The 125,615-nt window shown below is 45.5% G+C and overlaps 1 protein-coding gene across 5 annotated transcripts; it reads left to right on the top strand.

Annotated features, from left to right (window-relative positions):
* Positions 1 to 9,050: 9,050 nt before the first annotated feature.
* Positions 9,051 to 102,619, top strand: TDRD7 (tudor domain containing 7). 5 transcript variants are annotated; one of them, XM_074953715.1, is made up of 16 exons: positions 9,060 to 9,585; positions 11,312 to 11,453; positions 20,532 to 20,739; positions 37,763 to 37,848; positions 49,137 to 49,354; positions 57,138 to 57,730; positions 66,571 to 66,757; positions 68,593 to 68,704; positions 75,840 to 76,042; positions 76,162 to 76,323; positions 78,757 to 78,837; positions 79,297 to 79,431; positions 80,181 to 80,291; positions 84,249 to 84,748; positions 93,156 to 93,316; positions 102,177 to 102,619. In XM_074953715.1, exons 1-16 carry the CDS (start codon positions 9,379 to 9,381, stop codon positions 102,395 to 102,397), a joined length of 3,327 nt encoding a protein of 1,108 aa, XP_074809816.1. In that variant the 5' UTR covers positions 9,060 to 9,378; the 3' UTR covers positions 102,398 to 102,619. The 5 variants fall into 5 exon arrangements, with proteins under 5 accessions (XP_074809819.1, XP_074809816.1, XP_074809815.1 ...); XM_074953714.1 differs by having other exon boundaries at positions 78,754 to 78,837; XM_074953716.1 differs by having other exon boundaries at positions 9,062 to 9,585; positions 76,162 to 76,296; positions 78,754 to 78,837.
* The last annotated feature ends 22,996 nt before the right edge of the window (positions 102,620 to 125,615 follow it).

The following is a 125,615-nucleotide window of genomic DNA, read 5'->3' as shown; positions in this document are numbered from 1 at the left end:
GATCATCAAGTAGGGCCCATTTCCAGCACAAATCCAGGTTTTCTCACCCTTCCCCCCCCCCCCCCCCCCCCCCGACACACATACAAACTCACTCTCCTGCTGGTAATAGCCCATCCCTCTTTGAAACCTCTCTTTATAATGCGCATGATAATCAAGGTGGGTCATTTCCAGCACTAATCCAGGTTTTCTCACCCCCCCCCCCCCACCCCACACACACACACCCCCCTCCAAAAACCACACACACAAACTCACTCTCCTGCTGGCAATAGCTCGTCTTACAATGTGCACAGCAATAATCCAAGTTTAACCAGAACGTCTTGGGGGGGGGGTTTGTAGGAAAAAAACAAGGGGAGATAGGCTACCTTGCATAATGACTTAGCCACTCCCAGTCTCTATTCAAGCCCAAATTAATAGTATCCAATTTGCAAATGAATTCCAATTCAGCAGTTTCTCGCTGGAGTCTGGATTTGAAGTTTTTTTGCTTTAAGATAGCGACCCTCATGTCTGTGATTGCGTGACCAGAGAGATTGAAGTGTTCTCCGACTGGTTTATGAATGTTATAATTCTTAACATCTGATTTGTGTCCATTTATTCTTTTACGTAGAGACTGTCCAGTTTGACCAATGTACATGGCAGAGGGGCATTGCTGGCACATGATGGCATATATCACATTGGTGGATGTGCAGGTGAACGAGCCTCTGATAGTGTGGCTGATGTTGTTAGGCCCTGTGATGGGTTCCCTGAATAGATATGTGGGCACAGTTGGCAACGGGCTTTGTTGCAAGGATAGGTTCCTGGGTTAGTGGTTCTGTTGTGTGGTATGTGGTTGTTGGTGAGTATTCGCTTCAGGTTAGCAGCTCAATGATTGTGTTGGCTACTTGCATCACAGCAACCCCCACGGTAGATTTGCCCACTCCAAATTGATTACCGACTGACTGGTAACTATCTGGCATTGCCAGCTTCCCCAGCAGGACAGTGGGGTGGGAGGAAGTTTTGTTTCATGGTCTCTGTGTGTATATAATGTCTTCTGCAGTTTCCACGATATGCTATGCATCCGATGAAGTGAGCTGTAGCTCACGAAAGCTCATGCTCAAATAAACTGGTTAGTCTCTAAGGTGCCACAAGTACTCCTTTTCTTTTTTCTTTTTACACATAGATGGTGTGTATTTTTAAAAAAAAAAAGTGTCAATGAACTTCAGTGGACAAGCTGAGATTTTATCACCCCCCCCCCCCCCGCGGCGGAAAAAAAAGCCCCAAACACTAATATAGGCCTCTGCTTTGTATCTAATGGAGCTGAGTTAGGCACTGTAAAATTCTTGAAGTCTGTAATTCAGAAGAGCCTGGTTTAACTTACCAGGTATTTCATAGAAAAAAATCATAGAATATCAGGGTTGGAAGGGACCTCAGGAGGTCATCTAGTCCAACCCCCTGCTCAAAGCAGGACCAAGCCCCAATTTTTGCCCCAGATCCCTAAATGGCCCCCTCAAGGATTGAACTCACAACCCTGGGTTTAGCAGGCCAATGCTCAAACCACCAAGCTATCCCTTTTTACCAGGGGGAGGCTACTAAAAAGATGTTGGGGTACTGCTCAGGGCAAGAACTCTGTTCTCTCTTCCCCCTACCCAGCCTCTCAAATAACTGCAGGGGAGGAAGATGCAGGGATCCTTAAGGCTATTTTTCTTGGGTTGTTGGTTGGGGACTGGGATGGCACTTCAGCTTTTATATTAGTCTCTAACTCCTGGGAGGGCAAACTATGGGCTACGAGCCGGATCCAGCCCATCAGGGCTTTCAATCCGGCCCGCAAGATTGCCAGCCCCGTAGCACAGCATGGCTAAGACAGGATTCCTGCCTACCCTGGCCTAGCGCCCCTCCTGGAAGCAGCCAGCACTGCGGCCCCGGGGGGCTCTGTGTGCTGCCCTTGCCTGAAGGCACCGCCCCCCCGCAGCTCCCATTTTCCAGGAATGGGGAACTGCAGCCAATGGGAGCTTTGGGCGTGGTACCCACTGGCAAGGACAGCATGCTGCAGAGCCGACTGCCCCGCCCCACCCCCAGGAGCCACTTTCTGGAGCGGGGCAAGGGCAGGCAGGGAGCCTGCCTTAGCCCTGCTGCATGCCACTGACATCTTCTGGAGCCGCTCAAGGTAAGCGGCGCTGGGTCAGACCCTGCACCCCGAGCCCCTCCTGCACCCCAACCCCTTGCCCTGAGTCCCTTGCTGCACACTGTACCCCCTCCTATACCCTGCATTCCGTCCCGCACCCCAACCCCCTGCCCAAGCCCTACATTCATGGCCCTGCATACAATTTTCCCACCCAGATGTGGCCCTCGGGCCAAAAAGTTTACCCACCCCTGCTCTAACTAGTTAAGATATGTGAAAATAGAAGCTCCTGTGAAAGTTTTAGAAATGCTCCTACTTTCTAACGGCCACTTCTCTCTTCCCTTCTTTTTAACCCTGCCTCATATTCTAAAGGGAAGCCCCGATAATGTTCAACTCCAGAACAGCACAGATTCTGAAAGTGCAAGAAGAGAGCCCACTGTTACCTAGGGACTCCTTAGAGTCAATCTTATAGCACATCTCACGTGAGGCCAGGACATCCTCACATGCAAGAAATGATTGACAGTGATTGGCCAGAATAACCCCAAGTAGGTCCATATGGAGGCTCCATCTCTGCTGATCATTAGACTCTGAGGTGATCATAGAGAATTTAAGAGTATATGTTGCTGTCTCCAGGATAACCAGAAGATAGATTTATGAAGGTTAAGACTTGAAGAACTCCCTTGATGGAAAGACTGAGGCCTCCCTAAAAAGATCCTTTGCATCTTTTACCTGTTGCAGCAGCTTATGCTTCCTAAGCAGCAGTTAGAGGCATTCTAATCCAAAAATGTCTACTTTTTTTTTCAATTCTACTGTGTTCTTGGCTTCAATGACACCACTAACTACTCTTAGAAGTGCAGACAGGTCAACTACAAAAGTATAATTTACAAATCTGTTTTAAATGGTACAGTGACGTTGAAAAAATGCTTGAGTGACATGAGCAGGAACTACAAAATGATGGCATGTATTATATTTTTTTGAGGTGCCATTGTGGCTCCATTCTTAGAATGTGCACAAATGAACACACACTTATGTGTGAATATTATGGTATCCTCCCAAAATTACAGCTATTATCAAGTACAGAATGAATTGTATGAGAATGTCAAGCAAATCTGAGTTACATAATTTCTTGGATGACAGGGCTATAAAATACTTTTTTGTGATTCTTATTTATTCCTCTAGCAAATTCCTGAAGTTATTTTGGAATAATCTAAAATAAGGCTAAAATCAAACTTTATTAATGTGGTTGGCTGTGTTGTCCGTCCCCGTCCCCCCCAAGTTAACACTTGTAGTAATTTTCTACTTGTGTTGTAACATTTGCCATCTGGATTTACTGCATGAAACAGCAGATAACAAATGCCATATATGAAATAATTTATATAGGGTTCTGTTGGTTTCTACTTCCATTTTAACTACATTTTTAATATCATTCAAAATAAGTGATAGAGCTGGTTGAAATTTGGAAGTTTAGTCTGTCGGAATATGAACTAAAAACAGGAGAAAAGTAACTAATTCACAGTTTTTTCCATCTTTCTTTGATCAACTATGGAGCTGGGGGGAAAAACAGCAAGATCCCACCCTTTCCCCCAAAATCCTGTTTTTTCTCTTCCCCGACCCCTTTTGTTGATTACCTATTTAATGCTTTATAAAAACAGAACCACAGACATGAAATAGCATAACTTCATCAAATTCCAGTTAAGGCCGCTGAATGCAATTCAAGAGCATCATTAAACTTGTCCTTAAGACAAACGCCATACTTTTAAAAGTTTGGAACTTACAAAGTGAAGATCCATAAACAATTCTGACTTACCTTGACAACCAGTTCCTGCGCACACATCATTAAACAGAAAAATTCTCAGTAAGGAACATCCAAACAATCTTAATGCTGCCTGTGTAACAAAACAATCATACCTGAAAAGTCTATATGAAAAGTATCTATTCATCCCTTAGCTTTCTCCCAAAACTTCATATGTCTTTAATACCTGCTTTTTTTTCATACAAAAGTTTAGCTTTCAGTGCACAAAATAGAAAAAAAATGTGCAAGCCCATACCCTGTACCTCTCCCTGGGGTCCTTCCATGCAGCTCTATGAGTTAGTTTTTTCTGGGGAAGTGAGCGTTAGGACCATGGTTCTACCTCCTCTCCAATTTGCCCACAGTAGTGATCACATCTCCAGGTTTCTCTAGCACCATTACAGTAGTACATAAGCACATTTTGATAGTAGTGCCTTAATTCTGAGCAAAATAATTCCATGTACCCGAATTAAACAAATAGCTTTCTAAATACAGCTGTTGTACAAAAGGGAATTCTTATGTCATGGCACAGCATAAAAATGCATGTTACAGTAAAACGAGCTACCTGTATCATAAATCATCCGATGTGATAACATAAATGAATGTATACACACTGTTATCTAGACTTGTAGTCTTTAAATCAGGGGTGGGCAAACTTTTTGGCCTGTAGGCCACATCTGGGTGGGGAAATTGTATGCAGGGCCGTGAATGTAGGGTTGGGGCAGGGGGGTTGGGGTGCAGGAGGGGGCTCAAGGCAAAGGTTTGGGGTGTAGGAGGGGTGTGGGATGCAGGAGGGGACTCAGGGTTGGGGTAAGGCAGGAGGCTCAAGGCAGGGGGCTAGGGGGCTCAGGATGGGGTTGGGGTGCAGGAGGGCTTCGGCGTGTGGGCTCTGCCCTGTCTGGCAGTGGGGCGCAGCAGGGCTAAGGCAGGCTCACTGCCTGCCCTGGCCCAGCATTGCTCCCGGAAGTTGCCAGCGTGTCCGAAAGTGGCTCCTGGGGGTAAGGAGGTGCTGCCCGTGCCTGTGGGTACCACCCCCAAAGCTCCCATTGGCCACGGTTCCCCATTCCCAGGCCAATGGGAGCTTCAGGGAGCAGTGCCTGGGGGCCGAGGGCAGCACACAAAGCCCCTGCCCCCCAGGGCCGCAGGGTCGTGGTGCAGGCCTCTTCTGGGAGCAGGCCAGGGCAGGGAGCCTACCTTAGCCCCGCTGTGCCACGGGGCTGGCAATCCCGCGTGCCGGATTGAAAGTCCTTATAGGCTGGATGCAGCCGTGGGCCATAGTTTACCCTCTCCTGGTTTAAAGCCTGGTACCTTTCCACTGAAAATCTTACTACCCTTGACTTCAGTGGAAATGTGATTGGGTCATAAATAAGGCTACGATTTAGTCATGGGTATTTTTAGTAAAAGTCATAGGTGGGTCCAGGCACTAAACAAAAATTCACTGTCTGTGACCTGTCCGTGACTTATATTATAAATGCCCCTAACTAAATCTTTGGGGCGGGGGGGAGGAGAGTCTGAGGCTGGGGCGGGGGGCGCTGTTTGGAGCGAGCCCAGGGGCTGCTGCTAGGGTGTGTGTGAGGGGGCCAGTGGCACCAGCTGCCGGGGGCCGCCTCAGGGACTGCTGCTCAGGCAGTCCCCGGGACCAGCTGCTGAGGGCTCGTCTGAGTGGCAGCTGGTGCAGCTGGCCCCAGGGCCTGCCACTGGCTGTAGAGCTGCTCAAGCAGTGGCCGGTGTGGCTGTCCATGGGACCACCTGAGCAGCTGGCCCTGGGGTCAGCCTCACTGGCCACTGAAGAAGTCACGGAGGTCGTAGGAAGTTACGGAATCCATGACTTCCGTGACAAACACAGAGCCCTAGTCGTAAAATACTGAACTCTTCTGTTTGGCTGTGTGAGCTGAGTGTTAAGGACTATGTCAAATTGTGGTAATCACAAGTTTTGATTTATATAACCAATTATCTGTTTTAGTATGGATGTGTTTAATTATCTTCTCCTGAGCTGCAGTTAGCAATCTCAGCTGTAATTTATTTTTTGTATGTTCAGTTATTTTGTTTGTGAACTGGATGAGCCCTAATCAGATTCTGAGTCTGACAGACCACTTCGACTACAAGTACTCTGAGGGGAAACTCATGAAATGCAGCCCAGGCAGGTGAAGTGCTTGATAAGTTTGGTCTTCATATAAACATCTCAGGGTTCTTGAAATTGGAGCTCCCCAAACATGGTGGGTCTAAGTTTCCCTTTTATCTTCAGCACGGGCAGTGTAAAGATGGGCCTATCATAGTATGGAAAGGGGAGAACAGGCTCTTCGTGTACGGTTACATGGCTAGCTTGTGTCAGCTGACTTGGGCTCATGGGGTTCAGGCTAAGGGGTTGTTTAACTGCACTGTAGACACTCTGGCTGGAGCCCAAGCTCTGGGACTCCCCCTCCAAACATCTACATCTCCGTTAAACAGCCCCTTCGCCTGAGCCCCTGGAGCTTGAGTCAGCTGATACGGACCAGCCACAGGGTTTTAATTGCAGTGTAGACAGACCCTTATACTCCTAGTCTAAAGCCTGACAAGCAAAGCCGGGCTTCTACAGATGCTTACGCACCTTTTGAATTTCCTAGATCTTGTGTGGGTAGCAAGCTTCTTTTGAGGGGATGAACAACCTTTCACCAATCTGCCTGTTTCATCAAGTTTGATGGTATCTCTTGTAGCTGGACACCTCAATGCATGAGATACACATTTTACTTACAGTGCTGCATGCTGGGAATGTGGAGCTTTATTCAACTGTATATGAACAGAGTGGGAAACAGCTGGGGAGCGAAAACCTTAAGTCTGAATGTTTTCAAAAACATCAGGACATAAAATGCTGGTTTATGGGGGGAAAATCTAGGATGGTTAGCTTCAGAAGTTTCCATTTATCTCTGGTTCCACATGCTCATCTTTATAAGAGACACTTTTTGATCTGAAACTTACTAATTATTAGTCTCTCCCTAGAAGTGGTATTGGTTTTTTTGGGTTTTTTTGTGGAGAATCCGTTCAGCTGGCTTGGGTTCTGTGAGGATAAATACTTTTCTTCTTTTTTTGGGGTGGGGGGAGAGAGAGAGAGAATTCAGTTCTTTTCCCCCGTACTTTGAAACATGGCAAATAGTTTTCTGACGAATACGTTCACCAACAAGTTTGAAAAGAGAATAGGTTGGACAATAGTTATGAACTGATAATTGGCTGTATTGCCCACATCATGTTTGTGAGCTTTCCATTATTAAGCTGTTAAATGTATATACTAATCAATTGTTCTGGAGCACAATGTTGCCCTATGAGATTCTTTCTGAGGTCTTGTCTACACTATCCATTGGATCGGCGGGGATCAATTTATTGCGTCTAGTATAGATGTGATAAATCGACCACTGAGCACTCTCCCGTCGACTCTGGTACTCCACCAGAACGAGAAGCTCAAGCGGAGTCTATGGGAGAGTGTCAGCTGTCGTCTTACTGCAGTGAAGACGCTGTGGTAAGTAGAGCTAAGTCCATCAACTTCATCTATGCTATTCATGTAGTTGAAGTTGTGTATTTTAGATGGACCTCGTGCAGTATTGTAGACAATCCCTGAGAGAGAGAGAGACTGTCTTATCACTAGGGGCAGGATTAAAAATTAGCATAATAGGGGTGTGTCCATTTAGTCCATTAAATTTGAGGTGCAATATGAGGTGGTATATTGAGTAGTGTTATGTACTTGCAGGTTGGGGTTTAACATAGAAACATGAGCTTGTATGGCAAAACTAGCTAGCTATATTTTTTTTTATAACAGCTGTTGGCAATTGAGTACATCACAACTTCCCCTGTAATATTGCTTCTTTAAAGATGTCCTCAGCTAGGATTTTCACTCCTGGGATCAGATTCTTAGCTTGAGATTGGCAGAACTGCACAAGTTGTAAAGAGTTTTGGCCCCCAACAGCTGTGGGAACGGGATGGAGGTTGATGCACTGGTGGTGGTCTCATGACACTCAGCTTAATTGCTGCCATAAGAAACTGGTCAGAAGCTTCCTTTTGACTATGTACAGCAAAGAAGTTCTTCAGGAGCTGTGCTTCTGCCAGTCATTGCTCCGGCTCTTTTCTCTCAATTGCTTCAAAGCCTTTGGGGATCCTTTTTTAGTAAGTCTCTTCCTTTCAATTATGTCCACACCATTTAGCATACCTTTCTTGAGATGCAGCTTGTTTGATGCTCAGCTGCATCTGTTTATATCTGTGTCTTGTGCTTTGGTGTCTGCTTTCATTCCAATGTTCTTGGTACTTCAGCATCTTTTAGCTATTCACCTGTTGAGGAGTGAGTTATTTTGGCAGCCCTTCAGGGCCCTGCCTTAGTATTGGTGTTCTCAGTGGATCACCGCTTGTGTTGCACTGTACTCTGCTGCCTATCAGCATTCGCAGCCTGGCATTAGTATCTGTACTGTTTGGGTGCTTGTGTTTGCAGAGACTGTCTCACCACCTGTGTCAGAGATGAAGGGAAGCACTACCTGGATGCCCCCTTTTTATCTTTGGTGTATGGTCCGAGTATTGGCTTTGTATGTTGCCTTCCTAATCAACCCAAGGCTGCTCAGCAACTCCAGATCACATGGATGGGCCAGACTTACGTTGACAACTGATAGGGCCCTGGAACAGCCTTAACTGTGCCTTTCCACACCTGACCCTGCACTGTAGTGACACTGGGGGGGGGGAGGGGGAGGGGGAAATGGACTTATTTTTAAAGAGACATTAGATTAATCCAAATTGGGGTCACAAACACTATAATGCCTTAATCATAATTCTGTGGTTATTGTATGGGGTCAATACAGAATGGAGATAAGGCTGCCCTGGGTGCCCTAACTGTGCATTTCCATATCCTAACGTGTCTGATTTTTTTATGTTTACCATTAATTCTGAATTTCCTTTGTTTATAAATGCTTGGTTTTGGATTATTTCACCCCTGTAATGTATTTTACCTTAAATTACTGATCTCTATTTTCAAACATAACTCAATTTTAACATAATTTTGTCTGGGAATCATACAAAATATTACAATATGCTTTAAAACATTTTGTCCTCCAAAAATATAATTTTTCCAAAGTGTATGGCATAAATAAAAGCCATGATGATGTAAGGTTGTATTGGTATTTGTTTGGAATGACCTGCATAACTCACTTATGGCCTGAGCTGATCCACCAGTGGTGTTCATACATTCTTGTTCTATAATCTAAATGTATTTATTTTGTTTCTTTGGTTATTCTGCGTTGCTGTTCTTTCACCAGTCTGTTATGTGGAAGCCACAACATGACAGTATTTGGGTTTGCTTCTGTTTAGTCATTTTATAGATGTTTTAGTCTCCAAAGTCAGGGTTTTCATCATTGGTCGTCTTCTCCCCCCTTCCCCCCCCACTCATGTTAGCATACGAGATACTGTATGTGAATCGGTGGGCAAGGAGAGCAAGAATCCGTGAAATGTTCGTTATGTAAATGCTTATTTTTGGTTACAGATAAAGATGCCGGAATCTGACTTAGTTGCAAAGATGCTTCGAGCTGTTCTCCAGTCCAGTAAAAATGGAATACCCTTGCCACGACTGCAGGGGGAGTACAAATCCTTGACTGGGGATTGGATCCCTTTCAAACAGTTAGGACACTCTACGCTGGAAGAATACTTGAAGACTGTTCCGGGAGTTGTCAGAATAGAAATTAATAAAATGGGTGAGGTAAGACAAGCTTCATAACAATGTCATGGGAATTGTAACAAATTATACAGTTGGTGGCTTTTCTCAAATTGCTTGTTAAACTGGCTTGGGAATTCATTGTAAGGCTTGTGGGTCTCTAGCTTTGTGCTGAAGATTGTAGGGAGATCTCACGCTCTTGGTCTAGCAACAGTGTTTCCGACGAGTGCAGCAATAGCGGGAGCACTAGTGTCATAATCTTTTACCATATGGCTTAGTCTTGTTCTGAGTGTGTTTAGATAATATGGTGGTTGTGACAAATATGGCAATTTCCTGCAATATCTTTAGAATATCTTACTTTATTAAGCTTGAGTATTGTGGGTCAGGGACTGTATGGGGGAGGAAGACCACAGTTGTCCAGAAACTAAGAACAGTGGGATATGATTAGGCAAATTCACTTAGGCTGTAACACTTTCAATGGGGTGCCACCACCTGGAGAAGTTCACATATACTGGTTCTGACTGGATTTTAAAGAGACCAGCAGATAAAGAGAGGACTTTCTTTCTGATCCATCAAATGGACAGGACCTTCTCTCCGGGGGAGGGGGGGTCAATCCTTTCTGGAAGGACTTTGACCTACGGGGCTCCATAAGACTTGATGAGTGACCTCAGGTAACCTTTTAGCATGCATATAGAAATACTGATTGTTTTTAATGTTTCCTCTGGAATGTTTGCACCTTAAGAATCAATGTGCTAGCTTAGAAAGAGCTATGTGGTAACTGCTGGCAGTTACACCATTCATAAGCCTTTGGAGAGGAGGCCAAGTGCAACTACTCGCCTGTTTAGGCAGTCTGGCTTGCTGGGGATATCCCAGTGTAGGGACAGAACTGCACAGCCTGGAAAAGCCCCCGTCAAGACTGGGAGAGAGATGGGTCTCTGCCCAGGAGAAGTGACAGCTGAGGATCCATAAGCCAAGGGTAGGTGCTCTTGGTGAACCACAGAAGGGGAAATACAGGTGCAGTTACCCTGAACTATGACAATGGTAAACTGGGCCTTGTAAAGTAAGTATTACTGAAATGACAGCCCCAGTTGGAAGACAGTAGCCTCATTCATTGAATAAGTCTGTCTCTCATTATTTCTCAAACTCTGGGAGAGGGACACACACACACACACACACACACACACTTCTAAAAGACCATGTACAGCAATTTCTGTCTTGATGGTAGTTTTTGTTTCTACTTACTTATTTTTCAAATCCCTGAATTGGGGGTAGATGTTTTACAGACTAGTGGGATAATGTGTCTGCATGGAGGACATCAGTACTTTTCCATGTTCTAGTCATTAGTTTTTGTTTGCAAAGAGAGAACTTTGCTGCATGTCTTAAACTTGGCAACATTTAGTTGGATTTATCCCAGTCTCCTTTGGGAGGATATTCTATAATGTAGGATCCTGTACGGGAAAGGCTCTATGTCCTGTCTGCAGCAACCTGAGCGTGGGGTCTCGCAGCAGTGGGTTGCTGGTTTATCAGAGTTCCAAAGTCAGGTCATGGAAGGAGAGGCAGTTCCTGGGAGGGTGTAAGATCTAGTAAATATCTTAGGTATCAAAAGTATGAACAGCTCACTGTAGTCTTTCTATAAATGTTGAACTTCTGCAATTTTAAAGATAATAGCATTTCAGTAAATATAAGAGATATTGTGTAACTTCTTTCATGGAGTACAGAGAAGTTTGGACCTGATTATTTCCGTATGTCCATTTTCTCCCCCTGTGAGCAGATCACTTGCCATGCTGTTGCTTCCGCTGAGACTGTGCGAATTGCTCAACTGGTAGCTTGCCAGAGAAGTTCAAAAAGAAAAATGGGACGACAGGTGAACTGCCAGATGAGATTAAAGAACACTGCTCCATTCACATTAGTTGGTAAGAATTCATAAGCTGGAAGACAGCTTCATGACAAGTGCTGTTAATTAAACCTGTAGTCTCTTGTGGCAGAGCCTTTCCCTTATAAACCTTCTGATTACAATGAATTGTGTATGCTGTTGATCAGTTCACACTAGAAGAAAACAGTGCTGAAATATATATTTGTGCTTGACAGTACTTTGAAGAAACACACATGAGAAAGTTAATAGGAAAACAGTGCTCTTGCTTACAAATGTGCAGCGATGTTACTGGAGCACAGGCTTGAAGGGTAGCTGTCTGTGGGTATGTCTAAAAGGCAATTAAAAACCTACAGCTGGCCCGTGCCAGCTGACTCTGGCTGTGGGGCTGTTTCATTACAGTGTAGATTTCTGGATTCAGGCTGGAGCCCGGGCTCTAGGACCCTGTGAGATGGGAGTGTTCCAGAACTGGGGCTGCAGCCCATAAGTCTACGCTGCAATGAAACAGCCCCAGAGTCTGAACCCTGTGTGCCTCAGTCAGCTGGCCACAGGTTTTTAATTGCAGTGTAGACATATCCTTTTTGTTAGACTTTAGAATCAGGTCGGTTTTAGCCTGTGTGGGTCCTCTAGTTATTAAAAGATATTGGAGTCGGGGTGAGAAGAATTATTTAAGGTCTCTTCCTGGACACAGGAGTAAGCCCCACCCTTGAGGAGAGCAGCAGCTATTCTCATTGTTTCTGGACACAGATTGCCTCTGATCTCTGTGCTGCAGAGCTGTAACTGGGGTGTTCCCTCTATGAGAGTGATTCTTTGATTCCCAGCTGGGAAGGGAGAGGAAACAGGCTGTCAAACAAGCCCCTCTCATCTTCCCTGGTGCCTCGAGCTGTAAGATAGGTGAAGGGTAAACTGGACAGAGCTCTCACTTCCTTTCTTCTTCCAGTGGCAGATCAAAGGGCTGCCCAGCAGGCAGACAAGAAACTGGTGGTGGCACGCCCTGCAAGAGCCGGGGATCAAAGGTTCATACTAAACTTAAACTGTAAAACAAATTAGTACAGTAATGTAGTAGCCCTCTGGTCATGTTTTGCTAAAGTGTCAAAATGGAGCACTATTGCTTATGTAGTAGCATTCAAACCAGTTGATCCACCTACAAGTAGCACAAAGTTTTTACAGGGTTTGTTAGGATGCTTTAAAATATTCTGGAATTAAATTTGATGTAAAAAGCTCTTATCCTGTTTTTTATTAAAAACAAAAAACCTTCCTACTTAACTGCCACATTCATTCCTGGAATGTGATGATTTTCTTCAGAGGGCTACCATTTTTGTGGCAGAGCAGCCTGCTTGGTAGAAAAGGGTAATAATATGGATGTTGGAGTGCGTTTACCAGAATCTAATCTGGTATTTTCTTAACTCATAAGAAATGAAGTGGTGGTGCAAGCTTCTAAATTTTCCCTGGTTGTCAATGTTCAGTGCTGTCTCCTGAGACCACCTTGTGTATCTTATATTGTCTAATGTATAAATGATCTTAATGCATTAAGATAATACAATTAACCATATTTGATTTAATCCTCCCCCCTCCAAAAACTAATGATAAAACCATCTGAAGTGGTCACAATAAAGCAAGTCCATAAATAATTACACAACTATAAATTCACATCAGAACTCCAATATAACCCATTGGAGGAAAGGATCATTTTCTATGTGCTGTGGCTGTCAGATATATATATATTTTTTTTAATTAGAAACCTATTAGAAGAACACTATCCAAAGTGAAGTAGTCAAAAATACCGGAGCTAACATGGTCTATGAAAGTTAACTCTTCCCTTGGATGAATAAATTTATAATAGTCCTTAATTATATAAACACATTTAGGTTTTTTTGCCCCCCTTGAGAGGCCTGCCTCATTCAAGCTCTTTTGCGCAAATTACGTTTTCAGTGACGTAATGGCACAAGGAGGAGCCCTATTTCACTGAGCTCACACCTTGTGCATTGGTTGAGACCAGGCTGCTTCAGAGAACTTTCAAATTAGAAGAATCTATAGCACCTGGGTTATTTTTTCTTATAGTAATCCTTAAAGAGACTTTCACTAAAAAATATTCAGACTTGCTTCTGACAGACCCGATAATTGCATTATCCCTTTTAAGTACAGTACTGTTTCATGTTTGTCTCAATTATTTTCATATTAAAACTGGTGACTTACAAGTAAAAAAAAATTTGTTTTTTCTTCCCACCCCTCCCAAATGCCAGCCCCACAGGCTAACCCTGAATCAGAAGTCATTCTGGTTTCTTGTCTCAGATATCCCCAGTAAAAAAGCTTGGTAGGCCAAATTAGGCATCTGGGCAACTTCATTGCCTTGTGGATTTTCACAGATATAACCAATTGGAATTTAGAAACATGCTTTGCAAGAAAAAAGTATAGAATTTCTGTCTTCCAGCAGCAGTTCTACCAGGAATTTTTTAAAAAGTAAAAGGACAAAATGGCAGATATGACAGAATGCAGGTGGGCTGAGACTTAAAAAAAAAAAATTCCAAAAATTAGGCTCCTTAACAAGGAGCTTGATATTTTTTGTTTTTGAACTGCTGAACACTCAGCAGCTCCCATGATCAGTTCAGTGGAAACTGCTTGGGTACTTGGCATTTCTGAAAATCAGAAATTTTAAACACTTAGACTCTTAAATCCTCCTTTAGGCACCCACTTTTGAAAGTTTTAGCCATGGAGAACACACTTTCCAGAGTAGAACAATAGGGAGCAAGGAATCATCCTGTGGTTAAGGTAGAGAACTGGGAGAAGATTGAGTTCCATCTACCGTAGACTTTGTATATGACCTTTGCGAAGTCATGTAGTCCCTGTCTGCCTCTGTTTCCCATCTGTAAAAAGGTGGGTACTCCATTTTTAGCTCAAAAGTTTTGAGGCTTAATTTAGTAAATGTATGAGGTACTAACACTACAGTGAACATCATAGAATTGCTAGGAATAAACTGCACTTCAGTTGAAAATTACCATAAGAATCATCATCTCTTTCAGGGACTGTTGTGCATTTTTATGGGAGTAGACTAAGGTGGTAACTCAAGTTTATTTTGTCCAGCCTCAGTGTAACATTAATGTAGAAAACTTTACCCTGCCTATTATTCTTCCCAAATACTCCTACCTCAACATCATCACAAATAGAAAAATGAACATGATTTTTGCTAGTTTCATTCTATTAAACAAAAACAGGTCTACAAAGAAGCAGATCGATAAGAAGGAAGGGAAGCTGCAAGATGGACAAAAAATGAGAAGCTACATGAGAGTCATGTTAGTTTGTAACATGAGATTCTCTGAAGATACCATCTCTGCAGGATTCTTGCTTCTTACTGTCAAAACTTTCCTACCTCTAAAGGTTTTTGGTCCTTCACAATGGCAGTAAAAAGTTAAACTATGAATCAGGCTCCCTACTAGCCTTCACCTGACCAAGTAGAAACAGTGTGTCATTGTTACTGTTAGTTGTTTCTTGACCACAGTCATGACAAGCAGCTAGCTAGAGACTGCTCTTTGTCTGGCCATTGCTTCAGCTCTTTACCTCCTTATTGCTATATCCTACCTTCCAGTCAGTTCCATTATGGCTGTTGACATTTGAGCCTTTTTCCTCTAGCGATTTTACACTGCTTCAGTTCTCAGGCCTGTCTTCGTCGTCATCTTCTCTCTTGGGGGTTTTTTTTTTTTAAACCCCTCCATCAGGGCCAAAGTTTGGTAGGCACTTCAGTGTTGCTAAGCTCAGCACTAGTTCTGTGTATATTGGTCTGGTGACTCCTACAGCACACGTGGTACCCATTTTCTTTTTATTTTGGGTATGACATTTTAGGAGAAAGGAAGTCTGCTCAGCAGCTTCAAATCTTGTCCATGAGATAGAACATCACTGAAGACTTGAAAACCACATTCGGTGCCTTGTCTGATTCAGAGGAGACCACAACATCTAGAGGTGCCAGATGTGCTTGCAGATGCCACATCAAGCAGTGAAGAAACAAGAACTTAATTTGAAGCATTCCACCGAAACCTGCAAATTCAGCATGAGATTGGCTTAAAGCTCAAGTCTGAGTTGGCCAGGACAGTTGAGTACTAGAACTTGGTGCCAATGCTTTCTGTATTGCTGCAGCACCGCCTCTCCATCCCCCTGCCCCCAGTCCCAGGCAGGTTTCACCATCAGAGTGGCCTGTACTAGTAAAGCTGTGGATTCCACCATGCATTGGTTTCTTAATGTAGTCACTGTCTCTGTGCTCAGAGCTGGTGGTACCAACCTCCAGCTCCTCAGATGAGGCAGTCTCTACACAAGTGGACAAGGCAGTGGGAAGGAGGGAGAGGAGTTAAGGGCTAGTGTAGGCACAAGAACATATGGATATAAACTGGCCATCAAGATGTTTAGGCTTGAAATTAGACAAAGGTTTCTAACCATCAGAGAAATGAAGTTCTGGAACAGTTGCCCAGGGGGAGCAGTGAGAGCAAAAAACCTGACTAGTTTCAAGACTCAGCTTGAGATGTTTGTGGAGGGGATGGTATGATGGGAGTACCTACAATGGCATGTGGCTCATCTGCTACTGCTTGTAGCAAATATTTCCAAAGGCTGGAGATGGGATACTATATGGGGAGGGTGTGATGGGTTCCCCGCAGGGGTGCCACCTGGAACTGGGATACCACTGAGCCCTCTGACCCACCAGCCTGGGCTCCCTCTCACACTGTGCTGCTGTGACAAGTTGCAAAGCCCTCCAAGCTTACACTTTCACCAGCATTCATGGAGGAGGGACACACCCAGCTTCAGTTACATGCAGGCTCTCTGACCACCAGCCTAGGATCCCAAAGCAGTACCGTCCTTCCCCGGTCAAATCTGACGAGTATGTGGATTTACTACCCAGTCCGCCTCTTCCCTCAGTGTAAAGAGGACCATGCATACTTGTAGTAACCAAGCTGAGATTTTCCTAAGCTGTGAGTCAAACGCACACTGGTTTGGATTAAAACATGAAATAAGTTTATTAACTACAAAAAGATAGATTTTAAGTGATAGCAAACAGATCAAAGCCAATTACCTAGTAAATAAACAAAAAGCAAACTAAGTTTAATATACTAGATTAAATATGGATTAGCAAATTCTCACTCTGAGTGATAAATAGGTTGGCAGATTCTTAAGGTACAAGCTGCCTTTGCTTTGCAGCTTGGGTTTCCCAGGTTTTCATACACAGGCTAGAAGTCCCTTTAGCCTGGGACCATCACTTCCCCCAGTCTAGTCTTTGTTCCTTAGGTGTTTCCAGGTGTGTTGTTGTGTAGAGAGTGAGGTCCCATCATGATGTCATTTCCCTCTTTCATATCTTCTTCCCACTTGCTGGAAAGCTCTTTTGCTGTGACCTGGGTCAAACTGTTCCCATTGTGCAGTGCTATCTCTGAGAGGTTTCTATTGTACACAGTTCCTGGGGTAATCCTTGTGCATGTGTGCATTTCCTCAATAAGCGATTAACATTGTTTGGCCTTTTTACTGTTGTACCTGAAAGGCTGCTTGTGGGTGTGTTCAACCTCACAACGTGTTTCAGTAACACATACGTAGCCAAACTTCATAACTTCACATGATGATAGCACATACGATCCAATGAGATAGTAATATCTAGCAGGTCAAGACTTTTAGAATGTTACCTCACAAAGCGTACTTTGTGCAAAAAATACCCTAACTATCTGACAGAGGTGAATAAGGGGGTGCCAGGGTGTCTCAGAGGGGTCTGAGTTACTACAGTGAATTCTTTCCCAGATGTCTGGCTAGTGGGTCTCACTGATAATGTGCAAGCTCTAAATGATCTAACTGATATGGGGACAGGAAGGGATTTCCCTCCAGGTCAGATTGACAGAGACCCTTGGGTTTTTTGGCTGCCTCTGCAGCATGGGATTCAGGTCACTTGCTGATTTGAACTAGAGTAAATGGTGGATTCCTGGGAACTTGAAGTCTTTAAATCATGACTGGAGGACTTCAGTAACTTAGCCAGAGGTCAGGGGTCTGTTACAGGAGTGGGTGGGTGAGGTAGAGTGGCCTGTAATGTGCAAGAATTCAGGCTAGATGATCAAGGTAGTCCCCTCTGACCTTGAAGTCTGAGTTTAGGTGCCAAGAAAAGGATAGCAGCTTTTTTTCACTTTTCTCTTGGGGCATCCCTCAAGCTTTGTATTCTCCAAGAGTGCAGATCCTTTATAGGGGATCTTTAGAGACAGGAAAATTGTTTGCTTTGTAACACTTCTTCTCTGAAGCTACCACCTTGTAGAATGCTCTCATGCCTGTACATATTCCAGCCGTTTGGGGGCTACCTTTTTTGAGGTTTTTCTTGTATCTGAAGCACAACTTTTGGTCTAGCATTGATGAACTTGAGGAGTTTGTTTATTTTTGGAGCTTTCCTTCTAGTAAATTGAAGAAACTGACTGGGATGTTCAGAAGGTGTCAAGCAACAGCTATTAGGGGCCTTGTGTGTGCAAAACATCTTAAGAGTTGGGGGAGTTCTGCCAGCCTTATGCCAAGGAGCTGTCACTCCTGTGAGATGATAGATCTAGAGAAGCAGAATTGCCAGATAAATGATGTTCTTTGAGGTGGCTTCAGCACACACCCGCTTCCGGGATAGGCACTCCCCGGCCTGGCGAGATCAGAACATTCTAGAGCCGCGTCCGTTGGGCCACACGTTCCTTCCTCGCTCCCCCCCCCCACCATGCAGGGTTCCGAAGGTACAAAGGCGGGGGTGGCCCCAACTCTGCAGTTTCTCTCTACCACTGACTGGACCGTGCAGTGAGTTTGGAGCACAGCCCAGTGTCCTCAGCGTTTCCCTTGTTGGTTTTTTTTTTTTCTTCCTCCTTCTGGGGTATCTTTGTTAATTGGTCAGCTTTTTAAATGAAAAGGGATAAGATGCTTTTGTGAGCATCATCTAGATCTGCAAAGATCAGGAGAGTATACATCAGACTTGTTAATGGGGGCTGGGAGGATCTTCAGGCATGAGGAGATCTCCTTGCAAAAGTGACTGTGTTCCCCGAATAGGTGGACTCAAGATCCTTGGTTTGATTGGCAGAGTCTACTGCTTGGCCGAGCTGACTTCTGTCTGTCTCTCCATAAACCTTTTAAATAGGGAACTGTAGTTTGAGAAACTTTTCAAGGCTCTGGTGATTGTCTGTACACACCTGCTGCTTCAAGCTGGATATCTGCTTATTCGCTGAGACTGTCTTACTGTTTACTAGTATTCACCTATATTGCAGGGCTCTGCACAGAATTATTCAGTAGCTTCCTTCTCATTTTTTCTGGGTAGCCTTACACTTGTGAATTCCAGCCTTTCTAAAGAGAGTATTAAATGATTGTTTTCTACCTGTAATATGTTGTTTTGATACTTTTTACCAGTGTAGGAGACAACCTAAATTAGTTCACTTTCTTTGTCCCTGGAGCTTGTAGAAGGGAGGAGAAATGTTTAAATTGATGCAGGAGTGCCAGTGATTAGAGGTGCTCCAGATGGAAAATTTTTTGTTGTTCTTTTGCCAGCAGGGAAAATACTTTAGTTCTTGATTCGTGACATGGAAATACACAGAAGGCATTTTACAGGAAGGAAGTGTTGTTGTGATATTAAATGATCTTTCTGGTAAAATCCACTAGCTTAAATAAATTTATTTGTGTACTGGTATCTGTCAGCTGAACCAAATTAACCTTTTACTATCTCAGTGGTTACTAGTATTTACCTTTCCCAAAAGTGTTTGTGAGTGGGATAAAGATGGTAGGTAGCGGGGAGACATCTGCTAATGCTTCATTTGATAAAAGCAAGGCAGATTAAATCTATGGTAGCAACCAACAATTGTGCTTGTGAATCTAGTATTTGCTTTTCTCCAGCTGCATACATCAGATTGCAGACAGGTTCATGCTGTACAGGAATTCAGAGTTTTCATGACCTGTAGACTAGTGGCACTGGATGTATGTGTAATTTCTCATTGAGATGAGAGATCTGAGAGAGAACTCAGTAATTGGATTTTGAATAGTTATTTCACTATACCTAAATTTTGTTGATGGCAGCAATTTAATAAAAATAAATATGAAGATATAACTTCAAAATAGAGTGCAGCGAGCCAGCTTAAACATTCTTTGGCTCTACTGCTAGCAAAATAGTAGCTTATCAGTATAATTGACTTTGTAGCATTGCAGCTAGCAACACTAAAGTCTAAATGCATTTCAGCTTTAAAAGTTTTCTTTCAGTTATTTAAATTGGTGCACGAAGCCTGAACTGTAGAAAGGTCTTTGATTTTACTATAATGTATAAATAAAAAAAGTCATAGTTTATATAGTTTGAGCTGTTTTGCTCCCATACAACGTACAAATGGCTTTAAGCACATCAATTTAAGGTATCTACTTCCTTGAGATGCTAACTTACGTTGTGGGTTACTATATATCTTAACTGATGCTGGAATTAATGTTAAATTTCTCCCATACATGTTCCAGCAGTTAGACTGTTTTGAAGTAGAATGACACTTTGAAATGTCTTGGGAATGTTACCCCCCAAAAGCTGACATGGCCTCAAAATAGAGTTAAATGAGAACTTTCATTCAGCAAAAATTACATGCTATCTGGGTAGCATGTAATGTTGTTAAATGGTTTTTTAGAGGAGAGAACCCTTTTTAACAAGGACACAAAGGTTCAAGACCATTTTCGTGAAGCTAGTAGTTACATATCATCTGAGAGAATGGTTTGCTAAAATCTGCTACTATTAATCCTCAGCTGTGCTGGCTGTAATGATATACAGTAGCTCACATTTGAGAACTTTTTCTCAAAAATTTTAGCCTGGAATTGGCTTGTCTTTTCACCCAGAGACTGCACGCCATTTATTGCCCTATAAACCTACCTAATTAATCTTGCTCTGCTGTTGGATGAGGAATATCGGTTATGGTGTTTTGGCTGGATATTGATTGCTCAAAGACTATGCCTAGGAATGAACATTTTAGGTATGAGATTTAAAAGGTTTATTAAAAAATAAGCATCAAAAGCTTAATTTCTCTAGGGATATATTTTTACTATTGTTAAAGTATATGCTTGGGTGAAGGAACCTTTCAAATTGAGATTATAATAGTCTTTTCTGGTTTTTATATATCTACCCATGTTATAGGAAAGCCAAAAGCAACTTTGAGACAGCCAGGATTAAGGGCTGCACTAGAAGGCAGAAGGCCTACACCCCCCTGGCCAAAAAGCAAAGGAAGTTCTTATGGAATTGTGAAACCCAGCATAGAAAATGTTCAATATGCTTTGCCCCCGGGACCTGGAAGTGGACTATCCAAAGAGGTTCTAATGCAGAGACATGTCACAATGATTAACAGGTCAGTGTTTATAATGTAATAGTTATAAAATGTGCTGGACAAAAAAACAATTTTCATAAGCTGAAAGTCCTGAATTGTGGACGTTCAGGGAACAGCTGAATTGTCTGAACTGTCCACATTTACGAAACTTTTATTTTTATTAAAAATAAAAAGTGTAAATGCAACAATTCTTATCAAGAAGTGGGATTATACCGGAATACTCTTCTGGTATGTGGGGTAATCAAAGCACTTTGCCTTTCGTCTCCTCTGTTTCACTATGCCACTATCTTAATATACCATGTTTTGTGTTACAGAGATGAATTATCGCTTGAGGGAGTGTAGCTTGAAATTGCCAAATAATATCCCCCAGACACTTTTAAATTTATGAAAGGATACGGCAAAATCTTGGGCACAACTCAATTCCTGAAAAGATTATTCAAAAAATGTTAGTTAAAAAAAATACTTATGAAGACTTTCAATCACCTACCACAAGCAAAAAAGTAAATATCAGAAACAGCCTGTTTCAGTTCTAAATGGCATTTGTAATGCTGTTGCCAGGAAATCCATGGGTATAATTTAAATATCTTTTACAGATAGAACACATGCTTGAGTTGAATGTGGTGACTGCTTTCAGTCTCATAAAGGGGCATTACATAGAGCAGAAATCTCCATTCAGTGCCGGTGAGAGACTGAAAGTGACTGTAAAAAGAAAATGACATGCAGTTCTTTAAGATCTCAATAACTTGCAGTTAAAACTTTCCTCTGTTTACAAGAGAGGATTCCATCTTGCTATCTTCCAGCCTTGCAAAGAGAGTCTGGAATGAGAACTTGGCTTGACAGTTGTTCTGATTAAGCATAATTCTGCAGTGGGAACATAGTTAACAATTTTGTTGATGTGTGAGCCAGAAAGGACTCCTGCTCACTTTGGCCTTGAAGTACTATGAAGAATAAAGTTTTATTGTCAAAAAGTAAGCCGATTATTTCCAGGATTATATACAGGATGCAGATTTGTTTTAAGAGTAATATTTAGTGATTTCACATGTAGATCTCACAATGCTCTGCAAAAATAGGAGTGGGGGGATTATTTACCCCCATTTTATAGTGGGGAAACTGACGCACAATGTCTGTGACTTGCCCAAGGTTACTTAGTGAGCCAGTGGTCCTGTGATCCTCTTCCCTCTGCCAGATGCTGCTGTGAAAGCATTTAGACTTCAAATGATTATGCTTACTGAAGGTGGCTTTTTTTAATACACACAAGAGTAAAGAGTAGATTGCTTGGTTGTATTTTGACATCTTAGGGACAAACATGAAAATGTAGTACTAAGATGAAGACAAGTAATGTTGGTAACTTCATTTGTGGATGTGATGGGTTGGATCACAGAAACCCCCTTGGCACTACCAACTTATGTGCCAAGACTACTGCCCCTGCTTTCCCTGCCCTCCCTGCTTGGGACTTCAGTGCCCTTCCTGGTTTGAGCCAGACCCGCTAGCCTGCCGCAAACCCAGACCCAGGTCTGAACCACATCCCCTAACAGCTGTAGGCTTAAACCTCCCTCTAGCAAAGGGGAAAATTCACAAATTGAGAAAACAAAGGTAAACTAATACGCCTTGCCTGGCGGTTGCTTACAAGTTTGAAATATGAGAGACTTGTTCAGAAAGATTTGGAGAACATGGATTGATGTCCGGTCCCTCTTAGTCCCAACAGCGAACCATCCGGGGGGGGACTCAACACAAAGCCTCTCCCACCCCAGAAGTATCTTTGGTCCCTATTGGTTCCTTTGGTCAGGTGCCAACCAGGTTACTTGAGCTTCTTAACCCCTTACAGGTAAGGAGGAATTTTAGGCTACCCCTATGGTTATGACAGCCCCCCAGGTATTAATACATACTCTGGATTAATTAATAAGTAAAAAGTGACTTTATTAAATACAGAAAGTAGGATTTACCAAACAAAATAAAATAGAACATGCAAGTCCTGTGTCTAATACGGTAAGAAAACTGAATACAGATAAAAACCTCACCCTTAGAGGAATTCAAGTAAGCTTCCTTTTACAGACTAGTCTCCTTCTAGTCTGGGTCCAGCAATCACCCTGTAGTTACTGTCCTTTGTTCCAGTTTCTTTCAGGTATCCTGGGGGGTGGAGAGGCTCTCTCTTTAGCGAGCTAAAGACAAAATGGAGGGGTCTCCCATGGGTTTAAATAGACTTTCTCTTGTGGGTGGAGACCCCCTCCTCTCTCCTATGCAAAGTCCAGCTCCAAGATGGAGTTTTGGAGTCACATGGGCAAGTCATATGTCCACCCATGACTCAGTTTTTACAGGCAGCAGCCATTGTTTACATGCTACCTTGAATGTCCTCAGGTAGACTTCTTATGTAGATTGGAGCCTTCCAAGATTCATTGTCCTTTAAGTGTTTCTTGATTGGGCACGTAATTTACACATGCCTTTCTCAAGATGCTGCTCAAATGCTTTACTAAGGCAACTTAGAAATCGAGCAAGTACACAGCCAATATTCATAACTTTGGATACAACAATGACACATGCATACAAATAGGATGAATAGATTCAGTAGATCATAACCTTTACAGAGATACATTACATGGCATATGTAGCATAAAACATATTCCAGTTATGTCATATATACATTCATAAGCATATTTCCATAAAGCCTTATGGGGTGGACATGTACATATTTTTAATTAGTAAAAATTTAACAGATTTTCAGATGTATTGAGGACCCACATCTCCTGTTGAAGTTGGCACCTCTGGAAATCAGGCCATAAACTAGTGTTTGAATTGTAAATGTATATCTCTAATCTCTGTATGGGATGATAACTGATAGCTGTATTTGAAAAATGCATCTATACAAAAATTGCACAATAAACATGTCAATTTCTCTTCTGTGTCTGGGAGGATTGCAAATAAAAATGGGATTGTCTGTCAAGCAGAAATTACAGTATTACACTACTAAATGCTCCATGATATTTTCAGTAAATACTGATACTCCATGAAAGTGTTTCCCTTGGCATTGCACTGTCAGCATAGAAATACGGATTTTTAAATTATTTTAAATTGAGTATATAACTGAAAAAGTCAACTTTTTGAGTTCTTTCATTCTGGTGTTACAAAACCACTACATGCAATTTACAAAAAGAACAGGAGTACTTGTGGCATCTTAGAGACTAACAAATTTATTAGAGCATAAGCTTTTGTGGGCTACATACAGCCCACTTCATCAGATGCATAGAATGGAACTTACAGTTAGAAAATATATATATACAGATAAGTTAGAAGTTGCCATACAAACAGTGAAAGGCTAATTAGTTAAGATGAGCTATTATCAGCAGGAGAAAAAAAAGGTTTGTAGTGATAATCAAGATGGCCCATTTAGACAAGAAGGTGACAAGAAGGTGTGAGGATACTTAACTTTAGGGAAATAGATTCAATATGTGTAATGACCCAGCCACTCCCAGTCTCTGTTCAAACCCAAGTTAATGGTATCTAGTTTGCATATTAATTCAAGCTCAGCAGTTTCTCATTGGAGTCTGTTTTTGAAGCTTTTCTGTTGCAAAATTGCCACCCTTAAATCTTTTACTGAGTGGCCAGAGAGGTTGAAGTGTTCTCCTACTGGTTTTTGAATGTTATGATTCCTGATGTCAGACTTGTGTCCATTTATTCTTTTGCGTAGAGACTGTCCAGTTAGATCAATGTACATGGCAGAGGGGCATTGCTGGCACATGATGGCATATATCACATTGGTAGATGCGCAGGTGAACGAGCCCCTGCTGGTGTGGCTGATGTGATTAGGTCTTACAATGGTGTCACTTGAATAAATATGTGGACAGAGTTGGCATCGGGCTTTGTTGCAAGGATAGGTTCCTGGGTTAGTGTTTTTGTTGTGTGGTGTGTGGTTGCTGGAGAGTATTTGCTTCAGGTTGGTAGGCTGTCTGTAAGCGAGGACTGGTCTGTCTCCCGAGATCTGTGAGAGTGAGGGAAACATTTTTCAGGATGGGTTGTAAATCTTTGATGCGCAGGAGAGGTTTTAGTTGTGGGCTAAAGGTGACAGCTAGTGGTGTTCTGTTATTTTCTTTGTTGAGCCTGTTCTGTAGTAGGTGACTTCCGGGTACTCTTCTGGCTCTGTCAATCTGTTTTTTCACTTCAGCAGGTGGGTATTGTAGTTTTAAGAATGCTTGATAGTGATCTTGTAGGTGTTTGTCTCTGTCTGAGGGATTGGAGCAAATGCGGTTGTATCGTAGAGCTTGGCTGTAGACAATAGATTGTGTGGTGTGTCCTGGATGGAAGCTGGAGGCATGTAGGGAAGTATAGCTGTCAGTAGGTTTCCATTATAGGGTGGTGTTTGTGACCATCGCTTATTAGCACAGTAGTGTCCAGGAAATGGACCATTTGTGTGGACTGGTCCAGGCTGAGGTTGATGGTGGGATGGAAATTGTTGAAATCATGGTGGAATTCCTCAAGGGCTGCTTTTCCGTGGGTCCAGATGATGAAGATGTCATCAATGTAGCCCAAGTAGAGTAGAGGGTGTTAGGGGACGAGAGCTAAGGAAGCATTGTTCTAAGTCAGCCATGTAATTTACATGTATCCACTACAATTTTGAGAGTCTTCCACTAAACTAGCATGAAGATTGACTTACAGTCCTCTTCATAGGAAACAGTGCTAGTTCATCTTTTGGGGTAACTGTCAGAACACTAGAGACTAGTGGTGTTTCTGCTTGCATTTTGATTTAAACTGGCTCTGAAAGCTGAGAATTCAAATGAACCTTTTTAAAAGGAAAAGTTAACTATTAAAAGCCGGTATATTTTTTAATACAGTACAGTGTCTCTTTGTGGGGGGAGGGTTAGTTTTTGGTGCACTTGAATCCAGCAACTGCATGGCTAGATCTGGATGAATTCAGAGGAGGGTTCTTTTCTGTTTTTGCTGGATTAGCATTACCCATTGGTTTTCAGCTATTCTTTGACTATCTAAAATCCAGCTTGGCTAAAACAACTGCTGCACCATCATTTCTCTTTATGTAATGTTTATTGCTGAACTTGGTCATCAAATGATACAGAGAATGTCCTCGTTTTATCATTGTGGTTGGACTAAGTCTCAGAATAGCTTTGATTACTTTGATAATCCTCCATGTATTATTATGGTTAGTTTTATAACTAAGCATTGACATGAAGCAAAATGAGTTGTATGCTACTTTCCGCTAAGGCATAAACGTTAACAATGCATATCAGTGCGACAGTTTAATTGTATTCACTAAAAATATTTTTCAAAAGACCTAAAACCCACAAGAATGTTATCCATTCAGATTTCATATGCAAGTCATGTGTATCAGTGAATGGAGGAACAGAGAAACTAACAGCAGTTAATTTCACTCTTCGGGAAAATGGGGTCCTGTCTAATCCTGATTCTTGCTTTAAGGGCAATGCAGATAGCCTGGTGAGCATGTGTAGGCTCTGCTGGTGTAAAGCACACCCAGAGATTGCCATGTCAGCTGTAGCACTTTTGTAGGCAAGGCTAGTAGCACCATCTATTAAAGTTGCCTGGTAGATCACATAAGACGCTGTTTTCAGCTGCTTATAACTTTTGTCAAACTTGAACCATGAAAATTGAAATTTCCTGTGCTGGGTGCCCTGCCTGAGGCAGGGTTTGTTTTCTTGTTTGGGTTTTTTTGGTGGGTAGTTTTTCAATTTCAACCCAATCAGTTGAGTTGTTTCCAAGAATGATAGGGAAAAATAAATTGTCTTGTCAGCGTTTAAAATAAATAAAGACCGTTTCTTTAGAAGTTCTACACCTTCATGTTCTGGAGGAGGAACTTGAAATTTAGCAGGGGTTTCTCTTTGTGTCAAGGATGTGCCCTTTGTTCCTATAAAAATCTGCCCAATTTTGGCCAAGTTATAAGCCATTGAAAAAATCTATCTGTGTGTGCTCAGACTTCTTAGAGGTTAGTAGATAAAATCTGATTCATAGGGTCATAGAAGATACGGGTTGGAAGAGACCACAGGAGGTCATCTAGTCCAATCCCCTGCTCAAAGCGGGACCAACACCAACTAAATCATCCCAGCCAAGGCTTTGTCAAACTTGGCTTTAAAATCCTCTAAGGATGGAGATTCCACCACCTCCCTAGATAACCCATTCCAGTGCTTCACCACCCTCCTAGTGAAAGTGTTTCCTAATATCCAACCTAAACCTCCCCCACTGCAACTTGAGACCATTGTTTCTTGTTCTGTCATCTGCCACCCCTGAGAACACCCTAGCTCCATCCTCTTTGGAACCCCCCTTCAGGTAATTGAAGGCTGCTATCATATCCCACCTTACTCTTCTCTTCTGCAGACTAAATAACCCCAGTTCCCTCAGCCTCTCCTCATTAGTCATGTGCCCCAGCCCCCTAATAATTTTCATTGCCCTCCGCTGGACTCTCTCCAATTTCTCCACATCCATTCTGTAATTGGGGGACCAAAACTGGACGCGGTACTCCAGGTGTGGCCTCACCAGTGCCGAATAGAGGGGGATGATCATGTCCCTCGATCTGCTGGCAATGCTTCTACTAATGCAGCCCAATATGCCGTTGGCCTCTTGGCAACGAGGGCACACTGCTGACTCATATCCAGCTTCTCGTCCACTGTAACCCCTAGGTCCTTTTCCGCAGAGCTGCTGACTAGCCAGTCGGTTCCCAGCCTGTAGCAGTGCATGGGATTCTTCCTTCCTAAATGCAGAGCTCTGCACTTGTCCTTGTTGAACCTCATCAGATTTCTTTTGGCCCAATCCTCTAATTTGTGTAGGTCACTCTGGACCCTATCCCTACCCTCTAGCGTATCTACCTCTCCCCGCAACTTAGTGTCGTCTACAAACTTGCTGAGGGTGTAATTAATCCCATCATTCAGATCATTGATAAGATGTTGAACAAAACCAGTCCCAAGACCAACCCCTGGGGCACTTCACTTGATAGCGTCTGTGTCAGGGTTCCTTCCCCACTCTGAACTCTAGGGTACAGCTGTGGGGACCCGCATGAAAGACCCCCTAAGCTTATTTCTACCAGCTTAGGTTAAAAACTTCTCCAAATCTTTCCTTGTCCTTGGATGGGTACTGCTGCCACCACCAAGTGAGTTAGACAAAGATTCAGGAAAAGGACCACTTCCTGTTTTCCCAAAATATCCCCCCAAGCCCCTTCACCCCCTTTCCTGGGGAGGCTTGAGAATAATATACCAACCAAATAGGTTAACAAGGTGAGCACAGACCAGCCCATTAGGTTTTTAGTGTCTTACAGACCCATCAGGTTCTTAAAAACAGAACTTTATAATAAAAACAAAATAAAAGAAGCACCTCTGTAAAATCAGATGGAAGATAATTTTACAGGGTAAACAGATTTAAAACACAGAGGATTCCCCTCTAGGCAAAATTTTAAAGTTACCAAAAAAACCCAGGAATAAACCTTCCTTTTAGTCTAGGGAAAATTCACAAGCTAAAACAAAAGATAATCTTAATGCATTTCCTTCCTATATCTTACAATTTGTAATCTTAGGTGCTTAGTTCAGGTATGGCTTTAGGAGATGTATTTTCCCTGCCCTGGTTCCTCACTGACCCGGAGAGAACACAAAGCAAAACCCTTCCCCCACAGATTTGAAAGTATCCTCTCCCCTTATCGGTCCTTTTGGTCAGGTACCAACCAGGTTATTTGAGCTTCTTAACCCTTTACAGGTAAAGGAGGGATTTTATGGTACCCTTGGCAGTATGTTTATGACAGGCTGCCAACTAGACATCGAGCCATTGATCACTACCCATTGAGCCCAATAATCTAGCCAGCTTTCTATCCACCTTATAGTCCATTCATACAATCCATACTACTTTAACTTGCTGGCAAAAATATTGTGGGAGGCCATATCAAAAGCTTTGCTAAAGTCAAGATATCACATCTACCGCTTTCCCTGTATCCACAGAGCCAGTTATCTCATCATAGAAGGCACTTAAGTTGGTCAGGCATAACTTGCCCTTGGTGAATCCATGTTGACTGTTCCTGATCACCTTCCTCTCGTCCAAGTGCTTCAAAAGGGATTCCTTGAGGACCTGCTCCGTGATTTTGCTGGGGACTGAAGGGAGGCTGACGGGTCTGTAGTTCCCAAGACTTGGGCTGGGGGGGAGAGAGAGACTGGATGGAGAAGGAGACTGAGATGTGGTGGAGATGGGGAGACAACTGGAGGCCAGGACTGGATGGAGGATAGAGAAACTAACTGGATGAGGAGCCAGAAAGGAGAAACTGGGACTGGCTGGACAAAGCATCTGGGAGTGAAAAAGGGTGGGGGGGCTGGGACTTGGAAAGCCTGGAGAAGGAGAAGACAGTGGCTAGGCATGGAGAATGGGTCTGGGACAAGGCAGAGAGGATCATCTTGAGGGGACTGGGACAAGGCAGAGAGGATCATCTTGAGGGGACTGGGCAGAAGGTCTGGGACCATGAGAACACCCAAATCAAAAATATTGAATAGTTACTCATTCAGTGATTGTCCATCCTGTGCATTGAATGAGGCAGGGCTCCTATGAGAAAAATAGTATGTGATCGTGTAATTAAAGATTGTATCATATTACTTATGCATGAGGGGGCAGAATTAAGGTTGCACGAGCATCCTTAATTTTGACATTTCCTAACTTGGTAAAGTCAAGCACTCCTCTTCATGTTCTTTTAACATGATTTTTTGTGTAATTTCATAGGGTTTTTAAAAAAACAGAAATAACAGAAATTCCATCATGTGGCATTATACTGAGACCCACATGCTTCATCAGCAGGGTTGGAATCTTCAGGTCCATCACACAGACCTCTCCACTTGAGCTAACTGAGTAACTGAAGGCAGGTGCAGTGGAACCCCAGAGTTACAAACACCCTGGGAGTGGAGGTTGTTCGTAATTCTGAACAGTCCATAACTCTGAACAAAACTCTGATTGTCCTTTGAAAAGTTTACAGCTGAACATTGGTTTAATACAGCTTTGAAACTTTACTATGCCGAAGAAAAATGCTGCTTTTAACCATCTAATTTAAATGAAACAAGCACAGAACACCTTGTCAAATCTTTTTTTAAACTTTCCCTTTATTTTTAGTAGTTTACATTTAACACAGTACTGTACTGTATTTGGGTTCTTGTTTTTTTTTGTTTTGTCTCTGCTGTTGCCTGATTGCTTACTTCCAGTTCCAAATGATGTGTGTGGTGGGCTGGTCAGTTCCTAACTCTGGTGTTCGTAACTCCGAGGTTCTCTTGTAGTAGGATGTCATCCTCTGTAGATCAGTACTAGTTGGGGATGGGACATTTTGCTAGGGGGTTTCATAGACATTTGCAGGCAGCAGAGGAATGGTGAGATTCAGGAGTCTTGGATTCCATTCCAGGCTCTGGAGAGTAGTGTGCTCTACTGGGCACAGACTTTACTGCCCATGGCTGGCTTCTTGACCTAGTCCCATTCTCCCTGTTTATCCAGTCACCACTCCTTAGGCTTCTCATCCTGATTCCAGTTTTCTTGCCCAGCCAACCCTAGGCTCCCCCATCTGATCTGTCACTCTCCTCTCCTTATCCCCCACCTTCAACCCTTCTCCATTTCCCCACCTCACAGCTCCTTGTCTGAGCTCAGTGTTCTCCTTTCCCTCACTGGCTCCCAGTCCCAGCCTACCTTCACTGCACCACCCACCTGCCATTACCATCTTCCTCCATATTCTTAGCCAGACTTCCCTCCTTCTTCACCTGGTTCCCAGTTTACTCCCTTTCCTAAACTTTTCCTTGCCCCTCTGCATTTAGTCAGGTTGTTTCCTCTTCCATTCTGCCTATGCACCAGCAGGGCAGTCATTGATAGCACACGAAAGAGGTTCCTTGTTCTCAGTTCTGGCGCCCAACTCTGCCTTGGCACAAAGCAGCAACAACAGGGATAGTCTGGCTTCTTTGCCAGCCACCCTGGGCTGGAGCATTCAGTTGCTTTGTGAGTATGGCACATGTGCAACGTCATCAGCACTAGGAACTGAGAGAGGCTCAAGCTTGCCGAGTGAGGTCAAATTAGCAGATTTTAACTGCTTATCTCTAAAGTCTCCGAGCATGTGCGAGCTGATTTTTTTTCCCCAAAGACAGGTAACTTGGCCAGATTTGACTGGATTTCCACAAGAACAGCAAAAGGTACATCCTTGATGTGAAGTCCACCCTCTGCCAAATTTCAGGTCCCTGGTTCAAAGCACTAAGACTCTAAAGCTTTTCAAAGAAATGGTCCTAAGAATTTGTTTTAACATGGGCAACCTCATTTTCTGGAAACAGCTGAACGGTTTCTGCTGAGATTTTTTTTTCTTTTTTTAAACCACCTGAAGCTGAGACCCAGCATGGAAAATTTCAGCTCAAATTGTTTGGCAAAGTTATAAGCAACAGAAGGCAGGATCTTATGGATTCTGGAATCTTATGGAAAGTGTCAGGCAACCCTAATAGGCATTGCTGTCGGTCTCATGAAAATTAAATGTTCTGGATAGGTCCTGTGTGAGTGTGGCATGAGTACCTGAAATCATTTGGATGAAAATAAAACTATTCATGCACCCAGAGCTTTTTCAAGCCTTTCTCTGCAAGCATGAAGGCTAGAAACTCAAGTTTTTTTTAAAAATGAGAATCTCATCTCCTTTAGGTTTGTGCTCTTGTATACCACCTCCCCTGTAAACCTCAAAAAGTCAGCAGAATGAGGAGAATCTCCCTGATTTCTGTAATCATAGACTCATAGGACTGGAAGGGACCTCAAGAGGTCATCTAGTCCAGTCCCCTACACTCATGGCAGGACTAAATATTATCTAGAAGGACCTCGGAGTATTGGTTAATCACAGGATGACTATGGGCATAGCTACACTCGAAACTTCAAAGCGCTGCCGTGGGAGCACTTTGAGGTGCAAGTGTGGTCGCGTGCCAGCGCTGGGAGAGAGCTCTCCCAGCGCTTCTGGTACTCCACCTCCATGAGGGGATTAGCTTAGAGCGCTGGAAGCACAGCACTGTTTACACTGGCGCTTTACAGCGCTGTAACTTGCTGCTCTCAGGGGGGTGTTTTCACACCCCTGAGTGAGAAAGTTGCAGCGCTGTAAAGTGCCAGTGTAGCCATAGCCTATGAGCCCCGTGAAAAAAGCTAATGCAGCCTTGGGATGCATCAGGCGAGGTATTTCCAGTAGAGATAAGGAGGTGTTAGTACCGTTATACAAGGCACTGGTGAGACCTCATCTGGAATACTGTGTGCAGTTCTGGTCTCCCAGTTTGGATTCATCCTTCTTAAACATGGAACAGGTACAGAGAAGGGCTACTAGGATGATCCATGGAATGGGAAACCTATTTTACAAAAGACTCAAAGAGCTTGGCTTGTTTAGCCTAACCAAAAAAAGGCCGAGGGGAGAGATGATTGCTTCTAAATATATCAGAGGGATAAATACCAGGGAGGAAGAGGAATTTTTTAAGCTCAGTACCAATATGGACACAAGAACAAATGGATATAAACTGGCCATCAGGAAGTTTAGACTTGAAATTAGAGGTTTCTAACCATCAGAGGAATGAAGTTCTGGAACAGCCTTCCAAGGGGAGCAGTGGGGGCAAAAGACATATCTGGATTCAAAACTAAGCTTGATAAGTTTATGGAGGGGATGGTATGACAGGATAGCCTAATTTTGGCAATTAATTGATCTTTGACTATTAGCGGTAAATATGCCCAATGGCTTCTGATGGGATGTTAGGTGGGGTGGGATCTGAGGTACCACAGAGAATTCTTTCCTGGGTGTCTGGCTGGTGAGTCTTGCCCACATGCTCAGGGTTTAGCTGATGGCCATATTTGGGGTCGGGAAGGAATTTTCCTCCAGGGCAGATTGGCAGAGGCCCTTGGGGTTTTTCACCTTCCTCTGCAGCGGGGGCATGGGTCACTTGCTGGAGGATCTCTGCACCTTGAAGTCTTTAAACCATGATTTGAGGACTTCAGTAGCTCAGACGTAGGTTAGGGGTTTATTATAGGAGTGGGTGGGTGAGATTCTGTGGCCTGCATTGTGCAGGAGGTCAGACGAGATGATCATAATGGTCCCTTCTGACCTTAGTCTATGAGTCTAGACCATTCCTGACAGGTGTTTGTCTAATCTGCTCTTAAAAATCTCTAATGATGAAGATTCCACACCCTTCCTAGGCAATTTATTCCAGTGCTTAACCAATCTGGCAGTTAAGAAGTTTTTCCTAATGTCCAACCTAAACGTCCTTTGTGGCAGTTTAAGCCCATTGTTCTTCTTAACCTCTGAGGATAGGACAAGGAGCAATTTTTCTCCCTCCTCCTTGTAACAGTCTTTTATGGACTTGAAAACTGTATCATGTCCCCTCTCAGTTGTCTCTTTTCCAGACTAAACAAACCCAGTTTTTTTCAATCTTCCCTCATAGGTCATGTTTTCTAGACAGTCAGTCTTTTTTGTTGCTCTTCTCTGGACTTTCTCCAGTTTGTCCACATCTTTTCTGAAATGTGGCACTCAGAACTGGACACAATACTCCAGTTGAGGCCTAATCAGCGCGGAGTAGAGCAGGAGAATTACTTTTTTGTGTCTTGTTTACAACACTCCTGCTAATACATCCTAGAATATTTGCTTTTTTTACAACAGCATTACTCTGACTCATATTTAGCTTGTGGTCCACCATGACCCCCAAATCCCTTTCTGCACTACTCCTTCCTAGTCAGTAGTTTCCCATTTTGTATGTGTGCAACTGATTGTTCCTTCCTAAGTGGAGTACTTGCATTTCTCCTTATTGAGTTTCATCCTATTTACTTCAGACCATTTCTCCAGTTTGTCCAGATCATTTTCTATCTTATCCTCCAAAGCACTTGCAACCCCTCCCAGCTTGGTATTGTCCACAAACTTTATAAGTGTGCTCTCTATACCCCTGTCTAAATCATTGATGAAGATATTGAACAGAACCGGACCAGAACCAATCCCTGTGGGACCCCACTCGTTATGCCCTTCCAGCATGACTGTAAACCACTGATAACTACTCTCTGGTAACGGTTTTCCAACCAGTTTTTCACCCACCTTATAGTAGCTCGTTATAGGTTGCATTTCCGTAGTTTGTTTAGGAGAAGGTCATGTGAGACAGTATCAAAAGCTTTACTAAAGTCAAGATATACCACGTCTACCGCTTCTCTCTTCTCCTCCTCCCCCCCCCGGCTTGTTACCCTGTCAAAGAAAACTATCAGGTTGGTTTGACACAATCTGTTCTTGACTGTTACTTAGCACCTTATTATCTTCTATATGTTTGCAGATTTATTGATTGCTTAATTATTTGCTCCATTATCTTTCCAGGTACAGAAATTAAGCTGACTGGTCTATAATTCCCCAGGTTATCCTTATTTCCCTTTTTATAGATTGGCACTATATTTTCCCTTTTTTAGTCCTAGAATGATAGGGCTGGAAGAGACCTCAGGAGGTCATCTAGTCCAATCCCCTGCTCAAAGCAGGACCAACACCAACTAAATCATCCTAGCCAAGGCTTTGTCAAGCTGGGCCTTAAAAACCTCTAAGGATGGAGATTCTACCGCCTCCCTAAGTAACCCATTCCAGCGCGTCACCACCCTCCTAGTGAAATAGTGTTTCCTAATATCCAACCTAGACCTCCCGCACGGCACCTTGAAACCATTGCTTCTTGTTCTGTCATCTGCCACTGCTAAGAACAGCCGAGCTCCATCCTCTTTGGAACCCCCCTGTGGGTAGTTGAAGGCTGCTATCAAATCCCCTCTCACTCTTCTCTTCTGCAGACTAAATAACCCCAGTTGCCTCAGCCTCTCCTCGTAAGTCATGTGCCCCAATCCCGTAATCATTTTCATTGCCCTCCGCTGGACACTCTCCAATTTGTCCACATCCCTTCTGTAGTGGGGGGACCAAAACTGGATGCAGTTCTCCAGGTGTGGCCTCACCAGTGCTGAATACAAGGGGAATAATCGCTTCCCTCGATCTGCTGGCAATGCGCCTACTAATACAGCCCAATATACCGTTGGCCTTGTTGGCAACGAGGGCACACTGCTGACTCATATGATGGCAAAGGCAGTCTGAGTTTGAGTTTCCTTTGGGTATTACAGAGCAATTCATGTAGTTTGAGTACCTTTTTTTAAAAAAAAGTCAAATACATAACATGGGAACCCAAAATCATTGACGAATGGTGTAAGCAGATATGATGGATCTTTTCACTTGTATTGGAATTGTGAAAACACTGAATTAGGAGTTGTCCCATCAAAAAATATTAAGTGTTAGCAAATAACAAGAATATCACCTCATACTGAAGCATGGTATCTTTATAAAAATGGAAAAGTACACTGTTTTCTGTGTGAACACGGGTTCTTCCTAGGCAGCTGTGCAGGAAATGGTGATTGAGTAGGCTATTTGAGACACAGAGCAGTAGATAAATGCTTTACTTAACATCCAAATAAGTTCACTCATTAATATAACCAAACAGCAGAGAACTAGCTTATAAAATGATCATACTTACGCACTCTTAACAGTCATGGAAAACAAAGATAGAAGAAATCAGTTAGTGAAACCCCTCAGAAGACAGCGTACTGACCCAGTTGACGCCAAGCTGGGGACACACCCAATTTCATGGTGGCGTACACAGAATTATATAACTAATCATATTCATAGCCATACTTGACCATTTCCGTGAACATAAAACAGCTTGGGCCTTGCCCTTAATCCATGTGTGGTATTTCGGGTGACCCACACTAATAAAAGCTCTTTGCACCAATTAATTTTGTAGTAAATCCTATAAATCAATGGAGTTCTCTTTAACTAGTTGAAAAAACACCTAAAACTCCACTATTTTAAAACTTAATTATCCATGTACCTGTTTTTCTGTGGTTAACTTTTTTTGTGTCACAGCATGAGCGCACAGTTCTACAATGCTGCGTTAAACCCTCAGGCCTACTTCAACTCACTCACTCAATATTACCTTTTGTACTATAGCAAAGCCCAACACACTCCGATTTAAAACTTCCTGCTTGCTTTCCAGCAGATTGCACTCTAATAAGCATTATAATGCTGTCAGCATTATCACATAATTCCTCAGCCAAATACTACACAACAATAGCAGCATAAAGTCAAAGATAAAATGGGGTCATAGGCCATCCGTATGGAGCACTAGTGACACCTAGTGGTGTACTGCTCCAAATATAGAGCAGAAACTCTCTTTTGAAATAGGGAAAGAAGATGCATAAATCTACGTAGTCTGAACGTGCCAGGGCCTATTCTCTGCATTTATAAGCCTTAATGAAAGTATATAAGTGGTAAGGGGCCTGAAGCATTAAGAATCAAATTTAATATTAGCTCATTATTGGTGTTTTTATTAATTGCATTGTATTGCTTTTACGGTTTGTAGACTAATTTGGATTTTGCTCTCAGTGATTCCTTTGAACAAGAATTTGCAATTCACCTAAAAGGGATATACACCCCTGCCCGTAACAGGAAGTTTCACCACCCATTGTTTTAGACATAGACATGACTCAGCAGCTCTTCCATAGAGGCCCTATGAAATGCCATGCAAGAGGTAGATGGTTCAAAAGACCTGCTTCCCCACATCCTCTCCAACAGGCTTTGCATCTCAGTCTTCGGTCGCAACATGACATTATTTTTGATGAGAGTTCAAGAGCCGTGAAACACTTAACCCAACACGGGGACTAGAGATATATTATGGGTAGTGGAAAAAATTAGTAAAATGTACATCTTTGTAAGAACACTACATGTTTGTGAGAATGCAGTGTACCGGATAAATGGATGAAGGGCCAAATCCTGAGATGTGTTGAGCACCTGCAGCTTGCTTGGAAGTCGGGATTTGTCCCTAAATCAGTAAGATATTTGAAAAATGATGTATGAGAAATATAACATGATATACCTATGTATATTAGGGCTGTCAAGCGGTTTAAAAAAATTGAGATTTAAAAAATTAATTGCAATTAATCGCAGTTTTAATCACAGTGTTAAACAATATTAGAATACTATTTATTTAAATATTTTTGGGTTTTTCTAAATTTCCAATATTGGGTTAGGGCTGGGCGCTCTGGGCTCCAGCCCCGCATGGGAAGCTGCGGGCTGGGGTTTCAGCCCCCTCGCCACAGATACCTCATGCCCCGCACACAGGTATCCAGTTAACGCATTAAAAAAATGTACGTGTTAACTTTGCTTTCAGTTAATCGCAGGCGTTAACTGAGATTAATTGACAGCCCTAATATTAATGTATTATAGTATGTGATTATATAATGAGATGACAATGCATGTGTGTATAGGACAGTTAAAATCAAGAGCTAAAGACTAAAGCCACTTAGGCACCCAAATTACGCAAGTGTGCAACCTTATTGTTTTCGAGTTTGTTTGGAAGGAATATCAAGGTTCCTGAACTTTTTTTTTTAAATTAGGCAACTAGTTTCTAATATTTCGGATAAACTAGCCATATTTTTTGTCTTGCAGTTGATGTGCATTCTTTACTTGTATAGATAAATGGATATCAAGTGCAAGCATCTTTGGTGTCACAGAGAGAGTATCCACCTCTGGCCTTGATATTGGTAGTCTGAGCCTTCCTAAGGAGGTGTAATTAGCAGAAGCTTGAGAACCTGAGGGAATGCTTTAGGAGAGGTGGTCAGCGTCAGAGTGACATGAAACACTCCCTGCTATAATTAACAGTTGAAACTTGGGCAGCTCCTGCCTTGGTCTCAGTGAATTGAGTTTAGTGAGTTTTCACAATGCGGTTCTTCAAAGAACCGCAATTTTCTGAGTAACTCCCATTCCTCTTCATTTTTTCTGCCTCCAACACATACGTTTTATTTCTAGTAATAGTGAATTCCCTTATCTCTTGCTGTATGAGCTTGACAACCACGAGTGGTTCTACCTCCAAGCAGAACTCCTAATCCATCTTCTGAATGAGACTGCTACTTTAATCCTAATTTTGAACAAAAAGATAACTATAAATAAATGACTCTTTTGATATTGTTTTCGTGAGTAGATGTAGTACTGATTAGACTGGAAATAGAATTAAAGATGTTTCCTTTGATCTTTTAGGCCTGAAAAAAGATTAACTCTTCCTCCACGTTTTCAGAAAGAACTTCAAGTGCATCTGTCCAGAAGCTCTTCAGTGGATTCAAATGGTATGTGGGTTTTCCACTTTGGATTAGGCGTGTATTCATAACCTGAACCATGTTTATAGCCTTGTATTGTCTTATGTACAAAACAATTTTAACAGTGAAAGACTGATAAATCCAATATACCCACCCAGTCTGTTTTCTGAGGAAGCCGGCTTAATTGGTAATGTAATTATAAACTGATTAAACATAAAAAGAGCTATTCTGAATCAAACCAATGGTCCATCTAGCCCAGTATCTAGAGTGACCAGACAGCAAATGTGAAAAATCACTTGAAGAAGTGGAGGTTAGTTACTGTAACTGGAGGGTCTTTGAGATGTATGGTCCCAGTCTATATTCCACACGTGGGTATGCATGCGTGCCATGCGCCCAAGTCTGGAAATTTTTCAGAGCAGTGTCGGTTGGCCCACACATGTGCAGTAGCTCTCCTTGCGCACTGATAAAGGATATATGAGGCAGTGTGGGTCGACGCTTCTGCAATTCCACCTCTTATTGCATATCCAACAGGATTCAAGGAAGATGTGATGGAGGGCAGGTAGTGGAATACAGATAGGGACCATACATCTCAAAGAGCCTCCATTTACAGTAACTAACCTCCAGTTCTCAATCTTAACTGTTTAAGTTGCATAATTTCTTGGAAATACTTCAACATCCCATTCAATATGAAGCAAACAGGACCGTATTCTTCTGTGTGTGTAATAACAATGTTTCTAGTCAGTGTTACCTTAAGTGACATTATGCTTAGATTTGTATGCTTGATAATACTCAAATATTAATAGTTGGCTTGTGTTCTTCCTACCCGTCTCAAGATAATTGTACCATCTAAGAACATAAAAATGGTTCTAGTGGGTCAGACCACTGGTCCATCTACCCAGTATCCTGTTTTCTGGCAGCAGCCAATGCCAGGTGATTCAGAGGGAGTGAACTGAACAAGCAATCATTGAATGAATCATAGACTATCCGGGTTGGAAGGGACCTCAGGAGGTCATCTAGTCCAACCCCCTGCTCAAAGCAGGACCAAGCCCCAACTAAATCATCCCAGCCAGGGCTTTGTCAAGCCTGACCTTAAAAACTTCAAAGGAAGGAGATTCCACCACCTCCCTAGGTAACGCATTCCAGTGCTTCACCACCCTCCTAGTGAAAAAGTTTTTCCTAATATCCAACCTAACACTTCCCCCCCCCCCCCCCCGCAACTTGAGACCATTACTCCTCGTTCTGTCATCTAATACCACTGCGAACAGTCTAGATCCATCCTCTTTGGAACTCCCTTTCAGATAGTTGAAAGCAGCTATCAAATCCCCCCTCATTCTTCTCTTCTGCAGACTAAACAATCCCAGTTCCCTCAGCCTCTCCTCATAAGTCATGTGTTCCAGTCCGTTAATCATTTTTGTTGCCCTCCAGTGGACGTTTTCCAATTTTTTCACATCCATCTTGTAGTGTGGGGCCCAAAACTGGACACAGTACTCCAGATGAGGCCTCACCAATGTCGAATAGAGGGGAACGATCACGTCCCTCGATCTGCTGGCAATGCTCCTACTTATACATCCCAAAATGCCATTGGTCGTCTTGGCAACAAGGGCACACTGTTGACTCATATCCAGCTTCTCATCCACTGTAACCCCTAGTTCCTTTTCTGCAGAACTGCTGCCTAGCCATTTGGTCCCTAGTCTGTAGAGGTGCATGGGATTCTTCCGTCCTAAGTGCAGGACTCTGCACTTGTCCTTGTTGAGCCTCATCAGATTTCTTTTGGCCCAATCCTCCAATTTGTCTAGGTCCCTCTGTATCCTATCCCTACCCTCCAGCGTATCTACCTCTCCTCCCAGTTTAGTGTCATCTGCAAACTTGCTGAGGGTGCAATCCACACCATCCTCCAGATCATTAATGAAGATATTGAACAAAATCGGCCCGAGGACCGACCCTTGGGGCACTCCACTTGATACCGGCTGCCAACTAGACATGGAGCCATTGATCACTACCCACTGAGCCCGACAATCTAGCCAGCTTTCTATCCACCTTATCGTCCATTCATCCAGCCCATACTTCTTTAACTTGCTGGCAAGAATACTGTGGGAGACCATGTCAAAAGCTTTGCTAAAGTCAAGGAACAACACGTCCACCGCTTTCCCCTCATCCACAGAGCCTGTTATCTCGTCATAGAAGGCAATTAAATTAGTCAGGCATGACTTGCCCTTGGTGAATCCATGCTGACTGTTCCTGATCACTTTCCTCTCCTCTAAGTGCTTCAGAATCGATTCCTTGAGGACCTGCTCCATGATTTTTTCCAGGGACTGAGGTGAGGCTGACTGGCCTGTAGTTCCCAGGATCCTCCTTCTTCCCTTTTTTAGAGATGGGCACTACATTAGCCTTTTTCCAGTCATCCGGGACCTCCCCCTATTGCCATGAGTTTTCAAAGATAATGGCCAATGGCTCTGCAATCACGTCCGCCAACTCCTTTAGCACTCTCAGATGCAGCACATCCGGCCCCATGGACTTGTGCTCGTCCAGCTTTTCTAAATAGTCCCAAACCACTTCTTTCTCCACAGAGGGCTGGTCACCTCCTCCCCATGCTGTGCTGCCCAGTGCAGCAGTCTGGGAGCTGACCTTGTTCGTGAAGACAGAGGCAAAAAAGTATTGAGTACATTAGCTTTTTCCACCTCCTCTGTCACTAGGTTGCCTCCCTCATTCAGTAAGGGGCCCCCACTTTCCTTGACTTTCTTCTTGTTGCTACCATACCTGAAGAAACCCTTCTTGTTACTCTTAACATCTCTTGCTAGCTGCAACTCCAGGTGGGATTTGGCCTTCCTGATTTCACTCCTGCAAGCCCGAGCAATATTTTTATACTCTTCCCTGATCATTTGTCCAATCTTCCACTTCTTGTAAGTTTCTTTTAAGCTTCTTTTTTGTGTTTAAGATCAGCAAGGATTTCACTGCTAAGCCAAGCTGCTCACCTGCCACATTTACTATTCTTTCTACACATCAGGATGGTTTGTCCCTGTAACCTCAATAAGGTTTCTTTAAAATACAGCCAGCTCTCCTGGACTCCTTTCCCCCTCATGTTGTTCTTTTGTCCACTCCCTGCTTCTAGGGAACAGAGGCTAGAGACACTCAGAACATGGCCATCTTGGCTAATAGCCACTGATGTATCTATCCTCCATTAACTTATCTAACTCTTTTTTTTAATACAGTTATAGTTTTTGCCTTCACAACATCCCCTGGCAACAAGTTCCACAGGTTGACTGTGCATTGTGTGAAGAAGTACTACTACTTCAAGTGATGGTCCCTATGTGTCTTCCCACACGCGGGTGTGCATGCACACCATGCTCCTGAGTCTGGAAGTGTTCCTTAGCAATGTCCATTGACCTGCACGTGCATAGTACATCTCCTCATGCTTCCCGCAAGGGCATAAGAGGTAGTGTGGGTCTTCACCCCTCCAGTTCCCTTTTATTGCTGCATGGCCTGAGTTGGAACCCCCTTTTTCCTTTGCGTTCTTAGTCTGCTGAGAGTTATTCTTTTTTGTACATAGTTGTAGGTAGATTTACAGTTAAGTTTTTGTGTAGTGTACTTAATGTAGAAGTTCTTTTTTCCCTTTCAGGGGTAGACACCCTGCCTCCTGCCCATGCTCCTTCTCCGTCCCTCTGGAGCACACATCGTGGCACTGTGCTCCATCTGTAAGTCTTTCCTGCCCAGGATCAGGGAAGACCGTGAGCTCTGCCTCCACAAATACCTTATGGCGGAAGCTATGCAGCCCCAGGCACAGCTGGGCCGGGATCTGAGACACGCCCCCCCCCCCCCCCCCCCCCCCGGCAACCTGCCTCGTACAGCAGCCACCACCAGCAGAGAGCGCCGCACCAACAGTACCCAAGGCCAAGGACAAGTCCTGGCATGAGACCAGAAAACATTCTCTCAGGCACAAGAGCAGGTCCCGCAGAGGACTGCTCACGAGTGCAGGGTTTCCTCCATGAGCCAAGCCAGGTTGGGTGAGACAATGCATGTGTAGCTGGCTAAACCATCACCTAAGATCCCACAGATGGAGGGTAAGGCCAAACACGCACAGGATCTGCCTGTACCGACGGTTATCTCAGCATCCAAGCCTCTGGAACGCTCACTGGCGCATACAACACCACTCACTCTGCTGGTACCCCACATCTGCCAGACAGGCTGGGCATACAGATACCGCCAGGCCCCTTGAGTGTTTCCCTTGGTACTCCACAGACCCCTGGCTGCACAGAGACCTTCCTGATGGTGGTGGAGGTAATCCTCCCTTACTTGCAATTGCCTCTTCTCTCGGGCTCTCTGCTTACCCATGACATCCCTACACGGGAGGATAAACCCCTGCTGCTGCTGCTAGAGAAGCCTATCCCACTGCCACCACACCACAGTCCTCCCATACCAACAGTTCCACCATTGCTAGACCAGGCCTCCATCTCCTAAGAATTCTCTGATGCGGAAGCATCATTTTCATCGGTTCCACACCAGAGTGCAGATGTGCAACCCAGACCGCCCTACTCTTTGGCATAGGAGCCAACAGAGGAGACCTGTTGCCACTTCTGTGGAGCCCGCTGCCACTGATCGACCTCACCTTCTGGCCATACTGGGGAACCTGGGATTCCTACCACAGATACCACACACCATCTCAGGTTCCTCTGTACTCCCGCCGGCTCTATTGGTGTTTTTGAAGAAGAGGAGGACATCGAACCAGTACCGCCGCCTCCCCTGGTCCCAACCAGCACATCCTTGCTGCAGGATGAGGTGGTTGTTCCTCTCCCAGCTCTCTTTGCCGGATGATCACCGTCAATATCAGGATTTGCTACAGAGGGTGGTTGCGGTCTTGGAAGTCCTGTTGGAGGAAGTTCAGGACTCACATCATCTGCTGTTGGACATCCACCAACCTCAAAGGCCATCTAGTGTAGTCCTCCCTATCAATGAGGCTATCCTGGAACTGGCGCATGCGGTGTGGCACACACCAGCCTCGTGTGAACCCACACCAAAGGAGGTGGAGAGACGCTACTTACCAGTTAAGGGGGCAGCTTTCCTGTTCACCCATCCACCCCGAGCTCCCTGGGTGTCTAAGCATCTTCAGAATGGGCAAGACAGCATCCACAAAAATCCACCCCTCCAGACAAGACTGCTAAGAGGCTAAATCTGCTGGGTAGGAAGATCTGTTCCTCTGTAGGACGTCAATTCTGTATTGCTAATTATCAGTCTCTGCTAGCCAAGTGTGACTTTAATAACTACAATATGCTAGCAGAGTTCAAGAACAAACTCCTGCTCAAACACCAATTCCAGGTGCTGGTAGATTAAGGGAGACTGGTCACCAAGGTGGCCCTCCAGGCAGCAGTGGATGTGGCCAACATCCTCTCTCTAGCCACCAGAGTAATTGTGCGAAGGGACTTGTGGCTACAATCTTCCGGCTTCCCTAGGGAGGTCCAAAATATGAAAGAGGACCTCCCTTTTGATGAGCATAAACTCTTCAGCGACAAGACTGGCGAATTCCTACACTCTCAATGATTCTAGACCAACACTACAGTCCCTGGGCATGTATACTCTGACCCCTAGACGCAGACAGCAGATACAACCTGCCCACAGCTGCACACACCCTATCCTGCCTACTATCTGCCCCAAGAGCCACCATGCTGACAACTATTGTCTGCCACAACCACCTCCTCAGCCCTCTTCCAACTGCCAGCCAAAGGCTGATACCTGCAAGGCTCGCTCGATACCACCCGTAGCACCCCATGTCATCTTTGGGGGCTGTCATTCCCTGTTTGCCCACAATGGGGGCAAGATCACCACAGACAGTTGGGTACTGGAGGTCATCCATCATGGATACTCAATAGAGTTCCTTTCCTTTCCTTCCCACTTCATCGCCTCCTTACCTAACCCTCCCCCCTGGCACCTCTCCCATCATTTGCTCCACCAACAAGAAGGAGATGCTCTGCTTCTCTAGGGGGAGGGGGCAATAGAGCCCATCCTGCCTCAGTACAGAGAGAGAGGGTTCTACTCACCATACTTCCTCATTCCGAAAAAGGGTGGAGGATGCCGCCCCATTCTTGATCATCAGTTTCTGAATACATTTTTCAGGAAGTCCAAACTCTGCATGGTGACGTTGGCATTGATTATGCCCTCCCTGCACCAGGGAGCCTGGTTCGCAGCTCTCGACATGAAAGACACTTTCTTCCATGTGGGTATCCACCCATCTCACCGCAAGTTCCTCCATTTCAGGGTAGGGCACCACCATTACCAATTTCAGGTCCTCCTGTTTGGCATAGTGATGGTGCCAAGAGTATTCACAAAAGTCTTTGCTGTGGTAGCGGCCCAGATGCTACGCCTTGGCTACTCAGTATTCCCCTACCAGGACGATTGGCTCCTGATGGTGCTATCTCGATTGCAGGTACTCTCCATGATCCACTGTCTCATGTCTCCTAGCATCTCTGGGTATCTGCGTCAATGAGGACAAGTTGTTGACACCCACAAAGACAATAAATTTCATTTGCGTGCAGCTGGGCTCTTACTGTGGTCCGGGCCTTCCTTTCACCTGACTGCTTTGCAGCGCTGACAGCCCTCATTACACACCATGGTCTGTCACTCTCTCTCCCTCCTTGGGCATATGGTGGCCTTCACTTCCATGATGCTGCACACATGGCTCCACATGTGCTGTCTACGAGCTTGGCTTCTCTCCATTTACAAACGCAACAGACCATATTGACTTCAGGGTCCCCATCCCAGAGACCATGCTGACCCCCTTACGTGGTGGTCCGCTCCCTCCAAGATCATGATCGGCACCCCCTTCAGCCCACCCACACCACAAGCCACCATCATGACAGACACCTCCCTCGCCGGATGGGGAGCCCACTTAAGCCACCATGCAGCTCAAGGGGCATCGACGCTGTGTGACAAAACATTCTAGAACTTCAGGCAGTCCTTCTCGCATGCAAGGCCTTCCTCCTGCTTATACATTTCCTATACATTCAGCTCCTTTCAGACAACATCATGGCAGTGTTATACATCAACAAGACAGTGCCAGGTCTTCCTCCCTCTGCTCCAAGTTGGTCTGACTATGGAACTGGTGCATCTGCAATGAGGTGACATTTCAGGCTGCTTACCTACCAGGGGCCCAGAATTCCCTGGCCGACACGCTCAGCAGAACTCTCTACCTCGACCACAAGTGGGAGCTATGCAATGCCACAAAGTGTCGTAAAGTGGGGAACCCCCTGGTGGATCTCTTTGCCATTCACTAGAATCAAAAGCTCCCGCTCTATTACTCCAAAGGATCTAGAAGAGAGCTCTCAAGGCGACACTCTCTCCTCCTTCCCTGGATGGGCGACCTCTGCTACGCCTTCTCTCCTTCTCCCCCCTTCCCCTGCTACTGCAGGTGCTATGCAAGATTCACGAGGACAGTGGCACTGTCCTCCTCATAGCATCTTTCTGGCTCCGGCAGTTCTGGTTCACAGACCTCCTCAGACTCTCCATCCAGACAGCACTCTGCCTTTGCATGCTCCCAAATCTCCTCACACAAGATTGGGGGAGACTCAGCCATCCCAATCCAGACCCTCTTCACTTCACAGCCTGGTATTTGGATGGGCATCAAGCGTAGACAGTGCTTGCTCTGTCCTTTTGGCAAATCTTCACCCAAAGTAGGAGGGACTTCACTAGGACCTGTTACCGAGCTAAATGGAGATGCTTCCTAGAGTGGGCCCACTGCCACCACCATTCTCTGAGCATGGTGACCATTCCCATCGTTCTCAACTAAGTCCTCAAGACACTGGGTCTGGCTCTCTTCTCCATGTGTATTTAGTGGCACTTAGCACCTTTCTACCCCCATGGACAGCACATCTATATTTACCTACCCTACCACTGTCCGCTTCCTAAAAGGTTTACTCAAACCCTTTCCACTGGTGCACACCCCCATGGGACCTTACTCTCATTCTCTCTGCCCTCACAAGACCTCCCTTTGAACCAATGACAACAGACTCCCTCTCCCAGCTCTCAATGAAAGTGGCATTCTTGGTACCAGTTACCTTGGCCAGGTAGGTCAGTGAGCTTGCAGCCATGATGGCAGATCTCTCCCTACCTCCGTATATTCCACCAGAACTAGGTGTTCCTACAACTGCACCCCAAATTCCTTTCTAAAGTGGTGTCTGAGTTCCACCTCAGTCCGTTGATCCACTTGGCAGTATTCTATCCAAAGATGCACACCTCTCCCGCTGACAAGAGTCCTGCACTCCCTTGATGTTCGAGGCTCACTAGCCTTCTACCGCCACAGGACTCGCCCATTTTGGAAGCTGACTCGTCTTTTTGTGGCCATTGCTGAAAGGGCAAAGGGATAAGCCCCCCTCGCCCCAATGACTCTCCAAATGGGTCTCAGGGTGCATCCTCGAATGCTACAAATGCTCCAATCTACCTCCTCCCTGGCAGGGTAGCAGTGCATTCTGCACTGCCGCCTCAGTCTCCCTTGCAAATCTGTCCTGGCAGGACATCTGTCAAGCAGCGATGCGGCCTCTGTCCACACATTCAAAACACACTAAACCATAACACGCAGCAGTGACCGATGCAGCTCGGTTCTGTTGGCGTCCCGCAGCCACTCCTGCACTGATTACTTCCTACAAGTCACCCACATGTGGAATACAGATAGGGACCACACATCTCTGAGAACCTCCAGTTACCAGTAAGTAACCTCCTCTTCCTTTTGTTTGTTTTAAACCTGCTGCCTATTGATTTCATTGGGTGACCCCAGTTCTTGTGTTATGTTGAAGGGTATGCTTGTGTTCATTTTAAGCAAAATGTGATTTAGAAGGTACGTGTGCATAAAGAAGCATGTTGTGGTTCACCACCCTAGGAACATTCTAGAAAAGGCCGGGGGGGGGGGCGAGCTCAGCCTGTGGAGTGGAGAAGTATTAGCATGTGATGAACAGATCCATATGTAGAAAGGTTAAATGTGATTGGCTAGAGGTTTGTGTTATGTAACTTATGTGCTATAAACTAGCAATGGGAGGGGCTCCTTGCTGGGGGGACTCTGGCTGATGTTTGTACCAGGGGCTCTCCCTCTGTGCGCATTGAAGAAAGTCTTGTCGGATCGGATCGGGAACCCTTGATTCTGCCCGGCATCTGACTCATTTGGTGGTTATTGGGAACCACAAAATCCCAACAATGTGGAGGAGTAAATAACACTTTTTTTTCCTCCACACGATTCATGATTTTATGGACCTCTATCCTATCCTTTACTTGTTTCTTCTCCAAGCTGAAAAGTCCCATTCTTTTTATTCCCTCCACATAGGGAAGCTATTCCATACCCCTCATCATTTTTGTTGACCTTGTCTGTACTTTCTCTAATTTTAATATATCTTTTTTTTGAGATGGGGCAACCAGAAGTACACGCAGTATTCAAGATGTGGGTGTACCATGGGTTTATATAGAGGCATTATGATATTTCCTATCTTCTCTATCCCCTTTTCTTATGCTTCCTAACATTGTTAGCTGTTTGATTCCACTGCACATCGAGTGGATGTTTTCAGAGAACTATCCACAATGACTCCGAGATCATTCTTGAGTGGTAACAGCTATTTTAGAACCCATCATTTTGTATGTATAGTTGGGATTATGTTTTCCAATATGCATTATTTGCATTTGTCAACACTGAAATTCATCTGCCATTTTGTTGCCCAGTCACCCAGTTTTGTGAGATCCCTTTGTAACTCTTCACAGTCTGCTTTGGGCTCAACTATCTTGAGTAGTTTTGTATTGTCTGCAATTTTGCCACCTCACTGTTTACCCCTTTTCCCAGATCATTTATGACTATATTGAACAGCACTGATCCCACTACAGATCCTTTGGGGGACACCACTACTTACCTCTCTCCATTCTGAAAACTGACCATTTATACCTACCCTTCGTGTTCTGTCTTTTTAACCAGTTACTGATCCTTGAGAGGACCTTCCCTCTTATACCAAGACTGCTTACTTCGCTAAAGAGCATTTGGTGAGGGACCTTGTCACAGGCTTTCTGAAAATCTATGCGCACTATATGTACTGGATCACCTTTGTCCACATGTTTGTTGACCCCCCTCAAAGAATTCTAATAGATTGGTGAGTCATGATTTCCCTTTACTAAAGCCATGTTGACTCTTCCCCCCCCCCCCCCAACAAATTTTGTTTATCTGTGTCTGATAATTTTGTTTTCTTGTAGTTTCAACCAGTTTGCCTGGTGCTAAAGTTAGGCTAAGTGGCCCGTAATTGCTGGGATTGCCTCTAGAGCCTTTTTTAAAAATTAGCATCACATTAATTATCCTCCAGTCACCTGGTACAGAAGATGATTTAAATGATAGGTTACATACCACAGTTGTTAATTCTACAATTTCATATTTGAGTTCCTTCAGAACTCTTGGGTGAATACTATCTGGTTTAGTTTATCAATTTGTTCCAAAACTACCTCCGACACCTCAGTCTAGGACAGTTCCTCAGATTTGTCACCTAAAAAGAGTGGCTCAGGTTTTGGAATCTCCCTCACATCCCCTGCTGTGAAGACAGATGCAACGAATTCGTTTAGGTTCTCTGCAATGGCTTTCTCTTCCTGGAGTGCTCCGTTAACACCTCAGTCGTCCTGTGGCCCCGCTGATTGTTTAGCAGGCTTCCTGATTCCGATTTACTTAAAAAAAGGTTTTGCTGTTAGTTTTTGAGTCTTTGGCTAGTTGCTCTTCAAATTCCTTCTTGGCCTGCCTAATTATACTTAACTGGACAGAGTTTATGCTCCTTTCTGTTTTCCTCGGTAGGATTTAACTTCCAATTTTTAAAGGATGCCTGTTTGCCTCTAAGGGCTTCTTTTACTTTATTGTTTTCGCCACTGTGGCACTTTTGGTCCTTTGACTCTGTGTTTTAATTTGGAGCATACATTTAATTTGAGCCTCTGTTATGGTGTTTTTAAAACGTTTCCATGCAGCTTGCAGGCATTTCACTTTTGGAACTATACCTTTTAATTTCTGTTTAACTAGCTTCCTCATTTTTATGTAGTTCCCCTTTCTGAAGTTAAATGTTATGGGCGGGGGGGAGGGATAGCTCAGTGGTTTGAGCATTGGCCTGCTAAACCCACTGAGCAATGGCCTGTAAGTACAATCCTTGAGGGGGCCATTTAGGGATCTGGGGCAAAAATTGGGGATTGGTTCTGCTTTGAGCAGGGGCTTGGACTAGATGACTTCTTGAGGTCCCTTCCAATCCTGATATTCTATGATTCTATGTTCTTTAAAAGGAAATTGTAGAACAACGTTGCCACTTTGAAAATTTTCATTTTTTCCATCTTTACAGATAATCTGAATGAGCCAGTTTCAGAAACGCACAGAATCCCCTCTGGCCCTTCCAATTCTAACATAAACGAAGTTCAGAATCGTGTTAAAGAAGTTTTGAATAAGTACAGCAATGGTATCTGGCTATCGAAGATGCCACAGTTTTACAGAGAGATATACGAAGAGGAACTTAATACAGCCTTACTCCAACGGTTTGAATACTGGCCTCATATTTGCACAGTAAGTTTTTGGTGGTCTTCCCACAGAAGCTCCTAATATTTTTAATAGGAATATTTGATCTTTTTTTTAAACCATCTATGTGACAAACGCCTTTTCTAATAGTTCTTACATTTAGCTTTTTCCTTTAACATAAAGGGAGGGATACAGATTTTTTTCAAGGAAGTGTTTTCTTATACTCCAAACTTTTCTGGCTATTGATCACTAGGAGATTTGTGAATGAATATTTAGCTCTGTTTGAAAAAGTGCAACTATTCATACAAAGCAGAGAAAAATGCTCTCTCAAGTGACAAGTCCCACTGGACATAAATATGACAACTAATGCTCCTGATTATCATTATAATAATAGAACATTATAGTTCTGATAAAAGTATATCATCTTTCATGAACCAATTTAAAAACAATCAACTTGTATCAGGGCAGTAAAGCAGTGTGAAGAGATGAATATGGGGGGTGAGGGGAGAGAATTAGCAAACGATAATACTTGAAATGGTCAAAGTTGTTGTAACTAGAGTAATGAATAGCCGAAGGGATGACAGACTTTTTAATACGAACATAGTTTGTCTGGTGGTTCCCTTTACACTCTCCAGTTGTGACCTGCCTCACTGGTTGAACAGCAAGAGTTTTAGTTTTACCCTTGATTTCAAATGTTTTCCTTGGGCTTGTTCCGTCCTCCCCTTGAGGCATTTAGGCCTCCTACCTTCTCTTCTGTCTGACATGAGAAGAGAATAAATGATAGAAAAAGCAAGAGAATATAAATTAAGGGGGAAATATTCTTTTTTTCCGTATATCACGAGGATATGGGATATATCAGCTGGCAAAATTCAAGTAAATGTTATTTATGTAAATTACTTGCAGCTTTCTGGGAAGACGCTAATGGAGCCTGTGGATATTGTGCCTAGGTTCTCTGGGTTCTGGTCTGTCTCTGTGCCCTTGCACAGGTTGTAAGGCTCGTCAGGACAGCTTTCAGAGCAGAGGTGCTTTGACATCCCAGGGCTCTTGTTCTCCCGTGGACTCGGAGGAGTGCTCTGTTTCTGTAGCATTTGGGGCATCTCTTCTAGGGCCACTTTGCTTTGCCCTTCATTTTACACATGGGTGTGTGACCTTTCTGAGAAGGTCCTCTTTCCCACGTGGGGTGAGTATTGGACTTCATAAAATAACAGCTTTAAAACAGGACACTCTCCTTTCCCTGCCTTTCTCTCTCAAGGAAGTTAAGTCATTGTCTCTGTCATGCACTCTGAGGCTGTGGCAGAGTGGATCAAAGACGGCTCCGTCATCTGTGGCATCATCCCCCTTTGACCAGTATTCCTAATGCACTTCTTCAGAGGAGGAGGAAGGGGTAGCAAATGTGTGACCTCTCCCTTTTTGGTAAGAGAAGGGTTGTTTCCTCCTTGGCCTCTCATGAGGAAATAGAAGAAAACTATCTCACCACCTGATGTTTTCAGACAAGTCTAGGAGTTGATAAAACAGAGTCTGGAACTGGAAACTTTAGCTGTGCAGGAAAAGACACACTGCTTTGTTTGATATCCTGGAGTCCAAGGAGAGAGGGAAACATGCTTTATCCCTTTATAATGTGCTCGATCCAGCTAAATGGTCATATGGCCCAAAGTCAAGCTGTCCTGGCCAGGTACTAGCTTCGTCTTTAGGAAAAGCTGCTCCCTATGCCTGCCTACAGTTGTTCTGATACTCAGTAAAAGGAATTGGTGACTGAGGAGTGTGTAGTGCATATCCTATACCTAGTTTGACACTTCACCTTATAAGGTGGCATCATCTGTTTCTGACAGTACAGCTGCCTGAAAACCTTGAGCCTTTCACCTGCAGCTCATGGCCATGTGGAAGACCTCCTGTTAGAGGAGAAGGGGTTTCATCAACCTTGAAATAAAAACGCAGGGTCCTTCATTTTCCCCAAAATTTCACCTATCATGTCTATCTCTGGGACTGTGCTAAACAGCCAAGAAAATGGTCTATACTTGTACTTGCCCATCATCTTTTGATTTCTAGTTTTCGTTTCGGCTGCAGCCTTGGCAAGGTCAGGGGAAGCAGGGCAGTGTAAAACATTTTAGGCAGGGACTGTCTTTCATTTTATGTAGTACCTAGTACAGTGTGTAGGCCTGATGTTGGTTGGAGCCTCAAGTCTGTACTGTAATGCAACTAACAATCTCGTAATGCTCTTCCCAAAATCTTATGTCACAGGGAAGCTAGACTTTAATACCTTACATGTCAATAAAGCTCTGAGTTTGAGAGATATGACGTAAGGCATTTTTTTACTATTTGGAATTTTTGTAGCCTTTGGGAGATGATATAAAAGGAACTCCGTTTCCACTCAACCTACTCCATCTAGGCAAATGTTGCTTACTGAAAATGGAAGTTGATTGGGGTGTCAGTACTTCAGGGTCTGAAGCTTATTGTCCCAGGGCCTGCTTGTTCATAGAAATCTGCAGGGCTGCTCAGCCTGGATTCCTGTATGTGCATTTACACATCACTAGTTTCTTGACTGAGCATTTAGGTGCTTATCTTATGCTCAAATAAATTTGTTAGTCTCTAAGGTGCCACAAGTACTCCTTTTCTTTTTGTGAATACAGACTAACACGGCTGCTACTCTAAAACCTACCTAGGTGGAAGGTATTTCTTGAAATCTAAAGTACTTCCCAGCCAACCTTCCTGGTCTGGTGGTTGAATAATTCACTAGAAACCCAGAACTGAGATTATACTGATGCCAGCTCAAGGAATAGATGTAAATGGTTACTCACCATAGTAACTGTGGCTCATCAGGCGTGTTGTTCCAAACACTTTTTCCCAAAGTACATTAAGTGAGATGACCAACATCTGTTATGGGTAATTCATTCTTTCTCCAGTCCTTTCTTGGGGGAAACTGAACATTTTTTTAAAAAAATTGTTTATCCAGTGTGTTTATCCAGTATAATATGCTTATATTAGCAAAGGCAAGATTGAAGAAGGGGCCTTGCAGTTGGAGCAGAAGATGGTGAGATTTATGACTGTCTTTAGTCCCTATGGAAGCTTGCTGCAATCTTGGACCAGCCCCTGAGAAAACTGTCTCCTTAGAAGATGAACTTACTCTGGTGATAAATTTATTTTGCTTGAGGAGCAGAGGTCTCCACAATCATTGTCCTGGAGCTTTAAGTGGTCTCACATATCCTGGGCACAGCCCATGGAGTGCTTTGAAGGTAAGGGACTGAGGCTTGAGTTGACTTTGTCTTATGTGGAGCCAGCAAAGTAAGCAGAAGGCAGGTCTGATGGGCTCGTAGTAGCCTGTGTTGCTGAGGAGCCATGCTAATGTTTTGTTCATACTGGCTGCCCACCTTTCCTCCTACTGAGTTCTGTTGGAATTGGCAGAAGGAAGTGATGCGTTTGGACCCACAAGACCCTTTATAACTTTGGCTCTGGTCATTTGGTGTTGCAGGAGTAGGTTCAGGTGGCCCCATGTTCAGCCCCACTGGGATTGCATCTCCTATATGAATATATAGAGACAACAGTCTCTTGGAAGAACTAGTTATTCTTGTAACCATCCATTTATGTATGACGCAAAGTGCAAGTATCCGTGATAAACATCATTGAATTGGGGTGCACGATGTGTTGGCTGGAATCTGAAGGCCTAAGGGTACTACACTTCCTATGTTCAGTTTTAGCTGGAGCTCTGCGCTGGCGAAGGGGTTATTTGGAAATATGGATCCTTTAATGACAAGGACAGTGGTAACCTGTTTGTTTTGGCTCAGACAAAAGAAAATGTAAAAATACAATGACCAATATGACGTACAGTCTTATATTGGTTTGAAAACGCAATGTGTTCTGAAGTGTTTGCTACCAAAAGCATGCAAGGTTGTTGCAATATCTGGAAATTAAACACTTGTCAATGAAAAATAAACCCAGTGACTTCTTTCAGAAGAAACTTGTCTTGAAAAATCAACCAGATCTGGTTACCTAAACTGGGAATGTCAACACAAGTGATCTTCGGGCATTTCCTTTTGTATTTTCAACTCGCATGACAGTACATGCATTTTTAGAAAATCTTTTCCTATTCCGGGCCTGGAAGGAAATATCCTGCCCATGCATGACAGCGTAGAAGTGTTCCTCAGAAAATTTGACAGTTGGGCTTTTTTTAAGTTGACAGAGGAAATGTGGAGGCATTTCCTCTTGTTGATTGACTTCATCAGGAAGGCATCAGAAGATCATGAGTCTGAGTATGAGGGAACCTCAGACTGAACTGTGGGACTGTTGCCTTCATGTCTCAACAGAAGGAAGAGGTAGGTCCAACAACACCTTCATTCAGGGTGCACTTATCTGGATGGTACTGACTGGCCTGATAAGCAAGATGAGTTGATACCTCAGTGACAAGAACTTGCAGCTGACTTTCTTTAGTGAGGAGCTTGGCAGGTCTTGCCTTTCTCTGAAGGAGGAAAACCTTGCTTAGTTGCAGAAGCCTTGAACATTCTCATATCTCTGGGGCAGGTGTCTGTTTGGTAATATTCGTTTATTCCTAAAGACTGTATTTACCCAATTCAAACACAGTGGAACTTCTCTCCTCAGCAAGATGAGCACGCTCATCCACCACATGGAATTTAGTGTAGCTTAAAATTTTGAACCTTTATCATCAAAATTGCTTTTAGAAACTACATTAGTAGTTCCGGGTATGGTTATAGTTCAAAAAAAAGTTTCTGCCAATGTTCAGGGTTGGACATGCAGGGAGGGGGAGGGGAGTCATAAAACACTTTGTTTGGAAAAGAGTCACCATCTTGACTTGGGAAACTATTTATTCCATTTATGCGCCAAGTTTCATTCCTAAATCTAAGACTTCCTGAAGAAGTTTGAGACTTGTGTAAACTTGTTGAACACAGAGCTTTTATTTCCATTTAGGAAAAGTGTCCTGTAAAGCCACCTAGGCTCTCTAGTTTTTGGAGATAATGTTTTTCGGATAAAGATTAACTCTGGTTCAAGTGGATTGGACCTTGTGTTCAGACTTGTTACGCTAGAGCTGGGGTTCCTCTTTGAGAGGCCCTAAGGCTTCCATTCCAAGGCATGCTTAACGGAGTGTTGCCCTTTGTGTGATGTACAATGGAATTCGGAGTTCCATTCATGCAAAGTTATTCTTAATTCAGCATCTCATTTGGGAGAGAAGTTCTTGAACACTTCGATTAGTACTTCTGTCCTCCTTTTCTTGTATTGTACTGTTAAATTGAACGTGGATCTGCAGAAGCCATTCTCAAATGAGGAAGATTAGTTTAAATACATGCTTGTGCGAATCCCCATGCCTTCTTTCCCAGCTGGGACTTTGTAATAGGTATTTCAATGCGTTGCAGAAACCAGTGACAGCTTAGAGTGTGCTCAGTCTTATACCTGCAGGCCTGAAACCACTGTTCTGCAAAGGGGTGCTCAAGCGACTCCAATTGCCATTGCTTTTATGGATTCTGAGGCCCAAAGGGACTGTTACGGTCCTCTAGCCTGACTTCCTGTATAGCCCAGGCCAGAGAACGTCCCTACAATCATTCCTAGAGTAGATCTTTTTTTAGAAAAACTTCCTATCTTGTTTTACAAATTTATCAGTGATAGAAGATACACCGTTGGTAAATTGTTCCATGGGTTAAAAATTTACACCTTTAGTTCCCTTCTGGATTTGTCTAGCTTCCAACTTCCAGCCACTGGATTGCGTTGTACCTTTCTTTGCTAAAATGAAGAGCCCATTATTAAATAGGGTCTTTTTAGAAGGCTGGCAAAGCCTTCCACTCCAGGATGGATCTACAGGGGCAAGGTATTCGAAGAACCACAGTTACACAGCTGCACACAGTCTCAGTTATATTTGTATAATCAGACTCTTGAACGCTAGAGAGAAGCTATTTACTAGTAACTGTGGAGGGCTTTTTGTATGTTGCCTCGGCACATCCACACTAAGGGTTCTGCCCTACCTGTAGCACTGCAAGGTAAGCACCTTTTGGAGAAGCATTGGTGGACGTATGTGTCTGTCTGTCTCTCATTCCCAGGCTTCACAGCCCAAAAATGCAGTCCATAAGGTCAGAGTGCCATACTAACGAGTCTAGGAGCTTTTGTTGCCCACAGTCAGCAAGTTACTTGGGCTCTGTCATTCAAACAAAGCCAAATAAAGAAATTTAGATGACTCTACATGAAAAATTCAGCATTCTTGATGGAAGTTTGTTGTTGCATCCACACCACCTTATTCAGATTACAGATGGCCCCTCAAATTTTCTCCAGCTCCTGGTAGTTAAAGAGGCCACCACAGCCACTGCCTCAGAAAAGCATGTATAAGGTCCCAAAGCCCTGCACCGCATTCATTTTGAAAGAGAGCACCTAATTTTGTTGTGATTTACTCCATCCACCTTCCCTTCCTTCCGGAATCCAGAATGTGAGAAGAGCTCCAAAAAGTGTGAATTCTCCTCATTCTTCCAATAGAAGTACAAATCTCCCTGGCACTTCAAGTGTAAAGGAAACAGCCTCTAAGACCACTACCCTTAAAAAGGTGTTCACAGAAATGGGCAAGCCACTTCCGGAGACCTAGCATGCTCCACGAGGGGATCGCTGCTAGAGCCTCTGCATTCGGTGGAGGAAGCCTGCAGAGTAACAACACGGTCGCTCAGCCATTCTGAATTGAGACTGACTTTCACTGGTGTGTGTTTTTGTTTTGTTTTGTTAATGGTGGGTTCTTCAAGTGGGAGTCTGTACAAAGTCGCATGTATAGCAGTGGTTACCAGTTCTGTTTTAATCTTTGTTTTAATTTTAGTTCTGCTTCAGTCAAATGGGAGATTTAACAGCTCCTTAAATCCCTCGAGTTAATCTATCCGCATGTGATCTTAGTCTGTTTTATTTCTCTACAATTCTATCTCATCTCTGCTTCTTCTGAATCTTTGTTCACATCTCCATCTCCTTCTCTGGCTCGTCTCCCTACATTCCTTGCGCTAAATGCCAGTGTGCTTATTAATAGGATGGCTCTCTGGGCTAGACAATCCCCTTCCTGCATAGGGCATCTCTGGGCTTCTGAAAATGAGTTCTTCAACAGTCCCACAGGTAGGGCCTCCCCTCTATGTGGCAGCAGTCAGCCTCCAGAGAGGAGCCTCACCAGAGGGCTCCAGTCTCTCTAAAAATGCACTGCCAAATCCCTCATCAATGGGGACTTGGCATATTTTAATATTCTTCCCCTGTGGAGGGGCTTGGGGCCTCATACAAAGTGGAGAGGTCATTAGGGGACAAATTTCAGAGACCCTGGAGCTGCCTGGGAATGCTTTGAGGAGGTTTTGAGGCCCCTACTCTAGATTTGATAGGCCTCCAAAGTGCACTTATTGATTTAGTTAAAGTCAGTCCAAGAACCAAGCTAATCTTGAGCAGAGGAGCATATCTCATGCTTGAGTTCGTCCTCTGCTAAAACCGTCAACGAGGAGGTCAGATCAGTGCTGATTTCACTGTCATGTAAAATAATGGGCTCTCGGGTCCAAGGCTGGGAAAATCAGTTTTGGAGTAGATTGGATTATGTTCTGCCCATCACAGGGGGAGAAGAGGAAACTTGCCTTTTAAGCACCTCCTAATGTAGTAAGTAGATCCAGTGTCCACTTTGGGAAGGCTGTGTCCTGCTTTCCTGCTCAATGCCCCCTATAAAGGGAAAAGGAGATGTTAAGGGAAATCATTGCACAAAATAGCTCATGCTTAAATCCCTGTAGATGTCTTCCGAAGATTGTCTAAAATGCATAGTTGTTCATTCTTAAAATATTTTGGTTCGATTTACTTACAAATGGTCAATGTCTCACTGTGCTTTCCTTTTTTCAAGGTGGAAAAAGTGTGCACTGGTGGGCATACAGATGTACTCCTTTATCCTGCTAAGAAAATGCAACACTTAGTGACGAGTGGCATAGACCATGAAGGAACATCTCAGAACCTTACTTCTTCAAAAGCAGATCCTTTCTTAAAGCCAGTTATGGAGACCAAATCAGCTTCTCTGAATAGTGACTTCAAACAGAAAGTTGCAGAAATTTTGTTTAAGTATTCCAATGGTCTTTGGGCTAATGCACTTCCCAAGGTGTATGAAGACACATACAAAGTAAAATTTCCTGAGGATGCTCTGAATAATCTTGACTTATTATCTGATATATGCACTGTCAACCAGATAAGTGACAGCCCTAAAAAGGCTATCCTCTATGCTAAACCACAAAAATACATTGATGAGAATCTGAATGCCACTGATCGTGTCCATATTCCTGAAGATCTGAAGATAATGGTTGAGCAAGAGTGCTCTCAGTTAATGGAAAAGACCAAAGAGCAGGGTCCAGAAAATATAATGGTCCCTCCTTTAATCATTCCGGCGGAAGCATCTCCATCTGTATTGGTGGTAGAACTGAACAACACGAATGAAGTTGTTATTAGGCAAGTCTTTATTTCACACTTTCTTCATTTTTTCTAAAATCCAGGGATCATTCTGCAAAATCAACTTCCTCACTACTTTGCTCACAAAAAGCTATTTTACAAAAGAAAACAGACCAATAGAAAACTCCACTAACAGACTGTAATAGTTGCTAAAAATACTAACACATTTAAAATACTATAAAAATATTTAGTTTGCGTCTGCAAAATTGAACAGAAATGAGCTCAGTGAAGATTCATTGAACGAATCCCAGCGTAAGCTTTAGAGTGAGAAGCAGAGAAGGGCTGAGACTGTTCAGCTGTCATTGGAAAGTAGGGTTTTTAAATTGTCCTCTTCTTCTTCACCATACTGTTCAGATGTCACCTTCCTATTATAGCTGACTCTTAAAACTATGACTCTTTATCCTTTAGTCGAGGTGTATTTCTTCCAATATAAAGGAAAACTGCAGTGTAATGGAAACATGAGAAAAATGCCTGTGCACTAAAATGTGCACTTTAATAGCGCAGTGATCGACTAGTGCTTTGAACTGTTTGCATGTTCGTTTGTGGGTTAGTCCACCAAGGACCAACGTTAAAATAGCTCCGCTGCTTTAGAAAGGGCGGCTGCTGCTGCTATGCTCCCCTATCTAAAGTGGCTGCTTTGTGTCGGGGAATCCCACGGCAGGTTTACTAGTCATCTTCACGCTGTGATAGAATGTAGAAAACGTAATCTCTGTGAAATACAGATACAGCCGCCACTCGGCCAACTTTTCATCCAAAAAAGTCGAGTTACAAACCCTTGAAAATTACTTTACATGGCACCTCAGAATGAACTTAATAGATACTCGGTAGAGTGGTGTATCAACACTCCTCTCGTGGCTAAGTCCGTTTCTGCAGAGTTTAAGCTTACATTTCATAATTTTTTTCCAGTAATCATCATAAGCCCCAATCAGGATCTGGGCACTATTGTGCTAAGCACTCTACAAATACTTTGGGGGGAAGGACTGTTTCTCAAGAGCTTACTAATGATGCAAGGTATGATGAGCAATAGGAGGAAAGATGGGTGGGGGAGACATTTAAATAGACTACCTTTATGCATGATTTGGTTCCAAATCCCTTATACATTTTTAGTATTTAGCAGAAATTGGTATAATTGATCGTGTGTGTGTGTGTGTGTGTGTGTGTGTGTGTATATATATATATATATATATATATATATAATCAATTATAGCAATTTCTGCTAAATTTCAAAAGTAAATTTCCAATCCTTTTAGTTAAAGAGAAAATTAAGTGCCTCAAAACAGTGGTGTTGGTCTGTAGAAAGATGGATACTGTTCTAAATGAGTGTTGACTCTAAAGCCTAATGATGATTAACCCATTATGCTGCTAATTCTATCAGAAACAGCCATCTATTTTGGGTTTATGGGCAAAATGTGACTAGAGGACCAACACTTTCCTTTCTCAGTCTGAGCCTTAACACCATTCACGTTGTCCTTTACCTCAAGCAAGTTCTTACTCTGTTGTATTTAAGTGCTACAATTGCAAGGGGTGGTTGTAATTTTATCTTGAACTCTGCTCTAAACCCAGTAAACTAGTCTGTGCCAAAACTTTTAACCAAGGTGGTATACCAGACTTTCTCTGAATGGAAAAAATCACTGATCAACACAAAGAAAAGGCCACTTGAGTTTGTGACTGAGCCTAGGTTATTAAAAAATGGCAATACACTTACTACACGGGGGAATTGAAAATATAGGAAGAGTTCAGTTATTCAGATAAATTAATTTAAAAAACAAAGGTACTGGTCAATCTGAACTGGTGGCCGCAACTGTGGGATGATTTTTTGCGGGGGAAATGGCCAGTGGAAGCAAGGACTTGTTCTTGTATGCTAGAACGTTAATCGACCCGTGCAGATTGCATGCTTCGCATCAGTAAGGGGGGGTGCACAGTCTTTCTCCCCACCGCTTTGTGTTCTGTCAGATCTGGAACCATGCTGAACACTTTTTTTTATTTTTCATTTTGATAACAATAATTTATTGTACACTTAGCGTGTCGCTTACGCTTTTACCTGTTTGAGATTAACTCTTCAAAGTGGATGGATTCTGACATGAAGAATTACATTTTGGGAGCTGCTTACATTTAAAAAGTCTACACTGTATGTACTGGGTCTAGCGTGGGGTTTTTCCTCCAGAGACAGAGTTGTGCCATTTTTGTCACTTTGCCAATGCCAGTTTCAGCAGGCATTTCATACTGAGCACCATGCACTTTGGCTCCGTGCATTTCACACTTCCACATGGGTGTCCGATTTGCTGCATCAGCTCAGATCAATGATCCCTTTTCTTAGGTTCCTTCTATGGAGTCCACGTGGGAAGAGCAAGGAAAAATTCCTGCTCAACAAGGAGCAGGACAGAACACTTCAGTGTTTGAGAGCGTTAGGGAGGCTTCAACACTGCTTAATCGCTGCTTCTGTGAACACAGGCTTTCCAAGAGCATCAGAATAATGCATTCTGAGATTAACACAGTTTCTGCTTGTCACACACGCTGACATCCACACCACCCACTTACTCCTCTTCTCGATAAGGACTGCTTGATGACCCTGATTATCAATGTAGTTTTCTGCACTCAAAATTTGAAAGCATTGTCTTGGATTGTATGCCCTGTATCCTCTGCCAAGTTGTTCTGGGGTGTAGGCTCATCCATCACATATCTGTTGCAGTTCTTAAAAGTTACATTTCTAGTACAGCTTATGTAGCCCTGCATATTCCCAACCTGAAACAGAAATATCTATAGCTAATCTTATTCCATTGCCTGTACATACTACAGAACCTCCCCTGAAGGCTCAGGTTGTGAATGAGCAGCTCAGTCTCCTGTCGGTTGAACTTGCCTATGGTTTGTCAGAGGAACATTCCCTATGTCTGACACAGAGAAGGTGAAGGAGAATGTTATATAATCTACTTGAGTGATGACTGTTTTGCTTCTGATCTCAGATGTGAGTGACCTCCATTCCAAAATTGGCTTCATTGGAGTATGTAATGTGGATTAAACTTAAGGTATTGTTGAAGTGGGATGCTCTCAATACATTTCAGATCCTATCTGAGCTGACCAAAGTTCTGTCCCAGTTGCTGTTAGGTGTTGCTAAGGCTGCTTGTTCTGGATGAATTCAATATCTATTTGAGTAGCTCTTCTAGGTTTAAGATTTCATAGCCACTGTGACAATCGTGAGATTCAGTAAAAACAAAGAGGAGTACTTGTGGCACCTTAGAGACTAAGAAATGTATTTAGGCATAAGCTTTTGTGGGCTAAAACCCACTTCTTCAGATGCATGGAGTGGAAAACACAGTAGGAAGATATACATACACAGTACATGAAAAGATGGGAGTTGCCTTACCAAACGGGGGTCAGTTCTAACAAGACAATTCAATTAAAGTGGACTATTATCAACAGGAGGAAAAATCCCTTTTGTGTAGTGGTAATCAGGGTGGCCCATTTTAAACAGTTGACAAGAATGTGTGAGTAACAGTAGGGAGAAAATAGCATGGGGAAATTAGTTTTTAGTTTTTGTAGTGACTCATCCACTCCCAGCCTTTATTCAAGCCTAATTTGATGGTGTCCAGTTTGCAAATTAATTCCAGTTCTGCAGTTTCTCATTAGAGTCTGTTTTTGAAGTTTTTTTGTTGAAAAATTGCAACCTTTAAGTCTATTGTTGAGTGTCCAGGGAGGTTGAAGTGTTCTCCGACTGGTTTTTGAATGTTATAATTCTTGACGTCTGATTTGTGACCATTTGTTCTTTTGCGTAGAGACTGTCCGGTTTGGCCAATGTACATGGCAGAGGGGCATTGCTGGCACATAATGGCATAGATCACATTGGTAGATGTGCAGGAGAACGAGCCCATGATGGTGTGGCTGATGCGGTTAGGTCCTATGATGGTGTCAGAGTCCTATGATATGTGGACAGAGTTGGCAACAGGGTTTGTTGCGGGGATAGGTTCCTGGTTTCGTGTTTTTATTGTGTGGTGTGTAGTTGCTGGGGAGTATTTGCTACAGGTTGGGGGGCTGTCTGTAAGCGAGGACTGGCCTGTCTCCCAGGGTCTGTGAGACTGAGGGATCATCCTTCAGGATAGGTTGTAGATCCTTGATGATGCGCTGGAGAGGTTTTAGTTGAGGAATGAAGGCGACGGCTAGTGGCATTCTGTTGTTGGGCCTGTCCTGTAGTAGGTGACTTCTGGGTACTCTTCTGGCTCTGTCAATCTGTTTCTTCCCTTCAGCAGGTGGAGACTGTAGTTTTAAGAACTCTTGATAGAGATCCTATAGGTGTTTTGTCTCTGTCTGAGGGATTGGAACAAATGCGGTTGTATCTTAGAGCTTGGCTGTAGACAATGGATCATGTGGTGTGGTCTGGATGAAAGCTGGAGGCATGTAGATAAGTATACATGCCTTTTATGATGAGATTACTGGTTCTGTGGATGAAGGGAAAGCAGTGGATGTATTGTTTCTTGACTTTAGCAAAGCTTTTGACACGGTCTCCCACAGTATTCTTGTCAGCAAGTTAAGGAAGTATGGGCTGGATGAATGCACTATAAGGTGGGTAGAAAGCTGGCTAGATTGTCGGGCTCAACGGGTAGTGATCAATGGCTCCATGTCTAGTTGGCAGCCGGTGTCAAGTGGTGTGCCCCAGGGGTCGGTCCTGGGGCCGGTTTTGTTCAATATCTTCATAAATGATCTGGAGGATGGTGTGGATTGCACTCTCAGCAAATTTGCGGATGATACTAAACTGGGAGGAGTGGTAGATACGCTGGAGGGGAGGGATAGGATACAGAAGGACCTAGACAAATTGGAGGATTGGGCCAAAAGAAATCTGATGAGGTTCAATAAGGATAAGTGCAGGGTCCTGCACTTAGGATGGAAGAATCCAATGCACCGCTACAGACTAGGGACAGAATGGCTAGGCAGCAGTTCTGCGGAAAAGGACCTAGGGGTGACAGTGGACGAGAAGCTGGATATGAGTCAACAGTGTGCCCTTGTTGCCAAGAAGGCCAATGGCATTTTGGGATGTATAAGTAGGGGCATAGCGAGCAGATCGAGGGACGTGATCGTTCCCCTCTATTCGACACTGGTGAGGCCTCATCTGGAGTACTGTGTCCAGTTTTGGGCCCCACACTACAAGAAGGATGTGGATAAATTGGAGAGAGTCCAGCGAAGGGCAACAAAAATGATTAGGGGTCTAGAGCACATGACTTATGAAGAGAGGCTGAGGGAGCTGGGATTGTTTAGTCTGCGGAAGAGAAGAATGAGGGGGGATTTGATAGCTGCTTTCAACTACCTGAAAGGGGGTTCCAAAGAGGATGGCTCTAGACTGTTCTCAATGGTAGCAGATGACAGAACGAGGAGTAATGGTCTCAAGTTGCAATGGGGGAGGTTTAGATTGGATATTAGGAAAAACTTTTTCACTAAGAGGGTGGTGAAACACTGGAATGCGTTACCTAGGGAGGTGGTAGAATCTCCTTCCTTAGAGGTTTTTAAGGTCAGGCTTGACAAAGCCCTGGCTGGGATGATTTAACTGGGAATTGGTCCTGCTTCGAGCAGGGGGTTGGACTAGATGACCTTCTGGGGTCCCTTCCAACCCTGATATTCTATGAATCTATAGTGGTCAGTAGGTTTCCAGTATAGGGTGGTGTTTATGTGACAGTCGCTTATTTGCACTGTAGTGTCCAGGAAGTGGATCTCTTTTGTGTGGACTGCTCCAGGCTGAGGTTGATGGTGGAATGGAAATTGTTGAAATCCCGGTGGAATTCCTCAATGGCCTCCTTCCCATGGGTCCAGATGATGAAGATGTCATCAACGTAGCCCAAATAGAGTAGGGGCGTTAGAGGGCGAGAGCTGAGGAAGCGTTGTTCTAAGTCAACCATAACCATTTTGGCATACTGTGGGGCCATGCGAGTACCATAGCAGTGTCGCTGACTTGAAGGTATACATTGTCCCCAAATGCGAAATAGTTGTGGGTGAGGACAAAGTCACACAGTTCAGCCACCAGGTTTGCCGTGACATTATCGGGAATACTGTTCCTGACGGCTTGTCCATCTTTGTGTGCAATGTGGGTGTAGAGGGCTTCTACATCGGAGAGATCTCTTCTGTCTGCTTAGAGCGTCTTCATCAGAAGCATTACAGTAGCACACCTGCATTGGTGCAGTTGCGCCGCCGTAAATGATGTAGTGTAGGCCGTAAATGATGTGTGCGTAGGGAGAGATTATACCCTTGTCCTGGTATGACTGTTGTTTAGGACAAGCAGAGCTCATCTTTGCTCCTGGTGATGCATGAGATCCGTTTTACTGGTATGAAGTAAGGTGAAAAAGCCCAGCTGGGTTTGAATTCTGAGGGAGAACACCACGTCTCTTGCTAGATATTGCAACAGTCTTGACCTAGACTATTGATCTTCTCCATTTCTATCCCGTTCAAAAGATGAAGCATAGATGCTCGAATGCAGTGGTGGAAGTTGCCCTCTGAATTGAATCCATCTTGTCATGAAGGATTAATGGAATCTCACATTGGTGATCATGGGAGATAGGTTTCATTCTACTCCCTAGTGATGTCTGGGAGGTAAATGAATGAAGCGGTTTCAGGAGGTAGACATCCCGCTGAGTCCAAGCTGCCTGACCTTGGAAATGGTGTGAAATATTTCTCTTTGTGGGCAAGATAATTCACTTTTCAGAGCTAGATAGACTTGCTCCTTGATTTCAGGTCTTTGCCATGGGAAGAAGAAAGTGCTTTGGATAGTTTGCCCTCTAAGAGGGAGAAATTATGCAATTATGCATCTGCCCCAATGGGATATTCACCATTCCATGATGTCGTCTGTCCTGCTGGAGGAGCATGAAGTCACTAGGGAAGCTACAATGCAGTCATTGGCTGCAATGCTGTCAATGTGATCAGAGTCCTCTTTTATTTGCTTGGACCATGACGGTGTCTCTGCTGTTCCTTTGTTTAGCGTAGATTGGTGCTTGGATGATACCCTGCTGTCTGAGATTTAACCAGGGTAGAATAGAAGTTGAAGCAGTTGGATGGGGATTTTAAGATATTCAGCTTTGCACTGTTAGAAATAGTCCTAGTGAGCATGATTTTGTAGGTAGAATGCAAGTGAAGTGGTTAAAGTGCTTGATAAACTTCATCGGGGGCTATTGCCGCCCGAGGCAGGTTGGTATGCGCATATATTTACAGGTATAGAGCCTACAATGTAGGTACGTGTTTGTGATTTAACTCTTTCCAGCAGGATAGCTAGTTAGTAACTTCTGTTGTTTTCCCTTAGGAAAAAACTCACTCATTGAAGCTAAAGCTTCCTGATCACTCGAGTTGATTCTCTTTATATGTAGACAGATGTGTTTAAATTCTGTTAGTTTACTATTTTGGAAGGAACACAGCAGGGGCACACTGCTATCGTGAACGTTTAAAAAATTGAGCTGCATTTTCAGTTTTCAAATGAAGTGAATTTCATGTTTGAAATGAACTCGAGCTAAAAATGCAATAATTCCTGTTTTCATGGCTTGATATGTAATGGGCTCTCTTTACAAAGGTGAATTACATGGAATACAAAGCAGATACTTTGTAATATATAACATGTAGATGGACACCCTGGCATACAGTGGAGGGTTGTGATTCTGCCATCTAAGTAAATGTCATGTAAAGATCGCTTTCAAAGAATCAGGAAAAGGAAATCTCTCTCCTGGGTATAAACTTAATTTGATACTTCACCAGCTTTGAGAGAAGAAAATCATTTAATGCCCTGTTAATAGGATGTTTGAATATTGCCAGAAACTAGTTAAGCAAGGGTGTCCTGCGTGATCATATGGCATAATTTTTAATAGTTATTTAAATGAAATTGGCACTCTTCCACCCTTGGTTTGGGTTTATAGAAAGCTTTCTCTTTAGAGCTGGGCTGCTGTAGCAGTCTGTCTGCTAGACTGCAGCACTGCATTTTGCCACTGACAAGTGAAAGGAAGCAGTGTGACAGCTGATGGCACAGTAGCAGCTGGACTAGCACGTGAATAGTAATGAGTAAAGGATTAGAGTTAAACACAGTTAAAGAAAATAACTTCCCTTTTTCCACAAGTCGCAGCCAAGGGAAATGGATGGAGGGGGAATCAGGGAGATCAGAATCTGAGACGGTTGAAGAATGGATTGTTCTGGGAAAGAAATTGTCTAGGGATGAAGGAGGACAGCAGCCTAGTATCGGGGATCAAGTCTGGAGATCCAGGAGAGAGACTGCAGCAGATGGTCTGCTGCCTAAAGCTTTAGTTTGATGTCGAAAGCGGCTCTAGTTTCCCGAAGCTTCAGGTGGGGAAACTTCCTTGGCACAAAGTTTAACTCTGGTGAAATCCCACTGATCTAATGAACGTTTCCATGAAGGTGGAGGGTCACAATCCCTTAAAGTTTCAACTATAACAAGTTCCAATTTCCTGACTTCAGACACCACTCAGCTTATAAAAGTAAACATGCCTTCACTACCAGAAGTGCTAGGGACTTTCACTGTAAAAGTTCAGGTTCTGAAGAGTACAGTAAGGTCCCTTGTGGTATTGGACTGAGCCACGAGAAATTTTCTTTTGGGACACTTACAATCGAGTCCAATTTGTGTCACAAACAGTTATATTGCGTCTCTCATTAGATCCTTACCTAGCTTCAGACAGTACTACTAATGCTTCGCTTCTCTAAGAACTATAACTCTGTTTCTGTGTCTTCATTTCTGTGAGAAGGAAAGTTCAGATTCTGATGTGACTAAATACCTACAGGTATGCTTTTCTGTTTCAGTTTTTGCATCTGCTCAAATTTTCTGTTGCTGTTCTTACCCCTTTGGTGGATTTGTTTCCCGTGACATACTCTAGGTACGTGGGCAAAGACTATTCTGCTGCTCAAGAACTAATGGAAGATGAGATGAAAGAATATTATAGTCAGAATCCGACAGTATTGCTGATGCAGTCTGTAAGCATTGGACAACTTGTCGCTGTACATGCCGAGGAAGATGCCTGGTTGCGTGCTCAGATAATTTCAGTGGAAGACAATCGAATAAAGGCAAGCAACTCTTTCTTTTTGACACTTTTTTTTGTGAAAAAGAATTAGTGTAAATAATAATAATACAGGTAATAGCTGTGCCTTTATCACAGAAGAATCACTCTGCAGTACTCAGCAACAAATTGCTTTTGCTCTTCATTACATGAAAAACAAAGTGGGGTTTTTAAAATAATTACAGCACTGCTGCTGAAGTAAATGGTCTGTTGCCTTTTTCCTTATTTTTATTTTAGGCTTTTCTGTGTTCATTGGTATCTCTAATATACTAATGTATCCTGTGCATCCTTATGAAACGTGGAAGTAGTATCTCCATCTTCCAGATATAGACTGTAAATGCCAGTAGAGAACTAGAATGCTGATCTCCTGAGTCAAGTCCTAGTGCAGTTACCACAAGTCCATCCTTACTGTGTCTTTTGCAGCTTGTTAACACGAGTGCTTAGGCTCACTTACGCTGAGTGGGTATTCCTGTTGTTGTACTCAGCATGCTGGTTACTAAAATACCTTGAACAAAATGATTAAACTTTTCACACTGCTGCAGTTTCTCTTCTTGTTCTCTGTTCTCTAGAGTCAGAGTTGTATTTTGGGGGGCTTTACTTTTAGAGAATTAGAACATGACTGAAGTGGAAGAGTTTTTAAGAAAAATTTCAAGTCCTTCGTGTCTAGTGTCACTATGTAGTTATACTAAGTAACCTTAAATTGTAGGTTTTTATTTTTTGCAGTCTCTGCTTCCCTAGTCAGCATGACAAACTTCCACTAAGATCTGCTAAACACACTTCTAATACAACTCCCTTTCACAAATTAGTCAAGTGGACACATGCAGTTTTAAGTATCTGTTCCAAAACTGAGAGTTCTCATTCAGCTGGGAAGTCATGAGATGGGGGAATCTGTCCAGTATTCGAAGGCTTTAGCGTTAGCTGCAGAAAAACTGCCAGGACAATAGTAGCTAACGTCCCGCTGATTTCTCTCCAGATTTCAGCTAACTGCACTTGGTTCCACAGTAGGGAGGCCAGTGGTGCATGGCAAGAAGAGCCTGCTTTCTCAAGTATCTCTTCAACAAGAAATCTGGAAGTCTGGCTTTCTGGAGTGTCTGGCTTGCACATCAGATTTTCAGAAAGGCTTCTAAATCGCTCTCCCTGAGCCTGGTGATCTTCAAGACGTTAGCATGGCGCAGTGTATAGTTCAGAAAAACAAGAGACCATCTGTATAAGCTGATACAAAGCAGCACTGTAGCTTCTTCTGTTCCAACCACCAACCACCATTTTCTCCCACTGACTAAACAATTTACTTATCAAGATGGTATGAAGTCTGCAGTATTCTGAAACCGTGTAATCATCAGAAATGAGAATCAAAAAGGTTCTGTTCTCATTATAAAAACAAAAAGGAAATACCTAGAACTGCACTGAAATACTATTAAAGGGTCTAGCTTAAACCCACAAAAGCCAAAAAATTCAGAATTACCACTTTGCTGCCATCTTCTGTACCATTCTGAGGTAATAGGTACTCGGAAGCGCTGTCATTTTGTACCCTTTGAAGTGTTGGTGTTCCAAGGAACAGCTAACGCTGAGCTTGCAGTGATTTCAGGAAAGAGAAGAAGGGTGTGGAGCACTTTCTAAACTTTTTTTTTATTGACATTAAATTAGTTTGAAGAATTTTCATATAATGGTATTGCAAAGTATATACCGTGTTAATGAGAAACAGATTTGTATTAACAGCTGGCTGTATAAAAATGTGATCACTAAATAATAAGTCCACCAAGTGTGTGTATTCTGGATAAATCATTCAAATAGTACTAACATACTTGTAATATGAAAAATAAATGTTTCTCTTTCAATTATTAGGTGTGCTATGTTGATTATGGCTTCAGTGAGATTATTGAAAACAACAAAGTGTACAAACTAGGTAGATGCTTCTATTCGCTTCCATTCCAAGCTGCGAAATGTAGACTAGCAGGTAAGAGGAACTTTTCTGAGAGAATTATTAAATATCTAGTACCATAATTTTGCATGTAACTTACCAGAGGTTGGGGCAGGAAAAGAGCCCTTACCCCCAAAACCTTACTGCCTACTTCAGAGAAACCTGGGAAATGAAGGTAAGAAATAGGGAGGAATGGAGTTAAAATAAAAACATTAATTTGATCTGTTGTTTTGGTTAGATTATTAAAGCTGGGTCTGTTTTCAAAAGGCTTTTGTTTTAGCAGAAGAAAATAATGTATTTTCTTGATTCTCGAGGGATCTTGAATGTATATTTCATGGTAGAAGCTTGATTTAAGACTAGGAAGAGATGAGCTGAAGTTTCTCCTGGTTTTCTTAGTATTTATTTTATCTTTTAATGGAGAAAGCTAGTTACCCTCATCCTCCCTCCCTCTTTCCTTCATTCCTTTTATTACACTTGCTTGTTGCATCTTATTTATGTTGCTGGGCAGGTCTTCCAGACCCTCCAAGTTTGGAGCCCCATTATACAAGGCACTGTATGGACCAGAGGTGGGCCACGTCCGGCCCGTGGGCCACGTCCCCTCTCCTGCTGTTCCCCCTCACGCGCGGCCATGCCGCCGGCGCAATGCTCTGGGCTGCCGGGCAGCACAGCTGCAGAGCCGCAGCCTGACCCGGTGCTCTGGGCGGCGTGGCTGTCCCGCCACCAGTGCTCCAGGCAGCTCGGTAGGGGGGCAGGGAGCAGGGGGCTTGGATAAAGGGCAGGGGAGTTCGAGGTGGTGGTCAGGGGGTGGGGGAAGGGGTGATTGGATGGGGCAGGGGTCCTGGGGGAGGCAGTCAGGAAGGAGCGGAGGGGTTGGTTGGGGCGGTGGCCAGTCTGGGGGTGGTCAGGGAGCAGGGGGTAGTGGATGGGGCAGGAGTCCTGGGGACAGGGACCGTCAGGGGACAGGGAACAGGGAGGGTGGGTCGGAGGGTTGGTCCTGCTTCGCTGTTCTCCACTCTCCCTAGCGTCTACCTAATAGTGGATAGTTCGAGGTGTTGGAGTTAGTGGTTTACTTTGTGTTAGTGGGGTTGGGGGGGGTCTTTCCCCTCCTTCCCGATTCTTCTCTTGAGCTCATGCCCGAGGCTCCGGGATTCAAGCCCTGCGGTTCCTGCTCTAAGCCCAGGCCAACGGGCGACCCCCATGACTCTTGCCCCAAGTGTCTGAGGGAGTCTCGAGCAGAGAAGTGCAGGATCTGCAAAGGGTTTTGCCCACGGGCTGAGGAGGAGTGGAACTTCCGTTCAAAGCAGCTCCTCAGGGAGGCAGCTCGTAGCCCTCAGCCTCCTGGGGCGCGCCAGGATCCAGCGCCGAGCGCCTCGGTGCACAGCGCCCCAGCGGCAGCAGCCGGAGCAGCACCGCGGTTGGACTCTGGTTGAGACCCGCGGCACCGGTGCTCCTTGGCACCGCAACCGACATTATCGGCCCGGCCCCGCTCCCATTCTCCTGGCCAGAAGCGGCACCGGGAAAGGGTGGCCCACCTCCACAGAGAGCAGCCTCCCTGGAACCACCCGTGGAGACGCGTCCCGCAGGGGAGCCTCTAGGGGCACAGCCTACGGCTTCGGCACCATTGACTCCGGCCCTGAGGGGAGAGTCTGGTACCCCTGGACTCCCCGACTTGCAGCGCGGTTGAGATCCAGTTTCCATTTCCCCTGGATACTTCTGCGGCTGCAAGGGATCTTATTGCCATGATGGCATAGGCATCCCCTCAGCCACGTGCCAAGGCACCGGGGCCTGTACGAACAGCACCGTTCCGGGGCAAGCCAGCCCTTCTCCACCCTTCGGTTGAGCTGCAGCACCGTTCCTGTTCTCGGCACGGTTCCCGCTCCTGCCGCCACTCACAGTCCCGGCGCCAGGCATACTTGCAGTACCGCTTGGACTCCCATCGCCAGTCCCGATTGCGGCACCGCTCTATCTGCCGGTTGTTGTCGAGGAGTAGATCCGGACCCGACGCCGCTCTCAACGCCGGTCGTCATCTCGGCCCAGATCCAGGCACCGTTCCAGGTCTCGGTACTGGTCCAGGTCCCGGCACCGCTCCCCAGCATTGCGGCCCCATTCCTCATCGACGTGACCCAGCGCAGAGCCACTCGGCACCACCGTGGCCCTCACGTTCTGCTTCTCGTTCTTCAGGATCAGAGGCGGGGTAGTGTTTCTTGGACCTTCGCCATTTGGACCACAACCGCCTGGAGTCAGGGGCTGGGCCTTGGCAGGCGCAGGAGCAGGGTCCCGCTCAAGGGCTCACTCAGTGGCCGTTCTCGATGCCCTGGGCGTACCACCAGGCCCAGGGTGCTCCATCTGGGGCTTCTCTCCGAGCCACGAGTGCCAGAGGCTACCGCCAGTCTGCCCTCCCCGGGGGGCATGGAGACTGTGGCAGCTTCTCTCCCCGCTACAGGACCTCCTCCAATGCAGATTCCTGGTCCAGGCCCTGAGGTTGCTGGCACAGGACAGCTGGCCCCGGCTCCGCAAGAGGCCCTAAATGACCCTCTTTCCCCCGTGGCCGCCTCATCCTCACCTGACAAGGCAGTGACAAGCACTGCAGTCTCAGGTCCCCCTCCAATAGACCTCCGTGCCCACCAGGACCTCCTGCGCAGGGTGGCGCGGAATATGAACCTGCAGGCGGAGGAGGTGGTAGAGGTGGAGGACCCCGCGATGGAAATTCTGCCTGCGGAAGCTCCATCAAGGGTGGCCTTACCCCTTATTTGGACCATCCAAAGCACCGCCAGGACAATCTGGCAGACACCTACGTCCATCCCCCCCGACTTCTGAGGGAGTGGAGTGGAAATACTTTGTCCCCTCGAAGGGGTATGATTATCTCTTCACCCACCCACAGCCCTGTTCGCTCGTGGTGGCGTCAGTGAACGAAAAAGAATGGCATGGGCAGTAGGCCCCAGCACCCAAATCAAAGGATTCCAAGGGTCTTGATTTGCATGGGCACAAAGTTTATTCCTCGGGGGGACTTCAGCTCAGGATCACTAATCAGCAGGCGCTCCTGATCCGTTACAATTTTAACTCCTGGAACTCCATGCTGAAGTTTAAGGAGTTAGTACCTCCTGAGTCCAGAGAGGAGTTTGGGGCTTTGGCGGAAGAGGGCAAAACAGTGGCACAGACCTCTTTGCAGGCCTCACTGGACGCTGTGGACTCCGCCACACGTACTTTGTCCTCGGGGATCACAGTGATCCCCATCTCCTGGCTGCAAGCCTCCAGCCTGCCACCGGAACTTCAGCAAACACTGCAGGACCTCCCCTTTGATGGAGCAGGCCTGTTCTCAGAAAAGACCAATTCAAGGCTACAAAGCCTTAAGGACTCAAGGGCGTTAATGAAGTCCCTGGGCATGCACACACTGGCTACCCAGCGGAAACCCTTCAAACCCCAGCAGCCACAACAACGCTCCTATGCTCCTCCTCAGCCGAGGCAGGCTTTCTATAGGAGGCAGGGGCGTAATGGTAGGAGGAAGCCCTCCAACCCCCAGTCTGGGCAAGGCCAGGGCCCGTCCGAGCCTTCGTCAGGCTCAAAACAGGCCTTTTGAAGGGCCGCCCTAAGACGGCGTACCAGACCTCGTTCAGGATCCTACCCCACCTTTCTTGAATAGTTTATCCCATTTCCACCATGCTTGGTCTCACATAACCATGGACCACTGGGTCCTCTGCGTGGTGGAAGCGGGATACTCTCTCTAATTTCCTCCCCCCCCCTTCCTCCCACCCTTCTTCCCCGTCCCTCTTCAGGGACCCTTCTCATGAGCAATTTCTTATTCAGGAATTTCAGATGCTCCTCGCCATGGGGACAATTGAGGAGGTTCTGAGGGAGCTAAGGGGCAGGGGTTTTACTCCCGATACTTCCTTATCCCCAAGGCAAAGGGTGGGCTTTTGCCCATTCTGGACCTGCGCGGTTTCAACAAGTACATGGTAAAGTTGAAGTTCCACATGGTCTTGTTGGGTACCATTATACCTTCCCTGGAGACTGGTATGCCACCCTCGACATGAAGGACGTGTATTTCCACAAAGCGATTCATCCGGCGCACAGACACTTCCTCCGCTTTGTGGTCAACTGCAAACACTGTCCATTCACGGCCCTTCCCTTCGGTCTTCCACAGCCCCTCGAGTGTTCACCAAATGTATGGCGGTCGTGGCAGCCTTCCTTCGTGACGGCGGGTGCAGATTTACCCTTACCTCGATGACTGGCTTATCCGGGAACGCACCAAAGAACAGGTGCAGTCCCACCTCTGCTTGGTCACGGACACGTTTCGTCTGTTAGGCTTCCTTCTCAGCGTAGCAAAGTCGACAGTAGAACCGACCCAGAGAATAGAATTTATCGGGGCGGTTCTTGACTCTGTGCAGGCACAAGCCCTCCTGCCGGACGCTTGTTTCCAGGCTATAGTGGGCCTCGTCCAGAGCCTTCAAAGCTTCCCAAGCTCATCAGCAAGAAGTTGCCTGAGTCTTCTTGGCCACATGGCCTCCTGCGCATACATGACCAGGCACACCAGACTTTGACTCCACCCGTTACAAGCCTGGCTAGCATCAGTCTATCGCCCAGGTCGAGACAGCCTGAACTTGGTGGTCACCGTCCCAGAGCGGGTCCTGGCCTCCCTCCACTGGTGGCTAAATCCCCGGGTGGTATACAAAGGATTCCCTTTCCACAGCCTGCAGCCCTTCTTGTCTCTGGTCACGAATGTGTCAGCCCTGGGATGGGGCGCCCACCTCAGGGACACAGGGCCTATGGCCCCCGTCCACGCTCTCCCTTCATATCAACATCCGGGAGCTGATGGCGGTGCGCCTTGCCTGTCAAGCCTTCCAGGAGCAGCTGCAGGGTCATTGTGTGGCAGTCCTCGCAGACAGCACTACAGCCATGTTCTACATCAACAAACAAGGGGGGCCCACTCCACCCCCTTTGTCAGGAGGCCGTTCGACTGTGGGAATTCTGCATTGGCAACTCCATTCACCTGGTGGCGTCCTTTCTACCTGGGGTCCAGAACACGCTGGCGGACCACCCGAGCAGGTCCTTCCGCTCCCATGGGTGGTCACTTTTGACCAGATGTCATCCACCCCATCTTCTGAAGGTGGGGGTTTCCCCAGGTCGACCCGTTGGCCTCCCGCAGTAATTGGAAATGCCTGGTGTTCTGCTCCCTCTAAGGCCGCTCCCTGGGCTTTCTCACAGATGCCTTCTTGCTCCTGTGGATGGGCTGACTATTTTACGCCTTTCCCCTGGTGCATAGGGTCCTGCTCAGAGTGCGCAGGGACAGGGCGCGAGTGATTCTGGTGGCTCCGGCGTGGCCCAACAGCACTGGTACACTGTGCTGTTGGAGCTCTCTGTGGATGGTCCAGTCCCATTGCGTCTTCTTCCCAACCTGATGACTCAGGGTCATAGAATCATAGAATATCAGGGTTGGAAGGGACCCCAGAAGGTCATCTAGTCCAACCCCCTGCTCGAAGCAGGACCAATTCCCAGTTAAATCATCCCAGCCAGGGCTTTGTCAAGCCTGACCTTAAAAACCTCTAAGGAAGGAGATTCTACCACCTCCCTAGGTAACGCATTCCAGTGTTTCACCACCCTCTTAGTGAAAGAGTTTTTCCTAATATCCAATCTAAACCTCCCCCATTGCAACTTGAGACCATTACTCCTCGTTCTGTCATCTGCTACCATTGAGAACAGTCTAGAGCCATCCTCTTTGGAACCCCCTTTCAGGTAGTTGAAAGCAGCTATCAAATCCCCCCTCATTCTTCTCTTCTGCAGACTAAACAATCCCAGCTCCCTCAGCCTCTCTTCATAAGTCATGTGCTCTAGACCCCTAATCATTTTTGTTGCCCTTCGCTGGACTCTCTCCAATTTATCCACATCCTTCTTGTAGTGTGGGGCCCAAAACTGGACACAGTACTCCAGATGAGGCCTCACCAATGTCGAATAGAGGGGAACGATCACGTCCCTCGATCTGCTCGCTATGCCCCTACTTATACATCCCAAAATGCCATTGGCCTTCTTGGCAACAAGGGCACACTGTTGACGCATATCCAGCTTCTCATCCACTGTCACCCCTAGGTCCTTTTCTGCAGAACTGCTGCCTAGCCATTCGGTCCCTAGTCTGTAGCGGTGCATTGGATTCTTCCATCCTAAGTGCAGGACCCTGCACTTATCCTTATTGAACCTCATCAGATTTCTTTTGGCCCAATCCTCCAATTTGTCTAGGTCCTTCTGTATCCTATCCCTCCCCTCCAGCGTATCTACCACTCCTCCCAGTTTAGTATCATCTGCAAATTTGCTGAGAGTGCAATCCACACCATCCTCCAGATCATTTATGAAGATATTGAACAAAACCGGCCCCAGGACCGACCCCTGGGGCACTCCACTTGACACCGGCTGCCAACTAGACATGGAGCCATTGATCACTACCCGTTGAGCCCGACAATCTAGCCAGCTTTCTACCCACCTTATAGTGCATTCATCCAGCCCCATACTTCCTTAACTTGCTGACAAGAATACTGTGGGAGACCGTGTCAAAAGCTTTGCTAAAGTCAAGAAACAATATATCCACTGCTTTCCCTTCATCCACAGAACCAGTAATCTCATCATAAAAGGCGATTAGATTAGTCAGGCATGACCTTCCCTTGGTGAATCCATGCTGACTGTTCCTGATCACTTTCCTCTCATGTAAGTGCTTCAGGATTGATTCTTTGAGGACCTGCTCCATGATTTTTCCAGGGACTGAGGTGAGGCTGACTGGCCTGTAGTTCCCAGGATCCTCCTTCTTCCCTTTTTTAAAGATTGGCACTACGTTAGCCTTTTTCCAGTCATCCGGGACTTCCCCCGTTCGCCACGAGTTTTCAAAGATAATGGCCAATGGCTCTGCAATCACAGCCGCCAATTCCTTTAGCACTCTCGTCTTGAAAGAGTCCAATTCCTTTAGCACTAGTCTTGAAAGTGTATGATACAGAAACATTTAGGGGGGAAAAATTACACTAAAGAAGAATGTTGCAGAAAACTAGGGGGAGGTCTGTTTACGAATACAGTACATCTCCTGTTGTGTTCTGATTCTTGGAGCTGAGCTCCCAGTCGCTGGCAGAGATACTATACTTCCCTGTGGGAAGTTTCAAGGAAAATGTGTGGAAATTCTGAACTGCTTGTTTCACAGGGCTGGAAGTCTTCTGTTATGATCCTGTTCTAGTGAAAGTTGTTGAGTCACAAACCTGTGGCAAGATATTTGCTGTGGAAATACTGGAAAAGAGTGATATTCCGCTTGTTGTTCTGTATGACACCTCAGGAGAGGATGATATAAATATCAACGTCACCTGTCTGAAGGCCTTATGTGACAAATCGCTTGAACTACACCTTCAGGTACTGTTTTATTTATGAGGTAATACTTGTTCATTTAAAATTCTGAAGTGTTCCATCATGGGGAAGGAGCACAATACCAGAAACTTGTTAAATGTCTTCCTTCAAATATTTTGTTGCAGGCAGATGCTTTATATACAAATGTTAGAGTCACCAACGTTTGCTCTGACGGAACCCTATATTGCCAGGTGCCATCGAAGGGCCTAGCCAAACTCTGCGAGATCTTGCAAAAGTTGGAAGACTACTTCCATTACAAGGTGTGTAAGGAGAAGGGAGATGCTGAGGTAATTTTTTTTACTGTCTTACACTCCCTGCATCTCAGCTTAACTCTTTACAGAGGCTCCGAGCAGGAATTCTGTCTTTCAGGACATTTCAGAAAGCATTAGTATTAAATAGGGCCGTTATCTAAAACCCTGAATGTAGCTGTTAGTAACTGTTCCCAGCCAGCTTCAGAGTACCATACAATTTCTTAGTAAAACCTTTATTAAACACAAAAACTATTGTAAATAGTTTTTGGAATACTTAGGAATAATTTCTTAAACAAAAGCTAGTAAACTGGATGTAGTAAATTTCCTGTTCTTTCTCATACAGACGTCCCCACTTTGTTGCTATTCTATATTTCAATGCAAGGTTTCAACATGACGTTTACACTTCTGTACATTGGTGCACACAAACACGCTAATGTTTTTTCAGGTGATTTTTTTTTTTAGTCTTTATAGAGTGACCATGATTTATATAGGGTGTCGTCTGCACTCTTCTGAGCTTGAAAATGGAAAAACCTGAGTTGCAGCCCAACTCTTTGGAGCCTTGTCAGCAAACAAAAGTCTGGGGACCCTACCAGCTAGCAGCGTTCCAACCCTCGAGTTAATAGTTGGCTGGCTCACTTGTTGGTGAGACAGAAATCTGTAGTCTGAATCCATACAGCTTTTGGGATCAGCATATCCACTATCCATTCCCTGGATCTCTAAGACTCTCATTCTGTAGAGCACGAGCTTTTCCCCATGAGCCAAGTCAGGTAAGCGTATACAAACCATCACCTCACTGAGCTCTGCCCCGTTCTCTCTTTAACTGGGGCAAGATTGCAGTTTAACTCAATTAGCTAATAGCTAAATGTAGGTTCCATCGTCTCTGTAGCCACTAGGTGTGACACATTCTCCCTTCCCAGATCCTCCCTCTAGGTCTGTAAAACATACTACCATGGAGTCAAACATTATTTAATAGACTGCTTCCTTAATAAGGAAAGCTGGACTAGCACTCACCTGTGTCCTAAGTGGGACAGGGATAGGGACCCAGCCCTTGCAGCAGACATGTCTTGGTCCTGTATGGGTCAGCCATTAAGTCCACAGGGCTATCTTTAACTTCTGTATTTATAACCTTTCCCCTCAGAATCTGGCTACATTCTCAGATGATAAATAGCATGGGACCTTCAAGCCTGCTTGCCCTAAATGAAAACCTCTCCTACAACTTCTTAAAAAAAGTTACTGAGCACGTGTAGCAACTGCCACACCCTATTTCTGAATGTTCCTGGCCCTCTCTTAGTGAGTCCCTCTGCCCTGCAGTTTGCAGATGTGCAGGCAGAGACTTCAAACGGAAACCTGTGATTCCTTTCTTTGTGCCAAAAAGTCAACTACACTATAAAGCATGTGGGTTGCATCTGTTTTCAAATCTGTAATGGGCTGAGATGGAAATGAGGAGAGCTTTCATCATCATCATCCCTTTTGGCTCCAGGATATGGGAGATGCTTTTGACATTCTAATACCCAGCTTGATGAACGTTTCAGTTTTGGTCTCCTTGCTAAAGCTTTTGCAAGCCATCTCTTGTAGGAGTCTCTGCTCTTGGTCTGTCATTTTTATGCTTCTCTGGATAAGAACGGTTTACACCCAACCCAATAGGTTTCCTCCTCATATAAACAATCAAGATGCTCTCCCCCACCCCCAAAGAGATCCCCTTGTGCCTCTCATTCTTGCCTGACTTTTCTGATGGGCAAGGCTTTTGTAGAGGTGAGGTGCAAGCCCACCGTGGCCCTTGCAAGACCCACATGCCACATCAAAGTAAAAAGCAGTGCAGTTAAGCAGACCAGTTTTTAAACCTTTTCCAGCTTTGCCTATCAAGGTTTAGGGCAGCTCTGGTGCTCATTCTCTCCTTGGAAATATAACCTTGAATATTTTTTTTAAAATCCCTTAGGACAGATCCAAAGTGATAAACAGAAACTATTTAAGTATCAGAGGGGTGTCCGTGTTAGTGTGTATCTACAAAAACAATGAGGAGTCCGGTGGCACCTTAAAGACTAACCGATTTTATTTGGGCATAAGCTTTCGTGGGTAAAAAAACCCACTTCTTCAGATGCATGGAGTGAAAATTTACAGACACAGGTATAAATATATATTGGCACATGAAGAGAAGGGAGTTACCTTACAAGTGGAGAACCAATGTTGAAGGCCAATTCAGTCAGGGTGGATGTGGTCCACTCCCAATAATTGAGGAGGAGGTGTCAATACCCAGAGAGGGAAAAATGCTTTTGTAGTGAGCCAGCCACTCCCAGTCCCTATTGAAGCCCAAATTGATGGTGTTACGTTTGCAAATGAATTGTAGCTCAGCAGTTTCTCTTTGAAGTCTGCTTCAGGAATACTCAAGAACAGATTTAAAAGTAGCCATTCTTCAAAAAAAAAAATTCAAAAACAGCGTTATTATTTACCCTTGTTTCTTTATCGCAGCAGGCACCTGAATGTTTCGTCTCATTACCTTTCTGTGGCAAAATCTGCATGTTCCATTGTAAAGGAAAATGGGCTCGTGTGGAGGTAAGAACCAGGTGGGTGGTTGGTTGGTTTTTTTCACCACTGAACTAACTTCCCTGTGTCAACTGAAAATTGCTGCTCTTCTTCGATTTCCCACATAGCATCTGCTATTTTTGCAGGTCTGGGGGTTGGCTAAAATCTGGATCATTGAATTCTTTGACACTGATTTTGGCATGTGTATCATTTTACATTGGCTACTTACTCAAATAGTAAACACACATAAGTAATCTTTTACTTGAGCTGATGGAATGGGAAATAGATCCCTGTAGGTCTATCTTACAGTTTTTGTGTTGTCATTTAGCATATTTCATTTCAACAAGCATAGCATCATAACCTGGAAAATAAAATGCACTGGCAACCTATTTTCTTCCGTTTCCTTAAACTGTGTATTTGCTTTTTCAAGGTACTGTGTTCTCTCTTGCTAGTAACAAGTTGTCCTTACCGCTCGCATTCTCATTTCAGATAACGAGCGTTCACAGTAGTCGTGCACTAGATGTGCAGTTCATGGATACTGGAACAGTTGCCTCTGTAAAAGTATCGGAGCTTCGAGATATTCCATCACAGTTCCTGAGGGAAATAATCACCCTACCGCCCCAGGTACAAACCTCATTTTTAAGTAAAGCTGATGGCCTCTATACCTCTCTTGGCCATGTCTTAGTCTTGATCATTTTCGATGTGTGCTCTGCGATGATTTGTGGTTTTAAAACATTTTAAGATCGCCTGTTCTGCACTACGGTTCCTTTTCGTTTGCGCCAGCAACGTCCACAGGAGGCAGTCAGCAGTTCACACCCCTGTAGTCCAAAGCTCACGTTAACGTCGTCCTCTTTCAAACTGGGCTACATTAACGTGAACTTACGGACCTTTCAATTTGCTCCAGCAGCATCCACTCAGGGCAGTTAACGCACAGCACTTTGGTGCCCTCTGCAGGTCTACACACTCTTCCCCCCCACCCACCCCCACCTTGTGGACCACACTTGAGCACAGTGTAGATGTAGCCTTAAAGTAATGTTAGGTTGTGCACTCTAACTCTTCATAGTGTACAGTTTTAAATAAATACAGATTACGTTCTTGGGTGCGGACAGTAGAAGGCTGTGGTGGTAGTCTTACTGAATGGGTAAAGGGACTCCATTCTGCAGACCACCGCATTCTTAGTGGTTGAAGTAACTTGCAGCATAATAGGCTCCTTCTTTCACTCTTTTAATATCATATATCTTTTAATCCATCTGAGTTAAAGCTTGTAATAAACTACCTAGTTTCTGTGCAGGTAAACTTCAATAGTATAACATAATCTGTTGAAGAGTGCCATGTAATTAAATTGTACCATTAACGTACTCCATGTCTTTTAGGCTATGAAGTGCTGTTTAGCAGATCTTCCCCGTAACATTGGCATGTGGACTCCAGATGCTGTATTGTGGCTGAGAGATACAGTATTAAATTGTCCTGATTGCAGCATTAAGGTAAATGTAAATATCTCAAACATTTGAAATTCAATAAAATATGGAATACCAGGTTGAAATGTGAATGAAGAGTTATAATAAAATGTCATCATGAAGTTACAGGAACTTGGTACCTTCACCCTCCAGCAGACGTTCAGGTTTTGATACAAAAAACAAAATTCTTTCAGACTTAAAAACGTTTACCTAAATTAGTTTTGTTTGAAAAGCTATTATACTAGACAATTTACAGCTTTGTAGCCTCCGCTAATATTTGTATTCTGTATGAATCCATCATTTTTGACACATTTGATACAAAGCATATTTGCTTGCATTTCCCAGCAAACACTTTTTATACAATTCTTGGATCTGCATTTAAAGAAGACACAGAAGACACAGAAGACTGTGAAGAAGACACAGAAGACACAGAATTTTCCCCCTTCCAAATTCTCCTGTGCTAGCTCGGTATAATTCCTTCTTACCAGCAAATGAGGGCAAGAAAAAAGCAAAACTCTTGTTGTGCCGCCTCATAAAAAATGAAGTGGGTGGATGACCCTGCTCAATTATTTTCATGTCTCCAGCAGGTGGAGGTAACTCTTCCAGCTGGCTAGGAGAGGAATCTTTTAGTTTTCTGTTCTTATTTGCTTTTATTTCTGTATGACAAGTCACTACCCGCAAGCCAGGCTGTGACTCTGCTGTGCGCCAGCTTGCTGCTCGGTAACGTCCGATGTGGACGCTGCTACAGCGCAGTGAAAGTTCCACTAAGCCACGCTCTGGGATTTTCACTGCGCTGTAGCAGTGTCCACACCAGTTGTTACGGCATGGCAAACCAGTGTGCCATAGATTCGCACCCTGGCTTGCAGTGTAGTAACTAGCCAAGGAAATAGGCCCTAACACAATGTAGTTTAATTTAGTACAGTCCATTTGCAGACTCATTTTTTTGGAATATGCTGAGTAGATGTCAACCATTTATAGTGTGACCTGCTTACTAGGACATGTATGCCCGTGACAATGGACGCAGCTCAGTGAATGGCAGAACTTTCTATTCCCCACCCCCCGCAGGCCGGCCAAAGACGCTCCCCCTGAGACTCCATTTTATACACTAATACAAACAAGTATTTGGACCATAGTTAGTTACTTCCCCCTGATGTGGGTTGTTACCATCCATTACCTTGTACATGTTGGTTCGATCAAAACATCTCTATCCATTATTACTGTCATCTTGACCTTCTCTTTTTAGGAGGGGTCAGTGTGTTCTCATTATCTTTGGGGTGTGTTTGTACCATACTTGGTATCAGGGTACTTGTACCATACTTCTGGAATGCATTTGTGTGAGTGTCCGCCTTCATGTAGTGACTAAGGTTGGAATTTTCAAAAGAGATTAGATACTTAACTCCCACAGAAAGTCAGTGGGATTTGTGTACTTAACCCCCTTATACTCTTTAAAAATCTCAGTCTAAGCTTTTAGTATTTCTTGGCTCTGAACAAATTCGCATTCAGCATCACTCAATGGCAAAATATGCTCAACCTTAGGACAGTGCGTTTTATCTTTTCTTTCCATATCTTCCTTTCTGGTCTCCCCCCCCCCCCCCCCCCTTTCTTCCGTCTGCATTTTCCTCCCTGCAACAACTCTTGATTCCTAGTCCCTTCCCCATTTCATCTGCTAAGGTGATCTGGCTATGAAATATTTAATGCTGATGCTTGAAACATCCCATTGAGTAATTGGGGCAGGGCTGTTCACATTTGTCAGTCCACGAGGATGTGGTTTTCCACGGTTTTGTCTCCTGATTTACACTAGCATATGAAAGAGAAGAATCAAAATCTGTTGCATCAATCTCTGCAGATTCATGAAGGTAACGTTACTTTGGATTACTCAGCTTGCAAAGATACTCTTGCAATTGTTATCATGAAGGTTAGAATCTACTTGGCCTTGTAAATGAAATCTTAGTATCTAGAGAATCCAGATATGCCATGAGGGCTGAAGAAATGCATCAAGTAGGCTAGAAGATTAATACTGCAGCCATAATAGATTGCTTTTTTCTTGTCTCCCATCTGCTAGTATGATGTGTTTTAATATCCACTTTTCTGGCCTGAAATATGTGGTCTCTGAAAAATTAAATTAACATGTAAGAAATTAGTTATCTACACGGCCAAATTTACACTCCAGAGCACTGGTACCGGAATACTATTGTTACTGATGTAACATAGCAAAAATCATTAGACCAATGCTTTAAAAATGGGTGCCCAAAGGTGGTATTCTAAGTTGGTGGGAGCTGCTATGTTCTCAGGGTATTTGAAAATTAGGCAGTTTTATTTAGGGGCCGAAGTATGAACTTGGAAGTCTAACTGTAGGCATTCATTTTGGAAAATCTAGGCCTGTATTTAATAGGCTTCCACTGTCTAACTGTGGAGAAATTCCCCTCTACTCTCCTGACTTCTGTCCAAGCCATTCCTGCAGACCTCCTAAAATGCTCACTTCCTGTGGACCTTATCTTTTATTCCACTTACTTTAAAAAGCTGGAAAGATGCATAGATTCACAGTGGAAATCTGTTGATAATAACTTGGTTTTCTGCACTGACTAAATCTGAGTTAATGGTAAAAGCAGCTTTTAATAATTCAGTTTTACAGCATTCTTGAGACTTCTAGTGATCATAAAAATTTACTAATTTCCCTGAAGTTCTTGATGCGAAGTTGCACCATGTATGGGTATATATAGTGTTTCAGTCAATAATCTTTAAGACACAAAACATACCTAACACTTCAAACAGTGTATGTTAAGCATACACAAAATCCTAACTTATCACACAACCTAAAAAGTAAGGAATTGAAAAGTTCAGACAACAGTGGCGGCCTTCTACTCTGCTACACAGATGCACAACCACCATATGTCAGGGAACATCATAACTTTAATCCCCCCTAAGGCGGATACCAGCATTCCAGCACCACCACAAGCAGACAGGATTTCTCTCCCTGTTTCCTTTGTCAGAGATCTCAATACAAATGCCTGAAGAGTAGCAAAAGTGGTTCCCTATGCGCTGGCAACTGCCCGTTTGGTTGCAGGGAACATTACTGGGGTCATAAGTGGGGGCAGATGACAAAATACAGAACTGTGCCTCCACATAACTGTTCAGAAAGGCTCCCATGTACCTTGTCGGAGAATGACGACAGCCAGCCCATACCATGTTCTCTGTTTAGCTGTTGCATGTAAGGATTCACTTATAATAAATACTAATATTTTTTTAAATTAACATGAGACACCCCATTGAGCTATCACTAACTACAAACTTCAGTCTTTCTGCAGTCTCGCTTTTAGTCAGGGGGTCTGAAAAATTGAGACTCGAAATGAGACCTTTAAGATCATCAATTTTTAATTGTTTAGAACTCATACAGATTTATTTGGAAATGCTAAACTCTGAGATTTTACTGTAAATTTGATGCAGACACACATTTTTCCATAAAAAACTTAGTCTCTAAGGTGCCACAAGTACTCCTTTTCTTTTTGCGGATACAGACTAACATGGCTGCTACTCTGAACTCTTGCAGTAAGTGCAAAATGGAGCCCAACCTAGGGTGGCCAGATGTCCCGATTTTATAGACACAGTCCCAATTCTGGGTTCTTTTTCTTATATAGGCTCTTATTACCTCCCCACCCCGTCCCGATTTTTCAAATTTGCTGTCTGGTCACCCTAGCCTAACCTCAACGATGGTGTTGCTCCTACTCTTCCATATTGAGCAGTTTGCTGCACTTGCAGTTTTCAGCCATCGTGAAAACCTTTGTCCACATATTTTGTTAGCTTTACCTTAGCAGTAAACTATTTGTGCCAAGTCTTTGAAAATATATTTTTATTTCAAAATAAATTACTGTTAACATAACCATTCCAGTTTTTCCTCCCGTAAAAGGCTTTAATCTTGTTTCATACAAAACTGAAGGTGCAGATGCATTTAATAATAGGAGTTTACTTTATTTCTTCCCTTTAAAGGTTGCTAAACTGGATGACTCAAAGGGAATTGCACATATTTACTTGTTTACTCCCAAGAACTTCCCAGACCCTGATCGGAGCATCAATCGGCAGATCACTAATGAGGACTTGTGGAAGCATCAGAAAGATGTCTTCTTGAGTGTTGCACCCAGTGGAGCTGCTCCTATAAAAGGGAAAAGTGATACTATCCTTGCTCCAGAATTACTTGGCCTAGGCCTCAAGAAAAGCCTCATGGGGTCGATCAAGCTTGCTCCAGAACCCAGCAGTGTGGTGCCTACTGTTGACATGCCACTTCTTCTACCCTTACCGAAACCCGGTGAGCACATGGATGTCTATGTTTCAGTAGCCTGCCACCCTGGTCACTTTGTTGTCCAGCCTTGGCAAGAGATCCACAACCTAGAAGTCCTCATGGAAGAAATGATTCTGTACTACAGCATGACAGAGGAGAGATCCATTGCCGTTAAGAAGAACAATCTGTATGCTGCTAAAGTAGAAAATAAGTAAGTAGATGCTTTCATAAAAGATATGTATTATCTTGAGGAAGGCTGTTGTCTACGGTGATACTTGCAGGGTCCAAATGCCCAGCACTAGCATTAGAGATATGCACTGAGAAATCTTAATTGGTGCTCAATCTTCTCAGAGTTAGATTAACATGAATTATGCATTTCTAGGCAATGTTTGGCCTCATTCCAGTTCACAAGGGAAAGTGTCCACATTTCAGATTGTCAGTAATCTGAGACCAAGGAAGGTGAATGAGGTTGTAGACTACGTGCCTCCAGGTCAGAGTTAGAACACAATGATTGAAACACTCCTTCTGTTCCTGCTGTACCTGATCTGATGCTCTCAGTTTAGCCACAGGTCTGTCAATCAAGCACTTTTTGCCAGCAGTAAATTCACATGAAAATTATTTTCCCCTTGATTGCTAGTTATTTATCACTGTGAGTATAAGATTTTTTTCATCACAACTGTTTCCGTCAAATGGCTATTTTAATTTAGCTATACCATACAAAAATCTCTGTTTAAAGTAGTAGTGTTACACACAATTACAGTCTGAGCATTTAAAAGACCAGGTAAGAAAGAGTTAGTGGAAGAAAATTTATACAGATTCTACTGTTCCGAAATACATGTTGGGGAGTCTTCGGAAGTCATCTTGTACGTGTGCCTAGAGCTCTCGCGGAGGGTTCATTTTCATTCATCTAAATCATCAGTCAGAAATCTGTCTGCCTTGTTGTTTTCATCCATGTTATTCCCCTTCCACTGGCTCCCCCTTTTCAGCCTCATACTTGTTTTTTCCTTTTAGGGCCCTTCGTGACTTACCTTTATCCAAGCTATTAGGCACTTTAAAGCTTTTTACTTTAGTCCCATTGACTTTCATTGAAACTTAGCCAGTCACTTTTTGAAAAAATGTGACTTAAACACTAAAGTACTTCTAAAAATTTTACCCATCATTTCCTATATGATACAAAGCAGTCAGTGCCCATCCATGCTGTTCGAACAATTTAACTGTTGTTGTACATGAGGGTTCTTTCATGCTGTCTCCTTTGCATTCCTGTGCTGCTCCAGGGAGAGGGCAGGTCTGTGACCCTGGGCATGCTGATTGGCTAGCTGTGGGGGTTTTTTGTTCTGCCACTCAGTGGCGGTCACCAAAAATATTCTCCACCCTGGCCAGAAAAACAGCCTGAAACTCCTGCCCATGGAGCTCCTTGTAAATGTCTGCAAAGCCTCTGTTTCGTCATTCAAATCACTCCTTAAAAATTCACCTCTGCCATGATATCACTATAACATGTTGATACTGGCTAGGTAATGTGTGTACTTGTTTCCTAGAACATCAAAGTTTTTTCAGATTTTGCTTTTTGAAAAATGGATTTTTCTACTAAATTTTTTCAATAGAAAATTGTAAAACTATTTATTTTTCAAATGTATTTTTCAGTTTTTGGATTTGGATCTTTTCTATTCCTCCTCCATTTTTTTTTAAAATTCCAAACCAGAAAAGAAAGGGGTAGACAGTGTTCATTTCTTTCCTCCTCCAAACACCCACTTTACCACATTTTTCTGTTCTCTCTCTCTCTCTCTCTCTCTCTCTCTCTCTCTCTCCTCTTTTTCCAGTGAGGGAGGGAGTAAAGGGAGGAGGAGGACTCCAGAAATGATAAAACAATTCTTATTTCATGTTTGTCGTTTTGTTTGTAGCTGTGTTAGTCCCAGAATATTAGAGAGGCAGGGTGGGTGAGGTAATATCTTTTACTGGATCAACTTCTGTTGGTAAAAGAGACAAGACTTTGAACCACACAGAGCTCTTGCACAGATCAGATCCAAAGAGGCACCAATAAAAGATCTTCGTCTTTGTGTGCTTGCTCATAGAATCATAGAATATGAGGGTTGGAAGGGAACTCAGGAGGTCATCTAATACAACCCCCTGCTCAAAGCAGGACCAATTCCTAACTAAATCATCCCAGCCAGGGCTTTGTCAAGCTTGACCTTAAAAACCTCTAAGGAGATTCCACCACCTCCCTAGGTAACCCACTCCAGTGGTTCACCACCCTCCTAGTGAAAAAGTTTTCCCTAATATCCAACCTAAACCTCCCCCACTGCAACCTGAGACCATTACTCCTTGCTCTGTCATCTGCTACCACTAAGAACAGTCTAGATCCATCCTCTTTGGAAACCCCTTTCAGGTAGTTGAAGGCAGCTATCAAATCCCCCCTCGTTCTTCTCTTTTGCAGACAAAATAATCCTCATAAATCATGTGCTCCAGCCCCTAATCATTTTTGTTGACTTCCGCTGGACTCTTCCCAATTTTTTCACATCCTTCTTGTAGCGTGGGGCCCAAAACTGGACACAGTACTCCAGATGAGACCTCATCAATGCCAAATAGAGGGGAATGATCGCATCCCTCAATCTGCTGGCAATGCTCCTACTTATACAGCCCAAAATGCCCTTAGCCTTCTTGGCAACAAGGGCACACTGTAGACTCCTATCCAGCTTCTCATCCACTAACCCCTAGGTCCTTTTCTGCAGAACTGCTGCCTAGCCGCTCGGTCCCTGGTCTGTAGCGGTGCATGGGATTATTCCATCCTAAGTGCGGGACTCTGCACTTGTCCTTGTTGAACCTCATCAGATTTCTTTTGGCCCAATCCTCTAATTTGTCTAGGTCCCTCTGTATCCTATCCCAACCCTCCAGCATATCTACCACTCCTTCCAGTTTAGTGTCTTCTGGAAACTTGCTGAGGGTGCAATCCACACCATCCTCCAGATCATTAATGAAGATATTGAACAAAACCGGTTCCAGGACCAACCCTTGGGGCGCTCCGCTTGATACCGGCTGCCAACTAGACATGAAGCCATTGATCACTACCCATTGAGCCCGACGATCTAGCCAGCTTTCTAGCCACCTTATAGTCCATTCATCTAGCCCATACTTCTTTAACTTGCTGGCAAGAATACTGTGGGAGACTGTATCAAAAGCTTTGCTAAAGTCAAGGAATAACATGTCCACTGTGTTCCCCTCATCCACAGAGCCAGTTATCTCGTCACAGAAGGCAATTAGGTTAGTCAGGCATGACTTTCCCTTGGTGAATCCATGCTGACTGTTCCTGATCACTTTCCTCTCCTCTAAGTGCTTCAGAATTGATTCCTTGAGGACCTGCTCAATGATTTTTCCCAGGACTCAGGTGAGGCTGACTGGCCTGTAGTTCCCCAGATCCTCCTCCTTCCCTTTTTTAAAGATGGGCACTACATTAGCCTTTTTCCAGTCATCTGGGACCTCCCCCGATCGCCATGAGTTTTCAAAGATAATGGCCAATGGCTCTGCAATCACATCTGCAAACTCCTTTAGCATGCTTGGATGCAGCACATCCTGCCCCATGGACTTGTGCTCATACAGCTTTTCTAAATAGTCCAGAACCACTTCTTTCTCCACAGAGGGCTGGTCACCTTCTCCCCATGCTGTGCTGCCCAGTGCAGTAGTCTGGGAGCTGACCTTGTTCATGAATACAGAGGCAAAAAAAGCATTGAGTACATTAGCTTTTTCCACCTCCTCTGTCACTAAGTTGCCTCCCTCATTCAGTAAGGAGCCCACGCTTTCCTTGACCACCACCTTGTTGCTAACATATCTGAAGAAACCCTTCTTGTTACTCTTAACATCTCTTGCTAGCTGCAACTCCAGGTGTGATTTGGCCTTCCTGATTTCACTCCTGCATGCCTGAGCAATATTTTTATACTCTTCCCTGGTCATTTGTCCAATCTTCCACTTGTTGTAAGCTTCTTTTTTGTGTTTAAGATCAAGGATTTCACTGTTAAGCCAGTGAGATTTTTGTCAATGTCATGAGATTTTTTGCCTTAGCAGTATCTGCAGAGTCAGCTGTAGCTCCTTCTTGAGTGCAGTACCCATGCATCGGTATATTAGGCATCTCTGGCCCTGTGCCCTCTCAGTTCCTTCTTACCACCTATGGTGGTTAGTCAGAGCACCTTTCCCTTGCCTCGCAAGGGCTAGAGTTTCTTCTACTTCAGTCTTTGAGCCTTAAGGCCTTGTAAATAGTTTGTTTACAGTAGTTAGTAAGTAGTTAAGTAGTGTAGTTAGAGACAGAGTCCCTGTGGGGCATGCTCCGGTCTCCGGGTTTTAAGCCCTGCTCTGACTGTAACAGGCCTATACCTATTAGTGACCCCCATATCAGCTGCCTCAAATGCTTGGGGGAATCACATGTGAGGAAGTGTCACATCTGTAAGAACTTTCGTCCCAGAACTCAGAGCGAGACATCCGTTTTGAGGGCCCTCCTTCCTGAGGGCTGCTCTACGCACGGCATTGGAATCTTCCCAGACAGACACTGCCCTGAGCACCTCGGCCTTGGCGCACAGCGCACCCCCTGGCACCGGACTCTGCCCAGCACCTCTCCCTGGCACCAATGCCTCAGAAGAGGTCAAAGAAGAGCGACTCCCTAGCACCGAGCAAGAAGGGCAAAGGACCCAGTTCGGGCCGACAGCCCATACTGGAGCCAAATGGGGCCCCCTCTCCCCGAGGGATCCACCACTGACTCCAGGGAGCAGTAAGGGACCCAGACTGGTGGCAATGCTGATGCCTTCCCAGGCTCTCCTGGCTCCCAGAGAGCAGAGGCCTCCAGTAGCATCGTCTGCACCGCACGTGTCTCAGGTCACGGCAAAGGCTCCCCATGAGGGCAAACCAGCTGTAAAGACCCCCCAGAGGGTGGGCAAATGACGCCAGTCTCCGGAGACAAGACAGTGGTCTCCGTCTCCATGCCCCAGGTCTCTGTCTTCTGCGGGGCGTCCTAAATTGCTGGCACCGTGCTCATGGTCTCTGCCTGCCTGATGCAGGTCACCTAGAGGAAGGCACTGGTAACCATATTGCTGGCACCAATCATCCTCCTGGAGGCTGTCTCCTCAGCACAGATCTGTCTCCCAGACGGTGGGAGCGGTCTCTATTGCAGTACCAATCCTCCCCCCTGCCCCGGCCCTGGCACCAATGCTCCTTGAGGCACCAGTCTCCCACGGCAACAGTTAGCCATAAGACACAAGCTTGGCCCCTCCATGGTCACTGGAAGGTGTTTCCCCTGGTTCAGGAAGGGAATTCAGCCCTTTGCCCCGCGACCACACCGGCGCGATTGGGCATCTGAGGCTGTGTTGACCTCCCCAATGCTGTCATGGCAGCAAGGCCAGTAGCTGGCGCAATGGCCCTACTGGAGCGCCTGGGGCATGCCTCTGATGCTGATGCCTCAGTCAGTCCATTCCTTGTCCGCCGCCTCAGAGCATCAACCAGCAGCACCAAGTTCGGTGAATGTGGCACACTCGGAGGCCAGGGTAGAGGAGCAAGTGCTCACCCCGAAACCCTCTTCCCCCATGGGTGATGATCCCTTGTGGCCTCCCACAGTGATCCAGTCGTCATCCTTGTCCTGGGATGAGGCTGTGGCAGGCCCCTCCCACGCCAGCCCGCCGGATGATTTCAAAGAACATCAGGCCCTGCTTGATAAGGTGGCTACAAACTTGGGCTTGGAAGCAGAGGAGACGACTGAACAGGCGGCCGCCCTGTTCAGTGTGCTCTGGGCCTCTGCCCCCACCCTTGTTGTGCTGCCAGTACACGATGGGGTCCTAAAAGTAGCAAAAGCCCTTTGGCAAACTCCTCCTTCCATTCTTCCCTAAGTTCGAGGCCACCTTCTTCCATAACTCCAAGAGGGCTGAGAAAAAGTATTTCATTCTGGCCAAGGGGTTCAAATGGGCTCACTGGTCGTCTTGTCAGCCAAAGAGAATGACAGATGGGCAAACCAGTTTGACGCCCCAAGAATAAAGAGGCCAAGAGGCTGAATCTGTTCAGGAGAAAGATTATTTGATGGCCAGCCTTCAGTTCCAGGTGGCCGACCACCAGGCTCTCTTGGGGAGGTACAACTTCATCTTATGGGACTCTCTCCATAAGTTCAAGGACTCACTGCCCCAGGAATTGGGGGCCCTGGTGGAGGAGGGTTCGACAGCTGCAAGGTGCTCCCTCCAAATGGTGTGGGAAATAGCCAATTCAGCAGCTAGCATGGTCGCGTCGGTGGTCATGAGGCACAGCTCCTGGCTTCAGACCACTGGCCTGTCTCAGGAAATGGAGACCTCAATCCAGGACCTTCCCTTTAATGGGAATGGTCTCTTTGCAGAGCAGACTGACACGAGGCTGCATGGACTGAAGGACACTCAGGCCACCCTTTGCTCACTGGGTCTGCATATGCTGCAATCGACGAGGAAGCAGTTCCAGCCACCCCCGCTGCCAAGGTGTTGGCAGCCTCGACAGGGCCCTGCAAGGAGAAGGGATAGACACGAGTCTCTTTCATCGCTGCCCTTCCTCCACCCGTTCCTGTGCACAACCCAGCCCATCAAAGCCTCATGGGAGGCAGAAGCACTTGTTTTGAGGGTGCGCTCGAGAGCAATGCCCCAGTCAACTCCCCGTATCCACCTCATTTCCTCCACCTCCCTACCGTTCAGCCTGGTCGCAGGTCACCTCAGACCGTTGTGTGCTAGAGCTTGTATCTTGGGGCTACACCCTTTAATTCTTAGCCGCCCCCTCCTCCCACCCCCATTTCCTGTCCCAGTTCAGGGACCCTCCTCATGAGTTACTCCTCATTCAAGAGGTTAAGAACCTCATGCAGCTGGGGGCAGTGGAGGAGGTCCCCTGGGACATGAGGGGAAAAGGGTTCTACTCCTGTTTCCTAATCCTGAAAGTGAAAGGGGGTCTAAGGCTCATTCTGGACCTGCGGCACTTCAATAAGCCTCTCAAAAAGTTGAAGTTCTGCATGGTCTCCCTGGCCTCCATCATCCCCTCCCTGGATCCAGGAGACTGGTACGCCTCCCTTGATCTGAAGGACTCTTATTTCCATATCTCAATCTTCCAAGGTCACAGACAATTCCTCTATTTTGTGGCTGGAAGGCGCCATTTCCAGTTCATGGTGCTGCCCTTTGTCTCTTGTCTGCCCCAAGGGTGTTTACAAAATATATAAAGAAAAGGAGTACTTGTGGCACCTTAGAGACTAACCAATTTATTTGAGCATAAGCTTTCGTGAGCTACAGCTCACTTCATTCCCATGCTTATTTTTCCCCCTACTGTTACTCACACCTTCTTGTCAACTGTTGGAAATGGGCCATCCTGATTATCACTACAAAAGGTTTTTTTCTTCTGCTTATAATAGCTCACCTTAACTGATCACTCTCGTTATAGTGGGTATGGCAACACCCATTTTTTCATGTTCTCTGTGTGTATGTATATAATCTTCCTGCTGTATCTTCCACTGCATGTATCCGATGAAGTGGGTTTTAGCCCATGAAAGCTTATGCCCAAATAAATTTCTTAGTCTCTAAGGTGCCACAAGGACTCCTCGTTCTTTTTGCTGATACAGACTAACACGGCTACCACGCATACTGGCCAAGACATATATTTCCCTGTCTTCTTTCTGAAGCCTCATAAATAGGAAGAGGAGTGCAGATTGCATGCCCTGGACGTCAAAGGGCGCTTGCTTTCTACATCGACAGGACCAAGCCGTTTCCTAAGTCAACACATTCGTTGCGGTGGCAGACAAGATGAGAGGTCGCCCAGTGTCTGCACAGATGATTTAGTCCTGGATCACAGCCTGCATCCATTACTTCTATGACCTGGCAAAGATGCCTCCACCAGTGACCATGACTACCCACTCAACTAGGGCGCAGGCTTCGTCGGCAGCCTTCCTGGGCCAGGTGCTGATTCAGGATATCTCTAGGCCGTTACCTGGTCGTCTGTCCACGTTTGCATCTCATTATGCGCTCACCCAGCAAGCCCGAGATGATGCTGGCTTTGACAGAGCAGTGCTACAAGCCACATGACTCTGAACCCCGACCCTGCCACCAGAGATACTGCTTGTGAGCCACCTAGAATAGAATCGACATGAGCAAGCATACAAAGAAGAAAAAACGGTTACCTACCTTTTGTAACTGTTGTTCTTTGAGATGTTACTCATGTCCATTCCATTACCCACCCTCCTGCCTCTCTATCAGAGTTGCAGGCAAGAAGGAACTGAGAGGGTGTAGGGCTGGCGGTGCCTAATATACCGACACATGGGAGTAGCATTCGAGAGTGCTACAGCCAACCCTTCGGACACTGCCAAGGCAAAAATCTCTACCGTCCACGCATAGAATGGAATGGACATGAGCAACACACCTACCTTTCGTAATTATCGTTCTTTGAGATAACTGTTTTTACCTCACCCACCTGCTCTTGAATTCTTATTTCAGTTTTTGTCAGTCTGAAACAAAAATGTTCAGAGTTTTTTATTCAGTTCTATTGTTTTCCATTCTTCTAGTTAAAGCATTTTCTGATTGCATTCAGTTTGTGTGAATCATACTTTAAATCTACCCTTTGTTTTCTTTTTTCACCCTTTTTTTTTAAATACCATTTAGGTGGCACAGGGTGTTAATAAAAGGAATTCTGACAAATGGGTTGGTATCAGTATATGAGTTGGACTATGGTAAACATGAGCTTGTCAGCATCAGAAAAATACAGCCTCTAATGGACATGTTCAAAAAACTACCATTTCAAGCTATAACCGCTCAGCTTGCAGGTAGGTCACAAGTATTTGTAATTTTGTTGGATAAAAGTTTCTAAACAATAGAAGGGCATCAAGTGGGTAAGAATATTTGGCGTATAAAGCTATGAGGATAGTGGCATAGTGTACACTTAAATTTTATAGTAAGCATTTTGCAAACTTACAAAATAATGAATAGATTAGAATTGTTTTCATTGTTTTTTATTCCACCCTTCGTCTTTGTACAAGAGAGGTTAGTAATTCAGTTTTATTACTACTGTTTTAAAAAAAAATTAATCTCTAATGAGAGAGAATTTGTATTAACCACATGTTATGAAACTGAAAGGCATCTTAATTTAACTTTCTCAGCAGCCACATTCCAAGCAATATGCAATGTGGGGCAGATGAAATAGTAGTCCTGTAAGTGACTTCTAGAAGGGAGAGTGGAAGAAGGGAAACAAAATTTGTTTTCAGGTCCTTTGATGTAGCAAGGCGGCCATGTTTATATAATTTCTATTAACTGCAAAGCTTGTGCTCTCATTGTCCATTATACTCTCATAAACATCTTTTTAAAATCTGAGCAGGGGAGGAGGGCAGATTTTGGATTTGTGGAGGGCCAACAATCTTTTTTTTTTTTTTTTTTTTTTTTTTTTGTGCCCTGCCTACATGGAGTTTATTTAGGTGAATTTTAATTTTCTCTTTGGTTGCTGATCTCTGGCATCTAGAGTATTCAGTAATATTGCTATTTTCTCAGTAACTATCCAACCCATTCTTCTCCACCAATTTAGAAGTGCAGAACTTCTTCAGGGAAGCACAACTAATGCATGAGTGGAAATAAACAACATTTGCTTGCCTAAAAGTGAATGTGTTGCTTTTTCCTTTCCATCTTTCTTCTTCAATTTCCAACTCATTCTGTAACCCTCACCATTTTCTCACTATTTGCTTCATTACAGTTGCTTCTTTCTCCTCCACTTCATTTGAAAAGTAGTAGCCCAGACTTTCAGCTGTGCCTAGTATGTATTGGGTGCAATCAGGCACAAAGGCACAGTTTGTGGGTGTCCAGTCATAGAGCTGGTTCTCCACTGGTCTGTGCTCTCATGTAGCTTAGGGTGACTTTAAGACTGCTCTAAACTACTCCAGCTGGCTATGTTGCCAAGGGGCTGAGGTGCCCATAGGGTTACCGTTGGAGTGCAGTCGCACTCCGGCCATCCCCCTGTGTTGGGGTTGTATATGATCCAGTTGAGCATGTCCCTATGCTATCCAAGGAGTTGTCTGGCATTGAGGAATTTACTAGGTAGATAGTTATGCCTGCACTGTGTGGCCAAAGCAGAATCTGACTATCTAGGTCAGTATTTCCTTTCCTCCCATTCTTCAACAGTTGCTCTTTTCTCCATTGTGCTCTCTCATGCAATACTGTCTCTTTTGCATCCCACATTACCCTCTTGTTTCCATGCACCATTACTCTCCTCTGTACTTGTATTCTACTGTTTTCTACCCCAAACCTTTCATGTATCTTCTGTCAGTGGAATAGGGCAGTCGCTACAAGAGTGGGAGATGGGTTCCTTGTCCTTTGTCTTCCATATCGCTCTTCCTGTCCCTCAGAGGGGGGAGATTATGGCTATGTAAATACTGCGGTGCAGCAAGCCTCTTCTTACTGGCTCTTTTTGATCAATTACATGCTGAGCTTGCTTTCCTTACAACCAGAGATTTTACTGGCAGCTCAGCTGCAGGGAGACAACTGTTGTCCTGGAGGGAGCTCACAGTAGCCCTGTTTGCTGGGCAGCTGCCTAGGTTGGGTTGAGGGGCCACATCCATGCAGTGGTTTCCCCTCAAAAAGCGTGTGGACCTTAATCTTTGCAACCCGCAGCAGGCCCAGGTCATGGCATGGTCTAGGAATTACTTTAGACTTACAGGTCACTCACGACAAACTTCTAGTAAGAGTAGCTCATTTAAATTTTGAAGTCACTGTTAGGCTACAAACTTCAAAATGCAAGCTGAGATGAGCCTAGGTAGTTAGAGGTCTCCAAACTTACTGAATACGAGGAACATCATACTAGGCTTCATGGGCCACAAAGTGTAGCCCTGGTGACCTGCAGAGATTTCATAAAAAATAAGCAAATAGTGAGGTAATGTGCTGAACTCATCAACAACTGTGCAAGAGTTTAGGGACAGTCAGCAGGTAACCAGTCTGTACTAATACTTTTAGGATGGCTTCTTCCCCATCATCTCATCACTTGAAAGCTAGCTGCATTGTGCTGAATGCCACTGAATGCCATCGTTGCTGAATACTACTGCTCATCTCCTCTGCACTATGGAGCCACCTTGGGGTTCAGACAAGTGGCAGACATCTTATTAGATGGTGTGGTTTTAGGGGTGGAAATAAACTTTTATTCAGAATATTTTTACAATTTTGCAACTACTAAAATACAAGGCTGCTATAAGATATGTCACTTCCCCGAGCCGGAGGGTCAGTGAACCCTGAAGAAGGGGCCAGTGAGCAAAGTACCTGTCCCTCTTTAAAGTGCCTTACTAGGAATGTTCTTAGATATGTGTAAAATGTTCAATAATCACATTATCCAGACCACTGCTGGCAGTTATTCAGAGTCAGTGCACGTGCCTTTCTCTTCCAGAAATGTGGATGATCACAGCTGAAAATAATGTGTACTTTTTTTAGACCCCCTTTCTGCGTGCTACCAAGTTCCTTTTCGAGTGCTTGCACATGTCCATTCCCATGCAGGTGTGTACGCATCCCAAGTACAGTTGCTGGATTTTTTTCCTTTAGTGGTATCCATTGGGTTGGCTCCAGCACCTCCAGGTGCCGCTCAGTCATAGCACTGGTATAAGGGGCCCACCGAGCCCGCCTCCCTTCAGTTCCTCCTTACTGCCAGTGATGGCTGCTGGAACTGACCTCGTTGCTCGGGCAGTCTTACCTCGCGGTTTTTCTGTTTTTGGTGTATATAGTTCTTGTAGTTTCCTTGGTTTGATAGTAGCAATGGTAGTTAGTGTGGTTTGGATGCCTCCACATTTAGCTGGCAAGGCGTGTCCACTGCCCAGTGCTGGGGCATGCCTCGGTCACCGGCCTTCAAGCCCTGCACTCCCTGCGGCAGGTCGATGCCGTTGAGCCACCCGCACTAGACCTGGGTTAAGTGCTTAGGGGAAGCTCACAGAAAGGACCGTTGCCACATCATTAGGGACTTAAAACCCCGCACCCCAAAAGACTAGACAGTGAGATTGAGGCCATCTCATGGAGGCAGCCCTGAGACCAGCATCGGCGCCACGCTCGGACTTGGCACCAGGCACCTCAGCTTCAGTGTGGCGCGTGCCTCCTGCCAGTCGAGAATCCCAGCACAGGTCCTCCTTCCAGTGCCTAAGAGGCACCGTAAGCAACAGGAGAAGTCGTTCCCTGGTGCCAAAAGGAAGCAGGCAAGAGGATTGGGATAGAGCGGCCCAATGCGGGTCTCGCACTCTCTCCCCAGCACCCATGCCAGCTCTGCATACGCTAACATGGGAAGTACCATCCTCCAGCAGGCCATGTACTCAGCAGTTCATGGTACTGTCAATCCTGGAGGCATTTGCAGCTGCTAGAGACTTGCTCACATTGCCTGTGCCAGGGTCTCCAGAGATCCAGGACTTGGTACTGCCAGTTCCAATGAGCAGCAGAGAGCCATCCCCCAGCTTTCACATGGCACCGTGACCACTCTGTGGGGAAAACCCCCTCTAATAGCCCCTGACTTCTCCACGGCACCAGTCATTAGTACCGAGAGGGTTGGCTAGCTTCAGCACTGTCACTGGGTCTCACAGATTCAGCCCTGGCTCCCAGTTTTAGCCCTGCGGGGGCAGGTGGGCTCTGCCACAGATCCCAGCTTCAGCTTGAGGCTTCAGCAGCACCGGGGCTCAGGGATTTAGTACAGGGCTCAGGGGTGCAGCCCCGCAGCTCCTGGCTGCTGCCCTGCCGTGGCACCAGGGCTCGCAGCTCCCAGCTGCTGGCTTTAACTCTCTGGCTGTTGCCTGGAGGGGGCGTTGGGGCTCCAAGCTTTAGCTGGGGGACCCCACCGACCCCCTTAAAGGGCTCACAGCCCCCCGGTTGAGAACCGCTGGCCTATGAGACCATGGGGACCAACACCCATGCAATGGCCTTTCTGGAACCTGTGGGGATTTCTTCTGGGCCAGGGCACTGTCTCAAGGCATTTGTACTCTGTGGCCTCGGAAAGTAGGGTGTCTCTGGTACCACGCTAAGAGACACCAGACCCAGACTGTAGTGCCGAACCTCAAGAGCAGGTTCCGCAGGTCTTGTTCAAGACAGAGGAAGGGGCAGAGGCCCCTCAACCAGCTTTAGCCTCCTCTTCTTCCACAGATGAGGCGCTGGTGGCTACTGGTGCATCACCACCCCAAGATGACCACAATGCTCACCAGGACTTTTTAAAGCGGATGGCCTTGAACTTGGTATTCAAGCCAAGGTGGTCAAGAGGTGACACACGGCCTATTAGATATCTTGTCAGGGGACCAGTCCCTCAAGAGTGGCTCTACCCCTTAACAAGGCAATCATGGATTCAGTTAAGGCGCTTTGACAGACCCCCGCTTCTCTCCGCCTACGGCTAAACACACACTGAAAATACTTGTGCCAGCTAAAGGGTATGAATTTCTGTTCTCTCATTCTCCTTCAGGATCCCTAGTGGTGGCAGCAATGACCGGGACTATCGGGGTCAAGCGCCCAAGGCAAACGACCCCAAAGAGCTGGACTTGTTTGGCAGGAAAGCCTATTCGACGGGTGGGCTATAGCTTTGTATAGCGAACCAGCAAGCTTTGCTAGGTCACTATGATTTTAATGTGTGGGAGGTGATGCAAAAATTTAAGGACATGCTTCCCCAAGATGCCAATAGGAGTTCTCTTCATTTGTTGAAGAAGGGAAGACAGTAGGCAAGGTCTACCTGCAGGCAGCCTTAGACTCCACCAATTCTGCGGCCAGATCATTGGTCACTGCTGTTACCATGTGCAGGAGCTCGTGGGTATAGTCCTCAGGGTTTCCCCAAGAGGTGCAGCAGACCCTCCAGGACCTCCCATTCGAAGGGTCCTTGTTCTTTTCAGAGCAAACAGATGCCAAATTGCACAGACTTAACGACCCTTAAGGCAACCCTGAAATTTCTGGGTCTGTATACACCAACAGCATCCAGAAGACACTACAGGTCTCAGCAGACTGGATGCTATTTTACACAGCCTCCCAGACAGGAGCAGTGGAGGATGAAAAACAAGGGGTTTGGGTTTAGATCCCCCTCCCCCAACCTCCTCCTCAGGGCCCATGCATTCTGCTCCTAGACATGCAGGCACCTTGAAGCACTCGTTTTGACAAGACGCTCAAGGATAACATTTCAATCCCCTCAATTCTGGACCCAGTTACCCTTCGTTTTCCAGCCAACTGTCCCTCTTCTTCAATGCCTGGAAACATATTACCTCAGAAACACAATAGAATTAGGTTACACCTGCCAATTTTTCCACTGCACCTTTCCACCCATCCTCCCTTGTCTCTCTTCAGGGACCCTTCTCACGAGCAACTATTGGAACAAGAAGTCCAATCTCTCCTTTGGGTGGGAGTCATGGAAGAGGTTCTGCACCATCTATGGGGATAGGGGTTTTATTCCCATTACTTCCTAATCCCAGAAGCCAAGGGGGTGTGAGGGCTCAGACCAGTCCTAGACATGTGGCTGCTCAAATGCTGTCTCAAGAGATTAAAGGTATGCATGATCTCCTGGGCTTCCATCATTCCTTCGCTGAATCCAGAGGATTGGCATGCTCCCCTTGACTTAAAAGACACATACTTCCACATACTGATTTTTCCAAAGCCACAGAAGGTTCCTAAGATTTGTGAAACAGACTCATTAATAATTTGTGGTTCTGCCATTCAGGCTGTTGGATGCCTCACTGGTCTTCACCAAGTGTATGGTGGTAGCCACAGCCTTCCTCAAGAGAAAGGGAGTTCTCCTTTTCCCATATCTTGACGACTGACTAATCAAGGGCCGGTTCAGAACTCACGTGGAATCTGATATCCCTCTCATCCAATCGACCAGAAATCCACCCTTATCCCTGTACAAAGGCTAGAGTTCATCAGGGTGGTTCTCAACTCCATACAGGCGAAGGCCATGCTTCCTCAGGATTGTTTCTGTTCAATCTCGACCCTGATAAGCTCTCTCCAGGTACTTCCAATAACCATAGTCCGGATATGCTTGAGCCTTTTGGGCCACATGGCATCATGCACATATGTGGTACAACACATAAGGCTACATTTCTGACCTCTCCAGGCCTGGCTGGCCATGGCGTAGTCACCCTCATGACATCATGTGGACATGGTACTTACCATTCCATCTGAAGTTCTTGACCCACTGACTTGGTGGCTGAACCAGTGTAGGAGTACCTTTTTTGAGGCCCAAACCATCCATATATCTGGTCTCCGACACCTCGGCGCTGGGTTGAGGAGCCCACCTAGGGCATCTCAGGACTCAAGGCCTGTGGTCTCAAGAAGAGCTCTCACGCCATATCAATCATAAAGCACTCTGGGCAGTCCCCTTGGTCTACCAGACATTCTTAACCAACATTGCAGACAAGGCAGTTTCAGGTCTCGCAGCCAATACAGTCACTATGTACTACATCAACAGGCAGAGCGGAGAGCATTCTCTCTCTCCTCGCCTGCTCCCCCACTACCAGGAGGCAATCCGAGAGTGGGAGTTCTGCATTACACACTCAATCTACCTAGAAGCATCTTACCTGCTGGGTACGCAGAACCAATTTGTGGATCGCCTCAGCAGGTCCTTCTCCATTCACCATGAGTGGTCCCTTCAACTGGACATGGCAAGAGACATCTTCCAGAAGTGTGGGACTCCCCTTATAGACCTGTTCTCTACCCATAACAACAGGAAATGCCATCAGTCCTGCTCCTTGCAGGACCACAGCCCAGAGTCCCTTACAGACGCCTTCCTGTATTACACCTCCCTCCCCCGCCCCCCATTCCACTTGTCAAAGATTAAGTAGGACTGAGCACATGTCATCCTTGTAGCCCCAACATGACCGAGACAGCACTGGTTCACCACCCTCTTACGCCTTTCAGTAGAGCCTCCAATCCGTCTCCCATTGTATCCATACCTGATCACCCAGGATCCCACAGTCAAATCTCATCTCTCTTCATCTGACAGCCTAAATTCTTCATGGCTGAATCCTGAAGAGCAAGCTTGTTTGGAGCAGGTTCATAGAATCCTACTAGGCAGCAGAAAACCCTGCACCAGAGCAGCTTTCCTGGCAAAGTGGAAACGATTCTCCACCTGGTTCCCCCTACACAGTCCTCACTGCAGCTTATCTTAAACTGCCTTCTGCTCTTGAAACAACAAGGTCTGGCCCTTTCTTCCGTCAAGGTCCACCTGGCAGCCATTTCAGCCTTCCATCCTAAGGTCGACAACAGATCAGGCTTTTCACACACAATGGTCGTCTGTTTTCTCAAAGGCCTGGAGAGGGTGTTCCCTCAGCTGAAGGACCCAATACCTCCTTGAGACCTAAACCTCATCCTGTCAAAGCTGAGGGACCTGCCCGTTGAGCCATTGGCAACATGCTGACTGTTGCATCTCTCCTGGAAAGTGACAGTTTTAGTGGCCATGACTTCAGCCAGGACGGTTTCGGAGATCTGAGCCCTCACATTGGAACCTCCGTATACAGTCGTCTTCAAATAAGATAAGGTACAGCTGTGCCCACATCCAAATTTCCTCCCAAAAGTGGTCTTTCAATTCCACTGCAATCAAGCAATTTTTCTACCAGTATTCTACCCTAAGCATATAGAGAAGAACAGCGCCTACACTCCTTGGATGTCAGACGGGCCCTGGAGCCTTATATTCAAAGGACCAAACCATTCCGCAGATCGACTCTGCTGTTCATAGCAATAGCTGAGAGAGTGAAGGGGCTCCCCATCTCCACCCAGAGGATTTTTGTCTTGGATTACCTCATGTATCCAGGCATGTTACAAACTCACGGGAGCCCCTCTTTCACCTAACCGGACTGCTCACTCTACAAGATCTCAGCCCTCTTCGGCTGCTTTCCTAGATCAAGACCCAATTCAAGATATCTGCAGGGCAGCAACCTGGTCCTTGGTGCACACGTTCTCTGTGCTCTATGCCATTACTCAAGAGGGCCAAGATGATGCCAACTTCATCCACGCAGTCTTGCAGTCAGCTTGTACTTGAACTCTGAGCCCACTTCCTGTGCAACTGCTTGTGAGTCACCTACGTTGGAATGGACGTATGCAAGCACTAGAAGAAAAAACAGTTACTAACCTTTCTGTAACTTGTTCTTCGAGATGTGTTGCACACGTCCCTTCTGAGTCCTGCCCACTGCCCCCTCTGTTGGAGTTGTCGGTGGGCTTGGCGTGGCCCCTTATACCGGCGCTGTGAGCATCCAACATCGGGGGGCGCTGGAGCCAACCTGACAGACATCACTAAGGGGGGAAAAAAAAATCCAGCAACTGTTCTCGGGGCATGCACACACCTACATGGGAACGGACGTGTGCAACACATCTCAAAGAGCGGTTACAGAAAGGTTAGTAACCATTTTTTTCCACAATGTGACACAGTTGATGATCCTTACATGGGAGGCTACAACAGCCATTGAAACAAGAGTAAGGATTGAAATGTTCTTACAGAGCTTTGTTAGCTTCACTTTCTTTAATAGCACTGCTTTGAGTGTCTTCCACTTCAAGTGTAGAATTACTACGAATCTTGATTTTGGGAAAAAGAACAGGAGGACTTGTGGCACGTTGGAGACTGACTAACATTTATTTGAGCATGAGCTTTCGTTGGTTTTGGGAGTTTGTCACTTAAATCAGTCTTTTCTTTAAATGGCCTTATTTGCTTTATATTTTTCCCAGGAGTGAAATGCAAACAGTGGTCAGAAGAAGCATCAATAGTGTTTCGAAACCATGTAGAGAAGAAACCCCTAGTGGCACTGATCCAAGCAGTTAACGAAAGCACAAGATCTTGGGATCGAAAAATAGTGACCTACTTAGTGGACACCGCACTCCCAGACACTGATATATGGATTCATGACTTTATGTCTCAATATTTTGTGGAGCTTTCAAAGGTTAATTAATCACTGCTTCTGACACTAGCAACTAATTCAGATTCCTTGGCAATAAAAACTGTAGCAGGCTTTTAAAGAGAAATTTAGCTGTTTACATGATCTTGAATATATGAATGCAGTAAGTTTGAAAAATCTGATGCTTGTATTTAACAGAAGTTTCTGTTTTCTTTGAATTGACTTTCAGAGAACTTGCACTTTGTTCACTAGTGTAGCGTTAGAATGTTGGGATGAAAATTCAGATTAAGTAAAATGTTATTTATCAATAAAAATTATTGGTGACTTCTTTGTTTTCTTGCTGGACTCTTTTTTTCATTCTTTTCAAACTTAATGGCGTTTGAGGCTTGTCAAAATTTGAGTATATTTACAAACTGTTAATTTCTGCTTCACAGCTATTCCCCTCCTTAACGAACACAGACATCACATCTGAACTGATCCCTCATTTGTTGATAGTTTCAGAAATATCCTATCCCTGAATCCAGAGTGTAAGAATTGTACTTGTTTTTACACGGAGGTGTCAGCAGCATAACAACCTGCATGTGTCCTGACAGCTGCAAATACCGGGCATTGTGAGTGCTGCAGGCACCTTTTGCTTTCTGCGTTTGGGTGAAGAAAATGCATTCCAACAATCCCACTTTTTTCCTCCCACTTAAAAACAAAACCCAAAAAACCAGCAGCTTCTTGCAGTCTGCTCAGATGGTCGGTCTGTCCTTTATGGTTAGCACCCCTCTCCCTAGCCTGCTTTTTCGCCCTCTTCTTGCCCTCTTCATTTCATTTAGGACAGTCAAATGCTCATGAGAATGGTTTCCATTAAGTGCACCTTCATCTCATGTTAGATCTGTGGGTTTTGGTGTATTCCCAGCTAACAACCTACTTTACAAGACTGTGAGTTCCCCAGTTTTCATGTGTACCAGAGCTTCTGACTAGCTTGGGCTGATCCTGCTGACATTTCCTGTGGGGGGGAATTTACCATCCTTCTTGAGGGACAGTACATACCCATTTACAGTGATCTGAACCCATGCTGTATGTCCTTTCTTTACCCTAGAGGATATTTAAGAGAAATGTCCTCAAAGCCTCAGACCTTCACCACCTCCTACAGGTACATCACACACCTCACATCCCCTGTGCATGCAAGGGAAGATGTAGCATAAGGCCATCCAGCTCTAGAGAGCTGAAAGGATTCAGAGATATATACTTCATCTACTTGTGGTATCTGATACACTGAAGGGGAATGATCCACATTGCTAAGTAGTTAAATGGCTTATGGTCTAATGTTTCAAAGTAGAAAGAATCTGGTCTGTCATCACTTCACCAGCTTCTAGAGACTCCCTTACAACAAACATTAATCACCGTAAGCTCTGAGATGGCGGCTTGTCCATGGGTTACCTAGCTAGTCAGTAGCAGAGCTCATTGGTCCTCACGTCCAATCCCCTGCGCTGACCACTGGATCTTCATCTCTCTATAAAGTGTCCTGGTTCAACACTGGTAGCTTGAGCTTTCATTATGTGGCATTGTCCTTGCCATGGCCAGATATTCAGAGGTCTCCTCCCAGTGTTTGTGGCCTTCCTTCCCCAGTGCTAGGTGGATGAGTGCCTTAGCACTGTCATCTCTGAGCTGTGCCATGAATCTTCCAAATCTCCCTTTGCTGTAGGCATGTTAGACTACCAATAAAAGAGCCTTCGCCTCAAAATGAATGTCTTGTCCTTTCACTTTCCAGCAGATGGGATAATGTCACTAATAGATGGGTGCAGATTATGTATTTACCAAACATAATCTGCACTCATCTCTTAGTGACACTATCCCATCTGCTGTTCACCTGTCTGGCTTGTTCTCTGTTCCAGTTTACACACCAAACGTCTTCAGTTATGCTGCTTATTCTTTGCCCCAGCTCAAGAAAAGCAGCCAGCCATTACTTTTCCTCATTCACTCTCCCCAGCCATCCCTGCCTTACACATATTCAGGGCCATGAAAAACGTGTCAGAGACCATGAAATCTGGTCTCCCCTGGTGAAATCTGGTTGTGTGTGCGCTTTTATCCTATGCTCTACAGATTTCACAGGGGAGACCAGCATGTCTCAGACTGGGAGTTGCAGGGGGCTCACAAGGTTACTTTAGGGGAGTGGCATGGTCTGATATTGCCACGTGACCAGCTGTGAAGGCATTGCCGCACCAGCAGCACAGAAGCAAGGCTGGTGATGCCATGCCATGCCATCCTTACTTCTGCACCGCTGCTTCCTTCAGAGCAGGGCGGCTGGAGAGCGGCGACTGCTGACGGAGGGCCCAGCTCTGCAGGCAGCAGCGCAGAAGTAGGGGTGGCAATGCCAGACCCTGCCATCCACACTTCTGTGCTGCTGGGGGCAGTGGCTCTGCCTTCAGAGCTGGGCTCCCAGCCAGCAGCTGCCGCTCTCCAGCTGCCCAGCCCTGAAGGCAGCGCCGCTGCCAGGAGCAGCACAGAAGTCAGGGTAGCAGTACCGCAAGCCCCCCTACAATAACCTTGTGACCCTCCCACAACTCCTTTTTGGGTCAGGACCCTACAATTACAACACTGGGAAGTTTCAGATTTAAATAGCTGAAATCATGAAATTTACTATTTTAAAAATCCTATGACCAGGAAATTGAATGGACCATGAATTTGGTAGGGCCCTATGCATTGTGAAGAGAGCTCTCGAGCAACAAAATCAAGACTCTTGCGGGGGAGGGGTTGCAGGGAGATAAAACCACGGAGTTATTTCAACGGTGCACTGATCCTGCCTACTCTGCTGGGGCATCAGATGAAGATGGAGTTGTCCAAAGAAAATGGCCAAAATTGGTGAGCTTCATATCAGTCTCTTGGAGTTTGGATGAAAAATGCAATTATGGCTTGATCAGACAGTGCCAAAGTAGGACCCATTATTCCAGACCCTACATGCATGTGGGTGAGCCAAAATGTGTCAACGGGATATGGAGGGTGGCAAGTCCTTACACTTCTCCGAGGACATCTTTTGTAACAAGACTTGGCCCTTCCCATGAGGCCACTTCTGCTGTATATGGGGTCACTGGCGTTTCAAGGTAAGCAGTGTGTGTATTTTATTATTTATATTATTGTGAAAGTGAGAGCACTACCTGGGGGCAAATTTCTTGGCAGATTTGCTCTTAAGAACATAAGAATGGCCCTACTGGGTCAGACCAAAGGTCCATCTAGCCCAGTATCCTGTCTGCCGACAGTAGCCAATGCCAGGTGCCCCAGAGGGAATGAACAGAACAGGTCATCATAAAGTGATCCATCCCCTGTTGCTCATTCCCAGCTTCTGGCAAACAGAGGTTAGGGACACCATCCCTGCCCATCCTGGCTAATAGCCATTGATGGATCTAGCCACCATGAATTTATCTAGTTCTTTTTTGAACCCTGTTATGGTCTTGGCCTTCACAACATCCTCTGGCAAGGAGTTCCACAGGTTGACTAGGCCTTGTGTGAAGAAATAATTCCTTTTATTTGTTTTAAACCTGCTGCCCGTTAATTTCATTTGGTGACCCCTAGTTTCTTGTGTTATGAGGAGTAAACAACACTTCCTTATCTACTTTCTCCACACCAGTCATGATTTTATAGACCTCAATCATATTTCCCCTTAGCCGTCTCTTTTCCAAGCTCAAAGGACAAATGTACTAGAACTTTGCTGTTGTGGGAGTTGGGTCATTTTAGCAGGGGGGTGAGGGTGGGATTTGTTGGTAGACGGGATTGTAACTCTAACAGCACCCCAATGGAGGAGGGCAAGGGACGCACTGGTATCTGGGAGTGTGTGTCTGCTGGCCTGACCACTTCAGTGTATCCCAACTCACTGTCCTAACCTGTGTCTACAAGGTGTTGTGCTTGTGTAGTGTTATGTACAGAAGACAAATTCAGAATTACAAACTGTTAGCATATAGATATCCAGGCCTGTCTGTAAAGGCCTAGACTCTAAGCCCTGGTCTACACTAGGACTTTAGGTCGAATTTAGCAGCGTTAAATCGATGTAAACCTGCACCCGTCCACACGATGAAGCCCTTTATTTTGACTTAAAGGGCTCTGAAAATCGCTTTCCTTACTCCACCCCTGACAAGTGGATTAGCGCTTAAATCGGCCTTGCCAGGTCGAATTTGGCGTACTGTGGACACAATTTGACGGTATTGGCCTCCGGGAGCTATCCCAGAGTGCTCCATTGTGACCGCTCTGGACAGCACTCTCAACTCAGATGCACTGGCCAGGTAGACAGGAAAAGAACCGCGAACTTTTGAATCTCATTTCCTGTTTGGCCAGCGTGGCAAGCTGCAGGTGACCATGCAGAGCTCATCAGCAGAGGTGACCATGATGGAGTCCCAGAATCGCAAAAGAGCTCCAGCATGGACCGAACGGGAGGTACGGGATCTGATCGCTGTATGGGGAGAGGAATCCGTGCTATCAGAACTCCGTTCCAGTTTTCGAAATGCCAAAACCTTTGTCAAAATCTCCCAGGGTATGAAGGACAGAGGCCATAACAGGGACCCGAAGCAGTGCCGCGTGAAACTTAAGGAGCTGAGGCAAGCCTACCAGAAAACCAGAGAGGCGAATGACCGCTCCGGGTCAGAGCCCCAAACATGCCGCTTCTATGATGAGCTGCATGCCATTTTAGGGGGTTCAGCCACCACTACCCCAGCCGTGTTGTTTGACTCCTTCAATGGAGATGGAGGCAATACGGAAGCAGGTTTTGGGGAAGAAGAAGAAGAAGAAGAGACTCACAGCAAGCAAGCGGAGAAACCGGTTTTCCTGACAGCCAGGAACTGTTTCTCACCCTAAACCTGGAGCCAGTACCCCCCGAACCCACCCAAGGCTGCTTCCTGGACCCGGCAGGTGGAGAAGGGACCTCCGGTGAGTGTACCTTTTAAAATACTATACATGGTTTAAAAGCAAGCATGTGAAAGGATTAATTTGCCCTGGCATTTGCGGCTCTCCTGGATGTATTCCCAAAGCCTTTGCAAAAGGTTTCTGGGGAGGGCAGCCTTATTGCGTCCTTCATGGTAGGACACTTTACCACTCCAGGCCAGTAACACGTATTCAGGAATCATTGTACAACAAAGCATTGCAGTGTGTGTTTGCTGGCATTCAAACAACATCCGTTCTTTATCTCTCTGTGTTATCCTCAGGAGAGTGAGATATAATCCATGGTCACCTGGTTGAAATAGGGTGCTTCTCTTCAGGGGACACTCAGAGGAGCCCATTCCTGCTGGGCTGTTTGCCTGCGGCTGAACAGAAATGTTCTCCGCTGTTAGCCACAGGGAGGGGGGAGGGCTGAGGGGGTAGCCACGCGGTGGGGGGAGGCAAAATGCGACCTTGTAACAAAAGCACATGTGCTATGTATGTAATGTTAACAGCAAGGTTTACCCTGAAAGAGTGTAGCCAGTGTTTTTATAAAATGTCTTTTTAAATACCGCTGTCCCTTTTTTTTTTTTTTTCTCCACCAGCTGCATGTGTTTTAATGATCACAGGATCTTCTCCTTCCCAGAGGCTAGTGAAGATTGGAAGGCAAAAAAAACGCACTCGAGATGAAATGTTCTCTGAGCTCATGCTGTCCTCCCACACTGACAGAGCACAGACAAATGCGTGGAGGCAGACAATGTCAGAGTGCAGGAAAGCACAAAATGACCGGGAGGAGAGGTGGCGGGCTGAAGAGAGTAAGTGGCGGGCTGAAGACAGGGCTGAAGCTCGAATGTGGCGGCAGCGTGATGAGAGGAGGCAGGATTCAATGCTGGGGCTGCTGGAGGATCAAACCAATATGCTCCAGCGTATGGTTGAGCTGCAGCAAAGGCAGCTGGAGCACAGACTGCCACTACAGCCCCTGTGTAACCAACCGCCCTCCTCCCCAAGTTCCATAGCCTCCACACCCAGACGCCCAAGAACACGGTGGGGGGCCACCGGCCAACCAGCCACTCCGCCACAGAGGATTGCCCAAAAAACAGAAGGCTGGCATTCAATAAATTTTAAAGTTGTAAACTTTTAAAGTGCTGTGTGGCATTTTCCTTCCCTCCTCCACCACCCCTCCTGGGCTACCTTGGTAGTCATTCCCCTATTTGTGTGATGAATGAATAAAGAATGCATGAATGTGAAGCAACAATGACTTCATTGCCTCTGCAAGCGGTGATCGAAGGGAGGAGGGGAGGGTGGTTAGCTTACAGGGAAGTAGAGTGAACCAAGGGGCGGGGGGGTTCATCAAGGAGAAACAAAGAGAACTTTCACACCGTAGCCTGGCCAGTCATGAAACTGGTTTTCAAAGCTTCTCTGATGCGTACCGTGCCCTCCTGTGCTCTTCTAACCGCCCTGGTGTCTGGCTGTGCGTAACCAGTGGCCAGGCAATTTGCCTCAACCTCCCACCCCGCCATAAACGTCTCCCCCTTACTCTCACAGATATTGTGGAGCGCACAGCAAGCAGTAATAATAGTGGGAATATTGGTTTCGCTGAGGTCTAAGCGAGTCAGTAAACTGCGCCAGCGCGCCTTTAAACGTCCAAATGCACATTCTACCACCATTCTGCACTTGCTCAGCCTGTAGTTGAACAGCTCCTGACTACTGTCCAGGCTGCCTGTGTACGGCTTCATGAGCCATGGCGTTAAGGGTTAGGCTGGGTCCCCAAGGATACATATAGGCATTTCAACGTCCCCAACGGTTATTTTCTGGTCTGGGAATAAAGTCCCTTCCTGCAGCTTTTGAAACAGACCAGAGTTCCTGAAGATGCGAGTGTCGTGTACCTTTCCCGGCCATCCCACGTTGATGTTGGTGAAACATCCCTTGTGATCCACCAGAGCTTGCAGCACTATTGAAAAGTACCCCTTGCGGTTTATGTACTCGCCGGCTTGGTGCTCCGGTGCCAAGATAGGGATATGGGTTCCGTCTATGGCCCCACCACAGTTAGGGAATCCCATTGCAGCAAAGCCATCCACTATGACCTGCACATTTCCCAGGGTCACTACCCTTGATATCAGCAGATCTTTGATTGCGTGGGCTACTTGCATCACAGCAGCCCCCACAGTAGATTTGCCCACTCCAAATTGATTCCCAACTGACCGGTAGCTGTCTGGCGTTGCAAGCTTCCACAGGGCTATCGCCACTCGCTTCTCAACTGTGAGGGCTGCTCTCATCTTGGTATTCATGCGCTTCAGGGCAGGGGAAAGCAAGTCACAAAGTTCCATGAAAGTGCCCTTACGCATGTGAAAGTTTTGCAGCCACTGGGAATCGTCCCAGACCTGCAACACTATGCGGTCCCACCAGTCTGTGCTTGTTTCCCGAGCCCAGAAGCGGCGTTCCACAGCATGAACCTGCCCCATTAGCACCATGATGCATGCATTGGCAGGGCCCATGCTTTCAGAGAAATCTGTGTCCATGTCCTGATCACTCACGTCACCGTGCTGACGTCACCTACTCGCCCGGTATCGCTCTGCCAGGTTCTGGTGCTTCATATACTGCTGGATAATGCGTGTGGTGTTTAATGTGCTCCTAATTGCCAAAGTGAGCTGAGCGGTCTCCATGCTTGCCGTGGTATGGCGTCCGCACAGAAAAAAGGGGTGGAATGATTGTCTGCCGTTGTCCTGACGGAGGGAGGGGTGACTGATGACATGGCTTACAGGGTTGGCTTACAGGGAATTAAAATAACAAAGGGGGTGGCTTTACATCAATGAGTATTTCAGGCAGGACTTCATGGAGGGTTCCAATAAGAAATGGTGCACCTAATTGTTCTTATTGGAAGAAGCAGGTTGGTCTGGCCTCTGATTGATACATGGCTAGATTTACCTCGCTGCACCTTCTCTGTGAGTGACCGCAGTGTGACCTAGAGGAATGAGTCCCCTAGACGGGGAGGGGGGGAAGAAAATGAGTACAAAACAAATCTGGTCTATTTCTTGTTTTGATCCACTCCATCTATCTTTTACATCTTTGGCTGGCAGCAGACGGTGCAGAAGGACTGCAAGCCATCCACATCTCATGGCTGCCCGGCAGAAGACAGTGCAGTAGGACTGCTAGGCAGGCAAGAGATGAGGATGGCTGGCAGAAGATGGTACAATAGGACTGCTAGCAATCCGTATCGCCTGCCTGCTCACCATAAGACGGTTCAACAGGACTGACTGCAGGACTAAAGAGAGTGACCTGGTCAAGTCACTCCAAATTTAGTCCCTTCGCCCATGTCTGCCCAGGCGCTCCTGGCTGACGCGGCCAGGAGCACCTCGGACATGACGATGACGGCTACCAGTCGTATTGCACCGTCTGTTGCCACAAGGCAGTGGGTTGCTGCTGCTGGGTAGCAATGCCGTACCGCGTCTGCCAGCACCCAGGAGACATACGGTGACGGTTACCTGAGCGGGCTCCATGCTTGCCGTGGTATGGCGTCTGCACAGGTAACTCAGGAAAAAAGGCGCGAAACGATTGTCTTCCCTTGCTTTCAAGGAGGGAGGGAGGGAACGGGGGCCTGACGATATGTACCCAGAACCACCCGCGACAACGTTTTAGCCCCATCAGGCATTGGGATCTCAACCCAGAATTCCAATGGGCAGCGGAGACTGCGGGAACTGTGGGATAGCTACCCACGGTGCAACGCTCCGGAAGTCGACGCTAGCCTCGGAACTGTGGAAGCGCTCCGCTGAGTTAATGCACTTAGAGCATTTTCTGTGGGGACACACACACTCGAATATATAAAACCGATTTCTAAAAAACCGACTTCTATAAATTCGACCTAATTTCATAGTGTAGACATACCCTGAGAATTTAGGTGTGTTCTTATCACTTGGCTAGTTATAGAGGTATAAAAGAAAGAATCAAAATCACTGTCTGCTGGTGTAAGGTCCTTCTCTCACTGTGACAGTCTGAGGCCCTGTTCTTAGGCTAAGGCCTCTGGCTAAGCAGCAGAGGCAGCCCTAAGCTGGGAAGCGACCGGTCACCTCCTCACATTCCAACCTAGTCACATTGAAAGAAGGTGTCATGGGGCTGTTAGGAATACAATCCTGTCCTGATAACGCCTATCGCCTCCAGAGAAAGGGAAGTGCCTGGAAGATGTAAAAGGAAACTTAGTTTGAGAGCATCCTGTCTGGCAAGAACTCACTTATCAATAGCTGGGATGTGAAATCCTCACTTCTGCGTTTGTTCTATCACTGTAGTCCCCATTTCCCCATTGTTTGTCTGTAAAACCTCTGTCTGGTTCTGTGATTGTTTCTGTCTGCTGTATAATTAATTTTGCTGGGTGTAATCTAATTAAGGTGGTGGGATATAATTGGTTAGCTAATCATGTTACAATATGTTAGGATTGGTTAGTTAAATTTCAGGAACGTGATTGGTTAAGGTATAGCAAAGCAGAACTCAAGTTTTACTATATAGCCTGCAGTCAATCAGGAAGTGAGGGGGTGGGTGGGGGTGGGGGAGATGGGAACAGGGAATGGGGGTGAGGAAATTGGAATCATGTTTTGCTAAAGGGGGAGATGGGAACAGGGAATGGGGGTGAGGAAATTGGAATCATGTTTTGCTAAAGGGGGAGATGGGAACAGGGACACAGGTGTAAGGCTCTGTGGTGTCAGAGCTGGGAAGGGGGACACTAAGGAAGGAAACTGGCATCATGCTTGCTGGAAGTTCACCCCAATAAACATCGAATTGTTTGCACCTTTGGACTTCGGGTATTGTTGCTCTCTGTTCATGCGGGAAGGACCAGGGAAGTAAGCCGGTGAAGGAATAAGCCCCTAACATCTTTGTGCCGTGACTTGGATGCTTCGCTTCGGATAGGTGAGTGGCAGCCTGTAAGTCCCTCTCCCCAACAGTCCGCACAGCTGCTTGGAGGGGGTATTGTGAACTCTCGTGATGGTAGTTGCGGGTTCTGGCAAGCCAGGGTATAGGATTTTTTGGATAAATGGATAAGGAAGAACCAGGGCCTATACCCGGTGCAGGGGTCACCCTGGGATGAGATTAAAAAGGAAATGGAGGAAGTGTTAGGGGACCGAGCGGGATGGGGGGTGGCTGAGGAGCCCACCCTCCTTGGTATATGGGTAGTGGAAGAAGGTCCCTGCCCATGGGGACTGAATGCCCTCCAGGGAAAGGAGACACTTCAGTCCCCTTGTGAGAGGTCTGAAGTAAGGGCAGCATTATGGGAAGCTGCCAGGAATCTTTCAAGTTTGGTGCTGCTCCAGCAAGGGCTGCTGAAGGGTTGTAAATTAGTTAGGGGTGGTTAAAGATTTGGCACAACAGGGTTTAAAGTCAAAAGCAGAGTTAACAGACTACCTTTAGAGACTGGAGCTGGGACTTGGTCCTGGGGGAGTGGAGAGAAAGAAGGGGGGGAGGGGTTTCAAAGTGCAAAATAGCAGGGTTTGCAGGAGCAGGTGGTAACCCCCACTCTACTCCCAGAGCCAGAATGAGAACCTGGGGATAAGGGTTCCCAACTGTGTCAACCCAGGGAGCCTACTCTTGGCTCAGAGCTAACTATGTCCTTTTCTTCTTTTTCTCAGTTTACTTAATTTGTTGCTGGTAGCCTATACTTTAAACTGACCTGACAGGCTTAATTGGTTTCTTTCCACCTCTCCCCCCTCCTCTCCCCCTCCTTTGCACACTTTTGTTTTTCTGAAGTTTTAATGGAGGGTACTTTGGATACTTATGTGAGATGGTTTTGGTTATTTTGGAGAAAGTATGAGGGAGGTCTGCTGTAGTCCACTGGAATTTTTGGGGTAAAAGATCCATGGAGACAAATGTTTTAGTGCCTCTTTGAACAGTCTCAGGGTAAAGACAGCACAGGTGAAGGCAGCTGTGTGGCAATAATTGTACTTGGTGGCTGAGTTGTTACAGACAAATTGCACGACCTTAAAGAACTAAGTGTAGGAGTAAGTGATTTAAAGAAGTGAGTGAAAAGTTACAAATAGCTTTTGCAAAAATTGATGATACAGGGTTTGCAGAAAAGTAAACATTTGGGAGTTGTGGAAATGGTAAAAGGTAACCGTTGTGGTGGTACAAGAAGGAAGCTTTTGTTTAATGATACAACCCAGTTATATCAATGTAACTGTGTGTGCAACTCTGTGCAGTCACATTGGATGGAAGCTTGGTCATTAAATTATCCAAGGGGGTCAGGTCGAGTGGCTACTACCACCACTAGGCTTCTGTCCCCAGAAGCCTTTACAGCTATTCTGAGGGGAAATGGGCCCTTTTCCCACAGAAATGGTCTATAAGGGACTGCTGCAGGCAGCAGGCAGAGAGATAATCTGATCAAAATTATTTGACTATTGGGTAATGTAATTAAAATCACTAAAGGATGTAAGGGGTTTCTATTGGAACTTAACTTGGCTGCCCCTGGTTGTGTCTAGTTGTACAAGATGGGAGTGTAATCAAGGTACAGTTGTGTAAAACAGTAATCGCAGTGCAAGGGACGTTAGGCAAAAGAGAATTTTGTGTGTGCGCATAGGAAAAAGAAAAGGAAAAGGGGAGGAATGATGGGAACACTAAGCCTTGGGGTGGCTCTGAGGGATCAGATTGTTGCTTTGGTGGGTGTGCATGAAAACTCTGTGGGCATGGGGGAGTCAGTTACACCTTGTGTAAAATTGATATGGCTGATATAATGTTATGAAGGTTAGACTATGGAAGGAATGTGCATTTTCCCAGGACGTGTGCGGTGTATAGTGGAGAAGGGGTAAAAGAAATGCAAACAAAACATGGTACTTAAATAAAATCCTATTAGGGCTCCAAAAGGAGCCACAATAGGTTGTGCTTTCTTTTTCAGATCTCTGTGTTTTGGAGCAGGAGATGAAAGTGGAAAGTAATCAGAACTCTGGTGGAAGTGGAATGTTTCCCTTTAAGACAGTCTCTGAGCTGCTAATAGCTTTGGATCCAAAAGCAAGCCAGAAAACCTCTGTGTAAATGCAAATTACCTAGCTGATGGGCACTAAGGAGCTGCAAATAATGAATACATCTGGTCAACAAACAAGCTACTAGAAGACTCAGATTATGGCCCTCCAGGAAAGGGAGGTGAAAAAAACAAGTCAAGCCTGAAAATAAGGAGGACAGGTTAACCCTAAAGGGGGTGGGTGGGTGTGTGTGTGTGTACAGTGCTAAAATCTGAAGCTATGTCTCAGCTATTACCTGAGAATAAACTTAAAGCTTGGTACAGCAGAGAAACTATTGCAGACATAGCCTGTTGTACAAGAGGGGAAACTGAGGTACACCACCTCATGAATTTCATAAATGACCAGTGAGTGGGGTAATTCACTAGCCTGACTATAGAACAAAATAAGGACAGCCTGGAGGTAATTCTTCCGTTTTTCCTGCAATTGGCAAGGAAATTTGTAAAAGAAAGTGGTATTATTATTATTAAGCAATAATCTGTCTCCACTAGTGGGTGGTGGAAATTTTCTTTTGTTTTTCAGACACTCTACAAGCAAGCTGGTGCCAGCGGAAGAATAACCCAGAATACCATGGATCTGTGTTTTGTGGTGTTTGTCTTGTTGCTAGCATTGTTGTGTTTTAATGAACAAAAAACCTCATGACATGGGTGGGGGATGGCTTCAAAAGGCTGACCCTGGGGGGGAAGATGTGTATGGGAATGCAGAATGCTCAACTAGGAGGCCAGCACCTGTGTAATAGCTACCATGGTACCTGGAAATGGAATGGCAACCAAGGTGGTCCCCACAAGCCCTATGGAAATAATGAGAAGGGGAGAAGCTTACTGGGAATCAATGGAGGGGTGTGTAAAATAGTGTAAATCAAGAGAAGATGTTTGGATGTGCCCCTCTGCTATGACTATGGAGGAGCAGGATCAATGGCCTATGCAAGGGGTGGACAATTGGGTGTACTGTGTATGAGGTGTTTTGCTGGGAATGTACATATTACTAGGGGCACAATTACACCAGCCCATAACCAAACTACACACACCTACATGCTGCTATCTGGACTATGGTGCACAAATGGATCTATGAATCTTATTGCTGTAAATAATCAAACCAGGGCATATGGCCTGATTCCATACCAAGTGGTCAAGCTGGTTTGGAAAATATCCCATTTCTCTGTGAACATTCAATGGACTTATGATATGGATAAAAGCAAGCAAAACCTGCAGGGGCAGCTTGTTGCAACTGCCAGCAACTGGATCCATAAGATCTTGACCCTGTCAAAGGAGGAGGGGCAGTGTTTTGGTGGTGGCTCGGATGTTGGACCATACTGCAGTGGTCAGGACTCGGTGTTGCTGTGGATTTTGTATTGTTAATTGTACTTGTGTTACGTTGCGTATGGGGGGGGCTGGGTTCACTGCCTTGAATTGCAGCTAGGCTCCCTCCTCTGGTCCCGAAAAGGAGTCAGCAGAAAACTGCCCATCACCCGCTTCGTAGCCTGGATGAGACGCGGCGCGGCTGCTTCTGCACAGAACAGTTCCAGCCAGGGCTGGCGGGGGCTCCCTTGCCACCCCCAGCCAGAAGCCACTACAGCTGGGGGGAATCCCCTGTGGGTCCCCAGCTGCCGCGGGTGTGTGGGGGGGAGATACGCAGCGGCTCAACAAGTGCTGGGGGGCGGGAATCAACCTTGCCAGTGAAAGGAAGCCCCGGGTGGAGAACAGCCCTGATGGAACGGGCAGCCCCACACACATGCAAGGTGCGTGCCAGCCTCATCCCATACAAACCGGGCTGCTGGGGGTTCACAACCGGAGCCATCTTGCAAGGCTCTCGTCCCGTCTCCTGCCTGGGGCTCTGAAATGCCATCAAGGGAGCAGAGCCTGTGTCCGGCGCAGAGCCTGGCACACCCAGCCCCGGGGGCGGAGGGTCACGAGTGCCTTCTCGCTGCAAATCCAACTTGGTTTTGATGTCGATCATTCAAGGTCCTAACCGGAACAACACCATTCGCTTGGCTAATCTGGGATGCAAACGAGCCCCTGGGGTGACATTAACGCTGAGTAAGGAGCAGGGAGATGGGCAGGGAAGAGGCTGCACAAACCTCAGCCAGGGGAGGGATGGTGCCTCTGCCTTCCCCAAGAGAATCCAGTCGCTTCCCGAGGTGTGCAGCCAGCAGAGCGTGGGACCAGGACAGTTAGTGCGTGGACAGCTGTGTGCGTGTGTTTGTCCCGTGGTGAGCTGGCTGTGGGACCGTCACACCCAGCGTGTCAGCGCTAGTGTAGCTGGGGGGGCTAATAGGCCAGGGTTTGCACCCTGTGCACACATGGGGTGCATGGCTGGCCAGGAGAGGTGGGTGTGTACAGCACAGAGGCCAGGCCCAGGGGCGGCAGGTTGGTATAATTTTTGGTGGTGCCCAGAATGGGCCAAGTCCTGCGCGCGCGCGCCCCCCCCCCCCCCCACACACACACACACACCTGCCTAAGGCTCTGGTGGGGAGTTTGGGTACGGGAGGGGGCTCTGGGCTGGAGCAGGAGGTTGGGGTGTGGGAAAGAGTGAGAGGTGCAGCACTTACCTTGGGCAGCTCCCAAAAGTGACCCACTGTTGTATCAACCAGGCCAGGTACTAACAAGCTTCAACAGGACTTTATTTTCAAAGTGGAAACCTCTTTACCAAGCTGCTGCTGCACCCTCTGTAGCTCTCTCCCAGCCTCTCAACTCCTCCCCTCTCCTTCCTGTTTCCTGTCCTTTCAGACTCCCAACGGCCAGTGCTCCCAATTCTAATAATCACAAGCAACATCTAAACACCACATTCCCTCCTCTGTTAAGAAACTCTCCCAATTAAAATAAACATTATTGTTCTAACCACAGGAACAAGTATGAAACAAGACACTATACTGTTGGCAGAAATATTACACTGAAAACACTGTAGATACCACATAACCTAGTCTCTAGTCCAGACAGGTGGTCGTCTGGGTCTGACAGGCCGTCCCTCAAGCCCTGGTTCCAGTGCAATGTCTTGTTGTGTTGGTACTACAGTGAAGTCATCCCATGCAGACTGGGTGTTGGCATAATCTCCTCTTGGTGCATAGGCAGGTGCAAGATAAGAAGCATTCCATACCCGCCCATCAGAAAGTCGATAGGTGTAAGGTCCCTTCTTCTCCATGATTTTAAGAGGAGCTGTGAATTTATGGTTCCCTTTGCCTAAAATTCCAGGGTTTCGTATTCTAACAAAGGAACCACACTCAAACTTTGGTTCCTTAGCACCCTGCCGCTTGTCTGTGAAAGCCTTAGACTTTGCTTGGTTCTGTTCAACTGTCTTTCTCACATCATCCTCGTTTGGGGCATCAGGTCGTGCCTTTAACAATCTGGCAATGTTCAGTTTAGTATTCATCTGTTTCCCATCAGTAACTCTGCGGGTGATCTTTGCGTTGTGGCATGTCGTGTAGCCCGGTATGCTTGCAAGAAATCAGTAGGGAAGGGTATCCGCAATCACCCTTCTAGTTTAGCCGTTTGCAAACTCTCTTTCAAACTTCTGTTAAACCGTTCAATTTCCCCATTGGCTTGAGGGTAATATAGGGATGACCTTCTGTGTCAAATGTTCCTCTCTGCTAGAAAAGTTTCAAACTCCAGGGAAGTAAATTGACTACCATTATCTGAAACCAGTTCTTTGGGGTTACCTTCCCTGCTAAAAACTGAAGAGAGGAACTTAATTACTGCAGCAGAAGAGATTTGCGATGTAAACGCTACCTCAGGCCATTTACTGAAATAGTCTATTAAAGTGATGGCATAATGGCAGTCAACTGGAGCAGTATCAAAGGGACCTACAATATCAATCGCCACTTTTTCCCATGCAGATGCAGGAAGAGGAACAGGCTATAATGGAGGGGTACATGTCACTGCTGTCTTATCATGCATTTGGCAAGTGACACAGGATTTTATGAGTGCTTGAGTTTGAGAGTCCATCCCTGGCCTCCAATACAGATCCCGTAGTCGTTGTTTGGTTCAGACACTTCCTCGATGAGTATCATGTGCCAGGTGTATGAGTTTTGACTGTAATTCTTCGGGCACAGGGAGCCGGTGTGTACCTCGTAGCACACAGCCATCAAACAAAGAAAGTTCATCCCGAACTCTAAAATAAGGCAGCAAAACTGGGTCAAGGTTTTTAGGGTGACTGGGCCATCTCTTTGTCAGAAATCCCTGTAGTTTTTGTTGAATTGGACACGCTGAACAAGGAGCTTGAAATTGTTCTCTTGTAACTGCAGCGAGAGCGCTTGTAATAAGCGCAACCATGACATCCTCATCCTCCGGTGGACCATCTGGTGAAGGCAAAGGCAGGCGAGAAAGGCAATCAGTGACCACGTTTTGGTCTCCAGGCTTATATTCCAGTTCATAATGGAAAGAGAGTAGTCCTGCAGACCATCGAGCAGTACAGTATCCTGCTCTGCCCAGTCCTTGCGTGGTGAGTAACGTCGTCAAAGGGCTGTGGTCTGTGCGCAACTTGAATGTGCGGCCCCACAGGTAAGTTCTCCATTTTTCAGTAGCCCAGACACAAGCAAGTGCTTCTTTTTGGACTGTAGAATATTTCCTCTCAGCATTACTTAGTGTCCTGGAAGCAAATGCAACAGTCCTCTCTGTGTTGTCCTCATGCAGTTGTGTGAAAACAGCCCCAAGGCCATAATCAGACGCATCAGTAGTTACAATTGTGGGCAATGCAGGACTGAATAGTGCAAGTACTGGACTAGGTACAATCAAGTCTTTCACCATTTCGAAACTAGCTTGTGCATCCGTTGTCCACACTAAGGTTGAACTTCTCCGTAGTAATTCCCATAACGGTTCAATAACAGAAGCATAACTGGGAATGAATTTTGCATACCAGGAGGTAAGATCCAAGAAGGAACGTAAGGTTTGCAAATCTGTTGGAGGAGGAGCATTTGAAATTGCCAGGATATGATCTGGATCAGGTTTTAGTCCAGCTTGTGAAATTGAATGCCCTAGAAAGGAGAGTTCAGTCTGTCTAAATTTGCATTTGGACCTATTGAGCTGGAGGCCTGCTGTGCTGATGCAGTTTAGTACAGACTGCAGGTTATTGTCATGCTCCTCAGAAGTATTTCCAAAACGATAATGTCATCCAGATAGCACTGAACTCCCTGTGGATTCTTCAGAATCAATGACATCATTTTTTGAAAGGCACTTGGGGCAGATGCAAGACAGTATGGAACATGTTTAAAACAAAATAGTCCCTCATGTGTAATAAATGCTGTGAGGTCTCTGCTCTATTAATGCAACATAACCTGGTGGTATGCGCTCTGCAAATCAAGAGTAGAAAACATCTTTGCTCCACAGAGTTCTGCAAATAATTCTTCTATGTGAGGAAGAGGATGGCTGTTAATCACAATAGCTTTATTTGGCTCCCTTAAGTCCACACAAAGGCAAATGCCTCCACGCTTCTTCTGCGTCACTACGACAGGTGAAACCCATTCTGAGGAGTCGATCTCTTCAATAATGTCCTTTTGAACAAGTTTTCTAAGTTCCTCTGAAACAGCTTCCCTGACTGAAAATGGTAAGTGCCGTAACTTCTGTCGTACAGGCATCACATTATTCCGCATTTTAACTTTATGCAGAAACCCAGAAGCACAGCCGAGTTTCTCCTCAACTTGGTGTTGGGTCCCAGATGAAACTGGTGTGTGGACCGCAAGAGTGCTTTGCTGAGGAAGATCAATTCATCCATTAACTACCCTGAGATTTAAAGCAGCCAATACATCTCTGCCAAGGATAGGTGTGCCATTGTGGACAATGTAGAACTCTGCAGTTACTCAGCAATCACCAGATGTAGCTATTGCTGGCAGGCAGCCATGTCCTGGAATATGGTTTTTCAAATAGCACACCAAGTGAAGTTTGGGTTCAGTAAGAGGCACATCTTTAAAGTAATGCAGATAGATGGAATCAGGTAGTATAGATACTGCTCAGCCAGTGTCCAACGTTAGCTGAATAGAGTGTGGTTTGCCTGAGGGTATGGCGGAAACGTTTATAGTTTACTTTATCTGTTCTGGAATATGTGCAGTAGTGATTTTGTCCATGCTCAGCACAGTAACAACTGGTATTGTAACTGCATGCACCTGTTGATTGAACTGGCTGCTGCGACATACTTTAGCAAAATGTTCAATCTTTTTGCAATGATTTTACTGAGCTACTTTTGCTGGACATCTTGTGCAGCTTTCAAGGTGTTGTGGGGATCCACAGCAAAAACATGCTTCTACTGTATTTTGAATTTGCTGATTCAGTGGTTTTTCATTAGTTTTCCTCTTTGCAATTGTGTGTCTGCGGAGGTAGAGAACTTTTCTGCAAAGGAGTCACAGCCTGGACTGTGCCTCCTGTATCCATGCTCACTATTTTGGCTTCAGCAGTAACTGACTCAATCTGCGTAGCAATGGTTATTGCTTTTTCTAGTGTAAGTTGTGGTTCTAGAAGTAAGCGTTCTCTTACATGAAGCATGGTTGTTTTCTCAACGAGCTGGTCTCTAATTATCTCATCTCCCATATTCCCAAAGTCACAAATTACAGTCAGACTCCTCAGGGAAGCAATATACTGCATTCTCGTTTCCCCTGGTTTTTGCTCACGCTGCCGAAATCTGTAGCGATTAGCTACTACATTCACTTTTGGCACAAAAAAATTCTTTAATGCAGTGAGCGCAGTCTCAGATTTATCATCTGCAAGGGGAAAAGTGTAAAATAAACACTGCCCTTCTGCTCCAAGGCAGTGGATAGCACAGCACGCTTTCTTACTTCAGAAATCTCTGTAGCACTGATTGCAAGCAGATAAGGCTCAAACATATGGATCCAGGTAGTAAACACAATTGGAGGCTCACCTGGGCTTTGCAGAAAGGGTGCAGGTGGGTTCAGAGGCAGAAGATCCATCCTCTGCCAAAATGTTGTATCAACCAGGCAAGGTACGAACAAGCTTCAACAGGACTTTATTTTCAAAGTGGAAACCTCTTTACCAAGCTGCTGCTGCACCCTCGGTAGCTCTCTCCCAGCCTCTCAACTCCTCCCCCCTGTTTCCTGTCCTTTCAGACTCCCAACAGCCAGAGCTTCCAATTCTAATAATTACAAGCAACATCTAAACACCACACCCACACACCCCTCTGGCAGCAGCTCCTAGGTTGGGGGCTGGAGGGGTCTCTGCACACCACTGGCTGCGGGCACGGCCTCTGCAGCTCCCAGTGGCGCTAGGGGCAGGGGCAGCATGCAGAGACACATCCCCGGGCTGCAGGGGTGTGTGGCTGGGCAGGAAGCCACTTTAGCCCTGTTGCACTGCCAGTGGTGGTGGCGGCGGGGGCCCCGGGCCCTTTTAAATTGCAGGGGTGGCAGGCGGGACTGGAGGGGACGCTCAGGGGGATGCTCCAGGGGTGGCAGGTGGGGCCGGGGGAGAGACCCGGCCCCAAACTTTGGTGGAGCCAGGCCCCATGCGCTCATATTTGTGGAGCACCGGCACCACAGGCCCATACAACTCGCTGCCCCCGGCCAGGCCTACAATAGGAGCACGTGGGTAGAAGCTAGAGCATGGCTGTGCTGTACGCAGAGCGCCCTTAGCCAAACTAGCTTACCCCAGCCCACATGCGCTTTTATCAGTATCTTATCCAGCGCCTCCAAGCAAAATAAGCTGTATTGGCAAACCCCACATTTCCCTCCCTTCCACTCCCAGCCCCGCTCCTATCCCTCTGCTCTTCAGGATTGCTGCTTTCCTTCCATTCCCAGAGGAGAAGTCACCTCACCTGCTCTTCATCATCTTCTTCCTCTTCCCTAGGAGCCTGGCTCCCCATCCCCCACAATCCACCTTCCATGCTCTGACCCTACTGCCCATCTATCCCTCCCCCTGTTCAGAGCTTCAGCAGAGCTGGTTTCCCTGTGGAGTTGATTTGGGCTTCTTTAAAATGTGGCAGGTGCTGGAGTTTCTTCTTCCTGCAGTGGCATGGATAGGTGGCGGACACGATGTCCCCTGAACCTTCCCCTGCACAACAAACCAGGACACCCTCCCTTCTCCTTTCACGGAGCCCCAGGAGCACTGGGACTCTAGTGATCAGGAAGCAGGGTCATAGCTATTCACATTTCTCTGGTTTTACATGTCACCAGCAGGGAGAAGGGCCGTTGCAATGACCAGGCAGAGCAAGCGTGGGGCTGGAGAGCCAGGTCTCAGCTGAGCTCCTCTGGGCACTAGAAGACACATTGATATCACAGGAACTGCCTTCTCCTCCTGTCCCATTACCTTCCGGTTACGGCTGCCCTTTCCCCATGCTATTGACCCCTTTGTCTCCTGCTGCCTCTCACCCACTTATCCCCCAGTTTTTGCTACTCCTTCTCGCCTCCCCACTGCTCCTGGGACCCCTCTACTTTTTATCCTTCCTGCTGCTGCTGCCTTAACCCCAGTTCGGTATTCCTGCCTCCTGTATCCACCCTGCCCCTGCCCTTTCATCCTTTTGCTGTTGCTTCCTCCCACTCTTTGCTGCCTCCACCATCAATTCGCCTCCTTCCGCTGCTGCTATTCCTGGCCGTTGCCGCCTCCCCTCCTGACTACCTGGTGATCTTCTTTGGGAAGACTGCTAGGGCTCAGGGGCTAAGCTGGGATCCCAGGAGAAAGAGCTGGTCCAGCTGCTGTGGAAAGTGGTGGATCTGGCCCACAAGAAGGTATTTCTCTGAGTCCCCCCCCAGCCTCAGGAGGGGAGGGGAGGGGAGGCTGCTGGCATTCAGCGTTCTCACAAATGAAGATCATCAAGTCTAAGTATCACACCCGCCTCACAGATGCACATCTGCAGGACGGCAGCCGACCAGCTATTTCAAATTACAACCCGAATTTCAAGGCAATGGTAGATAATGTGCTGTCACAAGTGTCGCACTGAGACTTGGTAAGCAGGGGAAATGTATACTAAGCAACTGATCTCAGCTTTATATAACATAATAAACTGTTGTTTCTACATTTGCTTTGAGGTAGGCTCTGGGCTGTACTTAAATTCAAAAGGTGGTGATGTGCTTAAAAGGGTTGGAGACCACTGATTGAAAGGAAACCTACCTATCTGTAGGATTTGTGTCTTCATCAGGAGGAAAAGCAGCCTGTCTGCATGGAGGGTGACAGCTGAAGCCGCAGCCTCTCCTTGTGTGTGGGGGTGACAACTCGAGCTGCAGCCTCCCCACGTGTGGGTGGGTGACGGCTGGAGCTGCAGCCTCCCTGCGCGGGTCGGGGGCTGACAGCTGGAGCTGCAGCCTCTCTCTGTGTTTGGTGGGGTCACAACTCGAGCCACGGCCTCCCGGCATGTGGGGGGGGGGGGCGACAGCTGGAGCCACAGCCTCCCTGTGCGGGTTGGGGGCTGACAGCTCTGGTTCTGGAATTCTGACTCCAGGGGCTTGTTTGTTACACGACAGTCACACTCTGACCTCCGGCAGCCTTGGTTACTACTAGCCAAGTGACCCCAACACACCCTGAATTTCCCAAAAAACATCTTACCTGAAATGTCCAGCCCTCACCTGGAGCATTCAGAGGAGCAGTAAGGTCCATTGTTCCTTTAAAGAGACAAAAGCACAGCAGTTTGTTGCTTTAGCTGGAGTTAACAATCATTCCAAGTCAATCACAGCACTGGATTAGTTTAGAGTAAAACTAAAACATGCTTATTAACAAAAAGAGAGGTTTGAAGTGAGTTCAAGTATAAGGGATAAAATCTGGTTACAAACAAATGAAGGTGAAAACATCTAAAAGTCTAAAACTTAATCTAGCAGGACAGTCTTTGTTCAGGATGGTTTTTCTCTCACCCAGTCTCCTTCCCACCCTAGCCAAGACCATCAAAGAGATCAAATCTCTTGGTTTCTTTTTTGCCATAAGGTGAAGGATGCAGAAGGAGTCTCTCTGTGTTCCTTATATTCCCAAAGGGATTGTTTCTGTCTTTCAAGTCAGGAAGGCCTCCTGGCAATTCAGTCTCCTGTGTCTCTGGGGTGCAGGAGCCGTGCTAATTCTCTGTCTCTTGAGGTCAGGCTCAAGCTCATCCCCACTGGTTTAGCTTGATCGCTTTGTTATGGCTACTATGTAAATTGAGGTAACCCACATTCCTTTGTCTATGACCAACCTGTTTATCGCCTTTATATAGCTAAGCTCTCATCTTCTTATAGAGGGAATTCATAATGTCACATGTAAGGTTAACACATATGCATTTAACAATGTTATTAATGACCAGCATGTTGTTAGTTTCCCTACGATACCTCACAAGTTACACTGTGTGCACCTCTTATTGCAGTGACGTGCAGAGTGTGAACCCAGGGGGCCTAGGGTTACAAATAGGAAATATTGTCTCAAACCTGTTGCTGCAATTTCACCAACCAAGTAACAAGTGTGAACTCCTCAGGCATTACAACACCCTCAGCGGGGAACAGACAGGCCTCTTGGGGAGGCCAATCAGCTTGCTGCCCCGGCAAGCCTGCCTCTGTCATAGATGGTTCCTTGCACCCAAAATCACAATATTAAGGTTGCTACCAGTCCCCAAGGAGCAGTCACTTACCCCAGGTCAGTTGTACTCAGATCTCAGACTGCAGGCAATGCTTGAAGCCAATCCTATAAGAAGCTAACTCAAGGTTTATTAACTAGGAAAAAGAAACTCATTATTTACAAGGTTAAAGCAGGTAACATACTCCCACCAACGAGGTACAATCTTTAATTTAAAAGGTAATAGAAGCTTCCATAACCAGCAAGCTTTCATGTCCTTTGGGGCTAACCCACGCCAAGCAGCTGGGGGGGATCTCTTGCTTATGTTTAGAAATCTTTGCTCCTCAGACTCCAGACAGCAGAAAGATCCCAATTTCTCCTTAACAGGCATTTTATTCCCTGTCCCCAGCATTCAAGCTGCAATGGGAAGAGGGCGTGTGCACATACCCTCTTCCGGGGTGTGAGGGAAGCAATCAGCAAAGTCTTTTGTCCACAGTGGCTTGTGTGGCAAATTGCCGGCACTACTATGATGGGTCTCGTGCTTTCTCTTCTTGCGGGGGGGGTGGGTGTTCAGGGCACCATTTCTTGCCCCTGAACTGGGGTATTAACTTCCCCACTAGTGTCCTAGAGGAGGGGAGTGGAGAGGAGAGGAAGGGACCCCGGGCCCCCCCTCTACTCCGGGTCCCAGCCCAGGGGCCCTAGGGATAGCGGTAAACCACTAGAACTAGTGGTTCCTTCCCCTGAGTTACTTCCCTCTCCTGCCCTTCAGCTTGTGGGGCTTCCTGCCCTCCCTCTGCACAGACCAGGTGTCCCTTTACCTAGGGTCTTGGTCTTCTTAGCCCACCGCAGCACTTCTCCAAACTGCTCTCCGCTCCAACACCAATCCACTCTGCTTCAACTCCTCCACTTGTCTGATTGAAGCAGGGGGGTTTATCAGGTGACTGGCTTCAGGAG

Source organism: Natator depressus, chromosome 5 (assembly GCF_965152275.1).
Source record: "Natator depressus isolate rNatDep1 chromosome 5, rNatDep2.hap1, whole genome shotgun sequence".
Taxonomy (NCBI): Eukaryota; Metazoa; Chordata; order Testudines; family Cheloniidae; genus Natator; species Natator depressus.
Note: the sequence above shows the minus strand (reverse complement) of the source record. Positions and strands in the feature narration are given on the sequence as shown.

Coding starts and splice junctions, on each gene's coding strand:
- TDRD7 (XM_074953714.1), top strand. CDS start 9,379: ATGCCGGAATCTGACTTAGTTGCAAAGATGCTTCGAGCTGTTCTCCAG. Junction 11,454..20,531: donor TGCTCCATTCACATTAGTTG/GTAAGAATTCAT, acceptor CCCATGTTATAG/GAAAGCCAAAAGCAACTTTG. Junction 84,749..93,155: donor GCTGCTAAAGTAGAAAATAA/GTAAGTAGATGC, acceptor AATACCATTTAG/GTGGCACAGGGTGTTAATAA.